Below are 143,415 nucleotides of genomic sequence, written 5' to 3' on the forward strand. Positions count from 1 at the left end.
TAAAGAAAATGATATAAAAGTTAAATCACATTTTTTTCCTTGTTTAAAATTTGTAATTATAATATTCAACATAACAATTTCTACAAGTTCGACAAAATTATATAGTTTTAAGTTTAATCTTATATTTATTTAAAATTTAATAAACTATATTTTTCTATAATTCAGAAATCACAAATTTAAAATTTTTACTTTGCCCTTGATGATTATTTTCTTTGTGATATTCTAATTTAAGAGAAGAATTCCTAATTGGCAAAACATAATAGAAATATTAGATATATAAATAAACATCTTTTATATACTCAGCACACATTTAAAGTCATATAATTCAATAAATTATGTCACGTAAATTGAGATTGATCAAGTAATATTATTTAGACATCGCTATAGAATTAAATAATTGGTGTAGAGAGGTAGGGTGTCAAAACAAAAGAGCTAAGATAATCCAAAATATCATCTCAATATCAATCATTCACTCAAATACTTTTTGGTAAGTCATCAAAGAGAGATTAATTGGAATCTTTTTATTTAAAAAAAACATACATTCACAAATTTTTCCAATTTCTTGTTCTTTTCCATTATTTTTTTCTTTCTGAGTCCGCCATTTTTCCAGCGCCAAACGAATTCTTTGACAGATTCTTGGATTTTAAGGTTCATTTTCTTATCTTTTGCTTGAACCCCATGTTGAATTTCAGCTTTAGTTTCAGTTTAATGTATGTGATCAATCTTGTATTAATGTTTTCATATGCTTATGAGTCCTCTTCTTTTTTTTTTTTTTTTGTGTGTGTTTGTATGATTTGAATTTGCTTTAATTGAACTGGGTTGTTGATAATTTTCAGAAAAGTTTGCAACTTTTTGCTGTAGAAGCTTTTGAAGTTTGGATTTTGTTTGCTCAAGTCAGATTCTTTGGATTTTAAGGTTCATATTCTTATCTTTTTCCTGAACCCCATGTTGAATTTCAGCTTTGATGTCAGTTGAATGTATGTGATCAATGTTGTGTTATTAGTGTTATATGCTTCTGGAGTCCAATCTTTCTGTTTCTCTCTCCCTCTCCCTCTCTCTCTTTTTCTTTTTAAATTTCTTTTGTGCCTGTATGATTTGAATTTGCATTAATTGAAGTGGGTTGTTGATGATTTTCAGAAAAGTTTACAACTTTTTGCTGTAGAAGCTTTTGAAGTTTGGATTTTGTTTGCTCAAGTCAGATTCTTTGGATTTTAAGGTTCATATTCTTATCTTTTTCCTGAACCTCATGTTGAATTTCAGCTTTGATTTCAGTTGAATGTATGTGATCAATGTTGTGTTATTAGTGTTATATGCTTATGGAGTCCAATTTTTCTGTTTCTCTCTCACTCTCTCTCTCTCTTTTTCTTTTTAAATTTCTGTTGTGCCTGTATGATTTGAATTTGCATTAATTGAAGTGGGTTGTTGATGATTTTCAGAAAAGTTTGCAACTTTTTGCTGTAGAAGCTTTTGAAGTTTGGATTTTGTTTGCTCAAGTCAGATTCTTTGGATTTTAAGGTTCATATTCTTATCTTTTTCCTGAACCTCATGTTGAATTTCAGCTTTGATTTCAGTTGAATGTATGTGATCAATGTTGTGTTATTATTGTTATATGCTTATGGAGTCCAATTTTTCTGTTTCTCTCACTCTCTCTCTCTCTTTTTCTTTTTAAATTTCTGTTGTGCCTGTATGATTTGAATTTGCATTAATTGAAGTGGGTTGTTGATGATTTTCAGAAAAGTTTGAAACTTTTTGCTGTGGAAGCTTTCGAAATTTGGATTTTAAAGTTCATATTCTTATCTTACCTGAACCCCATGTGGAGTTTCAGCTGTAGTTTCAGTTGATTCTTGAATTCTATTTCCTTTTGTTTTTCTTTTTTTAAAAAAAAATTCTATTGTGCTGTATGGTTTGAATTTGCCTTATTGAATTGGATTGTCGATAATTTTCAGAAAGGTAGCAACTTTTTGCTTGGAAATACTTCATTTTAAGCATAGGGTCTATCGGAAACAACCTCTCTATCTCTACGAGGTAGGGGTAAGGTCTGCGTATACCCTACCCTCTCCAGACCCCACTTGTGGAATTACATTGGGTATGTTGTTGTTGTTAGAAACTTTTTGTTTTAGTCTTTTGAAGTTTGGATTTTGATTGCTTATGTCGTTCTTAGGGAGCTGGCTTAAGTTGATTCTTTGACTGTCATTTTGTTCCTTTTTTTCCCTTTGGTTTCTAATGACCACGTTGAGATCGTTAGGCGATAGAAAATGATGAGTAGTAATTTGGGCCAAACTTCATTTGAATTGCAGGGTTGTTTAAAGTGAAATGGAGTCTCTCTGGTTGTGTTGATGGAGGTTGATGGTATGAATCGATTGATTGGAAAGTGTCGTTGGAGTTGGTTTAGTTGTAATTGTAGTCTTTTTCTTTTTTACTTGTCCTGGTCATTTGGTACTAGGTTTCTTGTTATCTTTCTTGCTTAGGATATGTATGATGGTAAAAAAATGTCGAGAAGTAACCAAAGAAAAAGAGTCCAAATAGAGTGGAATGGATATTGAGGATTCATATACTCCGATGGCCGATGTCAACTAGATTGGAGTTTAGCTGTAGTAGATCTTGTTGTTGCACTAGTTACCTTGCTTAGCAGGTCTTCCTTATACCTGTCTAGAAATCTTTGTCTTGTAGAGCCCGCCTTATCAATATAGCTGCAGCTTTCCATGACTTTAATGACTAGCCTGCTACTAATATATTATTCCTTTGTAAAACGGGTTTTACAGTAGGAAGAGTTTTGAATTATGGATTTGTTTGCTCTATTCCCACATTATGAGCAAATGTAACAAGAAAAAAAAATATTTGGAGCTGAAAATTCTAAGGGACTTAGGTTCCAAATTCGTTTGCCTTGAGCAACAGGAGAATCATTATCTCAATGGAAGCCTAATGGGTTGTGAAATTGTTTACTTATCTATCATGGATTCTGGTAGAAATTGAAATTGTGGTGTGCATTGTCATAAATGGCTGTATTCTATATCAGTAATTTTTGCATTCTGCTAGAAATCGGAATGTTGGAGTTGAATTGACCATACTAGGTGCTTACTATAGTTTAATCTGATAGCGTTGAAACATTTTCAAAAATTGTCATAAAATATGAGGTACTATGATATATTGGTTAATTAGTATTGTTTGTAGTGCAACATACACATAAGTATTCATAAAAAAAAAAACAGAATTTTTGAAGCCAAAAAAGAGACATACATAGAGCCTGTTTGGATGGGCTTATTGCTTTTGGCTTCTTCTTGTTTTGTCTTTTTGACTTAAAAACAAGTTTTATAAGCACTTTTAAAATTTACCCAAACACTCCAAAAGTTCTTAAAAGCTATTTTGGCTTAAAAACACTTAAAATGAGCCAATCCAAACAGGCTAATAGCCTTAAACATAAATGTATTACGTATTTCTCTAGCTTTTTGGTGCAACATGGCCTTCGTAAATGATGTATCTTGTATTCATAGTAGCTATGACCAGAGCTTTGCGCACTTTTAACACACTGTTTTAGTGATGTCATACCATTCATAAAGATATCAATACTAATAAAAGAAAGTATTATCTCGAACTTGGGATTTTGAGGCTTTCGATGTTGCATGCATTTGGCCTATCTTTGGCAGCATTTACAATGTAAGTTTGGTAGCTTCAAGAAGGTAATTATTCTCTATGATATCATTCTGCGGTCAAAAACATAGCTTAAAGGTGATTCATGTTGGACAGATGTGGGTTCCAGTATGCACAATTGGCATAAGAATGATATGCAATATTGAACCAAAATAAGGCTTATATGTTAGCTGAATTCGGACTGAAAGAACATGTGAAGTAGGAGGCATTAGCAATTTATTCAACTGTTGATGTAGGGCTGTAAAGTTGCCATTCTTCTGTGAACAGCAATCAAAGGATGGTTGAAATTTGCTTCCTTGTTTTGCTTTGTCTTGATTTTTTTTTGTTTAATGTGCATATGAAGAATTCTCAAGTATTTTGTGTGAATTTATCACCTTTCATCAGCAATCAACTTTCTCTAAGTTGTCTTCATTTCCTTGTAAATATAGTGGATCAAGTATCACTTAAAAGGGAGAATCTTAGTAGTTCAGTTGGTTGGCTACCTACCTGAACTTTCACCTTGTTGGTGAAGGTTCGATTCCTCACCTTGCAATCCCCTCCCCCATTTCCCCTTCCCCTACCCACAATTTTGTGGAAAAAAGTGTCGCTTAAAATTCCTAAAGGAGTAAAAGGTTTTACGGTTGGTCATGGACCTGTTCTTCCTTTAAGTATGCTGGTTGGTGGATCATCAATTTTTTTCTCACAGTTGCTTAAAGTCTGTCTTTCTTCCAATATGGATGTGATATCTCTAGAGAGAATCCATCTATTTCCTGATCAGTAGCTATCTTCTTCCAGCTTAATGATCATATTTCGCATCAGGAGTTCAGATTGCTGTATTATGCTCATCGCTATGTGTTCTTTTCTCTGTGAAATACCTGGAAATTTTTCCCACGTCAACCTTTAAAATTCTTGTTGGTTATTGTGAATGGTCACATGTCATGATTGGATCAGGTGTCGATTTATAATTTTCTCGATCAGTTTCACTCATACTCCAACTTCATTGATGTAGCTTTGTCTTTTTTGGCACAGATGTACGGTGTACAAGGAGGAGAACCTTCATTGTAAAATTCGTCTTTTGACTGAGTGGCACAACGGAGTGGGTTGAAACTGTTGTGTTAATCTTAAAGTCTCTATTAATTCAATTTATGGGAAAAAATGAACATGCGCCGTGCATTATGTATTCAAAGATCTAGTGAAGCACAGCACAGTAACATGGGTGTCTGTGGAGCTATGTCGACATCTTTATATATTTTGCCGTCATTGGAAGAGAAGTATATAAAAGTTCCAGATTCTCTTCATGTGCTCACAGAAAAGGAACAAACCACAAACCTCATTACCTCACAAGCAATCCCGTCAGCATCTAAGAGTGGAACAGTAGGGCATCTATTATCTTCCTCTTCTGGACCCCTCAAAGATTTTCACCTTTCTTTTACCTTCTCTCAAGAAAATAGGCCATGTAACTATCCATTTATTTCAAGTGAAGCTTCTGTGGCAACCTGCCAATCTTCACTCTCAAGCATACATTCAACATCATTGGATAATTACCCCATGGAGAACAGCAATAATTCCTGGGGCAAAGATGCTTATCATGACTCTATCGATTTTTCTACGAATGTTCCTGTTCAGAATGACCAAGTCGAAAGCCCTGCAATTGTCATGACATCTGATGACCAGGCTAAGAGATCTGATTGGCAGGAGTGGGCTGATCAGCTAATTAATGATGATGATGTTTTGGATTCGAGCTGGAGCAATATTCTTGTTGATATCAATCCTCCAGAAACTAAGGTTCGTTCCGTAACCTTTATGCTAATGTTTCCTTTGTGGGTGCAGTATGCACCTTTTTGTTTGTTTCAGAGCCGTTTGTTTGGGCAGGTTAATCACCATTGCATTTATCATAGAAATTTCTCTTTTTTGTTTATGTGCATTAAACAAAACTTTATATTGTTGTACACTTTAAACACATCTTTGCATAGGAACCACTCTTGATTGTATGGTACGAGTTCCTTGTTTTCTTTATGCTTTATTTGACATTGATTTCTCATATTTCAAATCAGTTTCTGGGAGCATCTGAAGTCCTTGCTTGCCAGTCCGATCCTCTTCCTCCTCCTCTTCCTGCTTCTGCTGCATCGTCTGGGCAAAGTTTCCCAGTTGGTAGCCCATCGTCTACCGCAGCGCTGACAAAGCCTCGCATGCGATGGACACCCGAGCTTCACGAAGTCTTTGTAGAAGCTGTCAGTAAGCTCGGTGGTAGTGAAAGTGCGTAGACCTCTTTGTTTCTATGTTCTGTTTCACATTTTAGCTATTAGGATAAGTAAGAGTTAACGTTTAACATTATTATATCGGATTCATGAATTTGACTTTACAGAAGCTACACCAAAGGGAGTCTTGAAGCTCATGAATGTTGAAGCCCTAACCATCTATCATGTCAAAAGCCACTTACAGGTATAATAAATCCTTCTCATTAACCTTTTATGGGGTGACAATTTATTTACCTTATACATCTCATTTTGCATTTCAGAAATATAGAACTGCCAGATACAAACCAGAACCCTGGGAAGGTAGAAATTTCCTCTTTGATTAGTTGATAAACTTTTGCATCCGTCAAGGGCTCAGCATACATCTTGTTAAGACGAAAAACATGCTTGTTACATCTCTATGCTTGTGTTTCCTTCATCTCTAGTTTCCTGTGCATGTGTCAAAGTGATGCCCAACTGTGAATAAAATTAGGGATCTAAGTTAAATTTGTTGATGGTCTACTGGACGTTCCCACAGCTTTTGAGATGAAAAGATTGAAATTCAGGAGATCGTAATCTCATTGCAGGAACACCGGAAAAGAAGACCATCAGTGTGACAGAGATGCCATCTGTGGACCTGAAAACGTAAGTATTTGCTGTCACACTATGCATATCTATTGATTATGCAGCCATCACACATCTTGGATATGTGTTCATTATGGAGCATAACGTTACACACAATGTCATATGAGCAAAGTTTATTCGATTGTCATTTTTACTAAAAAGTCCATGTAAGAATGTGTTATTTTATGACTGCAGATATCACTCCCTCCCCGTCTTTTTTATTTTAATTTAGTTTGACTAGCCAAAAAATTAAAATTCAGTCCCAAAGTACAAATGAAGATCATCATTTACAAACTTGGCATTTACATGCATGGTTTGTCCATGTCCTTCTGTTTGGAAGCATCGATAGAAGGGTCGGAAGTGTAGCATACAGAATTCTTGTGATAGCAGCTAAATTCTAATTTAATTCTGGTTGCAATTTCCGTTCCCTGGATGATGCAGTTGAAGTTCTTGTTTTGTCATGTCCGATTGTTAAAACTATAACTGCATTTTGGTAATAGGACCATGGGGATAACAGAAGCACTAAGAATGCAGATGGAAGTCCAAAAGCAGCTTCATGAGCAACTTGAGGTGTGTAAACGATCAAAGTCTCCACCGTTACTCATGTATCTATTCTTGATCCTATTTTCATTGTCAAATCAGAAGTCAATCTTTGAATAATTGAGAATGCAATCTCAAAAATCCTGTGCATTGTGCATCTGTGTAGACACATATCCAAATCTATCTCTATTTTAGCAACATCTCGATGTATTCGAATGTGAAGTTATGATATTGTTCTGGTTTGAATCCTTGCGGGGATGAGGGAGAGCACACCACATTAAACAACTTGAAACTCCCTCAAATTGCAGATGACATGGTCACTTACTCCATTTTAGCTGATCATTAGTTATGGCATATGTAGCGGAAAAAATATCTGTATTACTTATGTGGCTGGTAGTTAGAAGCTTTGCTGAGTGAAACTACTTGAAAACAGACCCTAAGTCACCAAAACAGCGCCTAGTACTGCACAGTTGAAAAGAATTACTTCTCTCAACTTGGAGCTTGTGTTGCTCGGACTCTTCAAAAATGCTGACGGGTGCTTGTCGGATCTTCCAAAAGTAGTACATTTTTAGAGGATCCAACAGGGGTGAGGCAATATTTTTGGATAGTCTGAGCAATATAGCTTGGAGCTGATTCCTTTATCATCTTTTCTCCTTTTCATGTTTCCTATTTATTAGTCTTTGATCACCTCTAATACTTGTATTTTCTATCAACTATGGTGATTTAAAAAAAATTCTATCAAGTATATTTATAATTGGAACATATCTCTTTGCTCAGATCCAGAGAAAGTTGCAGTTAAGGATCGAAGAACAAGGTAAATACCTTGAAATGATGTTTGAGAAGACGAAGGACATTGGGAAAGATGTAAAGGTATCATCGTCAAGAACAAATGAACATCCTTCACCATCCACCAAGACAAAGCATTCACCTCCCAACGACAAATCAGAAGCACTCGAGAAAGATCCTGTAAGTTTGAATGATCGTTCAAGTTCTGGAGGGAACTCACCGGACAAGAAAGCTCATGCAGATCATGAATCAGATGATACACACTTGTGTTGTTCACCTCCATCGAAACGAGCAAAACCGGAGGAAACATCAGGTCTTGATGAATCTTGACAGACTCATTTGAAATGTGAATTGTCTTTGCAAATATTGTTGACTTGATGAAAGCTTTTGGCTTAAAAATAATTGTCTTTTTTTCTTGTTTCATTCACTTTTCCCCGATCTTAAGGATCGACTGTGTTCTTCACTAATCATGACATGACTCAAACCACCATCTCGTAGGTTTACGAGTATGCTAATAGACACAGTATCTTTCTGTCCTACAAGAAAGTAGCTTGTTTGTCATACTGATTGTTTCATTGAATGTATCAATCATCATTCTCTATAGGCTTAACATGGAGGCACCTAAAGTTGCCATAATTTTCCGTTTAAACACCTCAAGTAGGCCTTGCTCCGATTGAACACACCCATACTAAGCTCAAAGTGTACCAATTAGACACATTTCGCTGACATGGCTGATTCTTCTTCTTTCATTCGAACTAAAGAACTTAAATTTGGGTCTGTTTGATGGTTAGAGGAGAAATGAAGAGGAGCCGGATGCCTCTGACCAACATACATATAATAACCAATACGTACAAAAGAAAAGAGATACAATCGATGTCACAAACGTTACATTACACCAGTTGTAACCAGATTACAATAACCAATACATACATAAGGAAAGAGCTGCAACCTATGACACAAACAGTACCAGCTAAACCAACAGAATGTGCTAAAGTAGCATATGTCCCTGTTACAAATGCAATTACAACAGCTGACATTGCCACAAACTGCAAATAAGATGCAATCTTATAAAGGCGTAGTATAACTATCAACTCTGTAACCATTAACCCTTCAACTGACCCTGGTACATGTGTTATACTTGCTCCCATGGCGAAGTAGGTGAATACAGCAGCAGCTGAACATGTAAACGCGATGGCATTTGTAACAACAAATGCACCAAATGCTCTACTCCTTAATAGAATCGCCATCCCTTTATCAAGGCTAACACTATCACTGTCAAAACCTCCAGGCAATGTAAAACCAGCTGTGAATGTCACTGTCATTATTAGAGCAGCCACAACTAGATGTATTTGAGCTGCCTTCATAACATTTTCGCGGGATTTTTCTGGATCCTGCCTTATAAATATAGCCATTCCTTCCCAAAATTCATTATCCATGGTTGCAAAGTAACAACCATTATATAGAAATATTAGACTTAGCTTCTTCATGAATCTCAAAAATAGAAAAATAAAAAGTAACATTGATTGTCTTGACTAGAAGAAAGGAATAATTTGCTTAGCTTTTTGCCTTCATATAAAAGAAAGGGATAATATTTAATTTGTTGTTTTCTTGTTTTGCCTTTTGGATAGAGGATCTTTCAGTCCTACAAGAAAGTAGCATGTCTGCCATACTAGTTGTTTCATTGAATGTATCAATCATCATTCTATATAGGCTTAATACATACAGAGACATCTAAACTTTCCACAATTTTTCATTTAAACACCTCAACTAGGCCTCATTCCGATTGATCACACTTGTAGTAGGCTCAAAGTGTACCAATCAGACGCATTTTGCTGACATGGTTGATAGCATATTTTGGTTTAGTTTTATGATTACTATGCTATATATGATATATCCTAGGAACCAATATATACATATACTAATTTTTGAACACGTGTTTTATTCAATATTAATCAGGGGTGTATAGAAAATTTATCAACAAAAATATCTTGTTGTGTTTATGTTTTGTTCAATTTTGGCCAAAACATCCCTTAATTATACTTGTGACATAAATTATATCCTTAAAGTATCGCCATGGGCAAAAGATATGCTTATTAATTCTGAAAGTTGACAAGTTCCATCCAACTTCTAGAGTGATTTAGGCATATAAACCAAGATAATATATTACATAGTACAATAAAAAGAATTCAGAATAAGTTTGACATAAAAGTTCTCTTAACTACAAAGCTTCCACTTATTTACATTAATATGTCAAACAATATTAGATAGTGACGGAGCCAGAATTTTCACTAAGACAATTCAAAATATAAAGAAGCACATAAACGAAGAAGACACAATTCCTGGCTCGTTAGTAAAATTTCTGGCTCCGCCACTACTGATTTGGTGTTCGTCCACTCAATCCTTTGTAAATAAGATGGAAAACCAACACATAAATAAGGAAAGTGAGGCAACCAATGGAACAAACAGCAGCAGATAGACCAACTGAATGTGCCAAAGTAGCATACAAACCAGTTACAAATGCAATTACAACAGCTGACATTGATAGAAACTGCAAAATTGTTGCAACCCTGTAAATGTTAATCAGAACCCTCAGCTCTTCTTTGGTCGTGGGCCGATGATTCGCTGCCATGACAAAGTAACTAAACACAGCCCCCGCAGAGCATACAAAGGCAATGGCATCCGTGATAACGAATACACAAAAAGGCGTTTTCTTTACTAGAATTGCCATCCCTTTATTATGGCTATCGCGATCACTCTCAAAACCTCCTGGTAGTGTGAAACCGGCTGCAAAGGTTACCGTTACTAGTAGTGTAGCTACAACTAGATGTATTTGAGCTGCATTCATAATATCTTTGATTTTTGTTGTTTCATTATCATCCGTATTCATCGTCCTATGTATGAGTGGATGACCTCAACCTTCCTTTTCCTTCCGTCAGAGCTATCTAACCTCTGTTGTGTTGTTAGCTCCGAATTCATTTACCCTGCTTGCAAAACCATTATATAGAAAAAGTTAATTATATTAGACTCTTCTTCATGAATCTCTGAAATAAGAATCTAAAGTATCATTATTTGTATTTGACCAAAAGAAAGGAATTTGTTATTTGCCTTGATTGGAAGAGAGGGATTTGCTAGATAAACTTTCCCTTTGATCAAAAGAAAGGGACAATATGTTGTTTGGGTTTTGCTTTATAGTTTCATTTCATGAAACATATATTACTCCAAACTATATTGTAATTCCTCCCTTTCTTTTCACTTTGTTCGTGGTAGTTAGACTTAGCACAAAGTTTAATCAAGAAAGGAAGATTTTTAAAATCCGTGGTCTTCAATATTCCATTACATTTGAAACGTGTAGTCTTAAACATGCCTTGTGTGACTATAAAAACTTCTCATTAAAGAAATATAGAAACACTACTGAAAAAACAAGAATTTCCGGCAGACGTTTTTCGGAAATCCACAGAAAATCCGTCAGAAACTTTATTGACGAGCCAAATCCAACAAATTTTTGACCGGATTCCTGTCGGAAATTCCCCTTTTTCTGGAAAAGCATTTGCAGCCTATCTTGCTATATCTTGTACGGTTATACATTACCAGCGTGAACATTGTTTTCTATGAATTAGAAAATCTTACTCCTCAGCAAATAGAAGAGTTTAATGTTATTTTCGTAAAGAATTTTTATGTTATCAGGTTATATTGACCTGCAAGGTCTTCATTAATCTTGACAGACTTCATTTGAAATGTGAATTGTCTTTGCAAATGCTGTTGACAGGATGAAAGCTATTGGTTTAAATTATGTCTTTTTTGTTTGTTCTACTTTTCCCCGACCTTAAGGATCGACTGTGTTCTTCACTAATCATGGGATGACTCGAACCACCATCTCATAGGCTTTCGAGTATGCTAATAGACAAGAGGATCTTTCAGTCCAAAGTAGCTTGTCTGTCATACTGACTGTTTCATTGAATGTATCAATCATCATTCTATATAGGCTTAATATGGAGGCACTTAAAGTTGCCACAATTTTCCATTTAAACACCTCAAGTAGGCCGTGTTCACCCATAGTAGGCTCAAAGTGTACCAATCAGACACGTTTTGCTGACATGGTTGATAGCGTATTTTGGTTTTGTTTTATGATAACTATGCTATATATGAAGATATATACATCTACTAATTTTTGAACATGTGTTTTATCCCATATTAATCAGGGGTCTAATAGAAAACTTGTCAGCATATACATCCCTTAATTATACATATGACTTAAATTACATCCTTAAATACCACCATGGACAAAAGACATGATTATTAGTTCTTAAAGTTAACAAGTTCCATCCAACTTCTATAGTGATTTAGGCATACAAACCAGGATAATATATTACATAGTACAATAATAAGAATTCACAATAATTTTGCTATAAAAGTTTCTCTTAAATACAAAGCTTGCACATATTTACATTAATTAATATGTTAAACAGTACAAGTAGTGACGGAGCTAGAATTTTCACTAATTAAGACGATTCTAAACAAACGAAGGAGATCCAATTACTGGCTCCTCCTTTGCTTTCGTTATAACATAACCAATCAACATATAAATAAGGAAAAAGGAGCAACCAATGGCACAAACAGCAGTAGCTAGACCAACTGAATGTGCCAAAGTAGCAGACAAACCAGTTACAAATGCAATTACAACAGAGAACATTGATAGGAACTGCAAACTTGCTGCAACCCAGGAAAGTTTAATCAGAAGTTTCAGCTCTCGTCTGGTCGTGGGCAGACGAATCACTGCCATGATCAAGTAGCTAAGCACAGCCCCCACAGAGCATACAAAGCCAATGGCATCCGTGATAACGAATGCACAAAAAGCCGGTTTCTTTACTAGAATCGCCATCCCTTTATGAGGGCTATCGCGATCACTCTCAAAACCTCCTGGTAGTGTGAAACCGGCTGCAAAGGTGAGCGTTACTAGTAGTGTAGCTACAACTAGATTTGTTTGAGCTTTATCCTTAATATCTTTGATTTCTCTTGTTTCATTATCATCCGAATTCATCGTCCTACGTATGAGTGGATGACCTCAACCTTCCTTTTCCTCCCGTCAGAGCTATCTAACCTCTGTTGTCTTGCTAGCTCCGAATTCATTTTACCCTGCTTGCAAAACCGTTATATAGAGAAAAAGTTAATTATATTAGACTCTTCTTCAAGAATCTCTAAAATAAAAATCTAAGTATCACTATTTGCCTTTGACCAAAAGAAAGGGATTTGTTATTTACGTTATTCTTTTATAATTTCATTTCATGAAACATGTATTACTCCAAAGTGTATTTTAATTTCCTTCTCTGTTTCACTTTGTTAGGTCGTAGGTTGACTTAGCACAAAGATTAATCAAGGAAGACTTTCGAAATTTGTGGTCTTTTAACTCTTAAATATCTTCAACATTTGTGCGGTTATGAAAATTTTAAAACATGCAGTCTTAAATATGCCTTGTGTGACTATAAAAACTTTTCATTAAGGAAATATAGAAAAACTACTGAAAAAAACAGAAATTTCCAGCAAACATTTCCGGAAATCCATCGAATATCCGTCAGAATGCCTGTCGGAAATTCTCCTTTTTTCAGTAATAAAATGTGTCATTCTTTTTCCAACGAACTGATAAAAAGGTAGCATAAAACAATGTGTAACAAAGGTAATAGTAGTAGTAGTGCACAAAAATATTGTCTATTTCTGGAAATACATTTGCAGCCTATCTTGCTACACCATGTAAGGCTTTACATAATACATTGTCATCATGAACATCTCCACCATTTTTTTCTATGAATTAGAAAATCTTACTCCTTGGCAAAGAGTTTATGTCATGTCGTAAAGAATTTTTACACTATCAGGTTATATTGACCTGCAATAACAGGTAACTCTCCTGGTCAAGCATGACATGATAACATGATCAATTAGTAGCATTCACTATGTCTCTCGCTCTCTACTCATGTTCTTCTTATATGGACTGCTTCCAAGAACACAAGTAACCAACAAGTACATAACGAAAGAGATGCAACCGATGACACAGACAGTAACCGCGAGGCCAACTGAATGTGCTAAAGTAGCATACATACCAGTTACAAAGGCAATTACAACAGCTGACATCGCCACAAGCTGCAAAAAAGTTGCAATCTTATAAAGCTGCATCTCAACTGTCAACTCTGTCACAGATATTACACTTGTTGCCATCACGAAATAGGTGAATACAGCAGCAGCTGAGGATGTAAAGGCAATAGCATCCGTAACAACAAATGCACAAATGCTGTTCTTCTTAATAGAATGCCATCCCTTTATCAGGACTATTGATATCGCTGTTAAAACCTCCTGGCAATGTGAAACCAGCTGTGAAGGTGACTGTCATTATTAGAGTAGCAACAACTAAATGTATCTGAGCTGCTTGCATAATATTTTCGTGAGCTTTTTCGTAGGTTGGATCCATCTTGTGTGCCTTTCGCTTTCGTTCGGATGAAACATTATATAGGAAATTTCAGAACTCTTGATGAAGTCTTTCTTTTAGCTGTTGGCTTGCAACTCAAATACAAGTAGTTCTATTATAATTACATTGACTTTGACAGAGTCATCATCAACCCCAAACCATCCCATATTATAAGTCGTTTACCATTTTGTCTTGTTATGGCTACTGTTCAGGATGATTTGTCAGGTTGTCTATAGTATTTTGTCATGACTTTTTCATTTCCGTTATTTCTTTCTCTATACTGTTTTGGATTGTCTTTTCCTTAAGCTGAGGATCTATCTAAAACAATTTCTGTACCAATCTCAGGGATAAGATTTGCGTAATCTTAAAATTCCAAGCTCGTACATGAACGTGTAGAAGTGTACACAATGAAGTCTTTGATGAATATTTGCATTAAATTATCTTAAAATGCATGCCATACTGGTTCATGAACCTGAAGTATATTTCTTAATGAAATTATTTCTTGAGTCTATATATTAAAATATATTAAGATTCCAGGCTGGTCAATTTTATAGGGAATGGCCAGATATCATATAAAATATTGATATTTCAATGGAAAAGAGTGAGGCAGGCCCATTATCCATTGAGTTTCGAACCATGTGCCATTGGTCGTCGGAAAATTCTTGGTTTTAAAACAACATAATTGCCTGCCAAAAGACAGCAATTTAACCTTGTCGAAGCATGGTGCATACCTATAACACCATTATGCAGAAAAGCAATAAGAAGTTCTATAGAGAGATATCACTTGCCTACCAAGATGCTGCACAAAGACCTATGCAGTGACCAAGGCCGAATTTTCACTAAGAATTCAAAAAAGAATTAAACACACGAAGAAGTCAAATGAGATTCCACATCATCTATATATATAAAATAATAATTTTAATAATGTATAAACAGAGTAATTTTCTGCACAAAGGGGGGTTTGGATGAACCCCTTGGCCCTACCTGTCTCCCCCCCACCCCACACACACACCCCACACACCCAACATATGTATGTAAGAAGCAAAGTAAATATGTGAATCGAGTTAAAGTAAAAATGTGAATCAAGTTATTGCAAACATCGAAATACAGCAAAAAATAAAATTTGTTTGGATTAAATGGTTGTTGACAAGAAAAACAATTGAATTCAAGAAAAGTAATTGTGAGCACTCAAATATGGAGTCTTTTAACATCACTTCACAAACTAAATCTGTTTTTAGTCTTTCCCTTAACTTTCAAAGTTTCATATGCCAATGAGTGGAAATTTTTGACAAAATTTGCCCCAAGCAATGTTCGTGGCATAATCATCAACTTACCATTTATGGTGAGATCACAAGGAGCAAAGTTATACATACTTTTTTCTTTTTCTCTCTGTCACTTTCTGAACTCATAATAAACTCGAGGGATTAGACCTAGGTAGGTTAGAGGTAACTTATACTAGGTATTGGCATCTCCATGACTTCCTCCGCCTCCTTTTATGGAAACCACTGGTGCACGGAAGGAACTGCGACTAATCAAGTGAGAATCAAGAAACAAAACTATGACCGTGATATCGTCATGAAAATGTCGCCTCACTCCTCTATCTATCCTTTTCAGATCTGCGTATCTCATTTCTCTTTTCTTCGCTGCTTCCTGAAGGGCAGCTTTTACAAGTTTTCTAGCGATGCCCTGTACAAATTTGGAAATGTTAGTTCAATAGCGAAAGCAGCTGACATAATAATTTTAGTGCCAACAGTCGGTCAAATGTAAATCATGGCTACCTGAAGTCGACAGGTCATATAGAAAACAAAACTTGCATGCAAAGAATCAACTCACTAGTGTTGATGTCTAGTGAAACACATTACGCACAAGTACAAGCATACATGTGGAAACTGAACGCCAGTTATATAAACAACCACAAAAAGGAAAAAACACTTCATGGTGACCACCCCTCAAGATTCAATATGAATGATACAACAACAGCATACCCATAGATTACTTATGTTTACAAACTATCGAGAATTTATGATACTTCTTATTTGTATTTGCATAATATTGGCATGAGATGAGTTTAAATGCAATAACATTGACAATGAAGATTCATGTAGCCGCTGGTTAGGGCTGAGGCATGGTTGTTGTTGTTGATGATGTTTTAGATGAAAGAAAAGAAGCAACACAAAAGGAGAGGATCGAGATGGGAAGGGTTTTTCCAAGTTTGCATTCATTTTGGCAAGAGATGAGATTATAGGGAGCAAGCTTACTGAGGACATGACCTTAGATAGGAAAGTTTTGAGATCGAGGATTAGTGTGGAAGGATAGTAGTTAGCTGTGTGTTGTAGTACTCTTATGAGGGAGAAGCAAGGATCTAGTCTCCTCTTCTCATCTTCTCCGTAATTTAGTACTTTACCTAGTATTCACGTAGTATCTTATTCTTCTTTTTTACTACTACTACCACTTGTTACCTTGATTGCTTTGTTTGTCTTGCTATTTGTTTTCTTTAGTTTCCTTTATATCTTGCTTTGATTGTACTTTTTTGACCCGAGGTCTATCGGACACAACCTCTCTACCTCACAAAGGTAGGGATAAAGTCTATGAACATCCTACCCTCCCCATACCCCACTTGTGGGATTACACTGGGTATGTTATTGTTTGTTATAAGAAAATAGGGAGCAAATTTCATTAACGTGAAAACTTAAGTTTCACTTGTACCTAGAGATGAAGTGACCTATAATCAAACTATTTGTAACACCAAAAGAGACCTTAAAACCAAATGGAAAAAGATCTACTCAATAAAAATAATACATATTTAATTCATAATCTCAAGGTCTCTTTTGTAATCATAGGCATTCATATCAAAAATGCTTACTACTTCCTAGTCTATTTAGGTAAAACCAAAAACACGGAAGTGATATCCCTCCGCTTTCCTCTTCTCTCCTTTCTTTTCTTTTCTTTTGCACAGTCTTTGTTTCTTTTTCCCTTTCTTACAATCTAAAACATCTTTAAACGCCACCAATCTAAGGTTTAATCAGGGAAATGGCTAGTTAAGCTTATACACTATTCTTGTTTTAGAACCAGCCTCTCTACCTCCCAAGGTAGGGATAAATTCCGTGTACGCTCTACCCTCCCCAGACTCCACTTGTGGGATTACACTGGATATGTTATTGTTGTCCCAAGTTATTAAATAAAAATATGAACACATGTAAATATCGCAAGAAAACTAAATAGCAGATTTATTAGAGAATTCCGCACCCATTGCTGGAAAACCGAGAACTTACAAATAACACAAGTCAGTGTTCTCCGAAAACTGAGGATATGGAAAAAGATCTACTAAGAGAGAGATCTTAACAGCTGCATCTAATCACAAGCTACACATAAGTTGTTCCTTTTTAATGGAGATTTACCATCAAAGATATGCACACAGGAAGAGAAGGAAGTGCCCTCTCTCTCTCTTGCTCTTGTTAACAAATGAGAATGATATGATGACAAGAAAAAGTAGAAGAACTGATAACCGAGGATATTCTTCCTTATCAAAAAAAAAAAATGAGGACAATCTTACATGATGTTCACAACTGCTGACAATGTTCACAGCCTCTTGATTGCTGAGATGCTCCCATAAGCCATCTGACGCAAATATGAGAAACTGATCTTCTGGAAGGAGCTTCTGCACAAATATCGATGGCTCAGCAAGGAGAATAGGCTTCTGGAATGTTCCAGGAAATCGAAACTTAGGGAGCAAAGGCTCTCTGTTAAACTCTGCTCTTTTCAAATATGCATCACCAATTGATCTTGAAACCTGCAAATATATTGAAATTTCAGCATCATAATATCTCTGCTGATGTCATCTGTTTCAGACAGCTTAGATATGTTGCAAAGATTCTATGAAATAGTAGCACGAGTGTTTTCTTTTTTAATATTCTTCCCTCACTAAAGCTTAGCAAGAGGAGGAACGTATTCTAGTTGTGCTTCTTTCAAGAGAAAGTGTCATAATGAGCACAGCCAAATAAAAAGGGCAGCCCGGTGCACTAAGGCTCCCGCTATGCGCAGGGTCCGGGGAAGGGCCTGACCACAAGGGTCTATTGTACGCAGCCTTACCTTGCATTTCTGCCAGAGGCTGTTTCCAAGGCTTGAACCCGTGACCTCCTGGTCACATGTGCTTCTTTCAAGAGAAAGTGTCATAATGAGCGCAGCCAAATGAAGTCCAAAAATAGGACAGGAGAGACCAACAATAACAACAACATACCCAGTGAAATCTCACAAGTGAGGTTTCAAGAGGGGAGCGTAGAGTGTAGACCATAACCCTACCTCTTGGAGGTAGAGAAGCTATTTCCGAAAAACTCTAGGCTCAAGTGCAACAAATTCAAGTATAAAAATAAGAAGGAAAAAAAAAAGAGTGAAGAAAACATAGCAACTAATAAGGAAAGCAGTGTAGAGCATACAAGAAAGTAACAATAACAAAAACAAAATAGTGTGATAACCGAAACACAATAAACAACAGATGATGATAGATATCAAAAGCAAGAAACTACAAGAATATGGCCAATACTTCGACAAACACCACCAAGCCAATACCAGTCGAAAAAATAAGACAATGCTCCACTACCTACTAACCTTCTACCCTAATCCGCGACCTCCACACCCTTCTATCTAAGGTCATGTCCTTAGTAAGATGAAGTTGCGCTATATCCTATGATCCTGTCTAATCTCCTCTCTCCAATTCTTTTTTGGCCAACCTCTACCTCTCCTTGCACACACTATATCCAATCTTTCACACCTCCTCACTGGAGGGGAAAGACCAAAAAAACTGAAATAGTTTCTTTATACAAATTAGCATTTTGACCTATGGGTGGAAATGGCAATTCAGTCAGAAGATCCAATAAATAAGTGTATGTAATGAACCGCACAGTGAGTATGATAACATGCAACTAAAATACCTGTATAATTCCCTTCACACGCCAAACCTTGTGCTTTAAAACTACTACATGTGGATCATCAGGATGCAGTGAACGCAGTTCCTCACGGACAGATTCCAAACTCGCATTATGTTCAGAAGATAATTGAACTGCTTTGACCTCTTTCAGAGCCCTCTCCCGTTTTCCTAACACCGCACGAGAATCTCCAGCATTTGCGATGTATAACATGCCACTGCATATAATACCCACTAAGCAGCATGATCCCACTGAAGCAATTTGGGGTCTAGTTTGCCATTGCTTTCTCACAAGAGAAAGAAACTCCTCTTCTGTTGCCAAATATGCCTTGCTTATAACATCGGCTGACATTACTTGATCCTCTGAGGTGAATTCTGCATCACAAAAAGCTGTCGAGTGAGTAACATACGCATCAGCAATCTTCCAACCATATGCAAGAGGAGAAGAGTGTGTTCACATTTCAAAGGGTGAGAGAGAATCATCAAAGCTTTCTTTACTGGAGTATTTTCTTTCTTATGGGGAGGGGAGTGGGTAAGCAGGAAGCGAGGCTAATCAAATGCTATTTTATGGAATAAGCAGATAGGTTTAACCAACTTTTCTATAACATAATACATGAGTGATGACACTCCTCAACAATACTTCAATTTGCAACAACTACCAGAAAAAACAAGAAACTACAACAAGTTAGACAAAATGGGAGTTACAAACATTAGAAGAAGGAAGTTAAAGAGGATAAAGAAGCCTCCATGAGATCATCTAGTCACACTTGGTCCATTTCCAAGTTTTGGTACAGATACCTCTGTACCACCTTTTTGGTACTTTATCCTTTTCATCTAGGCTATTTCTTGTGTTAAATTATAGCTTCCTTGAATAGGTCTTAGTTCTTGAAGATTCTCTTTTCTTACTTCATAAGAGGAAAGTCTCCCTTATTTATGCTTTCCTAGATATTTTGTATTTGAGAGGAGTCCTCTCTTCTTAGGTGCTTAGTAATCCTAGGTTCCGTTTCTAGTATTGGAATGAGTTGGCCGTCCTTAGTAGGATGACCGACTTATGACCACGATAGGATTGGAGGTAAGATTTATGTCCCCCTCCTTGTATTCCATTTTTATTTTCTATCTATGATAAGACCTAGGGGTGTTGCTCAGCCCCTGATCCCCCTCAAGGGTCAATTAACCCAAAAACAAAAAAAATACAATGAGTGATGAGATCTGCTATCTTCTCTTTTTATGGGTACAATATTTAATGGGTTGCTTTGCTAGTTTTTAGTGATGAGATATAAGCAGAGAAAGTCGCCTAGCAACAAAAATCTAGGATTTGATCTCTTTTTATGATTGGAGGTTTTGTACATTAGCAGATGGATGCTCGGACTTTAAACCCAAGCGACTTTATCATGATTTGAGTTACAAAATATGACATCTTTGTGATGACTGCGTACTATGGATATTTCATGGACATGGAACGTGCTCGGACTTTAAACCCAAGAGACTTTATCATGATTTGAGTTACGAAACATGACATCTTTGTGATGACTGCGTACTATGGATATTACATGGACATGGAACCTGTAATGGTACTGAAACTAAGGCTCACATTCAGTAATTTGCAATACCTGGATAAGGAAACTAAAATATAGCAATTGAAACTATTAGTTCATGGTGTAAATAAAGTATGTGCTTATGTGAATAAAGGGGTATCTGTACATGTATCTTTTAGTCCTTTCCATTTCAAGACAGAGCCCCTGACCTCTAAGGAACACACAGTAGCGCCTTGGTGTCTGCAAGGAACCACAGCCTAAGTGAGGCAAAGAACTCAACATACTTTACATCTAGTGTCTAAGCATGACTCAGTAACACATTTAACAACATTTATTTACTACAAACAGGAGACATATAACATGAAGCACAAACTGGAAATAAATGTGTGCGTGTGTTTTGTATGAGTGCATTATATACAATAGTTGATAAACTACCTAGAGTTACTGCAGGAAACATAAACAAAAGATATTTGAAGCAAAGCATAGGAAAGAAGAAAAAGCATACTCTTGACGTTCTCAAAAAGGCGACTATTTATAAACCGGGCAGCTTCAGCACCTGCATGGCCATCATATATTCCCACAAAGGTGCCCTGAGGACCTGTTTCAACCAAACTCATTGACCCCGATTCAAGCTGGCTCTGATCCTCCATTACATTATTCGCTTGAATTACAGCCATCGAGAACTCCCCATTAACATGGTGCCCCGAATCTTTATACCACCACAATCCATCAACACTGCCACCTGGATCTCCTCCTCTACTGCTGCTATTTTCACCTTCATTATCTAATGTAGGCTTCCAACAAGGATATACAAACTTTTTCCATGTAGTTGTCACCATACCTTTGCATGATACTGCTATTATGACTCACACCCAAAATGGTCCAGCAAGCAAGTAATTGCCAAACCACAATTATTCCAAAATCTTGCCAAAAGCTCGGGACTTTATGCATATATCAAGCAATGCAGGCATCATTAATCTGCATAAACCCGAATGATCTAGCAATCAAAAGACTCATCAAACAGCAATCCTTCCAAAATCTACACCCCAGCTTGAGACTTATGTAGTAAATCTTGCAAAAAGTTCCAGACTTTGCGCATATATCAAGAAATGCATACAGTTAATCTGCATACCCGGAAAGCATTAGCTACCTAAATAAAATATGTAGCCAAAGCCTGCATTAACAGACACAATAAATGAGAAATTGAATCTATAATATTAATGGGGTTCAAGATTATACACAATATAGTGACCAAGCAATGCTCAGCAATTAAGACTAAAACATGAAAAGGGCTTCACAATTATACACAATACAAACAACCAATGCAGCCACCAATTAATCTGTACACCAACATAAACAAGAACGACAAATGTTTGTATCCACAAATTGCATTTTGACTCAAGAAATAAACAATTTGAGACAAACGAATAATGGGTTTTCAAGTTTCAAGATTATTATACACAATATAGAGACCAAACAATGCAACAACGACATACCCAGTGTAGTCTCACAAGTAGGGTCTGGGGAGGGTAAGATATACCCAGACCTTACCCCTACCTTTGTGGGGATAGAGACGTTGCTTCTGATACACCCTTAGCTCAAAGAGACCAAACAATGCAAACATCATTAATCTGAATACCCACATAAACAAGAACAACAATCTAAGCAGAGAAACTAAATTACAGACAAATTAAATCAACAATTAAGACTAAAACACAAAAGGGGTTTCATGATTATACACATTACAAAAATCAACCAATGCGAGACACCAATTAATCTGCACATCAACATAAACAAGAACAACCTAAGCAAATGTTTATATCCAAAAATTGCATTTTGACTCAATAAATGAGCAATTTGAGACTAAAACGAATAATGGGTTTTCATATTTCAAGATTATTATACACTATAGAGACCAAACAATGCAACCACAACATCATATCCAGTGTAGTCCCACAAGTGGGGTATGGGGAGGGGAGGAAGTAGCAAATCTTACCCCTACCTTGATGTTGTTTCCGATAGACCAAACAATGCAAACATCATTAATCTGAACACCCACATAAACAAGAGCAATAATCTAAACAGAGAAACTACATTACAGACAAATTAAACCAACAATTAAGACTAAAACACAAAAGGGGTTTCATGATTATACACAATACAGAAATCAACCAATGCAAGACACCAATTAATCTGCACAACAACATAAACAAGAACAACCAAAGCAAATGTTTGCATCCAAAAATTGCATTTTGAATCAAGAAATGAACAATTTGAGACTAAAACGAATAATGCGTTCTCAAATTTCAAGACTATTATACACAATATAGAAATCAAATACAGAAATGAATCGCACATACAAATATCAAGATTGGATATTACATTGAATACCTTGAATCAGATATTCCCAATTGGGTGTGGCAATAGAAGACCCCCCTTAAATCATATTTTGATAAAAACAAAAAAGAATGGATTTTCTCTTGCGACAAAGAGAAAAAAGAATTGTTTCTTTACAATGTGGAAAAGGGTGATAGACAGAGGGGGTGAGAAAAGGGGGTGGGGAGAAAAAAATGGCGTGGTGGGGTGGGAGTGGAGTGTTCATTTGGTTTTTTGTTTTTTCTTTTAAATATTTTTTTTAAAAAAAAAAAAAGATTGTATACCATTTTTGGTCAATTAATTTTCATTTTAATTTTTATGATACGCAATACTTGTCAGCTCATACCAATAACCAGACGGGTGAAAATTGTGAAGAAATCACTCACGTATTTTTGTGTGAGTTAAGATTTGAATCTGAGATGATCTTATTAGGGCGGAGCCAGCTTAATGTTTATATGTAGATGTTGAACCCCCTTTGACCAGTTTATGTGTTTACTTCTTTCGATTTTTTCTTAGTGAAAATTATGGCTTAATCACTTAACTTTATGATTCTCAACTTACTTCATTGATTATTAGGTCACATAATTAATTGTTAATTTTTGTGATATTTGACTATATATTTAGTTTTAAATTATTTGAAAAGCACTTATCTTTTGTCCTTTTTCATTTTATACGGGTATATTACGTTCGAACTAATTTTTGAAATATATTAGTCAACATAGGTGAAACTAGGTACTACAAGGATCCAAGTTTGCTTCATCCAAATATTAGGCTTTGCAACCTAATAATCCTGTGTTTTTTTTAATAAAAAAAGTAATCATAAACATAATTAAAAGATGACATTATTCTTATAGATCTTGAAATTTGTTGTGTTAAAGAAATACTTTAGCATGTCTTCACCCGTGATCATAATATCCTAAACATTTGTTATGATTCGACGTACTTTTATTCTCACTCTTTATCACGAAATGTGTGTGATCAGAAGCACATATTTTATAGCCAAACTAAACTATGGTTTGTTCCTCGAATTCGTACAGGGCTTTCTTCAATCTGCATAATTATGTTACTCCCTTTCATATCACATCTGGATGCCATCATCATAATAAAAATTCTGACTTTGTCAGTGATTGCTAATTATGAAGTATCAATACAATCTTAACATAAAACATGGATAGTTAAGTTGTGGGGTGGTTAATAATTATTTAAAGTTGTGAATATTTCCGAACAAAATGATCAAAAAGTGTCATTTAAATTAATTAAAGGTTAAATATGTTTAGTCCGGTATTTTAAAGATAAAAATTAGATTTATCACTATCAACCCAATAAAATATTTTTGAAAAATAAATAAATTTCGGATTGGGCTTTCTTTGAGCCCTTTATAAAGTGGTTAGTATACATAGGTAGAAACGGCATAAGGTAACCCCTTTTTGACACACTATTTAAATTATAGTCATTGCATAATATATTTAAAGTTTAACCATATATACAAACTGAAACCGAGCGCTTCATATTGGTTTCAGTACTACCAAAGCATAACTTTCTCCCTTAGTTTTAAGTTCAAACGAGTTATTGATTTTTCGGGTTTGAAGTTTTGAACTGTTAAAGTCGAATTTTTACCCATAAGTCTAAAGTTTGAATTGTGTCAAAACTTCAGATACGAAGGTTCATATCTAAAAGTTCATATTCGAAGTTCGAAACATTAGAATGGAAGTCCAAAGTTTGTTTATAAGTCAACTAAGTATTACCTACTTTGTAAATTTGACTATGTTTTAAATAGTGGTCCAAAGTTTGATTATAAGGCAACTACGGATTACCTACTTTGTAATTTTGACTACGTTTTAAATAGTGGTCTTTTTTTTTTTTTTTTCGGGAATAGACCCTACACGAGGCTCCCACCTCTCGTGCGCGGCCAGGGGTTAAGCCGCTCACCCCCAAGCTGTATTATACATAAAACAGAAAAAAATACAAGGAGGGGGCATAGACCTAACCTCCAATCCTATGGTGGTTCATAAGCCGGCCATCCTACTAAGGTCAGCCAACTCATTCCCGATACATGCACACGAAAAGAAAACCTAGAAACTATGCACTTAAAGGAGAGGACTCCTCTCGACACAAAGAAACTAGGAAAGCATAAATAAGGGGGGGACACTGTAATTGGGTGCTCAATTCAAGGGTGCAAGATGAAATAGTAAATCATGGAGGCTTTTTAATCCGTTTGGTCTTCCTCCGTCTGAAGCTGGGCAGGCCGACTCTATCTAGCATGTAGTATCCTCGAGTATCAGGAGGTAGCTGCTGGAGGGTGGTGTAGTGGCCTGGAGTGGTAAGAATGTGACTGTGCTTGGAGAGAGCATCCGCAGTGAAGTTTGCCTCCCTGTATACATGCCTACAAGAAAAGAAAGCAAATAATTTGGAAATAACAACAAGGTCATGAGTTACCTGGTAAAGGCTCCACGGAGGTTTCGTTTGATGATTGATCCATTTAGTGAGCAACTCCGAGTCAACTTCTAGGATAACGTGCTGAAAGCCCTTTTGAATGCACCATTTAAGCCCATAAACTGCCGCCTCTAGTTCGGCTTGATTGTTGGTTCCCTCCCCTAACGGTATGGCATAGGCGAAGATGAATTTACCCATGTGATCTCTTAAGATTCCACCCCCCCCCCCCAGTTGGCCCTGGATTACCCAACGCACTGCCGTCAGTGTTCAGCTTGACGAAACCTAGTTGTGGCTTAATTCACGAGACTTGGGTGATCTTCATCTCATGAGTACACTTATCTATACAGGAGATGGTGTGGATCCAGTTCGAGGGCCAATGGATATAGGGGTACGCGACTCTAAGGAGATTTGAGATGTCCTTGAAAATTGCAAATTTCACTCTCGCCAAACTAGAACTCTTCCCCCCGTATTTGCTCGCGCACCTATTCTTCCACAAATTCCAACATATAAATATTGGGGTGGAGTGAAGGATAAGTTTGTGAGCTTCTGTGCGGTACTTGCGAAGCCACCAACTCATAACAAGAGGTTTGAGGGGTGTGGCTTCATGCCTTATGCCTAGGGAATCTGAGAAGTAGCGCCAAATATTCCTAGCGAATTGGCCAGTGCTGAAAATGTGCTCTATGGTATCCGGACCTGGAATATGGCAGCAACAACATGGAGTGGAATCATAGCCGAATGCAGTTAGCTTTTCCTCCGTTGGCAGCTTGCCTCTAAAAGCCCTCCACAACAAAAAAGAGCATTTAAAGGGGATGTTTTTGTGCCAAGTGTAATAGTCGGAAAATGTCTTGGTCCGGTGTTCCCTGACAACCTGCCATGCCGAGGAACATGTGAAGTTCCCATTGGTGTTAGGCTTCCAAATGGCCTGATCGGGTGTGTTTCCTTGCATCTGAATTGTGGAAGAAGTAATGAGAGGGACGAGTTGCACTGGTGCCAACTGATTTAGCATATCGATGTTCCATTGCCCATTTATAAGAAAATCAGCCACCCTCGCGTTGCTTGCGTTTCCCAATTCCTGCCTATAGTTGGTTAAGGGGCCGATACCTAGCCAATCGTCCCACCAAAAATAACACGAACCCGAGTGAAGCCTCCATTGAATGTGAGGTTCAGCAATGTGTTTGTTGTGCATCATGTGTTTCCATACAAGCGACTGGCCAGAATGGAATTTTTTTCTGATGGGGTTGGCTCTCTGACAGTATTTGGCTCTAAGGAACTCACCCCACAACGTTGGTTTAGCTCTAAAGATCCACCATTGCTTGAGCTGGAGAGATTTACACACATCTGTAGTTCTCCTCAACCCAATACCTCCTTCGTCATATGGATAACAAAGTTTTTTCCATGAAGCCCAATGGTATTTTTTCTTGTTATCCTTCCACCCCCAGAAAAAATCAGCGGTGACTCTCTCAATCTGTTTGAGAGTAGTACGGGGGGGAGTAATGGCCGAAAGAAGGTGAATGGGGAGCGACTGAAATACGTATTTCACGAGTGTAGCTCTACCGCCGTAGCTGAGGATTTTGGAGTGCCACCCTCTAATTCTGTTGACAACCTTAGAGACCATGTTCGTGTAGTACATGACTCTTTGCCTGCCAATGTACAGAGGACATCCTAAGTAGGTGATGGGACTATGCTTCTGAGTGAAACCCATAACCTGTTTCACCGTTTCCACATTGTCTTGGAGTGCATTGGGATGCATCATGAAGTGGCTCTTATTTTTGTTTATAAGCTGCCCCGATGTCTTTTCATACAGAGTCAAGGTCTTCATGATAATTTGAAGAATTTCCCTCCTTCCGGAGGAAAAGATGATAACGTCATCCGCAAAACTCAAATGGTTAATTTGTGGGCCTCTTTTCTTCATATAAAAACCATGATAGAAGTGGTAATTATGAAGACTATTCAACATTCTGGAAAGCACCTCCGCTCCCAAAATGAATAAAGCGGGAGCAAGAGGATCACCCTATTTGAGCCCTCTGGTGGAATGGAAAAAACCATGTCTAGATCCATTAATAATAACAAAGTACCAATTGTTAGACATGATTCGCCAAATCATATCAATAAAGGTCTCACCGAAGCCCATCCTTCTCAGTACCAGACAAGTATAAGACCAGGAGACTCTATCATATGCTTTGGCCATGTCTAACTTGATAACCACGTTGTCACCAATAACGGGCTTTCTGATATCGTGGATAATCTCCTGTGCTAGCATGATATTTTCGGAGATGCTTCTTCCTTTTACAAATCCAGATTGATTGGGAGAAATAAGAACGGGAAGAATCGGTGCAAGCCTGGGGCTAATGAGTTTTGATATGATCTTATTGGTGAAGTTACTAAGACTAATGGGTCTATAGTCAGAGAGTGTGTTGGGGTGATCTACCTTAGGGAGCAAGACCAAACAAGCATGAGAAAAGAATTTAGGCATAGCATACCCTCCGAAGAAAGAAGTAATGACTGCTAGTAGGTCCTCCGAAATAATCTCCCAGCAAGTTTGGAAGAATTTTCCATTCATACCATCTGGACCAGCTGCAGAGTTAGGATTCATGGAGAAGACCACATGTTTCAATTCTTCAATGGTAGGCGTGGCTTGAAGGATTTCATTTTGAGCATCTGTGATTATTCTAGGAATGTAATTCAAGATGTTCTCCGGAATCGGAGATTGATCACCTGTGAATATTTGCTGAAAATGATCGCAAGCTGCTCTAGCAATGTGCTCGTCGCCCTGAATCCAATCCCCTTCTTCGTTAGTAACCTTGTGAATGAAAAGTCGCCTTCTCCTACCACGGATTAAAGCATGGAAATACTTAGTGTTAGCATCTCCATCATTGAACCAATGTAGCTGAGTTTTTTGTTTGAGAATGTTTTCTTCAATTTTAAGAAATCTGATGTATTCGGAGTTGAGAGCATGCAATTGCATCCTATTCTCTTCATTATTGGATACTATCAGATTTTCTTCGGCGATTTTCACTAGTTCTTCATATTCCCTAACCTTGGCAAAAATGTCGCCGAATTCCACTCGCGACCATTTGCTAAGTGTGGAGGAAAGCCTTTTCATTTTTTGGTGAAAGGACCACATTGGGTTCCCTGTCATGGGTCTGTCCCAACAGGACTCTACAGTTTTGAGAAAAGTAGGGTTATCCACCCAACAGTTCAAGAATTTAAAATATTTAATAGTGGAATCCTGTCTTTCATTCATTTCTATAAGTAGAGGGTTATGGTCAGAACCAGTAGAGGGGAGATGGGTGACTGAAGTGTGAGGCATAGCGGCTAACCAGTTATCGGACACCATAGCTCTATCGAGTCGCTTTCATATTCTTTTATGCATATCTCGTTGATTACACCAAGTGTAGTCTGAGCCATGATACCCCAAATCTGTTAGGCCACATGCTTCAATAACGCTAATGAATTCAAAGCTTTTGTTCATGTTGTAAGGGATTCCACCTAGTTTGTCATTCGTGGAGGTGATGACATTGAAGTCCCCAACTGTGCACCATGGAAGGTTAGTGGAAGCGTGATGCATAAGTCTATCCCAAAGCGGTCTTCTAAGAGTATCTTTGCATTTTCCATAAACAAATGTCATGAGAAATGCACTTTGATGCTCTACATGTTTCATCTCGCAAGTTATCTGTTGGTCGTCAACGTCGATAACTTTATAATCAACATCCTGTGTCCAGAAGATCCAAATCTTACCATTAGGATTGCACACGGACCTATCCATACCAAGGTTGATTCCAAAGCTTTGGAGATGAACATTGTTAGAGAAAGGTTCTAGGATGGAGATTATGGACATTTGGTGGATATGTGTGAGCGACTTAAGTCTATCTATGACGCCTTTGGTATTGATTCCCCTAGCATTCCATATAATTGTGCTAATCATTGATGGGATCTAAGGTTACGGAGCCTAGTGTTTGGTCTGTTACTAGGAGCATGAATAGTAGTAATTTTAGGATTGTGGTGAACCCCTGTAGGTGATAATCCTTGCTCACTAGCTAGTTGGTTCATTTCATCGTTCGTGATTTTAGTCGTGATCCTAGAAGGTGCAGCTGTACTATTTGATAGTTCAACAGTCTCTTCTTCATCCTCTAACCCAACCTCACTTTGAAAGTCTTTGTCATATTCATCCTCCGAGTGTATAACACCATATTCATCATCACTATCAGGAGCTGAGATCTGAGCCTCCTTAAAAGTGCATAGGATGTTGATGGCATTTTCAGGTTGCATAAGAGGAGCTGCTTGAATATTCAAAGGGGTAAGGTTAAGAGGATCTTCACCACCAAGATCTGGGCTTCTAATTGGGGTGGTCTGATCTAGGAGGACATACTTAGAGCAAAAGTTTGAAACCACCTTACCAATTGTATCGTTTTCAACTCTATCAGCAGCAGTGTTTGTAGTGGTAGAGGTTGAAACTTCGTTTTGCTTTTCTAATTTCTTCTTTCTAGCTCTCTTTCTCCTTAGATTTTTAAAGTTACTAGGACTAGTTGAGAATTCTATATCATTAGTGTTGGAAATGTCTTGTTGTTTGGTGATAGAAACTTGCACTTGGTGGGAACAAGGACTAGGCACATGGTCACTTGAGGTTGTGCTGAAACTGTAGCCATTAATTGGGTCATTTTTAGCCCTCTCAATGTGACCAACCCTTTGTTTTTGGTGCTGAAAAGTTGTAAGTGTAGGTGCCATAGGCTGAACATTTTGTTCTTTCAATCTAGGAGCTGGACCACCTTCTAAAACCTGATTGGGCATATTTTGCTGCATATTCTCCTTCCAAGGAATAGCAGAATTAGCACCTACAGCCTGCCTAGTTTCATTGGAGAGGACAGCTTCAGAAACTCCCAAATCATGCCATATTTCTTGCAAATCTGAAGCTACAATCTGGCTCAAGATCTGCTGATTATGAGGCTGAGAATGGCCTGAGGAACTGCCTATTTCCTGAGTGGAAATATGGCCAATTACAGGTGCAGGTCCTTGCACTTGGTTGGGACTAGGACTAGGGGTTGGATCACTTGAGAATGTGCTGAAGTTATAGGCATGGTGTTGGTATTTTTCAGCATTTTTAATGTGACTCTCACCATGTCTGTGGTGCTGGAATGGTATGGGATTAGGGGCTAGGGCTTGCACCTTTTTTTCTTTCAAGTTAGAGAGTGAAATAGCACCCAAGACCTGTAAATTTTCTTTTACAGAGACAGCAACACCCTGTCCCAGTAACTGCAGGTTTTGGGACTGAATAGGGGCATCATTCTTGGCATTTTCCTGCGGGGGATTAGGAGTAACTGAGAACCCTAACTTTTGTGCATTGACAAAGTCCATTTTGTCCACTTGCTTGGAAGAAAAGTGTTGAATATTTGAAGTGGTAGCAGGGGCTCTAAGGTCATTCCTAGGGTCAACCATAGGGTTCTCATGCAAAACATGAGACAAATCCCCCCCACTGGACACCCCATCCTGCAGGTTAGTTGGTTTCTCCTGAATACCATCCTTTCCTCCATCAACTTCAGAATCAGCCAATACATTAAAAGTAATGTTCGGGGAGCCATGGGGGATTGGGAGCATTGAGTCAATACCTGATTGTCGCTCGCGATGTCCATGAATTGCATCAGTACCTGTATTCTTGGTTTGGGTGGGTTTATATACCTGATGAGTGTTTCCTTGTACCTTCTGGGTGTTCTGCATAGTTTGGGTCTTACCTTTGAAGTTTCTTTTCTTTTGGGTTTCCCATTGTTCATTTGAAATTTGATTTTTGTTTGTATTGGTTGATTGTTCCTTAGCCTTGCCTCTTTCTTCCTGAGATGTGGTGGTAGATATTTCTGGTGGTACCTGTTTCCTGAAACTTACAGCATTAGTTAAGACAATAGGAGTAGAGATCATACCTGTGTGTTTTGTCAACGCATCTTTGCTTAGCTCTTCTTCCTTGTCTTTGGCCTTGTTGCGTTCTGCATCTCTTCTGTTGATGGGGCATGCAAGAGGAGTATGGCCTTGGTGTTTGCAATAGGCACAATAAAGGGGGACATCTTCATATTCGATTTCCTGCCATCTACCTTCTCCATTTGGATCATCATTTTCATCGAATCCAATCCAAACACTTTGGATTCTAGGCTTTGTGATGTCCATTTGGACTTTTGCTTTTGCTACGCTCCCCCTTGTCTTTTGCATAAAGGCCATGTCCAAGTGCAACACTTGTCCCACGTCCGCAAGAAAGAGCGTAACAAATTCTTTATGGAAGCAATGCCATGGGAGCTCCGGAAGTATGACCCAAACGGGAAGAATGGGGGTTTCATAATTTGGATCGAAAGTAGGGGTCCAAACTTGAAACCGCATAAAGACACCGTCAATGTACATACGCTTGCTATCTAAAATGATGGCTCTATCATGTTCATTATCAAGGTCAATGTATATGTGTCTAGAGTTGAAGTGGGTAATCTTGACCTTGCCCCTTAGTTCAGTTTGGGTAATAAATTTCTTTCGAATAATCTCCATCTTGGGCATAGGGCTGTAAAACTTGCCTATGAGTGTATACTTACAGGATTCAGCCATCTTAATCATGTAATCATCTCTCTTAAACATGATGGCCGGACATCCCTGTTTTGTAGCTCTTTTCGGAGGTGATAGGTCTATTTTAGTTTCGGTACCGACTTGTCTAATCCTAAGTCTTGTGGCTAAGGATTGCATTATGATGGGCGGAGGGGGGTGGTTAGTAGTGGTGGGTTTATTGTTGGGAGGTTTAGTTGTTGGAGGTATAGCACTGGGGGTTAGGGAAACTATAGGTACTTTAGTGATTTTAGGGTCGAATTTTTCAAAATTGGATGAAATGGTAGGGAAGTTTGAGACTGTGGGGTGTTTGGTAGTTTTGAGACCATTGGAGGTACAAGGAGTGTCCGAATTAGTGGCATGATTAACTAATACAGCGTCGGACCTTAATTCACTGTTTTCGTGTCTATTGGTAGGAGTTGCAATTTTGGAATTTGAGTTCGGGGTATCTAAAAATTGTGTTTTTTGGTTTAAAATGTTCGTATTGGAATGAGGGTCGTTCTGGTTTATAGAATTGCTTTGGGCGTTCAACGGAGTGGTGATTCCGGTGATTCTTTGAGGAATTCTAACACTAGCAGTAATGTTTGAAATGGTGGGATGGTCGTTTTCCTTAGCATTTTGTTCATGAGGTGTATTTGGATGCTGGGGAGTACCATTGAATTGAAAAGGAATTTTGTCGGTCACCGGAGCTCCGGCGCAACCACTGTCAGCATGTATTGTCAAATTGGAAACCTCAGAATTGAAATTCGATGGGTTCGAGACCTTACCTGATGGGGCTTTTTGGATGGTTGGATTCCTGTCATCATTCTGAACAATTTGGCATTGCCAATTTCTGAATCGGATTCCCGCCGCTTCGCCGCCTCCGGCCAGTGGAAGCGTAACCCTAATTCCCAAATTCGAATCGTTAGAGAGTGAATTCAATGGGTCTTTTGGGATTTCTGTGTTCTTCGTTGCATCGTGGTCAAAACCCATTGGAAAATTTATATTTTCGTCGACATTCGCAGTGCCGCCGCCGCCGCCGGAATTCTTGCAGCCGCCTGAATCCTTTGAACTGATATTTGACAAGATTGGTAATGAATTTGATGGAGATTTTTGTATGGTTGTATTCGTGTTGAGCTCCTCTACACTTTGGCATTGGTCTTGAAGTTCGAATGTCACCGGAACTCCGGCGTCGAGGTTCAACAGTAGAGTGTCGGCGACTCCGTCATCTATTGGGGCTGGGCTTTTACTATGAGGGGCGCACTGAGGTGGGAAACCAACCCCAGGTGGTGCGCCAACTTGAATACCATCGGCGGGCGTACAAAAGACATCCCGATTGGCCGGCGACTCGCCGGAGTTTCGCTGGACAGTCGCGGCTTCATTTCTCTCGATTGCCTCGCTGAAATTGCTTGATTTTCGGATATGCTGTAGCTGAGATGTTGTTCTAACATTCTCAATTGGTGGTTTATCAAAACAATTCACAGAATTGGAGCTAGAATCGATTTCTCGTTCAGTGATCGCGTCTGGTTTTTCAATATTCCCGGGGCTTTGGATGTCCGATTGAGACGATTCTTGAAGAGTTTTGCTTAGTCGAAGATTGTATAGTTCTCTGGACTGATCCGGTGGCTTGAAAAGTTCTGTCGGCGGCGATGATGCCATTCCGACAGAGTTGTTGTTGTTTGTAACGGCTATATTTTTAGGGGGGCTTGTACTTAGAAGATAATTAGAGCATCTCTCTCTTTTTTTTTTTTTTTTAAATAGTGGTCTTAAAAACAACTATTTGTGCACTTCAGACTATAGTATAGCACACTATATTGATGTATTGCAAATAAATTCATAGTCTAATTGCAAATAATACATTAGTTCTAGTTGTATCCAACAAACTTATAACACCAAACAAATAAAGACGAGTCTAAAATGTTTAGTCAATTTATTTTTTGGCCATTATTAAAGATTTCATTCAAACAATAAACCAAAGAAAATACTCCTTCTAAATGTTGTCATAAAAGCTTGGACCCTTGTCTCGAGCGAAAATACAATGTATCTGAAAACTCGAGATTATAAATGCAAAATATATATTATATTACTTATGTGTGTGTATGAAGCTAACAAATTTTCTATTGCAAGTTGTGTTTTTTTTTCTTCTTTTTTTCGTATTGCAAGTTATGTTTCAACTGTCTTTTTCAAGTATTTAGAATTCCTCTTCTCATTATTTGAATTATTTAGAGCTGTCTACTTCTTGTATTTAATTATATGCTATCATTAACTCATTGGTAGGTTTATATTAATTCCATGTTTGTCTACTTGAATGTTGCTTCTCTGTATTTCATGTCATGTTTTTGTTAAGATATTTTACACTTTTTGATTGAATTTCTTAGTTTAAAGGAGAAAAAAAAATGGGATAAGAGCCGCCAGAAAATTACAATATGTTTAAATAGGATAAAAATAATTTTGTTCGTTATATATAAACTGTTGAATCTCTTATGAGAAAAACTAGTTTAGTGATCGAGGAGTTCAAAGTTTGATTTAGGTCACATTTTAGTACTTTTTTGAATCCTTTTGTAACAGTGTAAACTTGATGGGTTGAACTAAATTTGGACGGATAAAAATGAGTTGAGTTTATAAATAAACGGATCATCAACCCGTCCAAAAGAAGGGTTGAGATGAACTAAGTCAAGATGGACTAAATAATGGGTCATAATTCAAGCCGCTAAACACTACTCCCTCTGTCCATATTTATTTGTTCACTATGCTAAAAATAGATGTGAGATTTCACTGGGTTGTTGTTGTTGTTATTGTTGTTGTATGCTAAAAATAGATGTCCAACAATACTTGTCCAATTTATAAAATCAAGAGATAATTTTACACTTAATTCCTAATTTACCCTCATCATTAATTATAGTCATTTCCCTATTACATTTTTCAAGACATTATATTTATTATATTCAAAGGGTGATATGATAAAATTATCCTTTTATTTATGATTTCTTAAAAAGTGTGCAAAATCAAAAGTGGACAAGTATTGTTGGATGGAAAGAGTAATAATATTTTTTCCTTTATTATGACTATATATGATATATCAAACAAGAAAATCTTTTAAAAAAATATTTTAATAAGATTTCTCACGAGTCAGCTTAAGTTACATATTCAATCTAAATCATCTAGACTATTAGATTAGTTGAATTGAATGGTTTAAAATGAACTACTTAATAAATGAAAACGATTGAACGAGTCGTGTTATTATAAACTAATTTTGTCATTTCTAATCTCTTGTATAAACTTTTGATCCTGTCACTGAACGAAAGTAAAGTGGAACCAAGTCAACAGCCAAATATTGATTATTATTTTTTGTTTATATTAAGTCCACCTTCCACCTATATTTTTCAAACCATACAAATTTTATGTAAACCATATTCTCTCTTAAATTATAACAACAAAATAATGAAAGATGAAGTGAGTAGTTCATTGCCGGAGCAAAGTTCATTTCAGGCAAAGAACTACCATGAGCCTCCGCCAGCGCCATTCATCGGCGCGGCGGAGTTGAAGAAATGGTCCTTGTATAGGGCCTTGGTTGCTGAGTTTGTAGCAACTCTTTTGTTACTTTACATTGGAGTGTTGACAAAAATTGGATATAAGAGTGAAAGAGCAAAGAATATTGATGATCCATGTAGTGGAGTTGGGCTTCTTGGTATTGCTTGGGCCTTTGGTGGCATGGTTTTCATTCTTGTATTTTGCACTGCTGGCATTTCTGGTGAGTTTTCTCTCATTTGTTTAGACAAATGTGGCAAATGAACGAGTTGGATTAAACTTGGACGGGTCAAAACACATCAAGTCAATAAGAAGTAAAAACATGAGCTACTTTGTAATTAAAAAAAATAGTCATTATTATAGAGTTTCAAATTTAACAGATGTTCTGAAATTTCACATGTGAGTCGTTTATGACTTCAGGAGAATGGTTATTTTTCACTTATATGATCCATATTTAACTGATATTTTACTTTTGGAATTATTGTAGGTGGTCATATTAATCCAGCAGTGACTTTTGGACTATTCCTTTCTAGGAAAATATCTCTAATAAGAGGGCTATTGTACATTATAGTTCAATATTTGGGAGCCATTTGTGGTGTTGCTCTAGTGAAGGCCATTAATAAATCTAACTACGAATTCTACGGTGGTGGCGTTAACATGGTCTCACCTGGCTATAGTAAGGGTGTCGCGTTGTTTGCAGAGATGATCGGAACTTTTGTTCTTGTTTACACGATTTTATCGACCACTGACTCTAAGAGGAATGCTAGAGACTCACATGTTCCTGTAAGTAATAGTTCCTTTGAGTTTAACTTCTACATATTGACGTTCTTAACATGACCTCAATTGTTGTCGTTTAGTTGACTTACCTATGCTTGTTTGAACACCATGATTAATCCTATGTTTTTTATATTTGACCACATGGAAGGTTCTCGAATTTAAGTTACTAAGTATACATATGATAGTCTGTTCAGTCAAACTTCTATAATGTATACAATGTTATTGTAGGTGTTAGCACCTCTACCAATTGGATTTGTAGTGTTTCTGGTTCACTTGGCCACAATCCCAATCACTGGCACAGGGATCAACCCTGCTAGAAGTCTTGGAGCTGCTGTGATCTACAATCATAACAAAGCATGGAAAGACCTTGTAAGTCCCCCCTCCCCTCTTGGTTTAGTAATAACAACGTAACGTGTGGGTCAGACGCACAATACGAGTTTTAAAAGCGAATTCAAAATATTTATGAGTTTCCACAACGATCTTAAATTAATATACGAGAATAATTGAGTTCATTGTCAAATAATTTTTACTTTGTTTCTCACCTGGTGTTTGCTACTCGCATTGAAGCCCAATTTAATTATAATTCGTGCTGAAAAGTTTCACGCGTGGAGAAAAGCTATAACAAGGTGACTCATATCTAGAGTTCGAATCGAATACTTTGATTCAGGATGAATGAGTATTTAATACTCCACTACAATCTTTGTTAGATTAATTGACTCTTTAATACATATACCTAGAATTTAATTACGTATATATGTTAAATATTACTACTTTTTATACATAAATATTACATCGTACAACGATTTTTTATTTTTTTTGGTTTTGTTTTACAGGGGATCTTTTCTGGAGGACCTTTCACAGGAGCAATTATTGCAGCAATCTACCAATTAATAATGAGGGGATGCAAGTGGAGATGAAAGCTTTTGGTTCTAATGCCAAAAAAATGGGATAATGTGTTTGTGATTTATGAAGTTTAGTTTGTGGAAACAATGTTGATTTATGTGGTTTTGATTGCATTATTCAGCTCAAATTTGAATCTTTTGCAAGCAATTCTTTTTACCTTTGTAAAGGATTATAAGTATCTAAATAATCGGGCCAGTTAAAATGAGTTTAGTTAATAAATAAATGTGTTAGAGCTAAAATAAATTAGGTTAAAAAGTGTAAAATAATGTGTCATATAGCCTAATTCGTTCTACTATATTAGATAGGTGAATTTCAAATACCTTACTAAATAGATGGGACCAGTGTCCTTTTTGTAGCCATGAATCATATGTCAATTCAACCACCAAAATTTATTAGTAGTATGCAACAATATTCATTTATTCTTATCATTCTTAGGGATAATAACGTCAAATAGGCGAATTAAACTGAATTTGAATAAATTGTTAATAAATAATTGGATCATTAATTCACTCAAATATTGGATTAAAATTGATCATATTAAAATGGGCTATATAATAGATATAGTCCGACTCCTCAACTCTTATCAAAATTTTGATTTTTTTAGTTTATTTTTTATTTTTTGATTATTGTTATTTGTATTTTAATTATTACATTATTTTGTTGTAACTGCTACTATATGTTATTTTTGTTAGTATCTATTATTTTTTATACTTTTGTTATTTTTTTGGACTGCTTTGGATGGTTATTTCTTGAGTCAAAATTCTATCGAAAATAACTGTTTTACCTCTAAGCTAGAGGTAAGGTCTATATACACTCTAGATACGTTGCATTGAACAAGTCCAAATGACTTGAGTTGAGCACGAGAGTAGAGCGTATCAATTAGCGCCTTGCTATGATCACATTATCAACAATAACAATATATTCAATATAATTTTACAATCACAAATATTATCATCATCAATAAAATTTAATCTATCTAAATTTTAACGGATTAGGCAAGTCATGTTTTTTATGTACTAATTCTATGACGCAAGGCCTATATTATTTTAGTTCCAACTTCCAAACAACACTAATTATTTTATTTTATTTTGTAAGAAACAAAAAAAATATAAATCAATACACGACGAAACACATTATTTTCCCTATCCTCTTTATTATCTTGCTCTTTACATCTTCCCCACTTCGGTTATATCATATCCTATCCCCCGCGGCGCATTATAGCAACACCGCCGTGAAAGAAAAAAATGAAGCATCCAGTTGCAGAAGCGAATGAGTTTAGTCCGTTCGGCTCATTGAGTCAATCTGAGTTCTACTCTCACCACTCAGTAACTCACAACTCCGAGTTCATCACAAATTCACGAGGGTTAAAGCTTTTCACTCAGTGGTGGTCCCCACTTCCTCCGGCGAAAATCACCGGCGTCGTTTGCGTCGTCCATGGATTCACCGGAGAGTCGAGCTGGTTCGTTCAACTCACATCTGTTCACATCGCGAAAAACGGATTTATCGTTTGTGCGATTGATCATCAAGGTCATGGATTCTCCGATGGATTAATTGCTCATATACCTGATTTAAATCTCGTTGTTGATGACTGTATTAGTTTCTTCGATTCCTTTAGGGATCTCCACGTTCCGCCGTCTCTGCCGTCGTTCCTCTATGCTGAATCCCTCGGTGGTGCTATCGCACTTCTAATCACTCTCCGGGAGGGTGATTCTGCTCCACGCCGTCCGTTCGAAGGCGTCGTTTTGAATGGAGCTATGTACGGGATTAGCAATAAGTTCAAACCGCCGTGGCCTTTGGAACATCTACTTGATATCGCCGCCGTTTTGATTCCGACTTGGCCCGTGGTTCCCACTCGCGGCTCGTTGCCTTTGGTTGCATTCAAGGTATGAGATTAATCAAATGAAAATATTTGTTCCGATTTCAAATGCTAATAACTGAGTTTTATGATAAATTTTTATAATTTAAGTTTTACGTTTTTATATTTAAGATTTTTATCTATTATTTATTTAGTAAATAGTATATTCAAATGAAATTGAAGACGAAAAGTAATGGGTTCAAATAAATTTAGTATTAAAAAATTAAAAATATTGAGTTCAAATAAATTTTGTATTTACAGGTTGTATACGCCTTTTAGCGAAATCTAAGTTTAACATTTATACATATATTGAAATACAAGTCGAGGAAATAACCTTATGAGAAATGCAAGGAGAACTGTGTACAATAAATCGTTATAATCCAACTTTTTTTCGAATCTAGTGCGTTACTTTATTGCATTGAGCGGCCTTTTTCTTAAAATACAAAAGTGGCCGAATCCGTATCTGAGCTTCTAGCTCCGGCTGAATTGTCAATTTACCATTTAACCATTTCTCTTTTGTTGCATTTTTTAATTTTTGTTTTTTTCTGGTAATTCACGAAGGAGGAATGGAAGAGGAAGCTAGCAATAGCAAGTCCAAGGAGGCCACTTATAAGACCACGCCCCGCGACGGCGCGTGAGTTAATGAGAGTATGCAGGGAGCTGCAAGGGAGATTCGAAGAAGTAAAAGTACCATTTCTGATAGTCCACGGCGGCGATGACGTGATCTGCGATCCCGCGTGTGCGGAGGAGCTATATCGCCGATCGACAAGTAAGGACAAGACACTGAAGATATATCCGGGAATGTGGCATCAGCTGGTCGGAGAACCGGAGGAGAATGTCGAGAAAGTATTCGGAGATGTCGTCGACTGGCTTAAAACGAGAGCCAAGGGTCTAACCGGCTAGAAGACCACGGTGGACGGCGGCGCGTGAGGAAGTGGGGAGTTGGAGTTGGTTGGGTTATTGTTAGTTGAGGAGTGGTTAAAATGCCAGTAAAAGTTAGTTAAAGATCAGTAAGTTAAAAGGACCAAAAAATAAATTTGTACGAGCAGATCATTTATATTAAGTCTTTATTAGCCATGTGACTATTTAAACTTGTATTAATGCAATATTTGATGATTTAGGTTATTTGACATGAATTATTTTTTTATATTTTCTACTGACATATAAATTTCTAACAATTTTTTTTTAAAAATAGTTTCAAGTCTACTCATTCCCTTTTTAACACCTTTAGTCACCAACCTCTGCATCTTGAGGTCATGATCAAATGGACCAAAGAGTAATTTTGTTTAATCAAACAACAAAAATAAACTTGTAAAAGCAGTTACTTCAACTGCAGGATGTAGGTATAAATAAAGGTTGAAGAAGATAAAGATGTAATATTACCATTCACAAGTACTACTTGTTTGTGCATTAAAAGTCTTGTTGCATAATTTTCTTCTCCTCAACTACAAAAGAAGGGGAAAAAACATATCCAAATGAAATGAAAATTGAGCAAGTCATATAAGGTCTCTAGCTAACTAATTACAACAAGCCTGAGATATTTTGAAGTTATAATGCAACTAAATATATCAAAATGAGCAAACATTGATCAGACACCTACAGTTGTAAATCTTAGAATGAATATCATCCCACACAACAGAATAAAATTTTCATCTTTATTGGTCTAAACAAGAACCCCGTAATCATTCTGCTGTGCAACGTCCTCTCTAGTTTCATGGGAGACCTGAGGAACAACGATATCCATTGAAGCATGAGGTTTATCTTCTGCTACTTCACTGGAGAGATGGCCATCTTCTTCTCCAGTTATATGATGGAAGTGTGATTCATCAACTTCCTTAGCATCTTCGCAGAAATCAATATCATCGACACTTTGAGCCACATGAGATATCCGACCATGATCATCTTCACTTACTGTAATACACAAATGAGGATTATCCACCTCATTGCCGATGTGATATAGGTGAGAAGGATCCACATCAAAAGTTGTAGCAGGTATCCGATGTTGCATGGGTATCCCTGCTGCATAATATTGCTCTACCTCTTCTTTACGCTTGCGTTTGCCCATCCCCTTCCTTCTTACTCTCTCCTTTCCACGTACTCTCTTTCCGACTTCACTTTGTGAGTTCGATGCAACAACTACTGTACTTGCAATCTGATCCCTCAGGCATTCATAAGTAATATATCGGATTCTTGTGACAGATTGTAACTGTTGATCATCCAACCCATGAGTTGAAATGGTGTCCGCTATATGGGAAATCTCTCTCAGTGCAGCATTCTGCAGTGACAAATAAACAGATTACAATGAAAAGTCGGACGCATGACACGAAGCGAGAGAAGAGATGTTAGATAACTGAAAATTGAAAAAAATCCAAAGTAACATTTATCTGATAATTTACCATTCTTTGAAACTCAGATGAGATAGGTACAGGCCTCCCAACCAACTTCCTTGTAATTCTCAAATACCACTGCATGTATTCACTTTCCTCAACATCTTCCTCTGCCTCCACAATGTAGAGATGTCGATTTGACCATTCATTAAGCTCTGATTCCATTTTTGTTGAGAGATCTACACCACCATCAACTCCCCGACTCTTCCTCTCCCACTTCTGTACCTCCTCGGGGACAGTCTGATGCATGCCAAACTGCCGTAGGCAACGATCTGGAAGGTGTCTTTCTGCCTTGTCATAACATATCAACATGGTCTTTGATCTCCCCAGAATGAGGCTGCGCAATATATGTTCTGGTATGACGGTATGACTAATGTTTGAGTAAGGACACCAGTCAACCTGGACATAGAATTGTTCCATTTTCTTAAGCTCTTTAAGAGAGAAATGATTTAAGTCGCACAAGTTCTAGAAACTAACTCACATCAGATGGCTTCATAGAGTCCAATGATTTTCGGTAGAATGCCACATCACGGTTTGACGTTGGACTGCTTTGTTTACCTTTCCACCTAAGCACAAATGGGAAACACTCATGGATTGGATCATGATTAAGCTTTGGCCGACCTACATTGAGGTGGTAGTAACTCCAGCACTGCAAGAGAGGAAAAACTTCTCACAGCCAGATTTAATATAAAGAGTTTCAGCGGTTACATTTTCAATTACTTATCAAAGCATGACAGCCAAGTTAATTGTGTCCACATGGAACCCTTCAAAGGTAAAAATTCCCAAGCCTCATCATACCTGTAACAGTGTCAAACAGCCACTAATTGTGCTTTGCGACCTAAGGGAAGCATTGCTGAGCGCTCTGTACAAGAAGGATAATGCTGCAGCACCCCAAGCATACTTGCCAGCTTCATCAAAATTTTCAAACAGTGGAAGGTACATGACAGGTACTTTATTGCCAGTGGTAGTTGAAAAGATGGTGCTACCGACCAGGTAAAGAAGATAAGCACGTGTACAACGCGCAATATCCTCCATGGAAGCATCCTCCGGACACTGGGAGAAGGTCTCTTTCAACCAACTAAGCTTCACCATCCCACCACTCGTATATCTAGAGTCGGGTGCTTTTCCCAACAATTTGATACAGACTGCTTCACATGAAGTATATGTCACACCTATAACAGCTTCACCATCAACTGGTAGTCCAAGCAAGTAAGCGACATCCTCAAGGGTAACAGTCATTTCCCCAACGGTGAAATGGAATGTGTTTGTTTCTCTCCTCCATCTCTCAACTAGGGCAGATATGAGTGGGTTATCCAAACTGATTGCCGGTATCATTCTCAAATAGCCAAATCCAGCCATTTTAACCAACTCAACCTGTTTCTCTGTGAGCATCCACTGATCGAGCTTTGATGTGTGTTCATGGCACCTAAGAGCACCACGCTCCTGTCAACAGTGAAAATAAGCCATCCAATTCTTGTCTAATTCAATGAGTTGCTATCAAGATTTGGCAAAAAAAGGGAGGAAGTTTATCTTAGTGAATACCTGCCCCTCCCAAACAGCAGATGATACATGTTTATCTTGATCGTACAACACAATATCCTCAATTGGTCCAGGATTAGTTGCATAGTAGTCCACCATTACTGCTTATGACATATCTCTGAAACAAGACAAACTTAACTTTCTATTAAGAATAAAATTGCGGAGTCATTTGAAAAATATAATGCATCTTAACCACATCACATAGTCGCAAATAAAAGAAAAGAATTATACAAAGTTAACTAATCTTCTTTTGTTTACTAGATAACGTATCTCACATTATAGCAAGGAATTATAAAACTCTATATTACAAAGTTAACTTAATCTTTTGTTTACAAGATACTGCCTATTAGTATTTATGATTTTGGAGAAGGAAATTCCAAATAACTGTATGATTTAAAGGTAACTAGAAAGGAGACTGTCCAAATAACTTTAAGGTTACAACACCAAAAAACTACACCTCAAACCAGTTTTCTAAAAGGGAAAAGCACAGCAAAGCAACAAGGTTTGTGGGGCTTGAAGCAAAAATCGAGAAGTGAAGTGCATAATTCACAGAAATTTAAAAGCCAAGCATACAGGGATTTAGTAGTATAACCATAAAATAACTAATTTTAGTAATAAATATACACCAATCTCAATATTAATCCAACTCCTCGAAGTTGAGTGTCAAGAAACCGCCACTTTTCTTCTAGATAACTTTGTGGCATCATTGTTTGAACTTTGAAGCACACAATTCTCTTAATCAAAAGGTTTCACCCACATGAAACGATAACCCATAGCTTTGCATAGCTTGATTGCTTTAAGTGACGAAGCAATGGCTTTTATTACACTGGCCTCAACCCAAAACTAGATGCAGTAAGCTATGTGACTCCTCTATATCCATTACACTCCATTTGGGTCCGTTTCATTCATTACTTGATAATCTAACTTTTAGGAAAAACTAGGATTTCTCTTAAATTAGGAATTCTCTAAACCACAAATCTATACTGCAATGCCAACCAATCAAAGATAGGACTAAGAAGACTGGTGTTAAACTCTACACCTAACATAAGAGCCTTAATACCCACTAGTTAATATCATCTTATGATACTTTGCTTCAATAGTTCCTTCGTATTCTATTCTTCGCTATCTCCACATGAATTTTAAATAAGTGTAAAAGTTACTTTATCTTATTTGCACATGAATATCAAGTTTTTACCTTTTTACTAGCATTTTCCTATCTTACCATATTGTTTGGCTAGCTTGCGCGCACCTTGACTAATTTCACGGGTACCTGTTGCCTCCAACTAGCACAAGTAATCTGTCCACCAAGACTTTGACAAATGGGAAGAATTCATCTAGTATTTTCGCCTCCGCTGGGTTTTGAACCTAATACCTCATGGTTCTCAATCCACTTCATTGACCACTAGGCCACACCCTTGGGTGCAAAAAACATTTTCCTACTTGATTCTCCAAGTGTGGGTTTACTATTAATCTTCGAGTTACCGGTGCAAATTGTCAATGCAGAGTGCTAAGTTGTTTGCACTAAACCAGACTTTGTTTTCTATCAGAAGTCCAATACGAATACATACAATGATGCTATAACTGTCTCCTGATGATTGGATTTTCCATCCTTACATATGTTTGAGTTGATATCACAACTTCCCTCATTAGTGAAGTACCTGACGTGGTTCTAATACAATGTACAAACTATTAAAGTTCTAGTGCTATCCAGTGCCCTCAAATAAGAATGATAACTCTCAATCAATCAATCATCTAGTGCATCAGTTCTAAGCAGTTAGGATCAACCTTATACATCATCTTAGAAATATAATAATTAGCAATCAATGAACTATTTTAGTAGTCATTTGCATTTTAGTTGTCACATTATTTCGTTGTCATTACAGTACCTTTTCTAGATGCTTTGTACTGCTTACCGTAATTAATTGACTTGTTTTCTCTACTACCGTATTTCTTTTATCATAACTACTTTGATTTGTTGCACTTGAGCTGAGGGTATTTTCGGAAACAACCTTTGTACCTCTACAAGATAGGGGATAATGTGTAAACTCCAAAATCGGATTATACTGAGTATGTTGTTATTGTTGTAAACTTGTAATCAATCAACTATTGCTCAGTCCCAAACTAGTTGGAGTTAATTCTATAAATTACTACAAAAAAAATGATAGCTATATATGAAAAATAAGCTTCTTCCAAATGATGAATTTTTTTTTATAAAAAAAGAACTTACAAACACAGAATACCCAATTTAAATCTAATCACAGTGACTAAAATTCCTAAGTAATGTACCAGCAAAAAACAGCAACTCAATAAGAAAAAGAAAAATCCTAACAGAGAAAAAATATATATACATATATAGGGAGAGAAATGTACCAGCAAAAAACAGCAACTCAAGGAAATGGGCAATGGGCAATGGTATCACGCATCCATAGAGAGATAGCACATATATGTATGTATTTTGTGTGTGTGTTTGTGTGTATATAGAAAGAAAGCGAGAGAGATGAATGGTGAACGGAGAAGAAGATCACCGGAGAACAGATCGACGGCGGAACGACGGAGAGAAAAGCTGCGGTGTTCGGCGGTGGAGTTTTGGGAATCGGCGGGGACAATTAGGGAGCCTGATGAATACGGTGTCGTAGGGTTTGGTTTCCTTTAAGATTTTTTTTAAGGCTTATGGCAAATTGGGAAATTTGACAAAGTGTGATAAGGTTTTGTTTGGATGTAACAAAGAAAACTTTTTCCCAATAAAAAAAAATAAATTTGAAAAAAAAAGAAGATGATTTGATTTTAATAAATAATGATGCAAGAGAGGAGTTTTTTTTAGAAATAATATAAAAACTTTTTCATAACTATTGAATTTTCATTATTAAGATAAAATCTTTTATATTTATTTCATGTTCCACGTTAAAATCATTGATCAACTAATTATCCACCCTTCTCCTAGCATATACATGAATTAGGGACCATTGCCTTGATATTAAAATTTAATAAGAATAGGACGGATTGAATTATGACATAATGTTATATTATTTAATTTATTTTGATTTAGTTTATTTCAGTTCAATATATTTATTTATTAATTAAATTCATTTTAACTCGCTCAATTCATATGTTAAACTCGAACATCTCTAATTAAAAATTAATAAGTATTATCATCCTACCACAACTACAACTTTTGATGATTGATTAGTTACATCATATATGTTTTACTTAATAGATAAAATAACATTTTTATGTCAAATTATCAATTTTCGTACCTCTTCATAATATCTATTAAGCTATTACTATCATTTAGGTGATGTTTGCCTTGAAAATAAAAAACTAGTTTTTAACGAAATTTCCTTTTTTTTTGGTGCTTGGTAAAATAAATTTTAAAAATGCCTATTTTTACATAAAATACTTTTTTTTTTGGTTCACAGAGAATTTCTTTGTTGTATTTTTTTGTTTTTGTTTTATAAAAAAGAAAACGGAAGAGAGAACATGACAAGTATAAAATGGCCTCTAGTTTAGAGTCTCTTCATAGTCTCAACTCTTTCTATACAGAAAAAAGCTTTCAAAGTTTCGCTGCATCGATTTCGAAACTCAGTTTTTACAGGTACCATTGAGGTTTTTTCCGATCAAAATCTGCTAATTTCAGCTTGAATTGATTAGATCTGGATCGGATGATTGTTTTGACTAATTTTGATATGTGATTCATCTGAATTTGTACTACATGTTTGTTTCTGTTAATAATTTGAGGTCTACGTGAGATTCGCAAGCAAATAATGAGTTATAGAAGGTTTTGCAGTTGGTTTGACGTTGAATAGCAGTGTAAAAGTATTCGGAATTGGGATTAAAGCGGAATGTAGTTGATTCTAACTAGTTTGGAGTTGAGGTTTATCCGTTTAGGTGATTGATTGGATTGCTTCTGTGTTAGGGCTGATCGAATCGTTGATAAGGATATGTTGTTTTGATGGATTTGGTTTGAATTTGTTACTCCGATTTTGATATAGTCAACCATTTCTTTCTGGATATAATCAACTTTTTGTTTCTGCAAAATAATTTGAGGTCTGTGAGATTCACAAACAAATAATGAGTTATAGAAGGTTTTGCAGTTGGTTTGACCTTGAATCGCCAGTGTAAAAACATTTGAAAATGTGATTAAAGCGGAATGTAGTTGATTCTAACTAGTTTGGAATTGAGGTTTATCCGTTTAGGTGATTGATTGAATCGCTTCTGGAAAAATTGCTTCTGTTTTAGAGCTGATCGAATTGTTGATAAGGATGTGTTGTTTTGATGGATTTGGTTTGAATTTATTATTCAGATTTAATAATCAACTATTTGTTTCTGGAAATAATCAACGATTTGTTTCTGCAAAATAATTTGAGGTCTATGTGAGATTCACAAACAAATAATGAGTTATAGAAGGTTTTGCAGTTGGTTTGTCCTTGAATCGCCAGTGTAAAAATATTTGAAAATGTGATTAAAGCGGAATGTAGTTGAGGTTAAGGTGATTGATTGACTTGCTCCTGGAAAATATGGTTTGGTTTTAGAGCTGCTTGATTTGTTGATAAGGATATGTTGTTTTGATGGATCTGGTTTGAATTTGTCACTCCGCTTTAGATATAATCAACTATTTGTTTCTGCAAAATGATTTGAGGTCCATGTGATATTCGCAAACAATAATGAGTTATAGAAGGTTTTTTAGTTGGTTTGACCTTGAACCGCCAGTGTAAAAGTATTCGAAATTGTGATTAAATCAGAATGTTGATCTAACTAGTTTGGAGTTGAGATTTAGGTGATTGATTGACTTGCTTCTGGAAAATATGCTTTTTAGAGCTTGCTTGATTGTTGATAAGGATATATTGTATTGATGGATCTGGTTTGAATTTGTTACTCCGATTTAGATATAATCAACTATTTGTTTCAGCAAAATGATTTGAGGTCTGTGTGACATTCGCAAACAATAATGAGTTATAGAAGGTTTTGGAGTTGGTTTGACCTTGAACCGCCAGTGTGAAAATATTTGAAACTGTGATTACATCAGAATGTAGTTGATTCTAACTAGTTTGGAGTTGAGGTTTAGGTGATTAATTGATTGCTTCTGGAAAAATTGCTTCGGTTTTAGAGCTGATTGAATTGTTGATAAGGATATGTTGTTTTGATGGATCTATTATTTCTATAGAGTGGTTGTAGGAAGAGTAATTTGTCTGGAATATACTTTTATGAGTTTGGGATTGTGAAGAAGTGGGGGGTGGTTGAAAATCCGGGTTTGAATTTGTTACTCCACTTTAGTCATAATCAACTATTTGTTTCTGCAAATAACTTGAGGTCTATGTGAGAATCAAAAACAATAATGAGTTATTGGATGTTTGCAGTTGGTTGACCTTGACCATTTGAAATGCTATTAGAGTGGAGTGGATGTAGTATTCATGTAGTTAATTGTAGCTTACTGAAATTGAGGTTTAGGGGATTGGTTGACTTTATTCTGGCAAAATATTTCAGCTTTAGATGCTTGACTTGTTGATAATGATATCTTTGTGTTGATAGATCTATTATTTCTATAGAGCGATTCTAGGAAGAGTAACTTGTGCAGTTGACTTGGACCAAAAGTAGACAAAGGAGACCAAAGAAGAAAAGGAAGGAAGAAAAAGTAGTAGAATTTCCACACTTTTAACAAGAGAAATTGTTGATTGAGTAAAAGATTTGTATTTTGAGAGGATATTTGTTGGAGCATAGCTTTTTGATCCAGTCTTTTCTGATTTAATACGACTCTCCTGTTTGCTGATTGAATTTATTGTAACCTGTTTTGATCCACAAGAGAAAAGTTAAATTTCATGGGCAGGTCTGATGTTTAACTTAAGTTTCCATTTAGTTGGCCATTTAAAAAGTTGTAGGAATAGCATGCTTATTTACCATTGAGCCAAAAATCTTGGTTTCTCCATCAGCTCAAAGCTAATAGTGAGGCGTCCCTTACTTCAACAGTCTACCAAGTTCTGAACTCATAAGTGGATTCTTTTCATTCTAGATCAGGCTATCACAGTAGATTGGGATCTAGAGCTAATAAACTGTAGGATACCTGAAATTGCAATGACCACCAAAGCTATTACAAGGACATCCTGACATTTTGCTGGCATAGAATTAGTATCAAAATGTGGTAACATGTGAAGTACATGTGTTCTCATCACTTGTGATCCATCTCCGTTTAGCCTAAACGTTGGGTAGTTCGAAGTTCGTCCTATAAATTTGCAACCTGGACTACACACGAGAAAAAGATCCTAGTACAAATCTGGTCCTTAAATTGAACCATGTTTTAAATGAGCAACTTGTGTTTTTTCTTTTGACATAATACTTATTTTGGTCTTGCTAAAAGCGATATAAGTTTTTGCATAAAAGACATCATGGCTGTTCTTTTTAGCATAGTTTCACAGCATGCTCACATTCTGCTGAATAATTGGTTGTTGCTCTTCTCAAATATTATTGATTTCTTTAAGACACATATTTTCTTCTTTGTTGTAGGTTTTTAAGTATATCAGACTAGTATGGAGTCCAATAGGGGCAACCAGAATGGAATTCAACAACTTTTAGGTGCAGAGCAAGAAGCTCAACACATTGTCAATGCTGCCAGGAGTGGTAATTGATTTCCCTTTTTTACGCCTCCAGTTTTCTGATCTTTGAATTGGATTTCTGTTATTTTCACTAATGCAACAATCAGGAGACTTCGGCAACATACAAGTACTATTTTCAAGTCATGGGTCCATTGCTAGAATTTTCTCCTTTCACGTAATAACTTTATTTCCATTGCAGTTCAACTTTTTCCTTCCCATGTAAGTGTGCCTGGTAGATTTCCGTAAATTAACATTTTGGTTAGTGTCACTTTCTGAACCTATCACTTGACATACATGATACACTAATTGCATTCTTAATGTGGGCATTGAGGGTTTGTTTTCAGTCTTAGCCAGCTCAGTTCCAATATAAGGGGAAAACTAGATGATTGTCATCTCTGATGTGCGCTGAATAAGTAAAACGTAATCTGGATGTTTCTTCCTACCAATTCGCCACTTTGCCTTACAGTTTACGTAAACTTCCCTCTCTCAACGCCATACTTTGTTATTTCTGATCCAACTGCAACATAACCAATCAATATGCATTTTGGATGTCACACGCAAAGAGTAATTACTACTGCAGCCAAAAGCTCATAACTTTACACCTATTCTTTCCCATGTCTTAACTAATAATAATATGAGCTGTGTGGCTATTGTCTTTCATGGTTGATCAGTTGTATAAGCAAGTTCTAAATCCTGACTTTGGTTTCAAGTGCAGCAAAACAGGCTAGATTGAAACAGGCAAAGGATGAAGCTGAGAAGGAGATCGCTGAATTCCGTGCTTACATGGAAGCCGAATTCCAGAGAAAGATTGAACAGGTAAAATGAGAAACAAATAGTTTTTTTAAAAGAAACCAATTATTTTGTATCTGTATGACAGTAACAACAGCAACTACTCTTCAAACCCAAACAAGTTGAGATCGACTATTTCTTCATAGAATTGACTATTTTTACACTGGTTGTCAAACCTACAACAACCTCCTCCTTTATCTTGGCTTGGGACTGCCAGTGTGACAAAGCTTACACAGGCTGAGTTGCATTCATTTATATGAACTCAAATAACAACATACCCAGTGTAGTCCCACAAGTGGGATCTGGGGGTGGGGTGTACGCAGACCTTACCCGTACCTTTGTGGGGATTTATATGAACTCGAATATTTTTATCATGAACACTTAAGACCAAAACTTGTGTTTCTTTACATTTCCCCCTTGCTGCATTCTTGATCAAGGCACGTATTGTGTGTGTTCTCCTTTTAGATCTTTAGAACATGATTATCTTTTGTGCTCTCGTCTATTTTTTGAAGGTGATCAGAATTTTTGTTCAGTCCAATAAAGTTCTTATAAGTTATAAGTGCACCATAAAGGATTCTGACAGAGAGGATAATCGTCTTTTATTTCTTATTCCTACTTCCTTTGTTTGTGTGTGTATAGGGGGATTGGGAAAGTAATTGTTTATTCAACTTACTGTACCCTTGATTAAGTATGCTTGTGTATTTGTATTGTCTACAGACTAGCGGTGATTCGGGTGCTAATGTCAAACGTCTTGATCAAGAAACATTTGCAAAGATCCAGCACTTGAAAGCAGAATCCGAAAGCATCTCCAACGATGTTGTCCAGATGCTTCTGAGGCAGGTAACCACATTAAAGAACTAAGATCGTCTCTGAATGATCAATAGGGTCAAGTTTATGGTCATTTCTGCAGATTCTTGATTCTCCCTAATTCTGGTTTTCTTGCTACACCAGTTTGGTGGTTGTTCTCCATTTGTGTTGTATTTTATTCATCATCTTTATTGGTCATCCTGGCCCTAGTTGAATAAAAGAAATCATTTATTGATGCTCTATGAGCACAAATTTTGGATATTAACTTACCCACACGATGTGTGTTTACGTTAAACTAATGAATGAATGACACGTCATGCATATATGTTTTTCTCAAGCGGTCTATTCTTACTTTGAAATAAATAATTGACTTGGTAATTTGTATTTGTTGTTTTTCCTTTCGTTTGAGGGTCTATCAGAAACAATTTCTCCACCTCCCAAGATCTGCATTAAACTCAATCCTCTCCAGACCCCACTCGTAAGATTTCACTGGGTATGTTGTTCTTGTTGCATTTATTGTCTTAAAATCTTTGATTCATTCTCCTTTGACTATTGTACTACTTTTGAAAAGAGATTGGAAGTTACAGGTTATTAAAATAAGATGGCGGGTAATTGTTAGTTATTTAATATGTTAACCTATAATAAATAAAGACAAATATTAGAGTGGAAAAAGCATTTTCTTTGTTTCTCACTCAGCGTCGGATATCCACCTTGGACCTTCAGCTAATACAAACTTGCATTGTTAAGTCTCATTAAAGAGGCAAAGCACTTTCGATGAGGATATTTTTCCCCATATTTAGGACTTGAACTTGAGATATCTGGACAAGGATAAAAGGATTTTAGTAATCCCACTACAACATTGATGGTATAGAAAGCTCTAATTGTCAAATCTCAACAGAGGTAAAACACTAATGATTTTTTTTCTATATGTTATATCCTTGATGGATAGAGTTACATGTTGAGGTGACATGTATCTCTGAAATTAGTCAAGTTATGTAAAAGCTAGTCCAGACACCACGAATATTAAAGAAAACACAATTGTCAAAATTCTTATTATTAGGTTATAGAGACATCAATTTGTAAACTAGAAATTGGTGAAACACTCACCAATACCATACCGAACACAATTATTGTTTTTTAAGCAAATCGATTTGGATGCATACAATTATTGCAAGACAAATGTCAATTAAGAACCAATTGATTAACAATTACTTAAATTAAAGAAACAAACTTCATGGGGGTGAGAGAACAATAACAACTAGTCATAACAAATATAATTAAAATTTGATATGAAAGTGTTAAACATCAAATCATATTAGAGGTCTTAGTGCTTTAGTTGCATGAGACTCTTCACATTTTGGACGTGAAAGTTCCCTTTCATTCTATTCAAGTAGGTACACCAAATATGGAAAAGAGTTGCCATTTTCAAACTCTGAAAATTCAAAAATAAAATAATTTATTTCTTACTCAAGTTTCTAATAAAGACGAAACAAGATTTCAATAATTCGACCTTCTATTTATTCTTATTCAAATTAATTTCGATACATAAAATAGATTTTTTTTGAGTAGTTTATTTGATTGAAATGATAAATTCCTTAGTTCTTAATAATTTAAAGAATTTGCTTTTGTATATATTGTTCTATTTGATCTTTCAAGTTTTGACTTCACTTCGATGGTTAGGCCACCATGCTTGATACACGACTTTCTCAATCTTATAAAACTATTTTCTTTTGTTCTTTTGTTTTCATGCGGTTTTCGACAATTATTTCAAGGCTCAACTAATCAGGATTCGTATTAACGTTCTTTTATTAAAGATGATTCTATTCTCCGAACTTGAACATGAAATCAAATTGCATTGAAGTGTTTTTTATTTCTTATTGATTCCTATCATAAAGGAATAATTGGTTAAAGATGAAAAAAATATTTACTACTCACCATAACCTTGGAAGATGCTTATAAATTATTAATAGACGTTCATAAAATTATTCATCACTTTCTAAGGCTTCATATTATTTGTCTTTTTGACTTAAGATTTAGTGTCTGTTTGACTTAACTTATTTTAAGCAACTTATAAGTTGTTTTAAATAAGTTAAGTCAAACATACTAGTTATTTTTTTGGGCTTATTTTAAACACAAAATGACTTTAAACTGATCAGTCAAACACCCCAAAAAATTAAAAATAACTTATAAGCAACTCTAAACGGGCTCTTAGATCAATTACATGTTATCAACTATGAAAGGAGGAAGTAATTTCTTTTTTCTTCTCCTCCAAAAGGAAATAACTTTTGATATTGCAAATTGTGCAATAATTAGTGCGTAAGCATAACTTTGCCGACAAAAATTAAATATATCAAAATAGAAAATCCTCTTTATTTATTAGAATACTCCCTCCGTTCCTTTTGATTTGACACATCTATTAAGAAAATTAAGGGTATAAGTATAATAAAAAAAATTGTTCTTTCTTAATTTGTCAAAATTGATAAGTTAAAAAGGGAAATCAATGTGTGAAATATTTGACAAGTAAATAAAAACGGAGGGAATAGAAAATAAATAAATAAATAAATAAATAAAGGGCAACGACAGGAACATTGGCCCACAATATTTCGTTCAACTATTGGGATTTTAAAGACAGAAGAAATTCTATCACACGTTTTTGCAAGCTTTTTTAACGAGTACATAACAAGAAGTTTTCTAATAAAAAATAATATGGCATTTTCTATGCTTTATGCTTTAGTAGGATTCTATCTTGTTAATTTGGAATTTCACCATAAATATTGGTACGAAAGATTTATGAGGAATCCGTTCTTTTATTATTGCAACTAGGTTGTTCACAGTTTTGATTAAAATCAAAACCAAATTAAAAATTTAACTAAATTGAATAAAAAATTGATATTTGGTTTGGTTTGGTTTTAAATTTGAAAAATCGATAATATTTGATTTGGTTATGGTTATAGTAAAAAATAACCGAATAAATAACCGAACCAAACCGATAATTATATACATAAAATTTATAATTATTTATATGTATAATATTAACTTTTCATAAATAATTAAAGATATTTTATACCTTTTAATTATTAATTTAAGATGGTCGAAGTACTTTTGATTATATTATGGATTCTCTAGTTAGTTTAGTTTAAATATGTAATTTTTTTATTTTAATGGACAAAGTTGTTTGTATTTTGAAACCTCTATTTGACTTGTTCTTTTAAATCTAAACTGCGTTGCAAGTTTGGTCCACCTGATTTACCATCAGCATGTCTTTCCCTCAATATGCAGCAAAGTTCGCCCTTGTGGGCCGTGAGGAAAAAAGAGCATCATAAGAAATTTGAAGAATGTAGAGAAAAAATATTTGAATTGTCCCGGCTAGTCATAAACCGAAAAACCGAACCAAACCGACAATAACCAAATTGGTGGGTATTATTTTACTTGGTTTGGTTATGACTTTAGACATTTAAAAACCGATTAAATTGATTTGGTTATGGTTTTAATCAATAACCGACCAAAATCGAACCATAAATACCCTGCAACAATCATATTCTGTATAACAATAATAATATTACAATTCAAATTTGAGGTGGATAAAATTTAGAGAAAATTATGCGGATAAACAAGCATATATTAGTTAATTAGTTAACATGGCTATAGTTTGAATTAATTATGGTTCGCGACAAATATTTAGTTGTAATTACAAATTGAGTTTTATATAATTCGCGCGATTTATACAGACGTTGTGCGCGAATCGAATTGTATAGCAAAATATATAAATACTAAAATTTGTATAGCGAAGCATACAAACATTGTGCATGAATTGTATAGTGAAATATACAAACGTTATACAAAAAATGCGAATTATATAGAGAATTATATAAACGTGTACAAATACTGCGCGAATTATACAAATGATGTTATAACTATAATTACGAATTGTAATCAGCAAACTGTAGCTATGGAGCATAATTAAGATATTTTTGAGTAATTATATGTGAAAATTTCCCTAAAATTTATGCAGATTTTATTCATAGCTTTGTAGATAAAGAGATTATTTTTAATAAAATCTCAACCAAAAAAAATATAGACACCAGTGCAGTGGTAGAGCTAGAATTTTCGTCAAGAATATTCACACTTTAGGACGCCTAAGTCTAGGCTTGAACCGAGGCTACTAAGACAACTTTGAACTGCCCTAATCATTGAGCTATTTTTCTTTATTATGTCAAAAACGTTTAACAATTAATATATATTTATAAATATCAATATTTAATATATATACTTGCAAAAACTTTCCGACGAAAATTGTTCATCTGAGCACTACTATGGTGTAGCTCTACCCTTGCACCGGTGTAATTCACAAATGTACTCCTACCTCATAAGGAAAGGAAGAAAATCATAATAGAAGAAAATTTTGTCTAACTTAGTAGAACAATAATCATAGATAGTCATATAAGAATATTGTTAGAACAGTTTTAGTCTTCTAAATTTTTAAAAGTTACTATGTAATATTTTTTTTTGTCTTCATTAAATATTTAAAAATATCTGATTAGTAGATTCAATAGGAATTTTGAAAATAAATAGAATTTAATATGAACTCACATTTGGAGCAGAGATTATAATTTAAAATTTATGAATTACGATTTTTAGCTTTTTTAAGTTACTAAATTCTACGATAATAATTTATACATATTTAATTTTTGAAAATAAATCTAATATTTATCTCAAGATTAATGTCTTGGACCAAATTCGAACATTGATCTCCAGCTTCGCCCATGTTTTGAAGTTTAGTTTTAATTATTTTCTTTAGTGTATTTTTGAAGTCTGATATAGTCATAACTTTTATCTTCATCTGTTTATGTTACGATTAGTAAGATTTTGACAAAGATATTTTTTATCTGGTTCAATTTATGTGAATCAATAAAAAAAAAAATCAACTTTGACAATATTTGAATGAGATTAAAAAATGTGCAATTCTAAGAGCCCGTTTGGATTGGCTTTAAGTTGGCCAAAACCAACTTAAAGCCCCTTTTCAGCTTTTGGACGTGTTTGTCTAATGCTAACTTTAAGCCATAAAGTTCTTAAAGTCAGTCAAAAATGAAAAGTTAGGATTCTTAACTTTTTTTTTTAAGTGCTTAAAGTCATTTTCTTTGACCATGGAAATTACTTTTATATCCCTTATATTTTAACTAAATTCCCAAACTACCCTTTTTATTCTTTTAACCCTAAAATTCACATAATTTTCCTCATTTAAGCACTTTTATCCAAACACTCAACTGCTTATTTATAAAAATAACTTTCGGCACTTTAAAATTCTAAAAGCACTTCATACATAAAAGTTACTTTTTTTTTAAACTCATCCAAACGGGCTCTAAAAATACAAAAACTTTATATAACCAAAACTCTCAAATAAGTGCTCAACTTGTTGCCTCCTCCGTTCATGTCCTCTCCTCTCCTCTCCTGTCCTTTTTGTCTTCTTTTGCCTTCTCTTGCATAACTTTCATCTTTCCTTATATACTCCTCCCTTTGTGTGTATATGCATATACATAAAGAGTAAGGGAAAAGAGATATACCCACCAACAAACATATATATATATATATTGATCAAATTCCTTCTTCAAAATCACTTTTCAGATCAATTTTGAAGCATCTCTGAGGTAAAAGGAGATAGAAAAAACTGTCTTCATGCTTTAAACGTCTAGCCAAAATACCCTTATATGGGTTAAAGGTTGAATGTTTCAGCTGTTTGTTTTAGGAAAATCAGCAGGTGGGTATTAAGGATTCGGGAGAAATGAGGTGATTCCAATTAAGGGTGGTGAAATTTTGGAGTTTTGTTGAATTGGGTTTGTTCAGAAATGGAGTCTAACATGCGATTAGAACCGAGCATTGATACAGATAAGTTAAGTTACGAGATTTTCTCTATTCTAGAAAGCAAATTCTTATTCGGTTACGATGATCAAAAGCTTTGGGTACCTAAAAATTTACCTTCTCCTGTTGAAGATAGCAAAACCGACGGCGTTTTAACCTCCACAGCGACGGAGAACATTCAAGCGATTAAAAATCAACGGGGAAAAATATGTATCCTCAGCATTGATGGTGGTGGAATGCGAAATATATTATCAGGAAAAGCTTTAGCGTATTTGGAACAAGCGTTGAAGGCTAAATCGGGTAATCCGGAAGCTAGAATCGCAGATTACTTCGACGTAGCTGTTGGTTCCGGCGTCGGAGGAATTTTCACGGCGATGCTATTTTCAACAAAGGATCAAAATCGTCCTGTTTTCCAAGCTGAGGATACATGGAAGCTTCTAGCAGAACAAGGTAGAAGAATTTACCCTTCAAAAGGATCAAGTTCTGCCGGAAATGGTTTTCTCCGGCGAGTTTTTCGAGGCCGCGCAACCGGTTCAGATGCTTCCGGTTTAGAGAAAGTGATGAAAGAAGCATTTATCGATAAAAAAACCGGTCGAAGCCTTACGTTAAAGGATACTCTTAAACCGGTTTTAATCCCCTGTTATGACCTTTCCAGTACGGCGCCGTTTTTGTTCTCCCGAGCTGATGCTTTCGAGTCGGAAAGTTTTGATTTCCGGTTATGGGAAGTTTGCCGGGCTACATCAGCTGAACCGGGACTTTTCGAACCAGTTTGTATGAAATCCGTCGATGAAAAAACCGGGTGCGTGGCGGTTGACGGCGGTTTAGCTATGAGCAACCCAACGGCGGCGGCGATTACACACGTTCTTCATAACAAACAGGAATTTCCTTTCGTTAGAGGTGTTGAGGACATTTTGGTACTTTCACTTGGAACAGGGCAGCTTCTAGAAGGAAGCTTCGAATATGAACATGTCAAAAAATGGAAGGCTAAGGACTGGGCTAAACCAATGGCCCGAATCTCCGGCGATGGTGCCGCCGATATGGTGGATCACTCCGTCGCCATGGCGTTCGGGCAATGTCGGAGTAGTAACTACGTCCGCATTCAGGTAAACATATTTATTTGCACCCAATATTTATACAAACGAATAACTTACTGTTACGAAAATCACAAAAATTGGTAGTCACAACTTAAAGTAAAATTTATATTACTAATTGTTAGATTATAGAAGTTTAATGCGTGACCTAGTAGTCAATAAATTTGAAAAAACGTGAGAGGATATTAGTCCAATTTCAGTATACATAAGTAATGTTAGGTGATTTCGTTTGTCTCGTTAGTTGTTATGCCTTTATAGTTATAATTACTTAATACTTGTGTCGATGAAAAATAAGAAATATCTTGTGATGTGTGCAAATTAGATTGACTGTCACCGTTGTAAATTAAAAGGTTGTTTTAGAAAACATATGTCATGCAATATTGATTGATATATATAAGTGAGTGTTATCCTGGTTGTGTTCTAATGCTGAGCCAGGGACGAATTTCTAGTATAACGAGTTAGGTTCGATTGAACCTAATTTTGGCTAATGGACAAACATATTAGATAAGTACAAACAATATGTTTGAAATCATATGAATGAACTATAGATTCAGAAAATTTTGAACCCAACAAAAATATATCCAAAGAAATTTCACAAATGGAGTTTGAAGAGAGTAGAGTGTATGCAGATATTATTCCTATCTCGTGGAGATAGAGAGGTTATTTTCGAAAGACTATCAGCTTAAATGTAACAAATTAAAGTAGTTATGAAAAAGATAATACTACAGTAGAGAACCAACAAGGGTTGTGATAGAGTGGTTAATACTCTTTCACGCTTAACCAAGAAGTCTCTGATTTGAGTCCCCTTGAATATGAAGTCACCTTTGTTAGGAAATAAATAGTAACACTAAGATAATGTGGTAACTAAAACAGAATAGATAACGGATTGTAACAAATATTAAAAGCAAGAAAGTACATGTTCAAAGTTAATTTCAAACTCATAAAGTTAAATTTAAAATTCGCATGAGTCAGCCTAATGTATAGATACACTTAATTCTTGAATCTTGATACATAATTAGAAAAATCATTGTTGTCACTACCAACTAGGGGAATTTTTGTAATGAATGTGTCTCTACTAGAAACAATGTTGTCATTGCCAAACAACTGGATAAAGGGGATAGACTGATATCTTGATTGAAAAATAGGAAAATGTGAATGTTAATAAAGTAGATAATAGTAGTAGAGGTAATAATGAAAAATATTGAATTTTTTCCACCTGGGAATATAATAAAGAGCAGTCCTTTTCTGATGTCTAACTGGCAGAAATGGATGATATCTGATGGTAGCTAGTTGCAGAATCATCAATGTGGCACTCTCTGCCAATTTTGTACATTAAATGTTCACAGCTGTGGTTTTCCATTTTTGCATCTAACAATTTCTCTTTTAAAAATGTGGTGTTACAATCAGCTTGCTTGTAACTCAAACTAATTCCAAAGTTATGTGTTATTTTCACCATCAAAGATATTTGACAACTCTATTCATCAAAACTTGAAAAAACAATCTAGCAAAATTTAATTACTCATATTTGACTTATATATATGGACAATTTAAAGAATTTTTACATTATCGGTTTTTAAAATTTGTTTAGTAATATGTAACTTATCTGATTTTTGGGTGATTAATCCACTTATTAGTTATTATGAACAGTTACCTACAATTATCTTTTAGGTCAGTGTGAAAATTTACATTGTGGTGTATAGAAGGATAGACCATAGAGTCTAGTTGGTGAGACTCTGTTGCTCAAAATAATGAATTGATTACAATTAAACCTCCTGTCTCTGCTCTTTAAACCTTCCTAATTATTCTCTTCCACCAACTTCTTATCCTTGAGACTGTTAATTTATTACTATTCAGTCAAAGGTGGGATTTTTACCTTTTACAGATTACTTATTAAGGAAGACTCTAAAAGATAATGATTCTTACAAGCTTACTATATATAAATATATAGTGTAGTGGATGTAAGAAAGTATACTTTGTGAGGTAGGGGATTGACCAAAGGGATATGCACTAGAGAATATTATATGCATAAAGGTATGATAATTGACTTGATGACATATAATAATTTCTAGTGGAGGATGATTCAGAAGAATAATGGGATAGCTTTAAACAAATTCAGATATGGAATATATGTTTTTTATACTTGCTAACCATTTGACTAAGGTTGTAGTGGGATAGATATAATCTCTTTATTTTAACTAGACTAGAAATTTCAGGTTTGAGTTTTAGGTATGAAAAAAATTCCTGGTAGGACATGCCTCTCCTTTAATGGGTCTTATGCGTCATAAATAAAGATTTGTTGGACCTGAATGCGTGTACTAGACGCCGAATGAAAAATAAAAAAGAGAAACCATAAGCTTTTGTGTTCTAAGTTTATATTAATGCTCTCTCTAAACTTCAAGATTCCTCTATATTTCTTGAAATTTAACTTATAGCTTGATGTCAAATTACTAATCTCACTTGTTTACAAACATTTACTTTTAAATGATTTCTTTATGCAGTCAGTATATAAAAGTTAAACTCTTCTTCTCAATTGCAGGCTAATGGATCGAGCTTCAGTCGTTGTGGGGTGAACACAGATGCTGATCCAAGTCCTAGCAATGTGAAAAAGCTTGTCGGAATTGCAGATGAAATGCTGAAACAGAAAAATGTAGAGTCCCTGCTATTTGGTGGTAAGAAAATTGCAGAACAAAGCAATTTCCAGAAACTTGATTGGTTTGCTGGAGAACTTGTACAAGAGCATCAGAGGAGGAGTTGCAGGATAGCTCCCACTGTTGCATTTAAGCAACATCTCACAAATCAAGAAAAATAAATGAAAAGATCAAAAAAGAAAGATTTGGTAAGTTTTCTTTCTCTCCCATCTTTCTCATTTTGTATGATTTGTCTACTGCCATCAACTTGTACTACATAAATTTTAGTAAAATTTTATATAAATATACATATTTATATGAAGTTGCTTCCATTTCAACAAAGAAGTAGTGGTGTTGGTTTGACGCAACACATGATGTGTATGCGTACATCGAGCAGAGGCGACTTCAAGATTTTAAGTTTAGATTACTGGATTCGAGATAGATTATTTATATATATCAAGTGGGGTTCTGCAGATCCCATAACATGTATTGTAGATCCGCTCCTTCTGACAATGAGTTCGAAACCCTACCGGACAAACCTTGTTTTAAAGTTGGGAAAAGTGTGAAGGAGTGAGCTCAAACTCCTATATAGTGGATGTAGTGATTTTAAAATTCTGAATCCGCCTTGGCATAACTTCAAGTTTAGTAATGCTGACAACTAAATATATTTTATGTTCCAAGCATGTTCAAATCCTCATGCACCATAAATTCGCCCTGGACCCCCCTTTTTTTTAATCTTGTGTTAAGATGCACTTTGCTGGCCAAGCGGTTAATAATCCCAATCATCTCACTTGGTGATGGAAGTTCACCCAAGTTCTGGTTCTACAATCTCCCAACTAGTCGTGCCTTCTCCAATTCAATCAGAGAGCTAGTTTGTTCAACCAAGTGATCTTTTTGTTCGTTAATCTTGGTCAATTCAAGTTCATGCAAGGCTCTTTTGATCTCGGACTGATCCCTTGGATCTTCTTCGGCCACGAAAAGACTTGGTTCTGTCAGACCGGATATAGATTTGAACATACAACAAGTTCGATAGAATTCAATAGTTTTGGTTCAAATCTTGTATGCGTTAAAAAGATCACTTAAATATATATACCAAAATGAAATTCCAAACCTGATCACTAACACTTGGGATCATTATCCTAGAATTCAAAACCTATATAATCCAAATCCTAAATCTGTCTCTATTGCATGTCTTATCTAAGTTTGATGATGATGTCAACCAGGACCCATAATGCTCATTATTGGAACATTATATGATCATATGAACCAAAAACATTTTTTTTTTCTTAGCAATAATTTAAGCTTATTATGGTGTTGTTTCTGCGCATCCGTGAGCTCAGTCTTGTCATTTTCTTTTTGTCTTTTAAATATCAAATCACTTGCTGGTGGTTGTAATAGTAGTTTATTAGAAGAGTTCCATATTTATATAGTCTACCGACACTTTTTGGTTCTTGGATTAAGATGACATTTTTGTTAATCATCTTATATTGATATTCAAACCCCACAATACTTTTGGTGTTTTGCTATCTTATGTGTCGGATCCTTCAAAATGCATTATTTTTGGAGTTTCCATGGTAAGGATTGCAACTTTCCGTAAATTTCTCATTTGCCTGTCAATGATGGAACCTTGCCTTTTTATTTTTGTTTTTTAGGATCGATGAATTGAATGATATTTTTGTTTAGACATCGACAAATTTGAAGAATTCAATCAACAGTTTTTTTTTGGGTGGGTGGGTCCCGTGGGGGTGAGGGGTTACAAAAATATATCCAGGGGACCTTGATATAATGGTAAACAATCTACCAGTGCATTGGGCCCTTTCCCGGACTCAGCGCATAGCGGGAGCTTTAATGCACCGGGCTGCTCCTTTGCCCCAATCTACCAGTGTATTTTTGCATGATTTAGCAGCTAATCGATTTTATTTTTGGGGTTATTAATTAACGTTTTATCGATCATTCACACCGTCAAAGTATAAAAGTTGAACTCATTTACTATAGGAATTTACTTGTCATCAGGGGGCGGAGCTATAATATTAGATACGAGTTTTGAGTCTTGACTAAACTAGTAATTTTAGTTAACCCTGATTTTATATAAGAGATTTATAAAATATGTATAAATATTTAATTGTGAGTTCAGTAACTAAAACTTTTAATTCAAAATCTATAAACTTCAGTTATGTATTGGGGGAGGAGGGTGTATAGTATAAATTAAGGGTGTCAAAATGAGCTCAAATATAGGTAATTCGTCTAATTCGTCTAAACTTTTATGGGTTGAGCTTAAGAAAATTTGTGTTGAGTTTAATCTCAACTCATTCAAATTTTAACCATTTAAATTTTTTTTTTAATCGAGTCCAACTTAATCTTCAATTTCAATCCGCTTTAAGGTTCTTTATTTGTATTGGTGTAATGTATGTTCTTTAATATTAAAAATATGAATTGCTATCTATTTTATATCTTTTACGATTAATCTATTCATTTGTAAATTTTTATTTTTATTTTCTTGAATTGAAATTGAAATTGTGGTTATAAAAAGTAAATAATAATATGTTAAAATTATTGAGATTAAGTGGGTCAAATTGGATGGATCATGATCCAACTTGAATTTTAATCCAATTAAACCCAATTCATTTGAGCTCAAAATAAATTTAAACGGATCATGACTCAATTCAATTTTTATTTTAACTCATTTTAATATTTTCAATTTTAATTTAATTTGCTCATTTGACAACCTAGTATAAATGTTGCTGCATTGTTACTGTCCATAGTCAGGAAAGATTTAAAGAAAAGGGACACAGCTAGCTTTCCCTGTTTCGTGAATCATGTTGTGGTTGACCACCAAAAGGTAATTTGGGTAAGAGAAAGATAGAGTGTATCAGGCTTTGTTCCTATCTTACAGAGATAGATATGTTATTTTTGAAAGTCTATCAGTTTCAAGTAACTTATAACAAAGCAATTTTAAAACTGCAAAGTATATATAGCAAATTAATAATAAAATCATTATAATACACTCAGGAAAATAAGGCAATAATAATAACACAATAATTTGATAATCAAAGAAAATAACATGTATTAATAGTAGAAAAAAACTGTTTCAAAATGCACCTTATTTTTCTCATGGTGTCACTTTTACTTTTAGAGTTGAAAGTTGCATTTAAATATATATTGATATCAGAATTCTATTTACTTATTTCTCTCTTCTTTTTGAGTTGGTTGTTTATTTCGGTTTGTAGGTCCCTCTACTGTCCTTTCATGTTTACTTTAACAACAACAACAATGATATATTCCATTTAATACGGATAGAATATACACAAATTTTATTATTACTTCAATTGGTGAAGAGGTTTTTGATAGATCTTGGCTCAAGAAAAATGATATAGCAAAAAAAGTAAAGTATAAGAAACAACTAATAACAAAAAATAATATATAGTAACTAAACAAAAACTACAATAAAATAATACATTAATCGAGGTACAAGAATTAACATACAATAACAAAAATCAAAGGACAACTTATCTCACTTAACAAAATATTATAACCAAATTTTGGTTTATATAAGATGGAATATAAAGAGTAAATAGCACAAAAAAAATTTAATGATAAAGATTAAATCTCTTCTTATTTGTGTATAGGTGAGAGATAGTAAATATTAGTTAAGTTAAACGTAAATTAATTCTAACACCATCTTTGTAAAAAAGAATCTTGGATTGAACACCATCGTAGTAAAAAAGAAACTTGTCAACCTATATATGATTTGGACACAATTATTAGAGTAGGGCCAATAAAGAAAGAAAAATATTTGACAGATGGTGATGTGCAAACCCTTTATCCTACTTGTAATGTTTATAGTACCATGCCTACAGAGTTTTGAATTATTTCTGATGAAATTGAACAGAGAAGAATGGGTCAAAAGAATAGTCATCATCTTAAAAAGAAGAGAAAGCAGGCTATTATGTTAAAATGAAATTAGAGCCGGTTTAAATGAGTTTTAAGTTGGTCAAAATCAACTTAAATCTTTTTTTTAGCTTTTGGACGTGTTTGTCTAATGCTAACTTTAAGCCATAAAATTCTTAAAGTCAGTCAAAAATGAAAAGTTAGGATTTCTAAAAAAAAAAAATCTAAGTGCTTAAAGTCATTTTCTTTGACCATAGAAATTACTTTTAAATTCCTTATATTTTAACTAAATTTCGAAACTACCCTTTTTATTCTTTTAACCCTAAAATTCACATCATTTTTCTCATTTAAACACTTTTATCCAAACACTCAACTGCTTATTTATAAAAATAACTTTCAGCACTTCAAAGTTCTAAAAGCACTTCATACATAAAAGTTACTTTTTTTAAGCTGATCCAAACGGGCTCTTATACTGATGTTGCTTTGTGTCAAATTATTGGTGAGATATGTTGTTCGGATTTTTCGAAAAATGTTGGTAAGTGCGTGTGTTGGATTTTTTTAAAGATAATGCTTTTTTTCATGATTCAACTCGACTATAATAATATTTTTGAAGAGTTTAAACATAAATGATGGGTGATTTATTTAGACTTGTTGAATTCATAGCTTAAATTACAGACCCCACCCTACCCACCTTACCTCCACCTATTGTTCAGATACTTATTTTTTCAAAAAAAAAAATTCTTTTCGTCAAAACAAATTTCTTCATACCAAACACACACTATATTTCAGTCAATGATTGCCTAAATTTTGCATCTCATATGTTTGACAAACCAACCCTTTACTATATTCAATTGATATATACTATTCATAATAAGGGGCAGATTTAGTGCAATCATTACGGATTCACGACTTCATGTGGACTCAGTAACTTTTGTCTAGACTATAATGTCTTACAATATTTGGCTCAAAACTCAATCTGTTGATCTAGTTATTATTATATATTATTCTAAGATTATTATAAAAAATCATAAACTCAAAATCTTGAATTTGCACTAACTATTATTATATCCTCTGCATGCAGGAAAAGAGGCTTTCAAAATTAGAGTTGTTGTTTAAAAAAAAGAAGTAAAGATGATAAAATAGTAAGCTTTACTTTTTGGAAGAGTGAAATGGGAAAGCTAGTTGGTTCCTTTGGGAAATTTCCATGGATTGAAATGAAAAGGACACTCAATTGTTTAATGAAAAAAAGAGAAAACAAGAAGGAAGTTGGTGAATCTTGGTGGGAACTTTTTGCCTGCCATAGGACAGTTTCGATAAATATTTATTTATATCGAGTATTTATATCAAATCAAGTATTGTACGTAATTATGAATATTTGAAATTCAAGTGGAAATATATGTCTTGTAACTATGATTGAGAGATGAATATATATATATATATATTGTATTTATTGATTTGATATATGTATTCGGTGAGAGGCATGTTTTTATCATGTTGTTTCTTGCCTTTGTTATTACTAGTTGTGTGTAGATTATAATTCAGACATTGTTTAGTGTTTAATGTTTGCCCGGTTGCTTATTTAAAGAAAATTTGTGGGTCAAAGTATCAATTATTTCTGATCTAATTTTGCAAGGCAAAAAATTGGATTCGACGTAAGTGGTGTAGTATCCAATTTATGTGTCATAAGTTTAGAGAGCTTTTGTATTGTCCAGTAAGAATAAGGGGGTCTTTGGATTGGTATTTTTAAAGTGGCTCATAAGTTAAAAGTTATAAGTTGAGAACATCCAACTTTTAACTTTTGGCTTTTTTAGCCTAAAAAGTGCTCAATTAGGAGTTATCCAAACACTTCCAAAATTAAAAAAGAGTTTTTATAGACATAAGTTTTTTAGGAACTATGGGTTATGAACTTCTTTAGGTATAACGTTCTAAAATTGAAATTGTGCCTCTATCGGCGTAAGTTCTATAGGAACTAAACATAACTTGTGTGTGTTATATTATAATACGAAAATATATACTTTTCCCTTGCAATTTTTCTCCCTAGTGTCAACGGTATTTTCATCCACTTTTTTATTACTTGAAATGTTGAAGGGGAAAAAAAATTAAAAACCACTGATTTGAGGGGCAAAAATTAAATACCACCCTGAAATAGGACCATTTGTGCGAATGACCCCTAAAGAATATCCGAACCAATAAGACGGTTTTTTGGGCCGTATAGTTGAATTCAGCCCAACGTCCATAGCACATAGGTCCGGCCCAATTGGAATTTATAAAGCAATGTCTAAAATTTTACAAAACTCCATTACAACAGCCAAAAATAGTTATACTACGATACATATCAGAAAAAGGAAATTTTGAAGTCGAGAATTTGCAATAGATCACAACAATAGAGGAATCTATATATACTAAGATATATAGAGCTCATTCTAAACTGTAAGCAGGGGGCGGAGCCAAAGTGCTTATTACGGATTTGGAAGAACACAATAACTTTGTCTCAAACTTTATATTTGTGTTAAAAATTTCATTTAATATGTCCAGATAATATATCCATAATATATAGAGCTCATTCTAAACTGTAAGCAGGGGCAGGGACGGAGCCACCCTCGGACAAGGGTGTCAAACGACACTCCTTCGTCGGAAAATTACATTGTATTGTATGTATAGGTCAAAATTTGATTTAATGAATATATATACAAGTATTTACACCTCTTAATAGAAGTTGAAACTTTAGTGTAGTTGTTAAGGGATTGCAAAAATTGCTTGAGAATGTGTGTTCTATTCTTGATAACATATAATTTTTTACTCAATATTTTGACACCCCTTAATAAAATTCTTGGCTCCGTCACTAAGCAGGGAGCGGAGCCAAAGTGCTTATTATGGGTTTGGAAGAACACGGTAACTTTGCCTCAAACTTTATATTTATGTTAAAATTTTCATTTAATATTATCCATAATAATCCAGTAAGCAAAACAAATTGCGGTCCAAAATTCATAAACTAAAAATCTTGACTCCAAGCAGGAGATCCTATCATGACAGGAAAAGCCCAAAATAGTACAACATATTCTTTGTACTTGAGATCAAAATGGTCACATTTTCTGACAAAGTGGCGCACTTACCAACTTTTCATCTTCATGTGAAAGAAATACCATCATTTTGAGCCTCCGTACAAAAATATAGTGGACTACGTTGGGCTTTTCCCCTTATCATGCAGTCAAATAGAAAGGATAACATTACTGAAAACTACAACAAACCCTCCAAGACAGGGTGAAATCTCATAGGAGGATTTGGGCCAACCTTTAGAGATAGTTCATGAAGCTCCTTGTCTATACATTCGAGTTCCTCATTCAGCTGCTTAAACCTCTCCTCCATTCTACGTGTGAGTGCTTGTCGCCGTTGCAGTAAACTTTCCATGTTAAATACTTCATCGATATGCAGTAAACGGTTTTCAAGCCAGCCTATTTCAATGCCACTTAACTTTAGGTCCCAGATATGTTGCCTAGCAACATTGAACTGATCCTTGGATAAGTTCACTATTGTAAGATTATCAAGAAAGTAGACCAACTCTGCCAATATTTCCAAATATGCTGACTGAAGTATGCTATTTGCGACCCTGAAGTTCACAAGTGAATCAGGGTACCGTGAGACAATCCTACTGAGTATTGGTAAAGTTCGTCGTGATACTTGATAGCCTCCCCAAGGAACTTGCTCGTCACCACGACCAGGTCCTTCATAGGGAATCTGACTCGGGGTTGAAGAGATAGACATCACTTGGAAGGAAGTCGAATACTCCATTACAGAAGAAGTCTGTGTAGAGTGATCTTCTGAAGAATTTTGCTGACCGGGAGGAATAGTCTCTTCTTGCTCTTCAATACATTCCCCGAAATCTACAAGGACAAGTTTTAGCTTTCTTAAAATAACAAATTCAGATAGAGGAGCATATATAAACTAGTTACAGCCAGGCTCTTCGGCAGCCAGGGGCGTAGCCAGGTAGGGCAAACCCCTTAGGCGGAAAATTGTTGTTTATACATGGTTAAAATTATTATTTTTATATACATTTTTTTTTTATGTAGTAGATGTTGAAGCCCTTAGGTATCCTCCTTAGTGAAAATCTTGACTCTGTCACTAAAATAGCATTGTGAAACTATCCAAATTGGGGAATCACAACTCACGAATATGAATGGACAAAAAGTTATTTTCTCTGTTCACTTTTGCTTGTCCACCATCCAAATATAGATTTTCACTTTTACTTGTCACTTTTAACATATCAAGAAAATACATTATTTTTTTCCATGTTTTAGCGTTAGTTACTTGTTCCCCAAATCATTTTCCAAGACCTAACCCTAAACATCAATTAATATGGCAATTAAGTAAAATATTTATATCAATCATTGTTTCTTATGGGGAGTGCAAAGTCCAAAATGGACAAGTAAAAGTGAATGGAGGGAGTACAATTTAGAGTAAATACTCCTCTTTATGGTGTAGTCATTTTATGATACACTCCCTTCTCATGTATTTTAGTTTGAGTAGAGACAAAGTTTAACAATGTAAAGAAGACTTATGAATCTTGTGGTTTTCAACTAACGGTATGTATAACATTGCAAAAGTACTCTTAGAATCTTGTGGTTTAACATGTCATGTTTCGTCATTGCTATAAGTGAGTATCATTCATGGTGAAAAGAGAATATTGGAATTAAAAGCTTTATAGGTATAGAGAAGTGGTATACTTTTTCTAATTGACTAAAAAGGAAAGCAAGACACATAAATTGAAATGGAGGAAGTAACTATTACCTTTTAGTGTCGATCTGAACCAATCACTGTCCAAATCCAAAGCTATAGTATCCAGACTAGTGTTTGTGAAGTCTGGAAAGTCAAAATCCTTGAATAGCTCATCAAAGTCCTCATCTTGAGCTTGGATGCTTACAGTTTCATTCGGAATAGTTCCCTCATTATTCTCCCTCGCAACTGCTGCATGCAATTGCAGTCCATTGTCCTCTACAGGAGCAAAACAATGGATATTATTAAGCGATCCCACTGTCTGCTGTCTGATCTCCAAATCCATCATAGTAGGTTGAGCGCAATCGAGTACTGCTTCCGGGTATTGCATGTATTGATCCTCCTCGAGCATAAGATTTGTTGTCTGTTGACCCTGAGATAAAGATATCTGGTCCAAATCATTTGTTCTGCATATCAAAATAGCAAATTAATGCACAACAATTCCTTCAGCCAAAGACTTGTATTTAGTTAGGAACTCATTGTTCCATTACCTTTTCACATGAGAGTCCTGACCCCCGTGTTGCATTCCAGATATCATGCCAACTCCACGTCCATGGCTTCCACCTTCAAAATACTTGCTCACGCTCATAATAAATTGACTTGATCTGTAATGTTCAACCAAAAACATATTCATGTAAATATGACTGTGAAGTTCTCATTGCAGACTTCATTTTAGTTCAAAAGTTATACTTGTTGTAGCATGGCTTGTGGTAGATGAAAAAGAGACTTCGGGTTGCAAAGGCATGAGAAGCAACTGCAAGAACCCCTTCCATGCTTTGTCTTGAAAATGTTGATGCTCCAATGGAACAGTGTTGATAAGATAAACGTCTAATCCCAACATGTAGTTTGCCAGTTTCATTCCTTAAAACAAAATCAAAGGGAAATAAATCAAATGAGGTATGAAAAGATAAAGATTCTCCAAGATACATAATTGCAGGGATGTTGCTCAACAGTAAGGCCAAAAAACATGTCATTGGAAAAGTACCTTAAGAACACAACTAAATCCCCGATACATAATTTCTTACTAGAAACGAATGTACTCCAGCCATTTGTGAGTGAATGCCTCCGTGGTTGGCCTACTCAGTGTAGATAAGTTAGAAAATAATTTGGAGAGAAAAAGAATAGAACATCAAGATATAGATATAGCTCATTCACTTAATTTACAGTGTTCTTCTGGATATAAAAAACAAAGAACAGAAACATCTTAGTCTAAAAAGTATAACAATGGTTTCATTACCATTTTGGATGATGAGCCATAAACTCAAAATCCTACCATAGCAGGTAAATTTTTTAGGTCTCATGCTTTATCATTTGTCAAGTTGAATAACACAACATTAATTCATTTAGTTGACATTCAATCTTAACATAGGAGAGGAGGGATTGCCTTGGTATGCATGTTTAAAGCGCCATTCATTTCCTTGAAGATCCTTTGCTATCAGTTCTTGACTTGGTTTTTCTTGTCCCATGTCCTGATCATTGAAGAAACAAATCAACCAAAAATCAAAATCCAGTCAACCAAATACCTTAAATATTCACACATAAAAGAAATACAACAGTAACTACACCACAATCCTAGGCAAGTTGAGGCCGGCTATATGAATTCACATACACAACAACAACATACCCATTGTAGTCCCACTTTCTGGGATCTAGGGAGGGTAGAGTGTATGTTGACCTTACTCCTACCTCAGAGGTAGAGAGGTTGTTTCTGATAGACCCTCGGCTCAAAAGAAAGATAGTCCAAAGCTGAATTCATACACGCAAAAAAAAGGAAAAATTTGAGAAACAGATACAATAAATTAGTGCATTACCAAGGGAGGAAAGCATTTGACAGCATCTTTCTGGGGCACAGACAGTCCCCAATTGCTTTTTATATCAGATTGAGTTAAACACTTGCAAAACGACTGAAACTGGGACCTTGGAGAGTCTAGAGGACTAAAATCCGTAACTGTTGGCTCATTTTGCTGCAAGGAGTGGTATTCTTGGCTGTAAACAAGAGGTGTTATTCTGGAAAATCTTCAAAGATCCAAGTAAATTGAGTTCTTACGTCTTGATTTGGCAATAACATGGTCTCAGCATAAACCTCTTCTGTCGCATGTTCAACCTACCAAAAAACAACTATTGCAGACAAATGGCTCCGCGAATCTTGCTTTAAACAAAGACTACTTCAGAATAAGATGGTGTGATACATAAACATACACGCAAACTTGGCCTCAACTAGCAAGTAAGCATTCCAACTTTGAGAGTGCACATCTAGACACCTCAACTTGGTGTCAGCTGAAAACTAAACACTTCAACTCATCCCCACCATGTCTCGTGGACACCCGACGCTAACATGACACATAAATTTTGGAGGTGTCTAGATGATCATGTTGTGAGTTGTAGTATCCAAGTGACATAATTGAGACGAGTTGAGGTGTCTAGATGTGCATACTCAAAGTTGGAGTGCTTACTTGCCAGTTGAGGCCAAGTTTGAATGTCTATTTATGTATTAGTTTGATAAGATTAGTACGTCGAAAATTGATGATATGCAGTAATTGGGACCATTAACCTTAGATGATTCGGGTGCCTTAATTTGCTTGAGTCTATGAGATTTACATAAACCCAAAATCAAAATACAGATCACTAGAGTTGGTTCCAACAATTGGAGCTCATTGCTCTTAAAGAATAGGCTTTGTTGGTGGGCATAGTTGGATCATGGAGGATCTATATACAGGGATAAAATCACATGATGAATGGAATTCATAGATTATCAAACAACTAGTGAATATGGGTCACTTGCCTCATTGTGAATCTTATATCATAGAGGACCTATACCTGAAAGAGGAATTTCTTATGGAGGACTACCTGTTGGTACTTAAATCACATAGTCTATGAATACAAAAACGAACAGTATAGCTAGTCCATGAGGCTAACTCATGCACATTGTCATTAGCATTAACTGTGAGATCTAATTGTCAACAACAACAATAACAAACTCGCAAACATTGCAACTAGCTTTAAACAAGGGATCAAATTGTCTAATGATAGTCATTAACAACAACAAAGAACTACTACTAAAACACCAACTAATACTACTATGCCCCAAGCAAGTTGGGGTCACGTATATGAATACTCACAAACCATATCGCTTCATTTAAGCTCTAATTGTCTAGCATAGAATGATTTGCACTTCAAGATCTTTTCTTGGGTGTGATCATTACTTCCCAGTTGACGTTCTTTGTTGTGAATATATAGGGTCCAAATACCAACTTTATGTAAGAATTTCCCAAAGAAAATTAAATGACACTAATATAGGGGAGATTGTTTATCCTAATCAGTCCTTGAGATCCATCAATCCCGCTGCATCAACTCCCACAAAAAGATAAAAGAAAATATTTGAAATTGTCAATTATCAAGCATACCAGAAGACGAATGTGAAGAACACGGCAAAGGATCTTTGGGGGTAAGTTAGACAATTGTAGTCTTTCAATCAATTCCTGGTTGGATGATTGCTCCAGCTGGCCAAAACCCAAAAATTCATTAGGAAGAAACAACACAGGCTTAGGTAGCCTAGTTTATCGAATTCAACTGAACCCATATTCTTTAACCTGGAGCATAAACATACAACAACAACAACATTCCCAGTGAAATCCCACATGGAGCATAAACATAGAACCCAAAATTTCAAGAAAAAACTAAAATTTAACAGAGAATTAGTGATAACCTGCTCCACATGAAGTCTTGGAAAGTAGTACACTCTCTCCCCAGCCTTTGAAACATCCAACAATGAGCCAGAACAGGCCTTCCATATTTCCCTACACAGAGCATCATCACCTGAAAAATCGCCCACCCATAAAACAAAACAATCTATAAATCATCATCATCAACAACAACAACAACAAACCCCATGTAATCCCACAAGTGGGTTTTGGGGAGGGTAGTATGTACACAACCTTGCCTCTACTTAACAGTAGAGAGGTTGTTTCTGACAGACATTCTGCTCAAGCTAAGCATATCAAAATCAATAAGAAAAGAAAATACAATAGTGAAAGAAATAAAAATACAGTAGCAACCACAGATAGTACATAAAAACAAAAAAAGTTAGAATCTTGAACCTTCAAATAACATATGATTTAGGTGTTTCTGCTGTGAAAACCACGGTTGATCCACCATAATCAAAGCACACACACAAAAAAAAGTAAACAACTTGCTATTCTCAATGTTATTTAAAACTAAAAGGGAACCACAAAAGACAATCTTTTCTTTAGGTTAATGTCTATAACAGTCACATTTTTGGTAGGTACAGTCAAGATAAATGAACTGACGTCAAAATAAGCATTTATTAATTGTACCACTAATGATGCTTCTTCGTTTCTTCCTCATCCCCACACCACAATTCTCCAGTGTGGAAAATTGAGTTAAGGGGCCACACAAATATGCAAGGATACTCACCTGCGTGGGTGCACGGTACACTATTGATAACTTTGCTTTAGTAATTTCGGTTTTTTATAAATTTAATTTTAATTTATTTATCTGATTTTAATTTGATATAAAACTTAACGAATATATCCTTAAATTAAACATATGTTAATTGAAAATGGGACATTAAAAACATAATCTTTTTTAGGGAAAAGTGCACAAATACCCGCTTTTGATGTCATCGCTTAGCTAATACTCACTTTATAATTTGTTTATTTTCAAGTTTATCCTCTTTGAGTCAAAAAGTTTTTGCCTCTCCCCCAATTTTATATCTCCCAAATCTATTCGAGATAAGCTCAAATTTGATAATTTCATACATTTGAGTCTAAAAGTTTTTGCCTTTCCTTCAATTTTATATCCCCAAAATCTATTCGAGATAAGCTCAAATTTGAAGCATACGTTCCTTTGTATCATAAAAAATAAATTCCAATAATTAATTTATCAATAATAAATTTTTACAAATTTATTTAACATTCTTTCAATTTTTTATATATTTTATGCTTAGTCATATATAATTGAAATAAATTTCAATCATATGTAAACGAATGCAAAAGCAAAAAATATATATATTCTTCTAACTGAAAATTATCTAATATTAAATATTTATACTGAAAAAACATAAAATAATATTATATAAATAAGACGATCAAAATAGAACATAAAATGTTGGGCCTTTTTCTACTTATCATCATGCAGTCAAACAGAGAGGATAAAATTAATGGAAAATTTTTAAGAATAGTTTTCATTTTTGATCGAATTCCGTCTAGTAAGCCTCGAGATCTTACAGATGCTGTTGAGAATCACATAGTAGAAAAAGTTTTTTTTTTTTTTTTTAATATTATATAAAAAAAATTAAAAATAATTCATCCGGATATATTACTAAATAAATTAGTTGAGCTAAAAAAAATTATGTATCCGAATACATTAATTAACAAATAAGTTGAGCTAAACAAAAAAAAAAAGAGTAGCAATTATATATCCGGAAAAATGGCTTTGGGTATAAAAGATGGGATTTTTGAAATATTTTTAAATAATAGAGAATATTTGAAGATATGATAAATAAAATAGTATATATAGGTAATTTTTCCTAAAATTATTTAGGAAAAAATACTTAAATACACAACTTATTTTATCATATTCTCTAAAATTTCCTACCATTTGAAAAAATTACAAAAACTCCTACTCTTTCTTATTCTCTGATATATCAATGTAGGCGATATATCAGTCGGATACATCACTTTACGTGATGTATTAAGACATCAGATACATTACTTTATGCGATGAATCGATCGGATACATCACTTTACATGATGTATTAGGACATATGTGATGTATTCGGATCCCACAAAAAAAAGAATTTCGAATAATTTTTTAAAAAATAAAAATAAAATATAATTAAAAAAAATCACTATGATATTTAGGTAAAATTTACAATTATTTAAAACTGCAACAGGCCCTCCAAGACAGGGTGCGCTCATAGGGGAATTTGGGCCAACCTTTAAAGACCATAGTTCCAAGTGTAAAGGCTTTTTCGTAAACGTTTACTCGCATCACATAATTTTGGCGGAATCCATTGGTGGCCCCTAAATTTGGCACCAACTTTTACTTAGACACATTAACTAGGCTTTGTTCATTTTAGACACCTCAAGTAAGGCCTCGATGTGTCATTTTGACACTTTGTGCTAACTTGGCACATTGGGTGATATATATATATATATATATATATATATATATATATATATATATATATATATTGTTCTTCTTCTTCTACATTTTTTAGCTACCATTTTTCATTAATGGTGAAATAGATTTCAATTTTTGTAACTCATCATGAACTGAGTCTTCCAAATAAAGTATGTCATCCGCCAAAGTGAATCGCCGTATAGCTACCAAAAATCGTGTATGTAAGGAAAAAGAAAGTTAAAATGAAAAACAACATGAGCCAGTTTTAGCAACAAAGAGTAGAAAAGCATAAATGAATTTACCCATTGGAATGCTACTAGTGCAAACCAGCACCCCAACAAACCAAATCCTTTACTGCTGAAGAGCTGTTTGAGATCAAAATAATTAGTGAGTAATTTTAGATTTGTATTAGTCTTGCCAAAAAAATGGAGGTTCATTGGATTTTTTGACCCAATTTGATTTATATTTTTGGATTAAATTCCCTTCTACAGCTGGATATCATCACTCTTGCCATTATAGCTCCATTTTTTTTTTCCTTTAGATGATATGGATAGCGTTGGGTGGATGTTGGAGGAGAAGAAGATCTGGTGGGGCTGGAGTTGGGGTGGGTGGGGTTGGAGAAGACGATGGAGGGGTGGGTGGGGTAGGAAGACCACTGATAGGGTGTGGGGGTGGGGGTTAATAGAAGTTGTTAATTTTTTTTTAAAAAAATAATTATTATTTGGATTAAAAAATTTCACGTGTCATCAAGTTATTGGTCATTTTTTCTATTCAAAAGTCATTATTTGATAATTATTTTTAATATATATATATATATATATGCCACGTGTCTTTATTTAATTCGCTACGTTTGACGTGTCATTGGCGAGTGCATTACACACACTTAATATATTTTGGTGATTGTCACAAAAGTGTCAAAATGACACATCGAGGTCTTACTTGAGGTGTCTAAAATAAACAAAGCTTAGTTGAGCTGTCTAATGAAAGTTGGTGACAACTTTATAGGGCCACCGATGGGTTCCGCCCATAATCTTCAACCAACTTTAAAATAGAACATGCATAAACTTAGGGCTTATTTTTTTCATATTTGATAAGTCAAATTTTTAAAAAAATTATTTTACTCTTAAAAAGCAAGTTCTTAAAAAATAAGAAAAATCACTTCTCTAATGAATGTAGAAAAACAAGTTTCATAAAATAGTGACCACCATTATTAATTGTCTTCTCTCCGTCCAACAACACACCACCCCTCCACCTCACACTCCTACTCTCCACCCCATCTAGTAGCAGAGTCGTGAATTTGATAAAGGGTGGTGCAAATTTTCATCTCAAGTGTGTTAAAGATGTGTAAAACTAAATATACACTTATAATAGCTAATATTTAACCTCTATACACCAAATAATTTTTTGATGAAAAATATGCACCGAACCATCCTTCGCCTAAGGTTGCTCCGTCATAATTTCATCCTCATAATATTTGCCTAGATTAATACATGGATAACAAATATTATTTAGATTAATATTTTTTATTTACTTATCAAACACACATACTAAAAAAAAATCACTTTTTATAATTAAAAAAAATTAAGAAAACACTTTTTTCTCTGTACCAATCATACCCTAGCCAATTAGCACTAGCAACTCTGATTGCTCTTCAAAGCCAATCAGTTTGCAATTAATATAGTAGGCTATTTTAATTTAAAAAACGAGTAAATAAATATAAGGAACATCACATTCTATCTATAACGGCTCTTTCTGCTAGTGATATTATGAGCTTTATTTTTAGGTTCGTATAACTTTAAAATGTGTTACTAAAATATTTAAGACTTGTTTTTTTATAAGCTCGGAAATTTCTATACAGATTTGTTTCGAGTGTTACATGTGTATAACTATTTAAATGATGTGAAATTTTATTGCACACAGAGTGACTTTGAAATAATACATAAGTATAATCCAATTCACTAGTAGTATTATTCAAAGAAATCAACTAGTAATATTGATCGCATTGGACCCAAACTCACAAGACTTTAAATGTATAATTATATACAATTGAAGATTTACTTTCTTACAGATATAACATCTCACGCGTGTTATTATTTTTATCAGATTTGCTTACCTAAAATGAATTAGAAAGAAAAAGTAATTTTTATCAAGGAAAAAGACTTAAAATGCTATCGAACTTTGATAAAAGGCTCATCTATGTCATCCGTTAAAAGTTAAGCTCATTTATGTCACTTCAGTTTGAGAAAAGACTAATTCGTGCCATTATTTGTTAACTAAAAATATTTTCCGTTTTGCAAAACTGTTTTGTACACGTGGTCAATTATGATTCGACCACGTCATTAACTAAATTATTATTTAGAATGGAAAAGATTCAAATATACCATTGAACTTTGAGAAAATGCTCATCTATGTCATTTCAGTTAATAAATAATGGCATGAATAAGTCTTTTCTGAAATGGAAGTAATATAAATGAGCCAAACTTTTAACGGATAGTATAAATGAGTCTTTTCTCAAAGTTCGATATCATATTTGATCATTTTCTCTTTTATCAAAGATTTTTTATTTTTAAAACTTGAACCCGATGTTAGAATCTCATTCATATCTCACTACATTCCTTGGTGATAAATTATATGCTATCAAACTAGGAAATAATTAAGAGGGAGGTGATGCAAGCAAGTTGAATATCTTTAGAATCTTTTTAAGTATTGTTCCCTTTTCAGAACCTACAGAATGCATAAACAGAATATATATCCTTAGAATCTTTTCACATATATATTATTCTTCTAAAACTTACAGAACACAGATCAGTAATAAAATCATTTATATCTTGATTATATTCAGAATTATATATATATATATATATATATATATATATATATATACTACCATAAATTCAACGTAGAAACTTTAGGTATATTAATAATGTGTAACTAGAAAACTATTCTATATAACGAGAAATTGCTCAATTTTGTCCTTTGTTATTACTAGTGGTATGCAGTTATATAGACGGAAGGTGATCAATTGATCACCCTTGTGGTAAAATTAAATTATGTATATATATAAAGAGAAAATAACACTATATATTGCAAAAGTAAAAAAAATAATTCAATGCACAAACATTCCACGCTCATGTTGGATCCAGGAAATGATCGTACCCAAGAGCGGATGTACGGTTTCAATTAAATCCATAACTTTCGACACGAAGCTAGCATATATTCATGCGTAAAAATTACTGAAATTATGATAAATAGTATACATGAACGCATAATTTCAAATTTTAAGGGTTAATAAAAAAAATCTTAAAAGGTTGAGCTTATATAATTTAATGAAAAATTATGTAAATACATCACATTTTATCATAATCTCTAAAATTCCCTACTATTTAAAAATAAATCAAAAATTCCCTCTTGAATACATCACTCCTCTCTCGCGATAAATCGATATCCCCCCTCTCTGATACATTTCTCCCCTCTCTGATATATCCCTCTCTGATATATCCCTCTCTGATGTATCTAGATGTTCTATTCCCTCTCTGATACATTTCTATCCCTATCGGATACATTTCCTTGTGTATCTAATATCTCGTGATGTATCCGAAAGTGCAGTGATATATCCAAAATTCATAAATTGCAAGAGATTTCGGTAATTTGAAAAAGAATAGAAAATAATATGTAAATTACAGATAATTTAAACCCTAGATCTACATTTGGCCGAGCTTCAAGAGGTGTGATGTAGATAATTTACACTTATACAAATATTATGCGGCTCAAATTATGACCTTAACAAAATTTTTGACTTTGCCATTAATTCATATACTTGTCATTTACAAATAAGTAAAATATCGTATCAAGTTGAAATTAGGCATTTTACCTATCATTAAATATTGGACCAAAAATTTAATGAAGGGTAAAATGCCTAATTTGAAATAACACGAAAACAAATTGACTTTCTTTTACAAATTAAGAATATTTACTTATGTAAAAGGAATATTATGCAAAAATAAAGGTAATATTGAGTCAGAAAAAAATATACAAAAACAGCACTAAGGTGGCAATCAAGAAAAAGGGGCTGTCCATTTTACTGTGAAAGAATAAAGTTAAACAGTTTAATATTCATCAGAAATTGAGGTAATAATAAAGTGATAAAGTGAAAAAAAAAAGGACACTACTTTTTACAGACTAAAGATTATGAATATTTTTTCCCTTAAAAAAAAAAGAAAAAAGAAAAAAAGTTTTTTGTGGCCACTATTATCCACTTTTTTCTTCTTAATTTTTTTTTTATTGTCTTTTTCTTTTCAGACAATAAGCTGGCAATTCAGAAGAATGTTTTGTGGATAGGAGTTTGGTTAAAGGTGAAAGAACCTTTGTAGGTTTTGGTTGGTGAAAACTTTTAACTTGTTGTTTAAAATTTGTTGTTTATTTTAAAATTTTAAATATGTTGTTTAAAATTTGCCTACCAAGACTTTGACAAATAAAAAAAAATACCTAAATTTTATTGTCTTTTAAGATCTGAATATTTAGATCTCAGGACTCTTTTCTACTTTATTAATCACCAAGCCTATCGCTAAAATAGTTGATTGTTATGAATAACTCATTATAATTATTTAAAATATATATATGTATATAATATTATAATGTTATTAGTTGTGTTTTGGTTGGGTTTTTTCTTGTTTTTTGGGGGGTGGGTGGGTGGGTGGGTTGGTGATTGATATGCAGGTTAAGAAAAGCTGATTTCTTTTCTTTTTCTTTTCTTAATTCCAAGTAGGAATATATATTTTTATATGCATGCTTTTACTTTTCTTCAATTTTTGACCATGTTATATTCCCTACTCCCTAGTAAGTAGGAAGTAGTAACCAACTAGAGTAAGAGATGACCATAGCACATAGGTACTGTAAAAAGCCAATAGAAAAAAAAAAGTGAAAAATTTCCCCGTCTTCAACACATTATAATATAATAATATCTAGAGTAGTAAAAAATTTTAATGGTAAGATTCAAATTTTTTAAGAAGTAAATATTCATTGAAGATAAAGTAATTCAATATTCATTATATATTCACATTAAAGTAATTTCAACTTTATATATATATATATATAATGTACATAATTTCAGTGAGAAGTGTACAAATGAATCCCTTCCGCCACCTAGTTTCATCCGTATCAATACTAAATAAAGAATATTTGAAATACACGCGATTTGAATCATTCAAATTCACATTGATAAAACTCATTAAAAAGTAAACGCGATGTATCAGAGTTTTTTCTATTTTCAAATTAATGCTCATATCCAAAACTTTCAATTCAGAATTAAAAAAATCTTATTTATTTTGCCATCCCTCTAGATAATTATGATTGTAACCCTTTCTATTAGGTAACCTAGAACAAAATAGAGCAATCACAACGTAAAACATGTAGTCAATTAAAATCCCCATTAACAAATTTTAAGAATTAATTGAGCTTTGAGAATGTATGCACATAATGTAAAGTTGTAAACACAAATTGTACAAATTATTCTTGGATAGTGACTGACCTAGCTAGCTCTGGACCCTAAAAGAATCCCATAGTTCGTACAAACTTGAAAGCATGCATGACTTATATTTATTTGTACACAAAAAGATACTTTCTTCCATTCAATTTATGTGATGTTTGATTAAATATAAAGTTTAAGAAATAAAAAAAAATTCGAAATTTGTAGACTAAAAATAAAAAAATGTCACATAGATTAATATGATTTTAACGTCTAAAACATGTAACAGTAGTAGGTATTATAATAACGTCTGAACCCTCTCTGCAATAGCCCCATTGTCATCTCTAATATTTGTAACTTAGCGTTAAAACATGTCATATACTAATTTGTGCAGTTGTAAATATTAATGTCATATAGATTTTAAAGTTTTAAGAAATTAAACAGGTTTGAGAAGTCTTTTTTACAAAAGTCCCCCTTGATTGTTATTACCTATAAGATCCTAATATATATACTAATATAAAAAGAAACACAAATTCAAGAAAATTGCCAAATAAAACAATACTTAATAATGAGGTAATGTGATAATTAACTAAGTGAATTTCAAGAAGAATTTAAACTACATTATTTACCGGTAAAGTTCTTCAAAACATGATATTTAGATTTTTGAAAATAAATTATATAACTTATTACTACTGAATAATCGGACTTATAAAAAACTATTAATAACATCACCTTCAGTGAAGCCAGCATTTTTAACATGGAAGGTGTATACGTAATATATATTATATAAGGCCTTTTAATTTATTTGCCTTAGATTGCGAAAGGCACTTAGAAAATACAAATAAGAATAAGAATAGATTTTTTTAAACTAAGTATAATTTTCTAGATTTGGTGAAAAAACTAGAGCAGGTTTATTTGGTATGAAGTCATATTCCAAATAGCGGAGAAATGTAAATCTATAGCTTTCTAGATGCAGTACTAATTAACTCTCATTTAGCTATATATTTTGAATAGAAAATTTGAAAATTTGAGTTTTTTTAGAGTTGTAACTATAAAAACTTGAAGTTATATTTTAATTACATGCATTTTATTTATAAAAAAATTGAACTATAGTGAACGATAGAGTAAATTTATTCTGATTTTTTTTTTCAAAATCTGATCAAATATAATAGACAAAGTGATAAAATGAAGAAAAATTTTAAAAATATAATTCAAAATTTATGATCAAATATGCTTAGCTTAGCACTAACACTAATCCATCTGCTAATATAAAAATGTCTTGTAGGATAATAGTATTAGTATATGTAGAATAATAGCTGCAAGAAAATCGAAACATTAAAATTTAAATAAAGTAAAATTCAACATACACATACACATTACATATAGTAAATGAAAAAAGAAACAAACTTATTAATAAAAAAAGGGTAATTAAAAACATATTTATAGGAAACAAATTAAGAAACCCTAGACATATATCATGATGTAAATTTAGAAAGTAGACAGGATGAATTAATTTTAAAAAATACCTGTTGCAACTGAGAGTGAAGAATTCTTCAACAATCACCATAACCTAGCATAGATCTCAACATAAACAAGATAAATTAAAAGAAGAATGATTTTTTTAGAATTCATAACTTTATATCACAAGATGGCTACATATTTCAACATCATATACACGATATCGGAATATGCTTGGCTCCTCATACGCCATTCAACAAGGCCCATCGATATATTACGGTGAGCTTTGCAAATGGCATACAGGGAGCCAGGCATATACGTGTACACAACGTACCAATACATACACACACATACTCTTATGTATATAATAAACTCGTCAAATTCTTGATCTCTCTCCATGATCATATATTTTTCTTTTCAAGAATCAAGAAGATGAAGATATATGAATTTAGAGGAGGAGAATAATGGTTTGTCTAGTGAAAATAAAAATGAAATGAGAAATATAAGTAGATGATCAAAATAGGGTCCTAATCAAATGGATCTTCAAACCCCCCAATTTTTTTTAACAGAAAAAAAAATGTAATTGTGTATACAACCAGAAAACCTAGTAGATTCTTTTTCTCATTTTTGTGTATCTAGTAAAAAAAAAAAAAAAAACTATATCAACAACCCTTTTTAAAAGGCACAAAACAAGCATAGCCTTGAGAAAAGAAAAAAAAATACACAAGAAATAAGAAGAGAGATTTCATCTCTTGTGTTTTTTCTTTCTTTTTTGTTCTTTGAGAGAGATAGAAGGAACTTTTGTAGGCTTGTTCTTCATCTAGTAGATATATAGAGACATATAAAGAGGGGAAAATGGCCAAGTTCATTTTAGTGGGGGTGGGGTGGAGGTGGAGGTGGGATAGGGGTTGAAAGAAGAGTTTAAATTTCATTTATATAATAGTGACGTCGAAAATATTTATATAGTCAGATCATTTGAGAAAATAGTTAATGAATTTTTTTTATGGTTAGTGAATACTCAATATCATTTCAATATATTTGATACTATTTGACCAGATACAAAATTTTAAAAATAAATAAATTTGTGGTTCTAAATAAGTTGTTTGTGAGATCGAAAAGTAACTGAATAAGTTACATTTGTTATGACATGTTAAATAATACTAATAGTTTTTATATTATCAATATATATATAACTTAATCCGTAAAAGAATGGGTTCTATTTTATTAATCCCTAATCAATTTTCTAAGATTTGAAGTTATGAATTCTTATAATAATCTAAACTTTGATATACAAATATATAATAATCGAGTTCATTGTGTTTTTGTGACTCCATAAATTATGCTCTAGATCCGCTACTGATCAAGTAGATTCAAGTTTTATACATTAATAATATAAAAATATTTTTCTAATTATTCATAAAATTTAACTAAATATAACATGTTAAATATTATTCTGATCATATTACCATATAATAAGTCGATTAATTATCTTATTTTTAAAATTATAAATCTCATATTTTCGAAAAAATTACCAATTAATATTTTTTATGTGATTGAATAGTGATCGTATTAATTTTTTATACTAACAACATATATAACATAAACTCATAAAATATCTTCTTCTTTCTCTCTCTCTCACTTTCCTTTTTTCTGGTCTCAAAGCAATGGTTGCTTTTCTCCTCTGAAACTACTTTGTCTGCATGTGTTTGGAACAATATGGATTCCTCTCAACTTTCCTAATTTCTTTTTCCCTCATTTCTTTAAATAAACAATAAAGTTAAAAACAGAAAAATAGAAAAAAAAAATAAGAACATTACCCATAATTTATCTTTTCTGTTTTATTCTGCCCCCACCCCCCCCCCCCTACTCCTATCACTTCATTCTTTTTATCTTCTGTTCTCTTTTGTATTTTATCAGTTTTACAACTAATCTAACCAGTTACAGTATACTTTTATACACCCTAAATCCTGATATATCAATAGTTTAAACTATATATATAGGCAGTTAAAATTTTTATATATCATCTTCACTTGGTATAGGAGGTAATTTGCATTATTTTAATATTACAAATCACACATTTAATACATCTTATTTGTAGATATCTTTTGAATAACCTTATAGCATTAAAAAAAAATACACAATGGAGGCGGATTTAGGATGTCGTTTATGGATTCATAGATATTATATATTAATTCATGATTTATAAGAATACATAAATTTTAAATTCTATATCTATCTCTACACGAGATATATATCTTAATAAGCTCTTCTGTAAAAACTTGGGAAGGGGAGAGGAGGGGCTCGCTAGTTGTAGACAACTATTTAGCAATTACACTAATCAGAGATCTCGATTTTGACCAATGGATATATATAGAGTCGCCTTTGATAGAAATTAAGCGATGCATCCCCCCTATAAAGTGGAATTTTTTGTCGCAAATCAAACTCTAAAGCAGATATCATATACTTAATGAAACCCCAATTCCGCCCCCCTCCCCCCCCCCCCCAAAAAAAAAAAAGACATAAAATATAGTCTAATTAATTTAGTTTCTTTACACAGTGGGGCGGATTTAGAATGTCGTTTATGAATTCATATATATTAGGGTATTTTACTTAAATCCATAGTGAAAAAACCCAATTATATTTTTTTTCGACTTTTTTGGTAATTACCCGAATTTTCTCTTTTTTTTTTTCAGATTTTTGATACATACGAATGACGCTGATACATTGCGATTTGATACATAAGTCATTTTCATGATATATCGCTAGTTGATACAAACCAAACATTGTAATATCAATAAAACTTATGAATCAGCTTATAACACCTAATATATCATGAACACAACAAAAATAGCAATATAACTTATGTTTTACTGATACATTTTGTGTTTGGTTGTATCAACTAGTGATGTATCATAAAAAGAACTTATGTATCAAATCGCGATGTATCAGCATCATTCCTATGTATCAGAAGATGAATTTTTAATTTTTTTACAAATGGTAGGGAATAATTGAAAATATAGGAATATAAGATGTGTAATTTGATAATTTTTTCTATATATTACATATTAATTCGTGATTTATAAGAATACATTAATTAAATTTTAGATTTGTCTCTACACAAGATATATATCTTAAACTCTTATGTAAAAACTTAGGAAGGAGAGAAGAGGGGCTGGCTAGTAGTAAACAACAATTTAACAATTACCTTAACCAGATGTCTCGAATTTGAGTAGTGGATATATAGAGAGTCGCCTTTGGTATGAATTAAGCGTTATATCCCCTTATAAAGTGGGATTTTTTGTCGCGAATCAAACTCTAAAATAGATATCAGATCCTGACTGAAACCCCCCTCCCCCCCCACCCAAAAAAAGAAGTTATAAAATATAGAGCCTGTTTAGATTGACTTATTTTTAAGCAGATTATAAGTTGAAAACTGCTTATAAGTTAAAAAAAAATTAGGTGCAGGCCAACTTTTTTTTTTTTTTACTTATAAGCTATTTTCAACTTATAAACTACTTAAACTAAGTTCATCCCAATAAACTCAACTATTTATTGAGGTTTATTTTAAGCACAAAATAACTTTCAGTTGGCCAGCCAAACACTCAAAAAGCTAAAAAACAGCTTATAAACAGCTTATAAACCAATCCAAATAGCCTCATAGTCTAATTAATTTAGTATCTTAATTAACATAAGGTTTTGTTGCTATATATTATTCAAGAATTAGATTAAATTAGCTAGTAAATTAAAGGTGACATTGCCAAGAAAGTGCATGGCAAGTGAGGAAGAAAATTTGCAATCATACTCTTAACTTTATTTGAATTTTTTTTCTTTGAATGGTCAATATCTTATGAGAATCTTTTGCTGGCTATACAAGTTCACCAATAAAACTCTAGAGTTGACATCAATAAAACAAGCTAGTCAGGTTTATAAGTATGTGAACAGTTTTTGTCTATATTATGTTAGACCTTAGTGTGTGTGTTAAATATAGAGTTTTAACCTTTTACCATCCAAGATTGTTGTACGGTCTGGTAAGTATCTCTATATCTTTAGTTATAAATCCCGAGTTTAAGTTCATAATATAAATTTACTGGCACTAAAGAGTATTTTAGCTTTAATATAAGACTTTTCAACGAGAATTCAAATCTAATTGAGTCTAAATACAGATATCAAACACTAAGACTTTTTTATCAAAAAGTTATACATTCTATATTAGTGCAGTTCAAACCCATAAGAGGGAAGAGGGTATCATATGAATTTTGAGAGCCATTTTGCTAAACCAATTCCTTACTTTTTAATAATGAATTACAGTCAGCAAACAAATGTGTTGGAAGAGTCCATATTAATTTAATTATTATTTTTATTAAATTAGTGATTAATGTTTAATTATAAAAATTTAATGCTCCAACCCATGCCAAATTTTGCATCAAATTTGCTGTGTGAATAGCTACACTATTCATCACACCAATTGTCTTTTATTATTATTTTACTATACAATACTTTTAATTAAATATTATATAAATTGGTATATTTTATTTAAAATATTTTATTAGTTTTACGCAATATTTTTATAATATTAATTTTAGATTAAAATTTTAATATTTTTATATATTAGTTTTCTTTACGTGATCTTTTTTAAAAGTAAATTTATGTTAATTCTACCATAAATTTGAATTGGATATAAGTACAATTAACCTTGAAAAAAATTAAATATGCAAAAATATAGAGTATTTATGGGAGTAACGTTGTGATATTGAAAGTTGAATATTCATGTAGAACTTAAAATAAATTTATAATTGTGTAATGTTTATTTAATTATATTTCGTTAATGATTTCACTTTTATTTGTGTTATCCATTATTATGTATATTATGTAATATTTGCTAGCAATTTATATTATTTTAAAAATTGTGAAATAAAATAATTTAATATTAAATGACTATAATTTGAAACAATATAAAAATTATATATAGTGGATGTTTTTTAGAAAGAATTTTGTTTTATGAAATAAGAAAATATAAATGAAATAAGAAATATCAATATAATAATAAAGAGAGAGAAAAAGATTATTTTTGGTGTAAAAATTAGTGCACTGGGTTGAAATTGATTCACACCAAATTTGATTAGGGTTGGAGATGCCCTTAGGTGGACATCCACGTGGCGTTTTTATTTACACATCGAATGTCACATATTAATCCATTAAAAAAGAGGATAGAAGTGACCTAATAGTTAGACGGAAGGGGGAGTTTTGAGCCCAAAAATAATTGAAGAGTATATTTATTCTATTTTAAATAATTAAAAATAATTTTGGCTCTTTTCCGTAATTTTTATACTATCATTATATAAAATTGAAACTCTTTTGTTAAAATATGAATATTAAACGTTGAACAATTTTTCCTTAAAATTTTTCAACGTAATTTTTTATTTATTCTATCAAACTATGAATATTAAACGTTGAACAATTTTTTCTTAAAATATTAATTTATATCATGTATAAATTGGAAAAGGACATCATGATTGTGTTTTTTGTGTGTGTGAGAGAGAGACATTACATATAGATATGAAAGCTATAGCCTATATAGTCTTTGGTCAAATTAGGTCTAGGACATCATCATGCTTCATGTGCCTAAGAAATAAACCTATGAAAGAATTAATTTTTTTCAAAAAGGAAGTAACTGTGTTTCTTGTCCAAATATTTACCTAAATTGTGTTAGGGTTCCATTTGTATGTAAGTTTAGTCTGAAACTCATAATGATGTATTATTCTCAATTTCTCACACACAAACAGTTATATTAATAATAAAATATTAAGAGAAATTTTACAAGTATGAAAAAGATAGAATATTGGTCAATCTTATTCTTATTTTGTATAATCGAAAGGTTGTATTTGATGGACCCTTGTTATGTATAGTTAACATAAGTTCCAAATATCCTATTCATATCTTAAGTAAGTATATTTAGTTTTTATGAGATCTTTACTAACAAATTGAATGGACGGCTATTTTAGATTAATTCTTTAATTTAAAATTCTTACGCAAGTACATATCATTTAAAATATCCTAATAACTAGAAATTCAGTGACTTCTCAAATAAATATTGTGATATTAGATTAAGAGCCTATTTGAATTGGCTTATTTTAATTGATTTTACACTAAAATAATTTTTAAGTATTTTTAGAATGTTTGAATAAGTTGAAAAAAGTGCTTATAAGCAATAAATTTTAAGCTAAAATAATAAAACTAAACCAAAAATCATAAATTAGAAATTAGAAGTCAAAATTGAAAACTATCCAAACATGTTCTAAGTATATTTGAATTTTAATAAATTAAAGACACATTTATAACAACAAATTTATCATGATTACTATTTGTACCACTTAGTTATTCATGTATTATGTTATATTTGTATTCTTTCTTCGTATTTGATGTAATATGATTCTAAAAATATTTGAAATATAATATATTTCCTACTTAATATGATTCTACTTAATAAATTAATCAAAGATCAAAAGGATGGAAACCTGTCCTTCAGCTACCAACTTTGTCATTAATCTGTCGACAAATCATCTATATCTAATAATTTTTTTTTAAAAAAAATAATAACTCATCACTAATTAACTGTGAATTTTACTGTTTAGCTTTAAAATTTATCCAAAGTTACAGTTTTTTTTAATAGTGTGTAGTCTGCTACTCAATTGACGTGATGCTAATAATAATACAAAATTCCAAAATATATACAGCTTCTATATGACTTTATATACTGAAGGTTACATTTAAAAAAGAATTACTATAATTAATATAAAGATAACATAAAGTGTAGATTTTCTTGCAGAGAAAAGGGATTTTAGATGGGCCAAAATGAAATGATAAGATATGATAATGATGTCTCTGTTTTTAAAGAGATAATAAATAAATAAATAAATAAATAAATACATGAAAGCTACTTATATGCCACACATCAGTAAATTGACATAAAGTTGATAAAAAAACACTTTTATAAAGTTATAATTATATCTTATTATGTAGAAAAAGATGATCAAATTGAAATAAATCTAAGACATAATGATGAAAAATACTATTTCTCATTATAGTTGTGGAAAGTTCTTTTAAAATCTTTTTGACCAAGAATTTGCTTTCGGTTTCCCTATTCATTAATTTATTTTACCTTACCATAGAATCTCTTTGCTCTTAAATAGAGGTATTAAATTAAAGCATTGATATGAAAAAAAGTCTTGGTAGTCAGCAATTTCTTGACCCTTTATTAAGCTTTACATATATATATAAATTTAAATTAGTTAAGTCTCAATACAAATATTATTATTATGCGGGGAAAACAAATGTGTTCTTTTAAGTCTCACACATTAAGCTTCATTTTTTACTATCGTATAAGAAAAATTGATTAAACAAAAAGTGTTTATAAGCTAGAAATTCATTGTTGGAATTTTTTTGACTAATTTAGGTGATATTAAATAATGTTAGTGTTCAACAAAAAATTAAGCAACTTAAAAATTATCTATAAACTAATTTGACCGGCATATAAGATTATTGAAATGAGCAAGTAAAAGTGAGTAATATTGCCTTGTGTATGATCCTTTTTTTTGTTTTGGTTTCTCATTCATTATTCGATATTCATTTTAAAATTCGATTAGTTCATATTCATATCGATAAATTTTATTTTGAAGAATAAAACACTCTTATAAATATTATTTCATTTTCAAAAAAATTAAATCTAAAAATTTCTAGTTAATTATAACATATTTACTAACTTATCATAATCTTTTATGGTAAATCAACTTCACCTATTTACCTTGCAATGATGTGGTCAAACATTAATTATTTCTGGAGCCCATTACTAATTAAAGGCTTTATTGTTCCTATATATATATATATATATATATAGAAACAAATATATATGTGGCCAAGCAAATTACACTTATCAATGAAAGAACTTAACAGAAAGCTGGTATGACAAGAAAGAGAGAAAAATATAATTCCAAAAACCTTGCATGCTCTATTAATTATTTTAATAAATAGTAATATGAATTATTCGTAAAAACATTGTGATGGAGTAGTAAGTATTTTGTTTCTTTTTAATCAGAAAATTTGAATTTAAATCTGAAATATGAAATGACTTTAATAAAAAGTGACTTACTCAAAGTAGAACTTTAATCCATGACATTTACAAATTCGAGCTTCAAGCAGATATCGAATATCAAATGAATTGAAGAACAAAAAATTGTAACATAATTTGGATAAAGTTGAAATGAAGCTAATGATATGATTAACATAACAAACTAACAAAGGACATGAGAGACACACAGGTTGTTCCCACCAAGGACAAAGAATAATGTTGCATTTGTCAATTGAAAGTACTTTTGGGAATGACTTGACACCATTTTTATTTAGTTCATGAATTGAAGACAATATTATACCATAAGGTCTTGTTAAATCAAATTTTGTAAAGTGATATATTTGTAGGGAAATACATCTAACTTTTAATTTATTATTTGACATATGTACTTATTATCGACTATTGACACAATACTAAAGTGATATTATAATTAACATATAACCCTTTTGTGTGAGGCTCATATATAATTTGTTGAAGAATTTAGTTTTTATTTTTGGCTATAGAAGATAATTCCAATAAATATATCTTGTGCCTTGAGGAAAATTCAACCTAAGAGACGAATATCTTAGTTTAGGTAAGTCAACAATTATTGATCTATCTCCAAAAAATACTCAACTCGTAAATCTTCATTCTAAAATGGTGTATTTAGAACTTAATTTTACCGCTTGTAAAGATCTTTTGTCAAGTGCACAATAATGATATAGGATTCAAAAAAGAAGACCCCACAAACTCTGTGCCAACAATTACGGTAAGAGGGGTTGAACTATAATGGAGAAAAGAATAAGTTGTCGTTAGTGATTAAACCTCAAACACATATGAAGAAGTAAAAACAAATATAACTATATATACAAATAAACCAAACAAAGATGGCAGTCATACTTCCATAAACTTTTGAATGACAAAGAGGACAGATAAATTATGTTGGGAGATTTGGAACATACAAGAAGAAGTCACGATTTTGGGGGTTGTAGGAGTATTACGGTCGATGAGGTTAAGGATTTTGTTCGTAGGATGCGCTGGGGAAGAGCGACCGGACCTGACGAGATCCCTGGAGAATTTTGGAAGAGTGCGGGCTCGGTAGGTTTGGAATGGCTGACTAGGTTATTTAATGTCATCTTTACGACGACAACGATGCCCGTAGAATGGAGATCGAGCATCATGATCCCGCTTTACAAAAATAAAGGGGATAGCCAGAGCTGTGACAACCATAGAGGTATTAAGCTTCTAAGCCATACTATGAAAGTGTGGGAAAGAGTGGTAGAGATGAGGGTGAGGAGAGACGTGTCTATTTCAGAGAACCAGTTCGGATTTATGCCGGAACGCTCAACTACAGAAGCCATCCACCTTATGAGGAGACTAATGGAGCAATATAGGGAGAGGAAGAGAGACTTGCATATGGTGTTCATCGACTTGGAAAAGGCTTACGATAAAGTCCCACGAGAGATACTATGGAGATGTTTGGAGGCTAAAGTTGTACTTGTAGCGTACATAAGGGTGATCAAGGATATGTACGAGAGTGCCAAAACCAGGGTAAGGACAGTAGGAGGGGACTCAAAACACTTCTAAGTTATGATGGGGTTGCATCAAGGATCAACTCTTAGCCCGTTCCTATTTGCCTTGGTGATGGATGGATTGACGCGACAAATTCAAGGTGAGGTGCCATGGTGTATGCTTTTTGCGGACGATATAGTCCTCATCGATGAGACTCGTAGCGGAGTTAACGCTAAGCTGGAAGATTGGAGACGCACCTTGGAGTCTAAGGGGTTTAAGCTGAGTAGGACCAAGACAGAGTACCTAGAGTGCAAGTTCAGTGAGACACCTCAAGAGGTTGGCTCGGAAGTTAGGCTCGGGGACCAAGCCATCCAAAAGAGAAGTAGTTTTAAGTACCTTGGTTCAATCATGCAAGACAGCGGAGAGATCGACGAGGATGTCACACACCGTATTGGGGCAGGATGGATGAAATGGAGGCTCGCCTCTGGTGTGTTATGTGACAAAAAGGTGCCACCACAACTTAAGGGCAAGTTCTACAAAGTGGTCGTTAGACCAGCTATGTTGTATGGGGCGGAGTGTTGGCCAGTTAAGGTCTCCCACGTGCAAAAGATGAAGGTTGCCGAGATGAGAATATTGAGATGGATGTGTGGGCATACTAGGAGTGACAAGATTAGAAATGAGGCTATCCGAGAAAAGGTAGGAGTGGCCTCGGTGGAAGACAAAATGCGGAAAACGCGACTGAGATGGTTTGGACATGTGAAGAGGAGAGTCCCAGATGCACCAGTGCGGAGATGTGAGAGGCTGGCCATGGATGGTTTCAGAAGAGGTAGGGGTAGGCCGAAGAAATATTGGGGAGAGGTGATCAGACAGGACATGGCGCATTTATGACTTACCGAGGACATGACCCTAGATAGGAGGGTGTGGAGGACACACATTAGGGTAGAAGGCTAGTACATAGTAGTTTTATTCTCCCTTATTCGTAGGCGTATTAACACACTATGATTTTTTGTACTCGGATGTATGTTATTTATGGTATTTATGTTATTATCCAATAAATTAATCTACTGTTTTTTGTGCTTTGATTATACTATTGTTTGGACCGTTTTCGTCATCTACTTATTTACTCTAATATTCTTGTCTGACCTTTTTCTATGCTTTTATTGAGCCGAGGGTCTTTCGGAAACAGCCGTCCTACATTGGTAGGAGTCAGGTTTGTGTACACCCTACCCTACCCTCCCCAGACCCCACGATGTGGGATTTCACTGGGTTGTTGTTGTTGTATACAAATAAACCAAAATGGAAAAAATTCTAACTCTCTACCCCCAAAATCCACAACTATTTAGGGTTACATATATTGTGACATAATTTACAAAATGGTCAAAAAATTCTGTCTCAACTCATCAGATCACATAAATTTTTTAAATGTTGAGTCAAGAAAATCCCTTGAGATTTTCAGATATTATTGGAGCTATACAAAAAGTCCTCGTTTTTTTTTTTATTAAAAACAATTTGCGTATAATTCCAACACAAGAGTCAAAAAAAATTGTACAGAGGATATGTTGAGGAATACTACATGACATTCAACAAAGTAATATTCAAGAAAAGACATCCTTTGAGCAAAATCATGCACCTGCAAGGAATGTTTTTTTCCCCCATTAAATAGCCTACATTAATAACTAGAAAAATAGATTAGAATGATTATTATTATGCTATGAGGTTATAAAAACTTTTAAAAATTGGATTAATCTACCCTGATTATATTATAATACCACTACAACAAAGATCAGGAATTAGCTACAGATTTTCCACTAATCTGTCACTAATTCGTTGATAAATAACTTGTAGCCAGATGCGGATCTAACCTTAAAACAGATTCATGTGAATTCAATAGATTTTTCTCAAACCCAATATTTGTATTAAGAAATTCACATAATATCTATAAATATTTAACAGTGAAGTTATTATTATATATTAACTTGAGATTATTATAGAAATCTATGAATTTTAAATTTTAAATGCGTCTTTGCGCTTATAATTATTTGAAATTTTTGATAATCGATCACCAAACAAGATTAAGGATGAAATTTTATCGTTATACATAAAGCAGAATACACTAACGACCTCTTAAATTTGTCGATAAACTTTTTCCAGTTTGATCATATGATAAAAAAAATAATCAATTAAACTCTTTCTATTCAATATTTTGAAAACAAGAAAAACTTTTGTGTTTGTGTTCTCAAACTAAGTTTGTTGGTACCGAAGGTCTATCGAAATTAACCATTCTACTCGACAAAACTCTCTGGGGTGGACTGGTCTAATCGAAGTCAACTGACTCACATGAAATACGGGATTCGACAAAAGTAAGGGATAAGACTTGTGTACATTTTACCCTCTCCAAAATTTAATTAGATTGAATTACATTGGGTATAATGTTATTATTGTGTTCTCAAGCTTAGATATCGTTTAGGGATCGTTTAGTAGAGTATATTAAAAAAATAATACATGCATTATCTTTGTTTATTATTAATATCTTATTTGGTGTATTTTTTCGACATATATATAATTAATACTTGCATTACTAACATTTTAGTATATCAATTTTCTTTGATTAAATAAAATAAATAAATACCTTGAACGCTGATAAAACAAGACCAATTTGGATACTATAAAATCACAAAATTAATCTATTTTTAATTAATTCATTCATTTTTTTTTAAAAAATAATATTTTGGTGGTGTGGTGAAACACATCATTATTAAACTATTGACCAGCCATAGGGATGAATCATGATCTAGAAAAGGCTGCAAAAATTTACACACAAAAGAGGAAAATTGAAAGAGAAGGAGAAGAAAGAGAAGAGAAAAACGAATATATATTAAAATTGGAAAAAAGTTTTATCGTATAGTGTGTTGGAAGGAACAAGTGTGGGAATAATATTGTCAGATATAAAGATATTCAAATTGGTTTTGTAGGACTAGTGCCCCCTAAACCCCCACACTACTCCTCTAAAAAAATAATAATCTAACTGTTTAAATTTTTAAATAAAATAATCATGCGCTTTAATATAATATCAAATAAATGTAGAATTAAAATATCGAATTTACAAAGTTTGAAGAAACGATGATTAAGTTTGGTGCTCAAGCACGTAAGATCCTAAAATTGAGTCTTAATTTCTCACTTACTTGACTCATTAAAAAGAATTAATTTCTCACGTATGATGAAACGACGGATCAATATTTAAATTAAGTGTTAGGTGCTCAAAGCACATAAGATACTGAACTCGAGTCTTATGGTCAATGGAGAAGTCATAGAATTTACATTAAAACATTCAAAATACAAAAAAAAAAAAAAATCGGGCAAAAAATTAATAGTATTTAACATTTATTATAGATACAGTAATAATAAAAGATTATTATTTTTTTGGGAAATAAGAATGTGAAAATAAATAAATAAATAGAAGATTTATTTATTTTACTTTATGGTGGTCACTGGTCAGCATTCAGCTATAGCAATCAACAAATGAGAGCTGAGTTTAATGGTGCGTGTTGTTATTTTATTCATGACTTCAGTGTCTTCCAAATGTGCCTCGAACTCCACATAAAAAAAGATTTTAATATATATATATATATATATATTTAAGAGAAAGAAAAAAATAAACATTTTTTTAATAAGTAACCATACTAATAATAAATTCAGAATTATTTCATAAGGAGAGTTTGGAGAGGAGGATATATACAGACTTAGTATTCTTATTTTGTGAAGGTAGATAATTTATTTTTGATAAATCCTCGGATCAAGTAAAGTATATTAAAATTAAGTATGAAAAGAATATAGACTAATGAAGAAATCAAATCAAATAACATATACATAATCAAATGGAAGAACAAGATAGACGTAATTACAATATACTATATGTTAAGTGAAATTGGATAATGTTCGACTATCTACTTATAACATTCTATCTTAATTTTCGACTTTCATATCCTTTCATTTAGGGTCATGTCATTGATGAGCTGTTGCATGTAAATCATATTTTATTTAATCACATCTCTTCAATAATTTTTTTGGCATTCTTATACCTCTCTTCATACATGTCAAAATCAACCACTCACACCCTTCCACTAGGACATTTATGCATCTTATCTTTATATGTATCATCTCAGTCTCGTCTTCATAATCTTGTCAATCACGCGATCATTCTTACCTTGTCCTTAATATATTCGTTCTCAATCCAATCTCTCCTAATTATACATCCACATATTCATCTCAACTCCTCATTTTTGCTATTTTCATCTTCTGAAGTTGTGTAAATTTTCAATCAACCAACATTTTGATCGATGATATTAAGTGATCTTAATAGGTGAAACTTGAAATCTTTAGAATAAAATACATTAATCTCTTACCACAAATAAAAATAATTAAATATTATTTATATTGACAATATGTATTAATAATTTATTTATGTTGTGTGGTTCCCATGATGATGAGAATAGTAGTAATTAATATGGGCAGGAGAGTCATGTGCCTACCAGAAACTCCAACTATATAGTATTCCCTATATTTCATAATAAATGAATTTGTAATATAATACACATTAGCTATTATAAAATAATTAATTTCTAAGGATTTATGTGTTTGTTGTATGCATGTGTTATTTACACTTTTTTGACTATTCTACCAACTTGCAACTCCCTCGAAATTAGCTGTGTCACGCATGATTGTGAGAATTTTTTTATTTTTTAAATTTATTATTATCATATCATATACTAAAATAAAAGGTCGTTATGTTTGAAGTACAAATAAGAAGAAATAAATAAAAAACTTATATTCGTTCTTATTAAAAATAAATATTCCGTATTTGTTCTTTCACAAAATTAAATAATAAATAACAATATTCTTCCTATTTTATCCTTGAGAGATATTAGCCTTGAAACTATGAATTTAACCAACACAAAAAAATCAAATGATTAATTCATTTTCATTAGTCAAATTTATTTATTAAAATAAATTAATTTATGTTCATTTATTAAAAACTAACTTTAAGAAAATACTAAATAAGGATAAACTTACATAGTTTCTTAAGGGACGTAAAATCTAAAATAATAATATATAGATAAAAATAAAGGGAGTATTTGCTGAATATTTTTTTTTGGGGGTGGGGGGAGGGGGATGTAAGTTACATACAACTCTAAAAGTCAGTTATTCTTTTTTGAAAGTATAAAAAAATATAATCAATGACGAAATTCCATATATATATAAATTAGTTGTAGGATGTGAATGAGTTGGTTGAGCAAATGATCTTTAAATAGAGGGTTTCACGTTCAAAATCCTTTGCATGCTTAATTTATCACTCAAGCTTATCGCAAGAGGCTTGTCTAGTGCGATTTACCTTTCTTGTATGACTTGCTGAATATTATATTCGAAAGAGCGCATTACTAAAATAACTATTTTTCCACTTAATTCAGTGAAAAATATCTAGTGGATATTCCCACACAGTAGTAATGTTTTCGTATGGAAAAATTAGGAAATTTTTCACTATTTTAGAAAGAATTTATGTTTTCCACCATGAATTTTTTCAATGAGCTCATTCGATAGAACATGAATAGAAAAACATGTTCTATAACACAAATTTCTACTAATTCGCAGTAAAAAGAAGAACACTGTATTTCTAATAATGACAAAAGTTACCTTATGCATACCCGCTCGTATAAAAAAAAAACTAGTAGCATAATCTTACTAACTAGCGTATAGGGTTGGTTTTCTGTTACCCAGAGTTTAATATTAGATGAAAAATACCTTCACTATTAGTATAACTTTTTTTTTTGTACGATATAAATTTAAATTAATCGAATTACTAAATACGCAAAGAAAAAGAGTGCGCCGCTCATACAAGTCAGTTTTCAGTTTCCTTTTTCTTTTGTGTCCCTAAAACTTATGCCCCTATAATATCAAGTACATACAGCTACTGCCAAAACCCTAATTATATTCCCTATAATTAATTATTCTAAAGTATTATTATATTATATTATATTAAATAATGGACTAATAGAAACACAAATATGTTTCATTTTCTAACAGCTTTTCTGTTGCACTCTTGCACGCCCGCACTTTTTGATTTAGTTCCCAATGATTTTTGTCAGCCTTATTTTAAAGTTTCAACTAAGCTTTTTATTGTTTGTAAAAGAAAAAAGAAAAAAAAAAGAACTTTAAATGAAGTACTACTGCCTTGAATTACTATTAAATGATCTTCATTTAGTTATATTTTGTTTTCAATTATGACAGTTTATGGTTTTTACAATTTAGAGCAAATCCAAGAAGTTAGTGTAAAAGTCCTGGTTCAACCGTTAAGTTATTGTTCGATTTGAACTTAGTTAGGTCTCACGGATTTATCCCTTAGGGTTTAATTCAAAAAACACGCCTTAATAGTTAGTTTAAAAGTCATTCTTAAAAGTTAAGGTTCCTAACTTTCTTCTTTCATTTTGATAGGGATTCGTCTAAAGTATAATGTGTGTCTTTCTTCAGAGACTTGCCAAATAACCCTTAATTAAGTAACCTAAATAGTCTTTATCATCTAAATGGGATAAGAATCATTTTTTGAACGATCAATCAATAATAACTTAGGATAAGACACAAAATTGTCTCTCTTTTATGTAAAAGTAAATCTCAAGTTTCACTTGATTCGAAAGAGAGCTAGGAAGTAAACAAAGTTTAACTAGTTAAAGTGAAAATAAACTATAAGCCAACAATAGTTTCACATCCTTGTAATTTGAATTAGGTCATATATATTAACATGGTTCATGCAATTGAACTCGTTATTTTCGACATGTACCATACATATATATGTGTGTTGTGTTCATGTGCATTCATGTGCATGTTTGTGAATCTTGAAAAGCAGTATAAATATCATATTTTCAAAAGATTCATAACTCTGATCGTAAATTAATCAAGTTTAAATCTTGAATTCCCGTCATCTAAATGAAATGAATATTAGATAGAAATATCATGCATAGACTACGAATATACAAAAAGTCCATTTCATTACAAGTCTATCAGTACAATATGGGAGAATTTTACAAGGTGTTTTTTGGCTAATATATATGATAGTACAATTCAACTAGGGAAAATGCCTTTAGGGATGATAACATCCCCAATGTTGTTGTGCCATGGATCAGCCAAGTGAGTTGCCAAGTTCTCCAATGGTCCTGTTCCTGGATATGCTGATTGTTGTACACAAAATCCCACAAATGCCAACAATGCAAGCCGACCTAACAAAAATAGTATAAATAACATTCATATTGTCGGTGTATATAACTTAAATCCGTAAAAAAAGAAATGTGAAATGCATAAGAAGAATGTGTTAATATTCTAACCATTTTGATTTCCTTCACTTTGAGTTCTTCAAATTTAGCAGGGTCTTTAGAGTAACCCAATGGGTCAAAAGCCCCACCAGGATACTTCTTCTTTTCTGTGTCCTTTTCCATACTCCTTTGGTGCTCTACAAATGCTATGGCTAGAAATTCAATAACCAAAATAGTAGGAAGTCTTCCCCATGGAACGGGCTGGCCCAAATATGTAGCTTGTCCTCCAGGAATGGCATTCCATTCTTGGGCCTTGACCCAATTGCCTAAGCCCAATGCCTCTGGCACTAGGATTCCTGGCTGCAAAAATTGTTAGCGAGGAATTTCGTTAAGAGTGTTTAAGATATAACGTATAGCTCTTCTAAAATGTGTATATTTTGCTAGCATTGTTTGTAAATCTCTTTGGAGCGTCTATAAGAAACACTAGGGTAGGGGTGTACATGGACCGGGTTGGTTCGGATTTTTTACAAACCAAACCAAATCATTTGTGTCGGGTTATTAAATCTATAAACCAAACCAAACCAATAAAAATTGGGTTTTTCGATATCAATTTTTCTAGAGTTTTTTTGGTTTTTTTGGGGGTTTTCGGGTTTCTCGGTTTTTTCATAGTATCTAATAAAAAACACAGAGCAGTGCTTCTTAAAAAAAGTTCTAGTACAAAATATCAACATATAAGATGGAGGCACAACACTATTTGAAGTTTTAACTTTATAATATAACTTTATAAGATGAGCTTTTTTTGTATATTATTTAGATGAACTTCTCAAGTCCAAATCTAAATGTAAAAAAGAAAACAAAAATTATGAAAAATTTTTAAAAAATATTTATAAATTACATTTTAATAAATATTTTTATGTATAACATAATTTAAAAGTAGTATATCTATAATCGGGTCGGTTTGGATTCGGTTTGACTTTTTTTAGTTAAAACCAAACCAACCCTATAATGGTCGGATTTTTTTCCAAACACTAAATCAAGTCAAACCAAACCACTAGTCGGTTTTTTTTTTCCGGTTTGGTTCGGTTTGTCGATTTGGTGCGCTTTATCGGTTTGCCCTGTACAGCCCTAAGAAACACCCTCTCTATCTCTCAAGGTAAGGTTTGTGTATACACTACTCTCCTCAAACTCCACTGAATTATTGGTGTAGTTATTTGTAAATCTCTTCTAAAAATGTGATGTATGTCATAGAGTGGTGAAATTAGAAAACTAGCAAACAGTGTTCAAGATTTAACATATACACATAAAAGTAATATTTTATCGATATACGTAATATAATTTTCCGATCAAAAGATGTTTTGTGCTACTGCCTAGTTAGCTTTTAATTGTCCAAAATGTTAAAGGTAATGCAAAAATTGTTCAATCACAACTTGATTTTTATTGATTTCATTTCATTTTTCTTTTAATAAAAAGAGTTTAACTTCTATGCAATCACAGCGTATCACATCACCAGAAATATATTACAAGGGTTGTCTATAATGTGGGATTAGCTAGAAACTCATAAAATAAATAAAGTTACCAGCTACAACATGTTAATATACACTGATAATATATTATTATTATTGTTATTATTATATATTGTCGATCTATATAAGTTAAATATTTTCATAAAATAGCAAAGCTAAAAAGGAGGATTAGAGAAAACGAAGCTTACAATAGCAAGCATAGCCCATCTGCAATGTATAAGTTCAGATTCTTTGTATCTCTCCAAATTTTCTGGTACTTCTCCAAAACCAAGTGGATCAAATCCAAAATCTCTGCATTTGTATATTTACAAATTACAACTAATTGCATAAATAATAATACAAATTTATAATATAAAATCTTTTCTAGTTAAAGATATTCAACAAATAGTTGCAAACTTATTTTTCATACGTCTCAAACGGTTTGAAATCATTCTACTTTTATATATGGTCACAACTTATAAAAAAATATAAATTCATTAAGTTATCTAACTTTAATTCCTATCAAAATTAAGGTCTTAAATATCGTGTCATATCAAATATCGTCACATAAAATGAAATAAAGAAAGTACTACTTACCCGGGGGCTGAACCGTCAAGATAGGATGGACGAGGCTGCCCGGGCATCTAATCGGCTGACATGGAGAACCGAGACATGGCGTTGGTAGCTCTGGTGGACACCGGTATCGCATCGGCGAATTTAGACTTGGAAGAAGAGAGGAAAGAGGGGCATATAGGTTCAATTCCATAACTTATCAATGTACTAGAAGCCATCTCTTCTTCCTCTTTTTTTTAATGTAACAAATGTTCAAAAAAATTTGGAGATGAGTAGAGAAAAATAGAAAAATGGATATGAGAATGAGAAAAAAGTGGTGTAAATTGTGGTGAGTATAAGGAAGGAATTCGAGATATAAGCAAATCTAAATGTAGATTATTATTGGTTAAGGAGAATTGTTTCTATTTTGTGATTGGTCCACGTGGAAGATGAAGTGGATTTTTTAGACAAAATATCAAAGATTTAATAAGAAAATCCAATTTTTGTGTGTTTTCGAGTAAAAGTTTAATTAAGAATGCAACAAAAATGTGTTTTAATCATGTTATTACATAGCTAAAAAAAATTATGTTTTATTGATGATGTGATTTGAATTTTAGTTTCTTATATTTTCACTCATTTTAATAGGTGTTAGGTCATACCTTGAATTGCTTAAAGGTTTTTTACTTTTAGAATTTTAGTTTAGGTAAAAGGGAAAAAAGAAACATATTCTATTAAATGGATAGTATCTTGCAACTTCACTGGTGGAAATTGAAACTTCAATGTATTGGCTATTTTTTCATTATCTAACACACACGAAAATCTAGCAAAATCACCTAATTCGTGTTGCGTCACCAATAAAATTTTCCTAAACCTCTCTAAAGCGCCATCGGGGATACTAGAGTCGTTCCGTAGGTCGTTACGGACACTCCTATAGAAGAATCCAAGAAAATTCAACTCGAACCTCCGGCATCTAAAAATTCTGTGGGCTAACACATACGAAAAACTGGCAAAATTGCCTAATTCCTGTTGCATCGCTAATAAAATGCTCCTAAACCTCTCTAAAGCATCGCCAGAGCTACTGGAGTCGTTCTCCAGGTCGTTACAGACACTACTATGAAAGAATCTAAGAAAATTCAACCCAAACACCTGACACCTAAAAATTATGTGGGCTAACACACGAAAAACTAGTAAAATCGCCTAATTTCTGTTACATCGCAATAAAATCCCCTTAAACCCCTCTAAAGCACCGCCGAAGATACTGGAGTCGTTCCTTAGGTCGTTAAGGACGCTACTATGGAAAAATCTAAGAAAATTAAACTCGCCCCCCCGCACCTAAAAAATCTATGGACGAACACACACAAAAAACTAGCAATATTGCCTAATTCCTGTTGCGTCGCCAATAAAATTCTCTTAAACCTCTCTAAAGCGCCGCCGGAGATACTGGAGTTGTTCCCCAGGTCGTTACGGATTCTACTATAGAAGAATCCAAGAAAATTCAACTCGGACCCCCGGCACCGAAAGAATCTGTGGGCTAACGCACACGAAATACTAGTAAAATCGCCTAATTTCTATTGTGTCGCCAATAAAATTCTCCTAAACCCCTCTAAAGCACCATTGGGGATACTAGAGTCGTTCTCCAGGTCGCTAAAGATGCTACTATGAAAGAATTCAAAAAAATTAAACCCGGACCCCTGACATTTAAAAAATCTGTGGGCTAACACACATGAAAAACTGGCAAAATCGCCTAATTCCTGTTGCGTTTCCAAGAAAATTCCCCTAAACCTCACTAAAGCACTGCCGGGGATACTGGAGTCGTTCCCCAGGTTATTCCGGACGCCACTATGGAAGAATCCAAGAAAATTCAACCTGAACTCCCAGAATCTAAAAATTCTGTGGGCTAACACACAAAAACTGACAAAATTGCCTAACTCTTATTACGCCGCCAAAAAAATACTTCTAAATCCCTCTAAAGCGCTGCCGGAGATACTTGAGTCGGTTTCCAGGTCTTTAAGGATGCTACTATTTAAGAATCCAAGAAAATTCAACACGTACCCCCGGCACCTAAAGAATTTGTGGGCTAACACACACGAAAAACTAACAAAATTACCTAATTGCTATTGCGTTGCCAATAAAATTGCCCTAAACCCCTCTAAAGTACCGTCGGGGATACTGAAGTCGTTCCCAGGTTGTTACGGATGCTACTATGGAAGAATCCAAAAAAATTCAACCCGAACCCCCGACACCTAAAAGTTATGTGGCCTAACACACACGAAAAACTGGCAAAAATGCCTAAATAAAAAGCTCCTAAACCTCTCTAAAGCACCACCGGGGCTACTGGAGTCGTTTCTCAGGTCGTTACGGACGCTACTATTGAAGAATCCAAGAAAATTTGATACGAATCCCGAGCACTTAAAAATTTCGTGGGCTAACACGCATAAAAAACTGGCAAAATCGCCTAATTCCTGTTATGCCGCCAATAAAATGCTCCTAAATCCCTCTAAAGCGCCGTTGAGGATACTGGAGTCATTCCCCACTTCTTTAAGAAAGATACAATGGAAGAATCCAAGAAAATTCTACCCAGACCACCGGCACCTAAAAAATCTATGGGCTAACACATACGAAAAACTAGCAAAATCGCCTAATTCCTATTATGTCGCCAATAAAATTCCCCTAAATCCCTCTAAAGCACCATCGTGGATACTGAAGTCGTTCTCTAGGTCGTTAAGGATGTATTATAGAAGAATCCAAAAAAATTCAACCCGGACTCCGGCACCTAAAAAAACTATGGGCTATCACACACGAAAAATTGGCAAAGTTGCCTAATTTCTGTTGCGTTGCCAATAAAATTTCCCTAAACCTCTCTAAAGCACCGCCGGGGATACTGTAGTCGTTCTCAGGTCATTACGGACGCTACTATAGAAGAATCCAAAAAAATTCAATCTGGACCCCAGCATCTAAAAAATCTATGGGCTAACACACATGAAAACTGGCAAAATAACCTAATTCCTGTTGTGTCACTAATAAAATACTTCTAAACCCCTCTAAAGCGCCATCGAGGATACTAGAGTCGGTCCCCAGGTCGTTAAGGACGCTACTATCCAAGAATATAAGAAAATTCAACCTGGACCCCACACACCTAAAAAGTTTGTGGGCTAACACACACGAAAAACTGATAAAATACCCTAAATCCTGTTGCGTTGCACATAAAATTTCCCCTAAACCCCTCTAAATTGCCGCCGGAGATACTAGAGTCTTTACCTAGGTATTTACAGACGCTACTATAGAATAATACAAGATAATTCATCCCGGACTCCCGGCACCTAAAAATTCTTTAGGCATTCACACGAAAAACTGGCAAAATCGTCTAATTCTTGTTACGTCGCTAATAAAATTCCCCCAAACTACTCTGAAGTACCATCGGGGATATTGGAGTTGTTACCCAGGTCGTTCGGACCCTACTATTGAAGAATCCAAGAAAATTTAACTCGGACACCTGGCACCGAAAGAATCTATAGGCTAACGCACACAAAAAACTGGCAAAATCGCCTAATTTCTAATGAGTCGCCAATAAAATTCTCCTTAACCCCTCTAAAGCACCGTTGGGATACTGGAGTCATTCTCCAGGTCATTAAAGACGATACTATAGAAGAATCCAAAAAAATTCAACCCGATCCCCCGGTACCTAAAAAATCTGTGGGCAAACACATGAAAAAATAGCAAAGTCGCCTAATTCCTGTTGCGTTGCCAATAAAATTTCCCTAAACCTCTCTAAAGCACTGCCGGGGATACTAGAGTCGTTCTCCAGGTCAGTACGGACGCTACTATGGAAGAATCCAAGAAAATTCAACCCAAACACCTGACATCTAAAAATTCTGTGGGCTAACACAAACGAAAACTGACAAAATTGCCTAATTCTATTGCACCGCTAATAAAATAATTCTAAACACCTCTAAAGCGCTGCCGAGGATACTCGAATCGGTCCCAGGTCCTTAAGGATGCTACTATCTAAGAATCCAAGAAAATTCAACCCAAACCCCCAACATCTAAAAATTCTGTAGGCTAACACACACGAAAAACTGGCAAAATTGCCTAATACCTGTTGCGCCGCCAATAAAATACTTCTAAACACCTTTAAAGCACTGCCGGAGATACTAGAGTCATTCACCAGGTTGTTAAGGATGCTACTATAAAAAGAATTCGAGAAAATTCAACTCGGACCCCTGGTTCCTAAAATATCTGTGGGCTAACACATAGGAAAAACTAGCAAAGTCGCCTAATTCCTATTGCGTTGCTAATAAAATTCCCCTAAACCTCTCTAAAGCAACGTCGGGGCTACTAGAGTCGTTCCCCAGGTCGTTACGGATGCTACTATAGAAGAATCCAAGAAAATTCGATACGGACCTCTGGCACCTAAATATTTCGTGGGCTAACACACATAAAAAATTGATAAAATTGCTTAATTCCTGTGGTGCCGCCAATAAAATGCTCCTAAACCCCTCTAAAGCAATACCGAGGATACTGGAGTCATTCCCCACGTCATCAAGGATTCCACTATTGAAGAATCCAAGAAAATTTAATCTGAACCCCCGACACCTAAGAATTCTGTGGTCTAACACACACGAAAAACTGACAAAATCACCTAATTCTGATTGCATCGCTAATAAAATGCTCCTAAACCTCTCTAAAGCAACGCCGAAGCTACTGGAGTCGTTCCCCATGTTGTTACGGATGATACTATAGAAGAATCCAAGAAAATTTGATACGGACCTCTGGCACCTAAAAATTCCATGGGCTAACACACACAAAATTAGCAAAATCGCCTAATTCCTGTTGTGCCGCCAATAAAATGCTCCTAAACCCCTCTAAAGCACCGCCGAGGATACTGGAGTCGTTCCCCACGTCATCAAGGTCGCTACTATTGAAGAATCCAAGAAAATTCTACCCGAACCTCCGGCACCTAAAAAATCTGTGGGCTAACACACACGAAAAACTGGCAAAGTCGCCTAATTCCTATTGCGTCGCCAATAAAATTCCCCTAAACCTCTCTAAAGCACCACCAGTGATATTGGAGTCGTTCCCCAGGTCGTTAAGGATGTTACTATAGAAGAATCAAAGAAAATTCAACTTGAACCCCCGACACCTAAAAAATCTGTGGGCAAACACATACGAAAAACTGGCAAAACCACCTAATTTCTGTTGCATCGCCAATAAAATTCTTCTAAACCCTTCTGAAGCACCGCCGGGGATACTGGAGTCGTTCCCAGGTCGTTAAGGACGCTACTATGGAAGAATCCAAAAAAATCAACCCGTACCCCAGACACCTAAAAAATTTGTGGCTAACAAATACGAAAAATTGGTAAAGTCGCTTAATTTCTATTGTGTTACCAATAAAATTCCCCTAAACCTATCTAAAGCACCTCCGGGAATACTGGAGTCGTTCACCAGGTCGTTACGGATGCTACCATGGAATAATCCAATAAAATTCAACCCGAAACCCCGGTACCTAAAAAATCTGTGGGCTAACATATACAAAAAACTGGCAAAATTGCCTAATTTCTATTGCACTGCCAATAAAATGCTCCTAAACCCCTCTAAAGCGCCGTTGGAGATACTAGAGTTGTTCCACAGGTCGTTGTGGATAATTCTATTGAAGAATCCAAGAAAATTCAACCCGAACCCCCGACACCTAAAAAGTTTATGGGATAACACACAAAAAACTGGCAAAATCACCTAATTGCTGTTGCATCACACATAAAATTCCCCTAAACCTCTCTAAAGGGCCTCTGGGGATACTGGATTTGTTAGCCAGGTCGTTACAGACGCTACTATAAAAAAATCTAATAAAATTCGATCCGTACCCTCGGCACCTAAAAAATCTGTAGGCGTTCATACGAAACACTGGAAAATCGACTAATGTTTATTGCGTCACTAATAAAATTATCCTAAATCCCTTTGAAGTGTCTTCGGGGATACTGGAGTCATTACCCAGGTTGGTACGGATGCTAATATTGAAGAATCCAAGAAAATTTAACTCGAATCCCTGGCATCGAAAGAATCTGTAGGCTAACGCACACGAAAAACTGGAAAAATTGCCTAATTCCTATTGTGTCGCTAATAAAATTCCCCTAAACCTCTCTAAAGCACCGTTGGAGATACTAGAGTCGTTCTCTAGGTCGTTAAGGACGCTACTATAGAATAATCCAAGAAAATTCAACCCGGACTCCGGCACCTAAAAAATCTGTGGGCTATCACACACGAAAAACTGGCAAAGTTGCCTAATTTCTGTTGCGTTGCCAATAAAATTCTCCTAAACCACTCTAAAGTACCGCCGAGGATACTGAAGTCGTTCCTCAGGTTGTTAGGAAGCTATTATGGAAGAATCCAAGAAAATTCAACCCAAACCCCCGACATCTAAAAATTCTGTGGGCTAACACATAAGAAAAACTGGCAAAATTGCCTAATTCCTGTTGCGCCGCTAATAAAATACTTCTAAGCCCCTTTAAAGCACTGCCGGAGATACTGGAGTCATCCCCAGGTCATTAAGGATGCTACTATGAAAAGAATCCAACAAAATTCAACCCGGACCCCTGGTTTCTAAATTATCTGTGGGCTAACACATAAGAAAAACTGACAAAGTCGCCTAATTTCTATTGCGTTGCTAATAAATTTCCCCTAAACCTCTCTAAAGCACCGCCGAGGATATTAGAGTCGTTCCCCAGGTCATTACGGACTCTACTATGGAAGAATCTAAGAAAATTCAACTCAGACCCCCGGTATCTAAAAATTCTATGGGCTAACACACTCGAAAAACTGGCAAAATCGCCTAAATCCAGTTGTGTCTCTAATAAAATGCTATTAAACCTCTTTGAAGCACAGTCGGGGCTACTGGAGTCATTCTGTAATATCCCCTAAAAACGTTGTATACGATGTTTCAATTTTTTCCTAAACATGATACAGCCTCTGTATTTTGGTCATAACATTTCATAGAAATATCCAAATTGAGTGATTCAAATTTCTGAGTAACCACAAGATCATTACCTACAACTTTTATGAAGACCATATTTTAAGATTCGGAGGTTAAGTAGGTCAAATAAATTAATCTTTGTAAGGTAGGATGCTGTTACGGAAATGAGTGTTTATAGAAGAAAAATCATATCTCACTGTAGGTTTATCCAAATTGGTTGATTCTTGAACGATATGAAACTAGACTTCCATATTTACAATTCTTATGAAGACACCAAATCCTAATAAGGAATTTATCTTATTCAAACGCAGCTTCCAAAAAGAGTATTCTGTCAAAGATAACTCATTTCACCTACCATAGAAAGATCTAGATACATTTGACATCACTCATGACATAAATTGTCCTCCATTTAACATCATCCATGACATCAATATATTCCACTAAATTTTCAGATTTTTATTTATAATTATTTTATTTATTGTTAGGTCATCTTTCCCACCTATAAATACCCACCTTATTTCCTCATTTTATTAATCAAGCTTTCTCAAGCAAATCTTCTCTCTATACACATTCTCAAATATAGTTTTAGTTCTTAGTAGTGAAGAAATACTATTCCGGTGATTCATATATTCCGGGTAGTACACAAAACGTTCCGGCAAGGAGAGAAGCTAGGACTCAAGAGTGTTCATTAAGTCTTCCGGTACCAACTAAAGCTTCAGTTTCCAAGTATGTAAGGTTTCAATGAGAGTATTCCTTCCACTCTCATGTCTAAATTATTTTGATTATATGATAAATTATATTTATTTTCTTTAAGCTTTACTCTAAGTTATGTGGTGTTTATCCATGAATTCTTACATCCATGTAGTCCAAAAACTCTTTCAATTAAATATCTTGATTTTAAGTAATATTTTCTTATGTTAATTCTTATTTTTACTTAATAGTATGAATCATGGTTAAACTAATGATTATTGCTCTATTTTGATACAACGTAATTTTATATATATGAATTTATAGTTTGCAAGTAATTCCTCTATTTATCTATTTAAAGGTTCTTGAAATTCATGGTGGGTTGTTTAAAGCATGATTTTTAATTAATGATTTTTAAAGTATTTATGTATATTTAATTACATACATATTTGCAAGTTGAAGTGATTTGAACCCACCTAGTTTTACTATATTTTTAATAAAGTTTGACTTGAAAGCTTTGACTCCAAATAAATGTTTATGAAAGAAATATCTATGATAAAAAAAGGAGTCTTATGAAATGAAAGAATGATGAAATAATATGAATGATGAATTCTTTATGCAATAAGGACAATTCTTGCATATTTGAATTATCAAATGTTTTAATGAGCTATTCTACCGAATATGATGTTTGAATTCTCAAGTTATATACTATGAATATTTTAAAGTATTAAACTATTCCGTGGGATTGACTTAGCACCGAATGAGGCATTGAGGTGGGATTCGGTAAGGGAATCCTAGTAGCAACCCCTTGTCTCATTAACTATGTGCCAACATAGGAGCCCTTGTAGGCTTAGGCTAATGGATCCATAAATAGCCCTTAAAGTTAAAGTTAAAGAAATGAATGAAGTTGACGGAGTTCTACCTGGCAAGTAGTCTCCCCGGCCAACGTAGGGGGTTATGTTGGATTCCATGTAATAGCTCGCATGGTCTTAAATGTCGGTTATGGTTAGCTTCCCACAAAATGAATGTTTTAAAGGATATCCATATGATTTATTATGCATGTATTACATTATGTTCCATATTACATAAACTTTTAATGTTTTCTCAATGTTCATGCATCCTTACATACTTAGTACATTCAAAGTACTAACGCATACTCTTTTGCCTACATGATATCACCATGTAGGGATCGGTGCTCCTCCTCGTTCTCCTCCACGTGGCTAGTTGATATTCCATCGAAGACTACTTTTGGTGAGTTCCCATGTTCCGGGAACAATACTCCTTTGTCTTTCTAGCTTATGATATGTTAAGATATTTTATTATGGCATTTCTTCTATTATGATTGAGGGTGAGCTAGGAACTTGTCTTAGCCCCATTAAATCTAATAGTTAGAGGTATTGTTGGACATATGTAAGTTGAATATTTATTATTATGATTTCCGCTTGTCTATTTATCATCATTACCTATGAAAGGCTAAAAGAATGCTAAGAGGCTTGTTTGAGGTACTTTCGGGTTCCTCATTCGCTATGTCACGTCTAGGCCCTAGGCTTGGGTCGTGACACATTCACAAGTTGTTACGGATGCTACTATGTAAGAATCTAAGAAAATTCGACCTGGACCTTCGACACCTAAAAAATCCGTGGGCTAACACACACGAAAAACTGGCAAAATCGCCTAAATTCTGTTGCACCAATAATAAAATGCTCATAAATCCCTCTAAACTGCCACCGGAGATACTGGAGTTATTCCCTAGGTCATTAAGGATGCTAACATGGAAGAATCCAAGAAAATTCAATTCGTACCCCCGATACCTAAAAAATCTGTGGGCTTACACACACAAAAAACTAGCAAAATCTCCTAATTCTTGTTGCGTCGTACATAAAATTCCCCTTAACCTCTCTAAAGCACCGTCGGGGCTATTGGAGTCGTTTCCCATGTTTTTATAGATAGTAGCATCCGTAACGACCTAGGAAATGACTCCAGTAGCCCCGGCGGCACTTTAGAGGGGTTTAGGAGCATTTTATTGGCGATGCAATAGAAATAGGGAAATTTTGCAGTTTTTCGTGTGTGTTAGCCCACAGATTTTTTAGGTGCCGGGGGTTCGGGTCAAATTTTCTTGGATTCTTCCATGGTAGCATCCGTAACGACCTAGGGAACGACTCCAGTAGCCCCAACGACGCTTTAGAAGGGATTATGAGCAATTTATTGGTGACACAATAGAAATTAGAAAATTTTACCAGTTTTTCGTGTGTGTTAACCTACAGATTTTTTAGGTGTCGGGCGTCCGGATTGAATTTTCTTGAATTCTTCCATAGTAGCATCCATAACGACCTAGGGAATGACTCGAGTATCCCCGACGGTGGTTTAGAGGTGTTTAGGAGCATTTTATTGGCAACACAATTGTAATTAGGCGATTTTACCAGTTTTTCGTGTGTGTTAACCTACGGATTTTTAGGTGCCGGGGGTCTGAGTCGAATTTTCTTAGATTCTTCCATAGTAACATCCGTAACGACCTAGGGAACGACTTTAGTAGCCCCGACAGCGCTTTAGAGGGGTTTAGGAGCATTTTATTGGCGATGTAATAGGAATTAGGTAATTTTCTAGTTTTTTGTGTGTGTTAGCCCACAAATATTTTAGGTGCCGGGGGTCCGGGTCAAATTTTCTTAGATTCTTCTATAGTAGAATCCGTAACGACCTAGGGAATGATCCAGTAGCCCCGGCGGCGATTTAGAAGGGATTAAGAGCATTTTATTAGCGACGCAATAAGAATTAGGCGATTTTGCCAGCATTTTATTTGTGTTAGCCTGCAGATTTTTTAGGTGTCGGGGGTACGGGTTGAATTTTCTTGGATTTTTCGATTGTAGCATCCGTAAAGACCTAGGGAATGACTTAAGTAGCCCTGGAGGCGCTTTAGAGTGGTTTAGGAGCATTTTATTGGAGACGCAATAGGAATTAGGTGATTTTGCTAGTTTTTCGTGTGTGTTAACCCATAGATTTTTTAGGTGCCGGGGGTCCGGGTTGAATTTTCTTGGATTATTCTATAGTAGCTTCCGTTACGACCTAGGGAACGACTTCAGTATCCCCAACGATGCTTTAGAGGGGTTTAGGAGCATTTTATTTGCGACGCAATAGGAATTAGGCAATTTTGCCAGTTTTTCGTGTGTTAGCCCACGATTTTTTAGGTGCCGGGGGTTCTGGTCGAATTTTCTTAGATTCTTTCATAGTAGCATCCGTAACGACATAGGGAACGACCTCACAAGATTCGGTGGCACTTTAGAAGGGATTAGGAGCATTTTATTAGCAATGCAATAAGAATTAAGTGATTTTGCCAGTTTTTCGTGTGTGTTAGCCCACAGATTTTTTAGGTGCCGGGGGTACGGGTCAAATTTTTGTGGATTCTTCTATAGTAGCGTCTGTAACAACCTAGAGAATGACTCCAATAACCCTGATGGCGCTTTAGAAGGGTTTAGGAACATTTTATTGGCGACGCAATAAGAATTAGGCGATTTTGCCAATTTTTCGTGTGTGTTAGCCCACATATTTTTTAGGTGCCGGGGGTCCGGGTTGAATTATCTTGGATTCTTCCATAGTAGCATCCGTAACGACCTAGGGAACGACTCTAGTAGCCCCGACGGTGCTTTAGAGGGGTTAAGGAGCATTTTGTTGGCGATGCAATAGAAATTAGGCGATTTTGTTAGTTTTTCGTGTTTGTTAACCCAAAGAATTTTTAGGTGCCGGAGGTCCGGGTCAAAAGTTTCTTGGATTCTTCCATAGTAACGTCCGTAACGACCTAGGGAACGACTTCAGTAGCCTGGCGGCGCTTTAGAGGAGTTTAAGAGCATTTTATTGGCGACGCAATAGGAATTAGGCAATTTTGCCAGTTTTTCGTGTGTGTTAGCCCACAAATTTTTTAGGTGCCGGGGGTCCAGGTCGAATTTTCTTGGATTCTTCCATAATAGCATTGGTAACGACCTAGGGAATGACTTTAGTAGGCCAGGTGGTGTTTAAAAGGGTTTAGGAGCATTTTATTGGCGATGCAATAAGAATTAGGTAATTTTGCCAGTTTTTCGTGTGTGTTAGCCCACGGATTTTTTAGGTGCCGGAGGTTCGGGTCGAATTTTCTTGGAATATTACATAGTAGCATCCGTAATGACCTAGGGAACGACTCCAATTGCCCCGACAACGCTTTAGAAGGGTTTAGGAATATTTTATTAGCGACGCAATAGGAATTAGGCGATTTTGCCAGTTTTTCGTATATATTAGCCCACAAATTTTTAAGGTGCCAGGGGTACGGGCCGAATATTCTTGGATTTTTCCATAGTAGTATCCGTAACGACCTGGAGAATGAATCTAGTAGCCCCAGAGGCGCTTTAGATGGGTTTAGGAGCATTTTATTTGCAATAAAATAGGAATTAAGTGATTTTGCCAATTTTTCGTGTGTGTTAGCCCACGAATGTTTTAGCTGTTGTGGGTCCGGGTCGAATTTTCTTGGATTCTTCAATAGTAGCATCCGTAGTGACCTATGAAATGACTCTAGTAGCCTCGGCAACGCTTTAGAAGGGTTTAAGAGAATTTTATTAGCGATGCAATAGAAATTAGGCGATTTTGCCAATTTTTCGTGTGTGTTATCTCATAGATTTTTTAGGTGTCGGGGGTCCGAGTCGAATTTTCTTGGATACTTCAATAGTAGCGTACGTAGAGACCTAGGAAATGACTCTAGTAGCCCCGGCGGCGCTTTAGAAGGGTTTAGGAGAATTTTATTAGCGACGTAATAGAAATTAGGCGATTTCGCTAATCTTTCGTGTGTGTTAGCCCACAGATTTTTTAGGTACTAGGGGTCCGAGTTGAATTTTCTTAGAATCTTCCATAGTAGCAGCCGTAACGACCTAGGAAACCACTCCAGTAGCCCAACAATGCTTTAGAGGGGTTTAGGAGCATTTTTTTGGCAACGCAGTACGAATTAGGCGATTTTGCTAGTTTTTCGTATATGTTAACCCATAGATTTTTTAGGTACCGTGGATATGGGTCGTATTTTCTTGGATTCTTCCATAGTAACGTCCGTAACGACCTAGGGAACGACTCCAGTAGCCTCGGCGGCGCTTTAGAAGGATTTAGGAGCATTTTATTGGCGAAACAATAGGAATTAAGCGATTTTGCCAGTTTTTCGTGTGTGCTAGCCCATAGATGTTTTAGGTTCCAGGGGTACGGGTCATATTTTCTTGGATTCTTCTATAGTAGCATCCGTAACAACCTGGGGAACGATTCTAGTAGCCACGGAGGCGCTTTAGAGGGGTTTAAGAGCATTTTATTAGCAATAAAATAGGAATTAGGCAATTTTGCCAGTTTTTCGTGTGTGTTAGCCCACAGATTTTTTAGATGCAGGGTTCCGGGTCGAATTTTCTTGGATACTTCCATAGTAGCGTCCGTAACGACCTAGGGAATGATTCCATTAGCCCCGACGATGCTTTAGAAGGGTTTAGGAGCATTTTATTGAAGACGCAATAAGATTTAGGCGATTTTGCCTGTTTTTCGTGTGTGTTAGTCCGCATATGTTTTAGGTGCCGGGGGTCTGGGTTAAATTTTCTTGGATTCTTCTATAGTAACATCCGTAACGACCTAGGTAACGACTCCAGTAGCCCCGACGGCACTTTAGAAGGGTTTAGGAGTATTTTATTGGCGACGCAATAGGAATTTGGCGATTTTTCCTATTTTTCGTTTGTGTTAGACCATTGATTTTTTAGGTGCCGGGGGTAAGAGTTGAATTTTATTGGATTCTTCTATAGTAGCATTTGTAACGACCTAGGTAACGACTCCAGTAGCCCCAGCGGTGCTTTACAGGGGTTTTGGAGCAATTTATTGGTGACGCAATAGAAATTAGGCAATATTGCGAGTTTTTCATGTGTGTTATCCCACAGATATTTTAGGTGTCGGAAGTTCGAGTCAAATTTTCTTGGAATCTTCCATAGTAGCATCCGTAACTACCTAGGGAATGATTCCAATAGCTCCGACAACGCTTTAGAAGGGTTTAAGAAAATTTTATTTGCGACGCAATAGGAACTAGGCAATTTTGCTAGTTTTTCGTGTGTGTTAGCCCATAAATTTTTTAGGTGCCGGAGGACCGGGCCGAATTTTCTTGGATTTTTTAATAGTAGCGTCCGTAACGACTAGGAGAATGAATCTAGTAGCTCCGGAGGCGCTTTAGAGGGGTTTAGGATCATTTTATTGGCAATAAAATAGGAATTAGGCTATTTTGCCACTTTTAAGTGTGTGTTAGCCCACAAATTTTTTAGGATCCGGGGGTATAGGTCGAATTTTCTTGGATTATTCCATAGTAGCGTCCGTAACGACCTAGGAAACACTCCAGTAGCCTCAGTGGTGGTTTAGAAGGATTTAGGAGCATTTTATTAGCGACGCAATAGAAATTAAGCGATTTTGCCAGTTTTTCGTGTATGTTAGCACATAGATGTTTTAGGTGCCGGGGGTTCGGGTCAAACTTTTCTTGGATTCTTCTACTATAGCATCCGTAACAACCTAGGGAACGACTCCAGTAGCCCCGACGGTGCTTTAGAAGGGTTTAGGAGCATTTTATTGTCGACGCAACAGGAATTAGGTGATTTTGCCAGTTTTTCATGTGTGTTAACCCACAGATTTTTTAGGTGCCGGACGCTCGGGTCGAATTTTCTTGGATTCTTTCATAGTAACGTCCGTAAAGACCTAGGGAACTACTTTAGTAGCCCCGGCGGTGCTTTAGAGGGGTTTAAGAGCATTTTATTGGCGACGCAATAGAAATTAGGCAATTTTTATAGTTTTTCGTGTGTGTTAATCAACAGATTTTTTAGGTGCCGGGGGTCCGGATCGAATTTTGTTAGATTCTTCAATAGTAGCATCCGTAACGACCTAGGGAACGACTTCAGTAGCCCCAGTGATGCTTTAGAAGGGATTAGGAGCATTTTATTGGCGACGCAATAGAAATTAGGCAGTTTTGCTAGTTTTTCGTGTGCGTTAGCCCACAGATTTTTTAGGTGATGAGGTATGGGTTGAATTTTCTTAGATTCTTCCATAGTAGCATCCATAACGACCTAGGAAATGATTTCAGTAGCTATGGTGGCGCTTTAGAGGGGTTTAAGAGCATTTTATTGGCGACGCAATAGGAATTAGGCAATTTTGCCAGTTTTTCATGTGTGTTGCCAATTTAAGAGCATTTTATTGGCGCCCACAGATTTTTTAGATGCTGGGGGTCCGGGTTGAAGTTTCTTGGAATCTTCAATAGTAGCATCCGTAACGACCTAGTGAACGACTCTAGTAGCCCCGACAGTGCTTTAGTGGAGTTAAGGAGCATTTTATTGGCGATACAACAGAAATTAGGCGATTTTGCCAGTTTTTCGAGTGTGTTAATCCACAGACTTTTTAAGTGTCGGGGCTCTGGATCGAAATTTTGTTGGATTCTTTCATAGTAGCATCCGTAACGACCTAGGGAATGACTTCAGTGCCCTGGCAGCGCTTTAGAAGGGTTTTAGAGCATTTTATTAGCGACGCAGTAGGAATTAGTCAATTATTTTTCTAGTTTTTCGTATGTGTTAGTTCACAGATTTTTTAAGTGGTGGAGATTCAGGTTGAATTTTCTTGGATTCTTCCATAGTAACGTCCGTAACGACCTAGAGAACGACTTAAGTAGCCCCAGTAGTGCTTTAGAGGGGTTTAGGAGTATTTTATTGGCAACACAATAGGAATTAGGCAATTTTGCCAGTTTTTCGTGTGTGAGCCCACGGATTTTTAAGGTGTCGGGAGTCCGGGTCGAATTTTCTTGGAATCTTCAATAGTATCATCCGTAACGACCTAGGGAACGACTCCAATAGCCCCAGCGGTGCCTTAGAAGGTTTAGGAGTATTTTATTGGCGACACAATAGGAATTAAGGAATTTTGTGAGTTTTTCGTATGTGTTAGCCCATAGAGTTTTTAGGTGCCGGGGGTCCGGGTTGAATTTTCATGGATTTTTCCATAGTAGTGTCCGTAACGATCTTGGAAATGACTCCAGTAGCCCCGGCGGCGCTTTAGAAGGTTTTAGGAGCATTTTATTAGCGATGCAAAGGAATTAGGCGATTTTACCAGTTTTTCATGTGTGTTAACCTACGAATTTTTTAGGTGCCGGGGTTCGAGTGGAATTTTCTTGGATTCTTATATAGTATCATTCGTAACGACCTAGGGAACGACTCTAGTAGCCCCGACGACGCTTTAGAAGGGATTAGGAGCATTTTATTAGCGAAGCAATAGAAATTAGGCAATTTTCTAGTTTTTCGTGTTTGTTAGCGCACAGATTATTTAGGTGCCAGGGGTCCGGGTCGAATTTTCTTAGATTCTTCCATAGTAGCTTCCGTAATGACCTAGGGATTGACTCTAGTAGCCCCAGCGGCGCTTTAGAAGGGTTTAGGAGCATTTTATTGGCGACGCAATAGGAATTGAGCAATTTTGCCAGTTTTTCGTGTGTTAGCCCACAGAGTTTTTAAGTGCTGGGGTTCCATGTCAAATTTTCTTGAATTCTTCAATAGTAGCATCCGTAATGACCTGGGGAAGGACTCCAGTAGCCCCAACGACACTTTAGAGGGGTTTAGGAACATTTTATTGGTGATGCAATAGGAATTAGGCGATTTTGCAGTTTATCGTGTGTGTTAGCCCATAGATATTTTAGGTGCCGGGGGTCTGGGTCGAGTTTTTTTGGATTATTCCATAGTAGCGTCCGTAACAACCTAGGGAATGATTCCAGTAACCCCGGCGGCGCTTTAGAAGGGTTTAGGAGCAATTTATTGGCGACGCAATAGGAATTAGGCAATTTTGCCAGTTCTTCATGTGTGTTAGCCTTCAGATTTTTTAGGTGCCGGGGGTTCGCGTCGAAATTTCTTAGATTCTTTCATAGTAGCATCTGTAGCAACATAGGGAATGACCTCACAAGCCTCGGCGGCGCTTTAGAAGGGTTTAGGAGCATTTTATTAGCAACGCAATAGGAATTAGGTGATTTTGCCAGTTTTATGTGTGTGTTAGCCCACAGATTTTTTAGGTGCTGGGGGTCCGGGTCAAATTTTCGTGGATTCTTCCATTGTAGCATTTGTAACGACCTAGGGAATGACTTCAGTAGCCCTGTCGGCGCTTTAAAAGGGTTTAGGAGCATTTTATTGGCGACACATTAAGAATTAGGCAATTTTTTCCAATTTTTCGTGTGTGTTAGCTTACAGATCTTTTAGGTGCTGGGGGTCCGGGTTGAATTTTCTTGGATTCTTTCATACTAGAATCCGTAACGACCTAGGGAACGACTCTAGTAGCCCGGGCGGCGCTTTAGAGGGGTTTAGGAGCATTTTATTGGTGCTGCAATAGAAATTAGGCGATTTTGTCAGTTTTTCGTGTGTTAACTCAAAGGATTTTTAGGTTCTGGGGGTCCAGCTCGAAATTTTCTTGTATTATTCTATAGTAACGTCCGTAATGATATAGGGAATGACTTCAATAGCCTGGCGGCGCTTTTGAGGGGTTTAGAAGCATTTTATTGGCGACGCAATAGGAATTAGGCAACTTTGCCCGTTTTTCGTGTGTGTTAGCCCACGAATTTTTTAGATGCCGGGGGTCCGAGTCGAATTTTTTTAGATTCTTCCATCGTAGTATCCGTAACGACCTAGGGAACGACTCCAGTAGCCTCGGCAGCACTTTAGAAGGGTTTATGAACATTTTATTGGCAACGCAATAGGAATTAGGCAATTTTGCCAGTTTTTCGTATGTGTTAGCCCACAGATTTTTTAGGTGCCGGGGGTCCGGGTCAAATTTTCTTGAATTCTTCCACAGTAGCATCCGTAACGACCTAGGGAACTACTCCAGTAGCTCTGACGGCGCTTCAGAGGGGTTTAGGAGCATCTTATTGGCAACGCAATAGGAATTAGGCAATTTTGCCAGTTTTTATGTGTGTTAACCCACAAAATTTTTAGATGCTGGGGGTATGGGTTTAATTTTCTAGGATTCTTCCATAGTAGCATTCGTAACGACGTGGGGAACAACTTCAGTAGCCTCGGTGGTACTTTAGAGGGGTTTAGGAGCATTTTATTGGCAACACAATAGAAATTAGGCGATTTTGCCAATTTTTCGTGTGTGTTAGCCCATAAATGTTTTAGGTGCCGGGGGTACAGGTCGAATTTTCTTAGATTCTTCCATAGTAGCATCCGTAACGACCTAGGTAACGACTCCAGTAGCTCCGACGGCACTTTAGAAGGGTTTAGGAGCATTTTATTGGCGACGCAACAGAATTAGGAGATTTTGCCAGTTTTTCGTTTGTGTTAGCCCACTGATTTTTTAGGTGCCGGGGGTATGGGTTGAATTTTCTTGGATTCTTCTACATTATCATCCGTAACGACCTAGGGAACGACTCTAGTAGCCCCGGCGGTGCTTTATAGGGGTTTAGGAGCAATTTATTGGCGACCCAATAGAAATTATTAAATTTTGCCAGTTTTTCGTGTGTGTTAGCTCACAAATTTTTTAGGTGCCGGGGGTCCGAGTCAATTTTTCTTGGAATCTTCCATAGTAGCATCAATAACGACCTAGGGAACGACTCCAGTAGCCCTGACAATGCTTTACAATGGTTTAGGATTATTTTATTGGCGACGCAATAGGAATTAGGCGATTTTGCCAGTTTTTCGTGTGTGTTAGCCAACGGATTTTTTAGGTGCCGGGGGTCTGATTTGAATTTTCTTGGATTTTTCCATAGTATCATCCGTAACGACCTAGAGAACGACTCCAGTAGCCCCGACGGTGCTTTATAGGGGTTTAGAAGCAATTTATTGGCGACGCAATAGAAATTAGGAAAATTTGCCAGTTTTTCGTGTAAATTAGCCCACAGATCTTTTAGGTTATGGGGGTTCGAGTTGAATTTTCTTGGATTCTTCCATTTTAGCATCCGTAACGATCTAGGGAATGACTCTAGTAGCCCCGACGACGCTTTAGAGGGGTTTAGGAGCATTTTATAGGCGATGCAATAGGAATTAGACAATTTTGCCAATTTTTCATGTGTGTTAGCCCATAGATCTTTTAGCTGCCGGGGGTCCGGGTTGAAATTTTTTGGATTCTTCCATAGTAGTATCCGTAACGACCTAAGGAATGACTTCAGTAACCCCGACGACGCTCTAAAAGGGTTTAGGAGCATTTTATTGGCGACGCAAAAGGAATTATGCAATTTTGTCAGTTTTTCGTGTGTGTTAGCCCACAGAATGTTTAGGTGCCGAGGGTCCAGGTCAAAATTTTCTTGGATTCTTCCATAGTAGCATCTGTAATGACCTTGGGAAAGACTCTAGTAGCCCAGGAGGTGCTTTAGAGGGCTTTAGGAGCATTTAATTTGCAATGAAATAGGAATTAGGCAATTTTGCCAATTTTTTGTGTGTGTTAGCCAACAGATTTTTAGGTGCTAGGGGTACTGGTCGAAATTTCTTAGATTCTTCCATAGTAGCATTCGTAACGACCTAGGGAATGATTCCAGTAGCCTCGGCGGTGCTTTAGAAGGATTTAGGAGCATTTTATTGGCGACGTAATAGAAATTAGACGATTTTGCCAGTTTATCATGTGTGTTAGTCCACAGATATTTTTGGTGCCGGGGGTCCAGGTTGAATTTTCTTGGATTCTTCTATTTTAGCATCTATAACGACCTAGGGAATGACTCTAGTAGCTCCGACGGCGCTTTAGAGGGGTTTAGGTTCATTTTACTGGCGATGCAATAGGAATTAGGCGATTTTGCTAGTTTTTAGTGTGTGTTAGCTCACAATTTTTTTAGGTGCCAGGGATCTGGGTTGAATTTTCTTGGATTCTTATATAGTAGCATCTTTAACGATGTAGGGAACCACTCTAGTAGCCCCGGTGGCGCTTTAGAGGAGTTTAGGAGCATTTTATTGGCGACGCAATAGGAATTTGGCAATTTTGCTTGTGTTTCGTGTGTGTTAGCCCATTGATTTTTTAGGTGTCGGGGGTCTGGGTCGAATTTTCTTGATTCTTCTATAGTAGCATCCGTAACAACCTAGTGAACGACTCTAGTAGCCCCGGAGGCGCTTTAGAGGGGTTTATGAGCATTTTATTGGCTATACAACATGAATTAGGCGATTTTTCCAGTTTTTCGTGTGTTTTAAGACACAAATTTTTTAGGTGCCAGGTTTCCGAGTTGAATTTTCTTGGATTCTTCCATAGTAGCATCCATAATGACCTAGGGAATGACTCCAATAGCTCCGGCGACACTTTAGAGGGGTTTAGGAGCATTTTATTAGCAACGCAATAGGAATTAAGCAATTTTGCCAGTTTTTCATGTGTGTTAACCCACAAATTTTTTAGATGCTGGGGGTATGTGTTTAATTTTCTAGGATTCTTCCATAGTAGCATTCGTAACGACGTGGGGAACGACTTCAGTAGCCCCGGTGGTACTTTAGAGGGGTTTAGGAGCATTTTATTGGCGACGCAATAGGAATTAGGTGATTTTTCCAGGTTTTCGTGTGTGTTAACCCACAGATGTTATAGGTGCCGGGGGTCCGAGCCGAATTTTCTTGGATTCTTCCATAGTAGCGTCCGTAACGACCCGGGGAATGACTTCAGTAGCCCTGACGGCTCTTTAGAAGAGTTTAGGAGCATTTTATTGGCGATGCAATAGGAATTAGGCAATTTTGCCAGTTTTTCGTGTGTGTTAGGCCATGGAATTTTTAGGTGCCGGGGGTACGGGTCGAATATTTTTGGACTCTTGCATAGTAGCATTCGTAACTACCTAGGAAATGACTCCAGTAGCCTCGACAGTGCTTTATAAGGGTTTAGGAGCATTTTATTATCGACGCAACAGGAATTAGGCGATTTTGCCAGTTTTTCATGTGTGTTAACCCACAGATTTTTTAGATGCCGGGCGTTCGGGTCGAATTTTCTTAGATTCTTTCATAGTAACGTCCGTAAAGACCTAGGGAACTACTTTAGTAGCCCCGGCGGTGCTTTAGAGGGGTTTAAGAGCATTTTATTGGCGATGCAATAGAAATTAGGCAATTTTTACAGTTTTTTTTGTGTGTTAATCAACAGATTTTTTAGGTACCGGGGGTCCGGATCGAATTTTGTTAGATTCTTCAATAGTAGCATCCGTAACGACCTAGGGAACGACTTCAGTAGCCCCAGTGATGCTTTAGAAGGGATTAGGAGCATTTTATTGGCGACGCAATAGAAATTAGGCAGTTTTGCTAGTTTTTCGTGTGCGTTAGCCCACAGATTTTTTAGGTGATGTGGTATGGGTTGAGTTTTCTTGGATTCTTCCATAGTAGCATCCGTAATGACCTAGGGAACGACTTCAGTAGCCCCAATGATGCTTTAGAAGGGATTATGAGCATTTATTGACAACGCAATAGAAATTAGGCAATTTTGCTAGTTTTTCGTGTGTATTAGCCCATAGATCTTTTTAGGTGCCGGGGGTTCGGGTTGAATTTTCTTGGAATCTTCCATAGTAACATCCATAACGACCTAGGGAATGACTCCACTAGCCCCTGTATCACTTTAGAAGGGTTTAGGAGCATTTTATTTGCGATGCAATAGGAATTAGCAATTTTGCCTGTTTTTCGTGTGTGTTAGCCCACAGATTTTTTAGGTGACGGGGTCTGGGTTGTATTTTATTATATTCTTCCATAGAAGCATCCGTAATGACCTAGAGAACGACTTCAGTTGCCCCGGTGGTGCTTTAGAGGAGTTTAGGAGTATTTTATTGGCGACGCAATAGAAATTAGGCAATTTTGACAATTTTTCGTGTGTGTTAGCGCACAAAATTTTTAGGTGTCGGGGGTTCGGGTCAGATTTTCTTAGATTCTTATATAGTAACATCCGTAACGACCTAGGAAATGATTTTAGTAGCCCCGGTGGTGCTTTAGAAGGGTTTAGGAGCATTTTATTGGCGATGCAATAGAAATTAGGCAAGTTTGCCAATATTTCGTGTGTGTTAGCCCATAAAATTTTTAGGTGTCGGGGGGTCCGGGTCATATTTTATTAGATTATTCTATAGTAGCATCTATAACGATCTAGGAAACGACTTTAGTAGCCCCGGTGGTGCTTTAGAAGGGTTTAGGAGCATTTTATTGGCGATGCAATAGGAATTAGGCAATTTTGCCAATTTTTCGTGTGTGTTAGCCCACGAATGTTTTAGGTGTCGGGGGTATGGGTTGAAATTTTTTATATTCTTCCATAGTAGCATCCGTAACGACCTAGGTAACGACTTCAGTAGCCCCGGTAGAGCTTTAGAGGGTTTTAGGAGCATTTTGTTGGCGACGCAATAGGAATTAGGAAATTTTGCCAGTTTTTCGTGTGTGTTAGCCCACAGAATTTTTAGGTGCCGAGGGTACGGGTTGAATTTTCTTGGATTCTTCCATAGTAGCATCCGTAATGACCTAGGGAATGACTCAAGTAGCCCTGGCGGCACTTTAAAGGGGTTTAGGAGCATTTTATTAGAGACGCAATAGGAATTAGACGATTTTGCCAGTTTTTCGCGTGTGTTAGCCCACAGATTTTTAAGGTGCCGGGGGTCCGAGTTGAATTTTCTTAGATTCTTCTATAGTAGCATCCTTAACGACCTAGGGAACGACTCTAGTAGCCACAGTGACGCTTTAGAGGGGTTTAGGAGCATTTTATTGGCGATGCAATAGGAATTAGGCGATTTTGCCAGTGTTTCGTGTGTGTTAGCCCATAGATTTTTTAGGTGCCAGGGGTCTGGGTCGAAGTTTCTTGATTCTTCTATAGTAGCGTCCGTAATAATTTAGGGAACGACTCTAGTAGCCCCGGAGGTGCTTTAGAGGGGTTAAGGTGCATTTTATTAGCGACTCAAGACGATTTTTTCGATTTTGCATGTTTTTCGTGTGTTTTAAGACACAGTGTTTTTAGGTGCCGGGGTTTCGGGTCGAATTTTCTTGAATTGTTCAATAGTAGCATCCGTAATGACATGGGGAATGACTCTAGTAGCCCCGGAGGCACTTTTGAGGGGTTTAGGAGCATTTTATTGGCAACGCAATAGGAATTAGGCTATTTTGCCAGTTTATCGTGTGTGTTAACCCACAGAATTTTTAGGTGCTGGGGGTCCGGATTGAATTTTCTTTGATTCTTCTATTGTAGCATCCATAATGACCTAGGGAACGACTCCAGTAGCCCCAGTGGTGCTTTAAAAGGGTTTAGGAGCATTTTATTGGTGACGCTATAGAAATTAAGCAATTTTGCTAGTTTTTTTATGTGTGTTAGCCCACAGATCTTTTTAGGTGCCGGTGGTTCAGGTCAAATTTTCTTGGAATATTCCATAGTAGCATCCGTAACGACCTAGGGAACGACTCTAGTAGCCCCTGTGGTGCTTTAGAGAGGTTTAGGAGCATTTTATTGGCGACGCAATAGGAATTAGGCAATTTTTCCAGGTTTTCGTGTGTGTTAACCCATGGATTATTTAGGTGTCGGGGGTCTGGGTCGAAATTTTCTTGGATTCTTCCATAGTAGCGTCCGTAACGGCCTAGGAAATGACTTTTGTAGCCCCGACGGTGCTTTAGAAGGGTTTAGGAGCATTTTATTGGCGACGCAATAGGAATTATGCAATATTGCCAGTTTTTCATGTGTGTTAGCCCACAGAATTTTTAGGTGCCGGAGGTCCGGGTTGAAGTTTCTTGGGCTCTTCCATAGAAGCATCCGTAAGGACCTAGGGAATGACTCCAGTACCCCCGACGACGCTTTAGAAGGGTTTAGGAGCATTTAATTAGCGATGCAATAGGAATTAAGCAATTTTGTCAGTTTTTCGTGTGTGTTAGCCCACAGAGTTTTTAAGTGCTGGGGTTCCAGGTCAAAATTTCTTGGATTTTCAATAGTAGCGTCCGTAATGACCTGGGGAACGACTCCAGTAGCCCCGACGGCGCTTTAGAGGGGTTTAGGAGCATTTTATTGGCAACGTAATAGAAATTAGGAAATTTTGCTAGTTTTTCGTGTGTTAGCCCACAGATCTTTTAGGTTATGGGGGTACGAGTTGAATTTTCTTGGATTTTTCCATTTTAGCATCCGTAACGACCTAGGGAATGACTCTAGTAGCCCCAGCGGTGCTTTAGAGGGGTTTAGGAGCATTTTATTGGCGACGCAATAAGAATTATGTAATTTTGCCAATTTTTCATGTGTGTTAGCCCACAGATCTTTTAGGTGCCGGATTTCCGGGTTGAATTTTCTTGGATTCTTTCATAGTAGCATCCGTAACGACCTAAGGAATGACTTCAGTAACCTCGACGGCGCTTTAGAAGAGTTTAGGAGCATTTTATTAGCGACGCAAAAGGAATTATTTAATTTTGTCAATTTTTCGTTTGTGTTAGCCCACAGAATGTTTAGGTGTCGGGGGTACGGGTCGAAATTTTCTTGGATTCTTCAATAGTAGCATCTGTAATGACCTTGGGAACGACTCTAGTAGCCCCGGAGGCGCTTTATAGGGATTTAGGAGCATTTTATTTGCAATGAAATAGGAATTAGGCAATTTCGCCAATTTTTCGTGTGTGTTAGCCAATGGATTTTTTAGGTGCTAGGGGTACTGGTCAAAATTTCTTGGATTCTTCCATAGTAGCATCCGTAACGACCTAGGAAACGATTCTAGTAGCCTTGGCGGCGCTTTAGAAGGATTTAGGAGCATTTTATTGGCGACGCAATAGAAATTAGGAGATTTTGCCAGTTTATCGTATGTGTTAGTACACAGATCTTTTAGGTGCCGGGGGTCCAGGTTGAATTTTCTTGGATTCTTCCATTTTAGCATCTGTAACGACCTAGGGAATGACTCTTGTAGATCTGGCGGTGCTTTAGAGGGGTTTAGGTTCATTTTACTAGCGACGCAATAAGAATTAGGCGATTTTGCCAGTTTTTCGTTTGTGTTAGCCCATATATTTTTTAGGTGCCAAGGGTCCGGGTTGAATTTTCTTAGATTCTTATATAGTAGCATCTTTAACGACCTAGGGAACCACTTCAGTAGCCCCGGTGGCGATTTAGAGGGGTTTAGGAGAATTTTATTGGCGACGCAATAGGAATTTGGCGATTTTGCTTGTGTTTTGTGTGTGTTAGCCCATTGATTTTTTAGGTGCCAGGGTCCGGGTCGAATTTTCTTGATTCTTCCATAGTAGCATCCGTAACAACCTAGTGAACGACTCTAGTAGCCCTGGAGGCGCTTTAGAGGGGTTTACGAGCATTTTATTGGGCGACGCAACACGAATTAGGCGATTTTGCCAGTTTTTCGTGTGTTTTAAGACACAGATTTTTTAGGTGTCGGGGTTCCGAGTTGAATTTTCTTGAATTCTTCCATTGTAGCATCCATAATGACCTAGGGAATGACTCCAATAGCTCCGACGATACTTTAGAGGGATTTAGGAGCATTTTATTGGATTTTTCCATAGTAGCATCCGTAACGGCCTAGGAAATGACTTCTGTAGCCCCGACAGCGCTTTAGAAGGGTTTAGGAGCATTTTATTGGCGACGCAATAGGAATTATGCAATTTTGGCAGTTTTTCGTGTGTGTTAGCCCACTAATCTTTTAGGTGCCGAGGTCCGGGTCGAAGATTCTTAGACTCTTCCATATTAGCATCCATAACGACCTAGGGAATGACTCCAGTAGCCCCGACGACGCTTTAGAAGGGTTTAGGAGCATTTTATTGGCAACGCCATAGGAATTAGGCAATTTTGCCAGTTTTTCGTGTGTGTTATCCCTCGAAATTTTTAGGTGCCAGGGGTCCGAGTTGACTTTTCTTGGACTCTTCCATAGTAGCATCCGTAACGACCTAGGGAATGACTCCAGTAGCCCCGACGTTAGTTTAGAAGGGTTTAGGAGTATTTTATTGGCGACGCATTAGGAATTAGGCAATTTTGCCAGTTTTTTGTGTATGTTAGCCAACAGATTTTTTAAGTGCCGAGGGTCCGGGTCGAATTTTCTTAGACTCTTCCATATTAGCATCTGTAACGACCTAGGGAATGACTCCAGTAGCCCCGACGACGCTTTAGAAGGGTTTATGAGCATTTTATTGGCGACGCAATACGAATTAGGCAATTTTACCAGTGTTTCGTGTGTGTGAGCCCACATATTTTTTAGGTGCCGGGGGTCCGGGTCGAAATTTCTTAGACTCTTCCATAGTAGAATCCATAAGGACCTAGGGAATGACTCCAGTAGCCCCGACGGCGCTTTAGAAGGGTTTAGGAGTATTTTATTGGCGACGCATTAGAAATTAAGCAATTTTGCCAGTTTTTCGTGTATGTTAGCCCACAGATTTTTTAGGTGCCGGGGTCCAGGTCGAATTTTCTTGGACTCTTTCATATTAGCATCCGTAACGACATAGGGAATAACTCCAGTAGCTCCAACAGCACTTTAGAAGGGTTTAGGAGCCTTTTATTAGCGACGCAATAGGAATTAGGCAATTTATCCAGTTTTTCATGTGTGTTAGCCTAGAGATTTTTTAGGTTCCGAGGGTCCGGGTTGAATATTCTTGGAATCTTCCATATTAGCATTCGTAACGACCTAGGGAATGACTCCAGTAGCCCCGACGACGCTTTAGAATGGTTTAAGAGCATTTTATTGGCGATAAAATAGGAATTAGGCAATTTTGCCAGTTTTTCGTGTGTTAGCCCATAGATTTTTAGGTGACGAGGGTCCAGGTTGAATTTTCTTGGACTCTTCCATATTATCATCCTAACGACCTAGGGAATGACAGCAGCAGCTCTGACGGCGCTTTAAAAGGGTTTAGGAGCATTTTATTGGTGACGCAATAGGAATTAGGCAATTTTGCTAGTTTTTCGTGTATGTTAGCCCATAGATTTTTTAGGTGCCGAGGGTCCGGGTCGAATTTTCTTGGAGTCTTATATATTAGCATCCGTAACGACCTAGGGAATGACTCCAGTAGCCCCAACGGCGCTTTAAAAGGGTTTAGGAGGTTTTTATTGGCGAAGCAATAGAATTTGGCAATTTTGCCAGTTTTTCGTGTGTGTTAGCCCACAGATTTTTTAGGTGCCGAGGGTCTGGGTCGAAATTTCTTGGACTCTTCCATATTATCATCTGTAACGACCTAGGGAATGACTCTAGTAGCCCCGACTATGCTTTAGAAGGGTTTAGGAGCATTTTATTGGCGACGCAATAAAAATTAGGTAATTTTTGCCAGTTTTTCGTGTGTGGTAGCCCACAGATTTTTTAGGTGCCGAGGTCTGGGTCAAATTTTCTTGGACTCTTCCATATTAGCATCTGTAACGACCTAGGGAATGACTCCAGTAGCCCCGATGACGCTTTAGAAGGGTTTACGAGAATTTTATTGGCGACGCAATATGAATTAGGAAATTTTGCCAGTTTTTCGTGTGTGTTAGCCCACGAATGTTTTAGGTACCGAGGGTCCGGGTCAAATTTTCTTGGATTCTTCCATATTAGCATCCATAACGACCTAGGGAATGACTGCAGTAGCCCCGACGGCGCTTTAGAAGGGTTTAGGAGCATTTTATTGGCAACGCAATAGGAATTAGGCAAGTTTGCCAGTTTTTCGTGTGTGTTAGCCCCGGATTATTTAGGTGCCAGCGGTCCGAGTTGAATTTTCTTAGACTCTTCCATAGTAGCATCCGTAACGACCTAGGGAATGAATACAGTAGCCCCGACGGCGCTTTAGAAGGGTTTAGGAGCATTTTATTAGCGACGCAATACGAATTAGGCAATTTTGCCAGTTTTTCGTTTGTGTTAGCCCACGAATGTTTTAGGTGCCGAGGGTCCGGGTCTAATTTTCTTGGATCCTTCCATATTAGCATCTATAACGACCTAGGGAATGACTACAGTAGCCTCGACGGCGCTTTAGAAGGGTTTAGGAGCATTTTATTGGCAACGCAATAGGAATGAGGCAATTTTGCCAGTTTTTCGTGTGTGTTAGCCTAGAGATTTTTTAGGTTCTGAGGGTCCGGGTTGAATATTCTTGGACTCTTCCATATTAGCATCCGTAATGACCTAGGGAATGACTCCAGTAGCCCCGACGACGCTTTAGAATGGTTTAAGAGCATTTTATTGGCGATAAAATAGGAATTAGGCAATTTTGCCAGTTTTTCGTGTGTTAGCCCATAGATTTTTAGGTGCCGAGGGTCCAGGTCGAATTTTCTTGGACTCTTCCATAGAAGCATCCGTAACTACCTTGGGAATGACTCTAGTAGCCCCGACAATGCCTTAGAAGAGGTAAGGAGCATTTTATTGGCGATGCAATAGGAATTAGGCAATTTTGCCAGTTTTTCGTGTGTGTTAGCCCACAGATTTTTTAGGTGCCGAGGGTCCGGGTTGAATTTTCTTGGACTCTTCCATATTATCATCCGTAACGACCTAGGGAATGACTCCAGTAGCTCCGACGACGCTTTAAAAGGGTTTAGGAGCATTTTATTGTTGACGCAATAGAAATTAGGCAATTTTGCCAGTTTTTCGTGTGTGTTAGCCCACAAAATTTTTAGGTGCCGAGGGTCCGGGTTGAATTTTCTTGGACTCTCCCATATTATCATCCGTAACGACCTAGGGAATGACTGCAGCAGCTCCGACGGCGCTTTAGAAGGGTTTAGGAGCATTTTATTGGTGACATAATAGGAATTAGGCAATTTTGCTAGTTTTTCGTGTATGTTAGCCCATAGATTTTTTAGGTGTCGAGGGTCCGGGTCGAATTTTATTGGAGTCTTATATATTAGCATCCGTAATGACCTAGCGAATGACTCTAGTAGCCCCGACGGTGCTTTAAAAGGGTTTAAGAGATTTTTATTGGCGACGCAATAGAATTTGGCAATTTTGCCAGTTTTTCGTGTGTGTTAGCCCACAGATTTTTTAGGTGCCGAGGGTCCGGGTCGAAATTTCTTGGACTCTTCCATATTAGCATCTATAACGACCTAGGGAATGACTCTAGTAGCCCCGACTATGCTTTAGAAGGGTTTAGGAGCATTTTATTGGCGACGCAATAAAAATTAGGTAATTTTTGGCAGTTTTTCGTGTGTGGTAGCCCACAAATCTTTTAGGTGCCGAGGTCCGGGTCAAATTTTCTTAGACTCTTCCATATTAGCATCTGTAACGTCCTAGGGAATGACTCCAGTAGCCCCGACGACGCTTTAGAAGGGTTTACGAGAATTGTATTGGCGACGCAATATGAATTAGGCAATTTTGCCAGTTTTTCGTGTGTGTTAGCCTACGAATGTTTTAGGTGCCGAGGGTCCGGGTCAAATTTTCTTGGATTCTTCCATATTAGCATCCATAACGACCTAGGGAATGACTGCAGTAGCCCCGACGGCGCTTTAGAAGGGTTTAAGAGCATTTTATTGGCAACGCAATAGGAATTAGGCAATTTCGCCAGTTTTTCGTGTGTGTTAGCCCCGGATTATTTAGGTGCCAGCGGTCCGAGTTGAATTTTCTTGGACTCTTCCATAGTAGCATCCGTAACGACCTAGGGAATGACTACAGTAGACCCGACGGCGCTTTAGAAGGGTTTAGGAGCATTTTATTGGCGACGCAATACGAATTAGGCAATTTTGCCAATTTTTCATTTGTGTTAGCCCACGAATGTTTTAGGTGTCGAGGGTCCGGGTCGAATTTTCTTGGATTCTTCCATATTAGCATCCATAACGACCTAGGGAATGACTGAAGTAGCCTCGACGGTGCTTTAGAAGGGTTTAGGAGCATTTTATTGGCAACACAATAGGTATTAGGCAATATTACCTGTTTTTCATGTGTGTTAGCCCCAGATTATTTAGGTGCCAGCGGTCTGAGTTGAATTTTCTTGGACTCTTCCATAGTAGTATCCGTAACGACCTAGGGAATGACTACAGTAGCCCCGACAGCGCTTTAGAAGGGTTTAGGAGCATTTTATTGGCGACGCATTAGGAATTAGGCAATTTTGCCAGTTTTTCGTGTATGTTAGCCCATAGAGTTTTTAGGTGCCGGTGGTCCGGGTCGAATTTTCTTGGAATCTTCCATATTAGCACCCTTAACAACCTAGGGAATGACTCCAGTAGCCCCAACGTCACTTTAGAAAGGTTTAGAAGCATTTTATTGGCGACGCATTAGGAATTACGCAATTTTGCCAATTTTTCGTGTATGTTAGCTCATAGATTTTTTAGGTCCCGAAGGTCTGGGTCGAATTTTCTTGGACTCTTCCATAGTAGAATCCGTAACTACCTTAGGATTGACTCCAGTAGCACCAACGACGCTTTAGAAAGGTTTAGGAGCATTTTATTAGCGACGCATTAGAAATTAGGCAATTTTGCCAGTTTTTCGGGTGTGTTAGCCCATAGAATTTTTAGGTGCCGAGGGCCCGAGTTGAATTTTCTTGGACTCTTCCATATTAGCATCCGTAACGACCTAGGGAATGACTCCAGTAGCTCTGACGGCGCTTTTGAAGGGTTTAGGAGCATTTTATTGGCGATGCAATAGGAATTTGGCAATTTTGCCAGTTTTTCGTGTGTGTTAGCCCACAGATTTTTTAGGTGTCGGGGGTCCGGGTTGAATTTTCTCGAACTCCTCTATAGTAGCATCCGTAAGGATCTAGGGAATGACTCCAGCAGCTCTGATGGCGCTTTAGAAGGGTTTAGAAGCATTTTATTGGCGACACAATAGAAATTAGGCAATTTTGCCAGTTTTTTGTGTGTGTTAGCCCACAGATTTTTTAGGTGTCGAGGGTCTGGGTCGAATTTTCTTGGAGTCTTCCATATTAGCATCTGTAACGACCTAGGGAATGACTCCAGTAGCCCCGACGGCGCTTTAAAAGGGTTTAGGAGATTTTTATTGGCAACGTAATAGAATTTGGGAATTTTGCCAGTTTTTCGTGTGTGTTAGCCCATAGATATTTTAGGTGCCGGGGGTCCGGGTCGAATTTTCTTGGACTCATCCATAGTAGCATATATAACGACCTAGGGAATGACTCCAGTAGCCCTGACGGCGCTTTAGAAAGGTTTAGGAGTATTTTATCGGCGACGCATTAGGAATTAGGCAGTTTTGCCAGTTTTTCGTGTATGTTAGCTCTTAGATTTTTTAGGTGCCGAGGGTCCGGGTCGAATTTTCTTGGAATTTTCCATATTAGAATCCGTAACGACTTAGGGAATGACTCCAATAGCCCCGACGGCGCTTTAGAAGTGTTTAGGAGCATTTTATTGGCGACGCAATAGGAATTAGGTAATTTTGCCAATTTTTCGTGTGTATTAGCCCACGGATTTTTTAGGTGCCGAGGGTACGGGTCGAATTTTCTTGGACTCTTACATAGTAGCACCCGTAACGACCTAGGGAATGACTCCAGTAGCTCCGACGGCGCTTTAGAAGGGTTTAGGAATATTTTATTGGCGATGCAATAGGAATTAGGCAATTTTGCCAGTTTTTCGTTTGTGTTAGCCCACAGATTTTTAGGTGCCGAGGGTCTGGGTCGAATTTTCTTGGAATCTTCCATATTAGCATCCGTAACGACCTAGGAAATGAATTCAGTAGCCCCGACGATGCTTTAAAAGGGTTTAGGAGATTTTTATGGGCGACGTAATAGGAATTAGGCGATTTTGCCAGTTTTTCGTTTGTGTTAGCCCACAGAATGTTTAGGTGCCGGGGGTACAGGTTGAAACTTTCTTGGATTCTTAAATAGTAGCGTCCGTAATGACCTGGGGAATGACTCCAATAGCTTCGATGGCGCTTTAGAAGGGTTTAGAAGAATTTTATTGGCGATGCAATAGGAATTAGGCAATTTTGCTAGTTTTTCGTATGTGTTAGCCCACAGATTTTTTAGGTGCCGGGGGTCCGGGTTGAATTTTCTTAGATTCTTCCATTTTAGCATTAGTAACGACCTAGGGAACGTCTCCAATAGCTTCGGCGGTGCTTTAGAGGGGTTGAGGAGCATTTTATTGGCAATGCAATAGGAATTAGGCGATTTTGCGAGTTTTTAATGTGTGTTAACCCACTGATTTTTTAGCTGCCGGGGGTTCGGTTTGAATTTTCTTGGAATCTTCTATAGTAACGTCTGCAACGATCTAGGGAATTACTTTAGTAGCCCCGGCATTGCTTTAGAGGGGTTTAGAAGCATTTTATTGGCGACGCAATACAAATTAGGCAATTTTGCCAATTTTTCGTGTGTGTTAGCCTACTGATTTTTTAGGTGTCAGGGGTCCGGGTTGAATTTTCTTAGATTCTTCCCTAGTAGCATCCGTAACAACCTAGGGAACGACTTCAGTAGCCCAAGTGGAGCTTTAGAGAGGTTTAGGAGCATTTTTTTGGCGACGCAATAGGAATTAGACAATATTGCCAGTTTTCCGTGTGTGTTAGCCTACGAAATTTTTAGGTGCCGGAGGTCCGGGTCGAATTTTCTAGGAATCTTCAATAGTAGCATCCGTAATGATCTAGGGAACGACTCTAGTAGCCCCGGCAGAACTTTAGAAGGGTTTAGGAACATTTTATTGGCGACGCAATAGGAATTTGGCGATTTAGCCAGTTTTTTGTGTGTATTAGCCCCAAAAGTTTTTAGGTGCCGGGGGTCCGGACCGACTTTTCTTGGATTCTTCCATAGTAGCGTCCGTAATGACTTGGAGAATGAATCTAGTAGCCCCGGAGGCGCTTTAGAGGGTTTAAGAGCATTTTATTGGCAATAAAATAGGAATTATTTTATTTTGCCATTTTTTCATGTATGTTAGCCCACGAATTTTTTAGGTGCCAGAGGTTTGTGTTGAATTTTCTTGGAATCCTCCATAGTAGCGTCAGTAACGACCAAGGGTAGGACTTCAGTAACCCCGGTGGTGCTTTAGAAGGCTTAGGAGTATTTTATTATCGACGCAATAGGAATTAGTCGATTTTGCCAGTTTTTCGTGTGTGTTAGCCCACAGATTTTTAAGGTGCCGGGGTGCGGGTTGAATTTTCTTGTATTCTTTCATAGTAGCATCCGTAACGATCTAGAGAACGACTCCAGTAGTCCCGGCGGTGCTTTAGAAGGTTAAGGAGCATTTTATTGGCGAAACAATAGGAATTAAAGAATTTTGTTAGTTTTTCATGTGTGTTAGCCCACGGATTTTTTAGGTACCGGGGGTCCGGGTCGAATCTTCTCGAACTCTTCCATAGTAGCAACCGTAAGGACCTAGGGAATGACTCCAGTAGCCCCGACGGCGCTTTAAAAGGGTTTAGGAGCATTTTATTGGCGACGCATTAGCAATTAGGCAATTTTGCCAGTTTTTCGAGTATGTTAGCCCACAGATTTTTTAGGTGCCGAGGGTCCGGGTCGAATGTTCTTAGAGTCTTCCATATTAGCATCCGTAAAGACCTAGGGAATGACTCCAGTAGCCCCGACGGCACTTTAGAAGGGTTTAGGAGCATTTTATTGGCGACGTATTAGGAATTAGGTAATTTTGCCAGTTTTTCATTTGTGTTAGCCCAAAGATTTTTTAGGTGCCGGGGGTCCGGGTCAAATTTTCTTGGAATCTTCAATAGTAGCATCCGTAACGACCTAGGAAATGACTCCAGTAGCCCCGACGACAGTTTAGAAGGGTTTATAAGCATTTTATTGGCGATGCAATAGTAATTAGGTAATTTTGCCAGTTTTTCGTATGTGTAAGCCAAAGATTTTTTAGGTGCCGGGGGTCCGGGTCGAAATTTCTTGGACTCTTCCATTGTAGCATCCGTAACGACCTAGGGAATGACTCCAGTAGCCCCGACAGCGCTTTAGAAGGGTTTAGGAGCATTTTATTGGCGACGCAATAGGAATTAGGCAATTTTGCCAGTTTTTCGTGTGTGTTAGCCCACAGATTTTTTAGGTACCGGGGGTCCGGGTCGAATCTTCTCGAACTCTTCCATAGTAGCAACCGTAAGGACCTAGGGAATGACTCCAGTAGCCCCGACGGCGCTTTAAAAGGGTTTAGGAGCATTTTATTGGCGACGCATTAGGAATTAGAAAATTTTGCCAATTTTGTTTTGTGTGTTAGCTAACAGATCTTTTAGGTGCTGGGGGCCCGGGTCGAATTTTCTTGGTATCTTCCATATTATAATCCGTAACGACCTAGGGAATGACTCCAGTAGCCCCGATGGCGCTTTAGAAGGGTTTAGGAGCATTTTATTGGCGATGCAAAAGGAATTAGGCAATTTTGTCAGTTTTTCGTGTGTGTTAGCCTATAGATTTTTTAGGTGCCGGGGGTCCGGGTCAAAATTTCTTGACTCCTCCATAGTAGAATCCATAACGACCTAGGAAATGACTCCAGCAGCCTCGACGGTGATTTAGAAGGGTTTAGGAGTATTTTATTAGCGATGCAATAAAAATTAGGCAATTTTGCCAGTTTTTCGTGTGTGTTAGCCCACAGATTTTTTAGGTGCCGGGGGTCCTGGTCGAAATTTCTTGGACTCTTCCATAGTAGCATCCGTAACGACCTAGGGAATGACTCCAGTAGCCTCGATGGCGCTTTAGAAGGGTTTACGAGCATTTTATTGGCGACGCAATACGAATTAGGCAATTTTACCAATTCTTTGTGTGTGTTAACTCACAAATCTTTTAGGTGCTGGGGGTCCGGGTTGAATTTTCTTAGATTCTTCCATAGTAGCATCCGTAAAGATATAGGAAATGACTCCAGTAGCCCGATGGCACTTTAGAAGGGTTTAGGAGCATTTTATTGGCGACGCAATAGGAATTAGGCAATTTTGCCAGTTTTTCGTGTGTGTAACCCAATAGATTTTTTAGGTGCCGGGGGTCTGGGTCGAAATTTCTTGGACTCTTCCATAGTAGCATCCGTAACGACCTAGGGAATGACACCAGTAGCCCCGACAACGCTTTAGAAGGGTTAAGGAGCATTTTATTGGCAACGCAATAGAAATTAGGTAGCCTACAGATTTTTTAGGTGCCGGGGGTTCGGGTCGAATTTTCTTGGAATTCTCCATAGTAGCATCCGTAAAGACCTAGGAAATGACTCCATTAGCCCCGACGGTGCTTCAGAAGGGTTTATGAGCATTTTATTGGCGACGCAATAGGAATTAGGCAATTTTGCCAGTTTTTCGTGTATATTAGCCCACAGATTTTTTAGGTGCCGAGGGTTCGGGTCGAATTTTCTTGGAATCTTTCATAGTAGCATCCGTAACGACCTAGGGAATGACTCCAGTAGCCCCGAAGGCGCTTTAGACGGGTTAAGGAGCATTTTATTAGCGACGCAATAGGAATTAGGCAATTTTGCCAGTTTTTCATGTGTGTTAGCTCACGGATTTTTTAGGTGACGGGGTCTGGGTCGAATTTTCTTAGACTCTTCTATAGTAGCATCCGTAACGACCTAAGGAATGACTCCAGTAGCCCCGACGGCGCTTTAGAAGGGTTTAGGAGCAGTTTATTGGCGAGGCATTAAGAATTAGGCAATTTTGCCAGTTTTGCATGTATGTTAGCCCACAAAATTTTTAGGTGCCGAGGGTCCGGGTCGAATTTTCTTGGACTCTTCCATATTAGCATCCGTAACGACCTAGGGAATGACTCCAGTATCCCCGACGGCGCTTTAGAAGAGTTTAGGAGCATTTTATTGGCGATGCAATAGGAATTATTCAATTTTGCTAGTTTTTCGTGTGTGTTAGCCCACAGATTTTTTAGTTGCCAAGGGTTCGGGTCGAATTTTCTTCTACTACTCCATATTAGCATCCGTAATGACCTGGGGAATGACTCTAGTAGCCCCGATGACGCTTTAGAAGGGTTTATGATCATTTTATTGGTGACGCAATAGGAATTAGGCAATTTTGCCAATTTTTTGTGTGTGTTAGCTCACGGATTTTTTAGGTGACGGGGTCTGGGTCAAACTTTCTTAGACTCTTCCATAGTAGCATCCGTAATGACCTAAGGAATGACTCCAGTAGCCCCGACGGCGCTTTAGAAGGGTTTAGGAGCAGTTTATTGGCGAGGCATTAAGAATTAGGCAATTTTGCCAGTTTTTCATGTATGTTAGCCCACAAATTTTTTAGGTGCCGAGGGTCCGGGTCGAATTTTCTTGGAATCTTCCATATTAGCATCCGTAACGACCTAGGGAATGACTCCAGTATCCCCGACGGCGCTTTAGAAGAGTCTAGGAGCATTTTATTGGCGACGCAATAGGAATTATTCAATTTTGCCAGTTTTTCGTGTGTGTTAGCCCACAGATTTTTTAGTTGCCAAGGGTTCGGGTCGAATTTTCTTCGACTACTCCATATTAGCATCCGTAATGACCTGGGGAATGACTCCAGTAGCCCCGATGACGCTTTAGAAGGGTTTATGATTATTTTATTTGTGACGCAATAGGAATTAGGGAATTTTGCCAATTTTTCGTGTGTGTTAGCTCACCGATTTTTTAGGTGCCAGGGGTGCGGGTCAAATTTTCTTGGAATCTTTCATAGTAGCATCCGTAACGACCCAGGAAATGACTCCAGTATCCCCGACGGCACTTTAGAAGGGTTTAGGAGCATTTTATTGATGACGCATTAGGAATTGGGTAATTTTGCCAGTTTTTCGCGTATGTTAGCCCACAGATTTTTTAGGTGCCGAGGGTCTGGGTTGAATTTTCTTGGACTCTTCCATATTAGCATCCGTAACGAACTAGGGAATGCCTCCAGAAGCCCCGAAGGCACTTTAGAAGGGTTTAAAAGCATTTTATTGGCGACGCAATAGGAATTCAGCAATTTTGCCAGTTTTTCATGTGTGTTAGCCAATAGATTTTTTAGGTGCCGGGGGTCCGGGTCAAATTTTCTTGAACTCTACCATAGTAGCATACGTAACGACCTAGGAAATGACTCCAATAGCCCCGATGACACTTTAGAAGGGTTTAAGAGCATTTTATTCATGCCGCATTAGGAATTAGGCAATTTTGCCAGTTTTTCGGGTATGTTAACCCACAGAATTTTTAGGTGCCGAGGGTCCGAGTTGAATTTTCTTGGACTCTTCCATAGTAGCATCCGTAACGACTTAGGGAATGACTCCAGTAGCCCCGACGGTGCTTTAGAAGGGTTTAGAAGCATTTTATTGGCGACGCAATAGGAATTAGGCAATTTTGCCAGTTTTTCGTGTATGTTAGCCCACGGATTTTTTAGGTGCCGGGGGGTTTGGGTCGAATTTTCTTGTACTCTTCAATAGTAGCATCCGTAACGACCTAGGGAATGACTCCAGTAGCCCCGAAGATGCTTTAGAATGGTTTAGGAGCATTTTATTGGCGACGTATTAGGAATTAGGCAATTTTGCCAGTTTTTCGTGTATGTTAGCCCACAGAGTTTTTAGGTGCCGAGGGTGCGGCTCGAATTTTCTTGGACTCTTCTATATTAGCATCTGTAACGACCTAGGTAATGACTCCAGTAGCCCTGACGGTGCTTTTGAAGGGTTTACGAGCATTTTATTGGCGATGCAATAGAAATTAGGCAATTTTGCTAGTTTTTCGTGTGTGTTAGCCCACAGATTTTTTAGGTGCCGGGGGTCCGGGTCGAAATTTCTTGGACTGTTCCATAGTAGCATCAGTAACGACCTAGGAAATGACTTCAGTAGCCCCGACAGCGCTTTAGAAGGGTTTAGGAGCATTTTATTGGCGACGCAATAGGAATTAGGCAATTTTGCGAGTTTTTCGTGTGTGTTAGCCCACAGATTTTTTAGGTGCCGGGGGTTCGGGTCGAATTTTCTCGAACTCTTCCATAGTAGCATTTGTAACGACCTAGGGAATGACTCTAGTAGCTCCGACGGTGCTTTAGAAAGGTTTAGGAGCATTTTATTGGCGACGCATTAGGAATTAGGAAATTTTCCCAATTCTTTTTTGTGTGTTAGCTCACAGATCTTTTAGGTGCTGGGTGTCCGGGTTGAATTTTCTTAGATTCTTCAATTTTAGCATCCGCAACTACCTAGGGAATGACTCTAGTAGCCTTGGCGGTGCTATAGAGGGGTTTGGGTGCATTTTATTGGTGACGCAATAGGAATTAGGCAATTTTACCAGTTTTTCGTGTATGTTAGCCCACAGATTTTTTAGATGCCGGGGGTCCGGGTCGAATTTTCTTGGACTCTTCCATAGTAGCATCCGTAACGACTTAGGAAATGACTCCAGTTGCTCAGACGACGCTTTAGAAGGGTTTAGGAGCATTTTATTAGCGACGCATTAGGAATTAAGAAATTTTGCCAGTTTTTCCTGTATGTTAGCCCACAGATTTTTTAGGTGCCGAGGGTCTGGGTCAAATTTTCTTGGACTCTTCCATATTAGCATCTGTAACGACCTAGGGAATGACTCCAGTAGCCCCGACGAAGCTTTAGAAGGGTTTAGGAGCATTTTATTGGCGACGCATTAGGAATTAGGCAATTTTGCCAGTTTTTCATGTATGTTAGCCCACAGATTTTTTAGATGCCGAGGGTCCGGGTCGAATGTTTTTTGGCTATTCAATATTAGCATTCGTAACGACCAAGGGAATGACTGCAGTAGCCCCGACAGTGCTTTAGAAGGATTTAGGAGCATTTTATTGGCGACACAATAGGAATTAGGCAATTTTGCCAGTTTTTCGTGTGTGTTAGCCCACAAATATTTTAGGTGCCGGGTGTCTGGGTCGAATTTTCTTGGACTCTTCCATAGTAGCATCCGTAAGGACCTAGGGAATGACTCTAGTAGCCCCGACAGCGCTTTAGAAGGGTTTAAGAGCATTTTATTGGCGATGCATTAGAAATTGGGCAATTTTGCTAGTTTTTCGTATATGTTTGCCCACAGATTTTTTAGGTGCCGAGGGTCCGGGTCGAATTTTCTTGGACTCTTCCATATTAGCATCCGTAAGGACCTAGGGAATGACTCCATTAGACCCGAATACGCTTTAGAAGGGTTTAAGAGCATTTTATTGGCGACGCAATAGGGATTAGGCAATTTTGTCTGTTTTTCGTGTGTGTTAGCCCACAGATTTTTTAGGTGCAGAGGGTTCGGGTCGAATTTTCTTGGAATCTTCTATATTAGCATCCGTAATGACCTAGGGAATGACTCCAGTAGCTCCGACGATGCTTTAGAAGGGTTTAGGAGCATTTTATTGGTGATGCAATAGGAATTATGCAATTTTGCCAGTTTTTCGTGTATGTTAGCCCACAGATTTTTTAGATGTCAAGGTTCCGGGTCTAATTTTTTTGGACTCTTCCATATTAGCATCCGTAACGACCTAGGGAATGACTTCAGTAGCCCCGACGGTGATTTAGAAGGGTTTAGGAGCATTTTATTGGCGACGCAATAGGAATTAGGCAATTTTGCCAGTTTTTCGTGTATGTTAGCCTACAGATTTTTTAGATGCCGAGGGTCCAGGTCGATTTTTTTTTGATTCTTCCATATTAGCATCCATAACGACCTACGGAATGACTCCAGTAGCCCCGACGACGCTTTAAAAGGGTTTAGGAGCATTTTATTGGCGACTCAATAGGAATTACGCAATTTTGCCAGTTTTTCATGTGTGTTAGCCCACGGATGTTTTAGGTGACGGGGGTCTGGGTCGAATTTTCTTAGAATCTTCCAAAGTAGCATCCGTAACGACCTAAGGAATGACTCCAGTAGCCCCGACGGCGTTTTATAAGGGTTTAGGAGCAGTTTATTGGCGAGGCATTAAGAATTAGGCAATTTTGCTAGTTTTTCATGTATGTTAGCCCACAGAATTTTTAGGTGCCGAGGGTCCGGGTCGAACTTTCTTGGACTCTTTCATATTAACATCCGTAACGACCTAGGGAATGACTCCAGTAGCCCCAACGGCGCTTTAGAAGGGTTTAGGAGCATTTTATTAGCGACGCATTAGGAATTAGGCAATTTTGCCAGATTTTCGTGTGTGTTAGCCCACAGATTTTTTAGGTGCCGGGGGTCCGGGTCGAATTTTCTTGGACTCTTCCATATTAGCATCCGTAACGACCTAGGGAATGACTTCAGTAGCCCCGACAGTGCTTTAGAAGGGTTTAAGAGCATTTTATTGGCGACGCAATAGGGATTAGGCAATTTTGTCAGTTTTTCGTGTGTGTTAGCCCACAGATTTTTTAGGTGCAGAGGGTTCGGGTCGAATTTTCTTGGACTCTTCTATATTAGCATCCGTAATGACCTAGGGAATGACTCCAGTAGCTCCGACGATGCTTTAGAAGGGTTTAGGAGCATTTTATTGGTGATGCAATAGGAATTATGCAATTTTGCCAGTTTTTCGTGTATGTTAGCCCACAGATTTTTTAGGTCCCGACGGTACGGGTCGAATTTTCTTGAACTCTTCCATATTAGCATCCTTAACGACCTAGGGAATGACTCCAGTAGCCCCGACGGTGATTTAGAAGGGTTTAGGAGCATTTTATTGGCGACGCAATAGGAATTAGGCAATTTTGCCAGTTTTTCGTGTATGTTAGCCTACAGATTTTTTAGATGCCGAGGGTCCAGGTCGAATTTTTTTTGATTATTCCATATTAGCATCCGTAACGACCTACGGAATGAATCCAGTATCCCCGACGACGCTTTAAAAGGGTTTAGGAGCATTTTATTGGCGACTCAATAGGAATTACGTAATTTTGCCAGTTTTTCGTGTGTGTTAGCCCACGGATTTTTTAGGTGTCGGGGGTCCGGGTCGAATTTTCTTGAAATCTTTAATAGTAGCTTCCGTAATGACCTAGGGAATGACTCCAGTAGCCCCAACGATGCTTTAGAAGGGTTAAGGAGCATTTTATTGGCGACGCATTTGGAATTAGGCAATTTTGCTAGTCTTTCGTGTATGTTAGCGCACAGAATTTTTAGGTACCGAGGGTCCGGGTCGAATTTCTTGGTATATTCCATATTAGCATCCATAACGACCTAGGGAATGACTCCAGTAGCCCCGACGGCGCTTTAGAAGGGTTTAGGAGCATTTTATTGGCGACGCATTAGGAATTAGGCAATTTTGCCAGTCTTTCGTGTATGTTAGCCCACAGATTTTTTAGGTGCCGAGGGTCCAGGTAAAATTTTCTTGGACTCTTCCATATTAGCATCTATAACGACTTAGGGAATGACTCCAGTTGCCGCGATGACGCTTTAGAAGGGTTTAGGAGCAGTTTATTAGCGACGCAATAGGAATTAGGCAATTTTGCCAGTTTTTCGTGTGTGTTAGCCCACAGATTTTTTAGGTGCCGGGTGTCCGGGTCGAATTTTCTTGGACTCTTCCATATTAGCATCCGTAACGACCTAGGGAATGACTTCAGTAGCCCCGACAGTGCTTTAGAAGGGTTTAAGAGCATTTTATTGGCGATGCAATAGGAATTAGGCAATTTTGCCAGTTTTTCGTGTATGTTAGCCCATAGATTTTTTAGATGTCAAGGGTCCGGGTCGAATTTTTTTGGACTCTTCCATATTAGCATCCGTAACGACCTAGGGAATGACTCCAGTAGCCCCGATGACGCTTTAGAAGGGTTTAGGAACATTTTATTGGCGACGCATTAGGAATTAGGCAATTTTGCTAGTCTTTCGTGTATGTTAGCCCACAAATATTTTAGGTGCCGAGGGTCCGGGTCAAATTTTCTTGGACTCTTCCATATTAGCATCTATAATGACTTAGGGAATGACTCCAGTTGCCGCGATGACGCTTTAGAAGGGTTTAGGAGCAGTTTATTGGCGACGCAATAGGAATTAGGCAATTTTGCCAGTTTTTCATGTGTGGTAGCACACAGATTTTTTAGATGCTGGGGGTCCGGGTCGAATTTTCTTAGAATCTTCCATAGTAGCATCCGTAACGACCTAAGGAATGACTCTAGTAGCCCCGACGGTGCTTTAGAAGGGTTTAGGAGCATTTTATTGGCGACGCATTAGGAATTAGACAATTTTGCCAGTTTTTCTTATATGTTAGCCCACAGATTTTTCAGGTGCCGAGGGTCTGGGTAGAATTTTCTTGGTATTTTTCCATATTAGCATCCATAACGACCTAGGGAAATACTCTAGTAGCCCCGACGGCGCTTTAGAAGGGTTTAGGAGCATTTTATTGGCGACACATTAGGAATTAGGCAATTTTGCCAGTTTTTCGTGTATGTTAGCCCAAGGATTTTTTAGGTGCCAAGGGTTCGGGTCGAATTCTTTTGGACTCTTCTATATTAGCATCCGTAACGACCTAGGGAATGACTCTAGTAGCCCCGACGACGCTTTAGAAGGGTTTAGGAGCATTTTATTGGCGATGCATAAGGAAATACGCAATTTTGCCAGTTTTTCGTGTGTGTTAGGCCACAGATTTTTTAGGTGCCGGGGGTCCGGGTCAAATTTTCTTGGACTCTTCTATAGTAGAATCCGTAATGACATAGAAAATGACTCCAGCAGCCCCGACGGCGCTTTAG

The 143,415-nt window shown here is 36.1% G+C and overlaps 11 protein-coding genes and 2 pseudogenes across 26 annotated transcripts; 5 read left to right on the top strand and 8 right to left on the bottom strand.

The window, feature by feature from the left end:
- Positions 1–405: 405 nt before the first annotated feature.
- LOC129881130 (protein PHOSPHATE STARVATION RESPONSE 1-like) lies at positions 406–8,295 on the top strand. 4 transcript variants are annotated; one of them, XM_055955488.1, is made up of 8 exons: positions 406–487; positions 4,657–5,412; positions 5,682–5,883; positions 5,993–6,069; positions 6,146–6,185; positions 6,449–6,506; positions 6,986–7,055; positions 7,803–8,295. In XM_055955488.1, exons 2-8 carry the CDS (start codon positions 4,783–4,785, stop codon positions 8,139–8,141), a joined length of 1,416 nt encoding a protein of 471 aa, XP_055811463.1. In that variant the 5' UTR covers positions 406–487; positions 4,657–4,782; the 3' UTR covers positions 8,142–8,295. The 4 variants fall into 4 exon arrangements, with proteins under 4 accessions (XP_055811463.1, XP_055811462.1, XP_055811464.1 ...); XM_055955487.1 differs by having other exon boundaries at positions 482–648; XM_055955489.1 differs by lacking the exon at positions 406–487 and adding an exon at positions 1,428–1,515.
- Positions 8,296–8,660: 365 nt separating this feature from the next.
- On the bottom strand, positions 8,661–9,598 carry LOC129881131 (protein ACCELERATED CELL DEATH 6-like). Its single transcript, XM_055955490.1, has one exon. It carries the CDS (start codon positions 9,329–9,331, stop codon positions 8,702–8,704), a length of 630 nt encoding a protein of 209 aa, XP_055811465.1. The 5' UTR covers positions 9,332–9,598; the 3' UTR covers positions 8,661–8,701.
- Positions 9,599–10,088: 490 nt separating this feature from the next.
- Positions 10,089–10,779, bottom strand: LOC129881132 (protein ACCELERATED CELL DEATH 6-like). Its single transcript, XM_055955491.1, has one exon. It carries the CDS (start codon positions 10,696–10,698, stop codon positions 10,183–10,185), a length of 516 nt encoding a protein of 171 aa, XP_055811466.1. The 5' UTR covers positions 10,699–10,779; the 3' UTR covers positions 10,089–10,182.
- Positions 10,780–12,229: 1,450 nt separating this feature from the next.
- LOC129879041 (protein ACCELERATED CELL DEATH 6-like) lies at positions 12,230–13,989 on the bottom strand. The gene is made up of 2 exons (XM_055953502.1): positions 13,904–13,989; positions 12,230–12,944 (listed from the first exon to the last, which is right to left on the bottom strand). The coding sequence occupies exon 2, from the start codon at positions 12,847–12,849 to the stop codon at positions 12,322–12,324; it is 528 nt and encodes a 175-aa protein (XP_055809477.1). The 5' UTR covers positions 12,850–12,944; positions 13,904–13,989; the 3' UTR covers positions 12,230–12,321.
- LOC129879057 (protein ACCELERATED CELL DEATH 6-like) lies at positions 13,728–14,302 on the bottom strand (annotated as a pseudogene).
- Positions 14,303–15,429: 1,127 nt separating this feature from the next.
- LOC129881133 (probable protein phosphatase 2C 38) lies at positions 15,430–23,282 on the bottom strand. Of its 3 annotated transcripts, none has more exons than XM_055955494.1 (5): positions 23,113–23,282; positions 21,227–21,845; positions 19,194–19,561; positions 17,819–18,055; positions 15,430–15,951 (listed from the first exon to the last, which is right to left on the bottom strand). In XM_055955494.1, exons 2-5 carry the CDS (start codon positions 21,558–21,560, stop codon positions 15,721–15,723), a joined length of 1,170 nt encoding a protein of 389 aa, XP_055811469.1. In that variant the 5' UTR covers positions 21,561–21,845; positions 23,113–23,282; the 3' UTR covers positions 15,430–15,720. The 3 variants fall into 3 exon arrangements, with proteins under 3 accessions (XP_055811469.1, XP_055811467.1, XP_055811470.1); XM_055955492.1 differs by having other exon boundaries at positions 21,227–21,895; XM_055955495.1 differs by lacking the exon at positions 23,113–23,282 and adding an exon at positions 20,888–20,961 and having other exon boundaries at positions 21,227–21,316.
- Positions 23,283–35,368: 12,086 nt separating this feature from the next.
- LOC129881134 (probable aquaporin PIP2-2) lies at positions 35,369–37,417 on the top strand. The gene is made up of 4 exons (XM_055955496.1): positions 35,369–35,827; positions 36,092–36,387; positions 36,610–36,750; positions 37,215–37,417. Exons 1-4 carry the CDS (start codon positions 35,518–35,520, stop codon positions 37,296–37,298), a joined length of 831 nt encoding a protein of 276 aa, XP_055811471.1. The 5' UTR covers positions 35,369–35,517; the 3' UTR covers positions 37,299–37,417.
- A 945-nt stretch (positions 37,418–38,362) lies between these two features.
- LOC129881135 (caffeoylshikimate esterase-like) lies at positions 38,363–40,264 on the top strand. The gene is made up of 2 exons (XM_055955497.1): positions 38,363–39,167; positions 39,701–40,264. Exons 1-2 carry the CDS (start codon positions 38,529–38,531, stop codon positions 40,040–40,042), a joined length of 981 nt encoding a protein of 326 aa, XP_055811472.1. The 5' UTR covers positions 38,363–38,528; the 3' UTR covers positions 40,043–40,264.
- Positions 40,265–40,558: 294 nt separating this feature from the next.
- On the bottom strand, positions 40,559–45,789 carry LOC129881136 (protein MAIN-LIKE 2). 3 transcript variants are annotated; one of them, XM_055955498.1, is made up of 6 exons: positions 45,436–45,789; positions 43,069–43,183; positions 42,325–42,969; positions 42,008–42,175; positions 41,536–41,925; positions 40,559–41,414 (listed from the first exon to the last, which is right to left on the bottom strand). In XM_055955498.1, the coding sequence occupies exons 2-6, from the start codon at positions 43,162–43,164 to the stop codon at positions 40,803–40,805; spliced, it is 1,911 nt and encodes a 636-aa protein (XP_055811473.1). In that variant the 5' UTR covers positions 43,165–43,183; positions 45,436–45,789; the 3' UTR covers positions 40,559–40,802. The 3 variants fall into 3 exon arrangements, with proteins under 3 accessions (XP_055811473.1, XP_055811474.1, XP_055811475.1); XM_055955499.1 differs by lacking the exon at positions 45,436–45,789 and adding an exon at positions 45,352–45,372; XM_055955500.1 differs by lacking the exon at positions 45,436–45,789 and having other exon boundaries at positions 43,069–43,198.
- A 745-nt stretch (positions 45,790–46,534) lies between these two features.
- Positions 46,535–52,410, top strand: LOC129881137 (V-type proton ATPase subunit G 2). 4 transcript variants are annotated; one of them, XM_055955501.1, is made up of 5 exons: positions 46,535–46,657; positions 49,583–49,674; positions 50,365–50,465; positions 51,156–51,278; positions 52,046–52,410. In XM_055955501.1, exons 1-5 carry the CDS (start codon positions 46,557–46,559, stop codon positions 52,106–52,108), a joined length of 480 nt encoding a protein of 159 aa, XP_055811476.1. In that variant the 5' UTR covers positions 46,535–46,556; the 3' UTR covers positions 52,109–52,410. The 4 variants fall into 4 exon arrangements, with proteins under 4 accessions (XP_055811476.1, XP_055811477.1, XP_055811478.1 ...); XM_055955502.1 differs by lacking the exon at positions 52,046–52,410 and adding an exon at positions 51,665–51,751; XM_055955504.1 differs by having other exon boundaries at positions 46,574–46,657; positions 49,561–49,674.
- A 4,236-nt stretch (positions 52,411–56,646) lies between these two features.
- LOC129881139 (patatin-like protein 6) lies at positions 56,647–66,117 on the top strand. Of its 2 annotated transcripts, XM_055955507.1 has the most exons (3): positions 56,647–58,204; positions 60,729–61,028; positions 65,789–66,117. In XM_055955507.1, exons 1-2 carry the CDS (start codon positions 57,089–57,091, stop codon positions 60,999–61,001), a joined length of 1,389 nt encoding a protein of 462 aa, XP_055811482.1. In that variant the 5' UTR covers positions 56,647–57,088; the 3' UTR covers positions 61,002–61,028; positions 65,789–66,117. The 2 variants fall into 2 exon arrangements, with proteins under 2 accessions (XP_055811482.1, XP_055811480.1); XM_055955505.1 differs by lacking the exon at positions 65,789–66,117 and having other exon boundaries at positions 60,729–61,141.
- A 1,540-nt stretch (positions 66,118–67,657) lies between these two features.
- Positions 67,658–73,912, bottom strand: LOC129881140 (auxin response factor 4-like). Of its 5 annotated transcripts, none has more exons than XM_055955509.1 (11): positions 73,812–73,912; positions 73,184–73,293; positions 72,882–72,977; positions 71,525–71,581; positions 71,289–71,441; positions 70,862–70,946; positions 70,463–70,553; positions 70,168–70,338; positions 69,969–70,082; positions 69,493–69,884; positions 67,658–68,588 (listed from the first exon to the last, which is right to left on the bottom strand). In XM_055955509.1, the coding sequence occupies exons 1-11, from the start codon at positions 73,840–73,842 to the stop codon at positions 67,945–67,947; spliced, it is 1,944 nt and encodes a 647-aa protein (XP_055811484.1). In that variant the 5' UTR covers positions 73,843–73,912; the 3' UTR covers positions 67,658–67,944. The 5 variants fall into 5 exon arrangements, with proteins under 5 accessions (XP_055811484.1, XP_055811483.1, XP_055811486.1 ...); XM_055955508.1 differs by lacking the exon at positions 73,812–73,912 and adding an exon at positions 73,575–73,689; XM_055955511.1 differs by lacking the exon at positions 73,812–73,912 and having other exon boundaries at positions 71,289–71,463; positions 72,882–73,067; positions 73,184–73,554.
- A 25,342-nt stretch (positions 73,913–99,254) lies between these two features.
- LOC129879073 (chlorophyll a-b binding protein 6A, chloroplastic-like) lies at positions 99,255–101,764 on the bottom strand (annotated as a pseudogene).
- Between the last annotated feature and the right edge of the window lie 41,651 nt (positions 101,765–143,415).

Source organism: Solanum dulcamara, chromosome 2 (assembly GCF_947179165.1).
Source record: "Solanum dulcamara chromosome 2, daSolDulc1.2, whole genome shotgun sequence".
NCBI classification, from domain to species: Eukaryota; Viridiplantae; Streptophyta; class Magnoliopsida; order Solanales; family Solanaceae; genus Solanum; species Solanum dulcamara.

Coding starts and splice junctions, on each gene's coding strand:
- LOC129881133 (XM_055955494.1), bottom strand. CDS start 21,560: ATGGTGACAACTACATGGAAAAAGTTTGTATATCCTTGTTGGAAGCCT. Junction 19,562..21,226: donor CCTTTTTGAGAACGTCAAGA/GTATGCTTTTTC, acceptor TTTGTGATGCAG/AATTCACCTCAGAGGATCAA. Junction 18,056..19,193: donor GTGTGAAGGGAATTATACAG/GTATTTTAGTTG, acceptor ATATATTTGCAG/GTTTCAAGATCAATTGGTGA.
- LOC129881135 (XM_055955497.1), top strand. CDS start 38,529: ATGAAGCATCCAGTTGCAGAAGCGAATGAGTTTAGTCCGTTCGGCTCA. Junction 39,168..39,700: donor TGCCTTTGGTTGCATTCAAG/GTATGAGATTAA, acceptor TAATTCACGAAG/GAGGAATGGAAGAGGAAGCT.
- LOC129881132 (XM_055955491.1), bottom strand. CDS start 10,698: ATGAATACGGATGATAATGAAACAACAAAAATCAAAGATATTATGAAT.
- LOC129881134 (XM_055955496.1), top strand. CDS start 35,518: ATGAAAGATGAAGTGAGTAGTTCATTGCCGGAGCAAAGTTCATTTCAG. Junction 35,828..36,091: donor TTGCACTGCTGGCATTTCTG/GTGAGTTTTCTC, acceptor GAATTATTGTAG/GTGGTCATATTAATCCAGCA. Junction 36,751..37,214: donor ACAAAGCATGGAAAGACCTT/GTAAGTCCCCCC, acceptor TTTGTTTTACAG/GGGATCTTTTCTGGAGGACC.
- LOC129881140 (XM_055955508.1), bottom strand. CDS start 73,632: ATGGTGGATCAACCGTGGTTTTCACAGCAGAAACACCTAAATCATATG. Junction 73,294..73,574: donor AAATCATATGTTATTTGAAG/GTTCAAGATTCT, acceptor GCGATTTTTCAG/GTGATGATGCTCTGTGTAGG. Junction 68,589..69,492: donor GTTCAGATCGACACTAAAAG/GTAATAGTTACT, acceptor TTGTCCTTGTAG/ATTTCGGGGAATGTATTGAA.
- LOC129881139 (XM_055955507.1), top strand. CDS start 57,089: ATGGAGTCTAACATGCGATTAGAACCGAGCATTGATACAGATAAGTTA. Junction 58,205..60,728: donor GTAACTACGTCCGCATTCAG/GTAAACATATTT, acceptor TCTCAATTGCAG/GCTAATGGATCGAGCTTCAG.
- LOC129881130 (XM_055955488.1), top strand. CDS start 4,783: ATGAACATGCGCCGTGCATTATGTATTCAAAGATCTAGTGAAGCACAG. Junction 6,070..6,145: donor ATGTCAAAAGCCACTTACAG/GTATAATAAATC, acceptor TTTGCATTTCAG/AAATATAGAACTGCCAGATA. Junction 7,056..7,802: donor AGCTTCATGAGCAACTTGAG/GTGTGTAAACGA, acceptor CTCTTTGCTCAG/ATCCAGAGAAAGTTGCAGTT.
- LOC129879041 (XM_055953502.1), bottom strand. CDS start 12,849: ATGAATTCGGATGATAATGAAACAAGAGAAATCAAAGATATTAAGGAT.
- LOC129881137 (XM_055955501.1), top strand. CDS start 46,557: ATGGCCTCTAGTTTAGAGTCTCTTCATAGTCTCAACTCTTTCTATACA. Junction 46,658..49,582: donor TCGAAACTCAGTTTTTACAG/GTACCATTGAGG, acceptor ATATCAGACTAG/TATGGAGTCCAATAGGGGCA. Junction 50,466..51,155: donor TCCAGAGAAAGATTGAACAG/GTAAAATGAGAA, acceptor TATTGTCTACAG/ACTAGCGGTGATTCGGGTGC.
- LOC129881131 (XM_055955490.1), bottom strand. CDS start 9,331: ATGTTACTTTTTATTTTTCTATTTTTGAGATTCATGAAGAAGCTAAGT.
- LOC129881136 (XM_055955498.1), bottom strand. CDS start 43,164: ATGGTGGACTACTATGCAACTAATCCTGGACCAATTGAGGATATTGTG. Junction 41,926..42,007: donor ACTCTATGAAGCCATCTGAT/GTGAGTTAGTTT, acceptor TTCTATGTCCAG/GTTGACTGGTGTCCTTACTC. Junction 41,415..41,535: donor CATCTGAGTTTCAAAGAATG/GTAAATTATCAG, acceptor TTGTCACTGCAG/AATGCTGCACTGAGAGAGAT.